The following is a 130,764-nucleotide window of genomic DNA, read 5'->3' on the forward strand; positions in this document are numbered from 1 at the left end:
CAAAAATGACTCTATAGAAAACTTTTCATTTCAGCAACATAGCCCTACACAGGCCGGTGTTTCGCCGGGTGAGCTTCCTCAGGGGCATGTAAAGTTACTTAAAATAAGAGCCAAATATCTAAGAGAAAATCATTGAAAATATCATTAGTAATGCGGAAGAAAAGCAAAAATAGTACTTATCTCGATGTACAATGGCTACCTTCCTCAGCGGGACCAAGCGTCTCAACCTGTTTCGACGAAAAACGGAGGAACCGGAACCGAGGCTGGGCGTCCCTTTAAATACGCCCTTGGAAATGACGTCAGCCATCAATATTGAAGTAATCACTCTGCCAAACAAAATATAGTTAGTAATTTTGAATTTAACCCAAAAATGCATATAAATCCAGTTCATTATTCAATCCCAACGGGTGCACAGTTTTTAGACGATAGATCCAGCGTTGCTCTGACTGTAATAAAATACGCTCACGATCGCCACCCCGCCAGTGTAAAGGGACGTGATCTATTGCACAAAAACGTAAATCTTCAAAAGTATGTCCTTTATCCAAACAATGTGACACTAAGGGTTCATTAGTCCTGGCATTTTTGATATTCGAGCGGTGCTCGATCATGCGTGTTTTCAAGATGCGTTTCGTTTTGCCAATATACAGTAGAGAACATGAACATTCAATTAAGTACACGACCATAGATGAGTCACAATTAGTGTCAAAACGTAAAAAGATTTGACACAGATTTGACACAGTCAATTGTTCACGAATAGCCATTCAAGAATGACATACAGAGCAGGAATTGCAGGGATAATGTGAGCCAATGGTCTCCCGAGAAACTAATGATGTCAAAGAACTGTCAGATTTCACTAGAAAATTTTTTATGTTCATATGTTTGGATATGATCACTTTTTTGGAACATTTGGACATAGACATGACGAATTTGAAAATGGTCACATTAGATGTGGAAGCGCTTTACACGTCAATCCCCCAGGATGAAGCAATTGAAGTTGCAGAATCTTTTTTTGATCAACGTTCTCGTCCTCATCGGATTCCTAGTGAGTTCTTAGTACAGTTATTACAAATAGCCTTGAAGAAGAACTTTTTTGCTTTTAATGAAAAATTTTTTCTGCAGATTTGTGGCACGGCTATGGGGGCAACAATGGCCCCGGACCTGGCCAATCTTTACATGCATCAATTTGAAGAATCAATTTTTAAAGATCATCCGTTTTCACAGGAATTGCTTGTCTGGAAAAGATACATAGACGACGTCTTCATGTTATGGAGGGGAGATGAAGACAGTTTTATATCTTTTTTAACATGGCTGAATTCAAAAAATACGCATTTGAAGTTTACTGCTTCTATTCATTCAACTTCTATTACGTTTTTGGACATTCAAATTACTATTATAGAAAATAAATTTACTACATCTTTGTTCCGTAAGACGGTTTGTTCAAATACTTACCTACATTTCTCGAGTGCACATCCTCGGAATTTCAAATGTAATCTACCTGTGAGTCAATTTATACGTCTGCGACGTCTGTGTACAACGACAATAGATTTTGAGAAGCAATCTCGACTTTTAATTGATCGTTTTACTGCTAGAGGGTATCCTTACTCTAAAATTCGAAAGGCTTATTTGAGAGCCAAATATTCGAATCGTGATTGGCTCTTTCTTCCGCGATCGATAGAGGATTCTACACGTCACACTTGTATATTACCATACTCTACCGTGGCTCATAAAATTCGCCAATCCATTCTGAGAAATTGGCATGTGCTGCAGAATAATGATGTCTTTACAACTCCTCCTCGTATCACTTTTTCACGCGCCATGAACATAAAAAATTTTCTAGTGAAATCTGACAGTTCTTTGACATCATTAGTTTCTCGGGAGACCATTGGCTCACATTATCCCTGCAATTCCTGCTCTGTATGTCATTCTTGAATGGCTATTCGTGAACAATTGACTGTGTCTTCTGGGTATAAAATCTTTTTACGTTTTGACACTAATTGTGACTCATCTATGGTCGTGTACTTAATTGAATGTTCATGTTCTCTACTGTATATTGGCAAAACGAAACGCATCTTGAAAACACGCATGATCGAGCACCGCTCGAATATCAAAAATGCCAGGACTAATGAACCCTTAGTGTCACATTGTTTGGATAAAGGACATACTTTTGAAGATTTACGATTTTGTGCAATAGATCACGTCCCTTTACACTGGCGGGGTGGCGATCGTGAGCGTATTTTATTACAGTCAGAGCAACGCTGGATCTATCGTCTAAAAACTGTGCACCCGTTGGGATTGAATAATGAACTGGATTTATATGCATTTTTGGGTTAAATTCAAAATTACTAACTATATTTTGTTTGGCAGAGTGATTACTTCAATATTGATGGCTGACGTCATTTCCAAGGGCGTATTTAAAGGGACGCCCAGCCTCGGTTCCGGTTCCTCCGTTTTTCGTCGAAACAGGTTGAGACGCTTGGTCCCGCTGAGGAAGGTAGCCATTGTACATCGAGATAAGTACTATTTTTGCTTTTCTTCCGCATTACTAATGATATTTTCAATGATTTTCTCTTAGATATTTGGCTCTTATTTTAAGTAACTTTACATGCCCCTGAGGAAGCTCACCCGGCGAAACACCGGCCTGTGTAGGGCTATGTTGCTGAAATGAAAAGTTTTCTATAGAGTCATTTTTGTTTATCTGAACGGAGGACATTTTTTAATCTTTTGAAAAATTTAAAAAATTTAAAAAATATGTTGAATTAAATAAATGAGGAAGGTGAATGATCGAAAAGACCGGTTAGTGTCTAATTTCAAAGATACATAACGTCAAGGCTTGCTGACACCTTCATAGGCTTTTCTTTGAATAGTAATTTGGTTCCACATTTTTGTATATTAGATGGTATGTTGGGGTTAACCACTGACTCCCTTGTGCGAGTAGGGTAATTGAAATCTCCCATTATTATTGCACTGCCAAATTGGTTTGCTTCCCTGATTTCTCTTAGCATTTCATCATCTGTCTGACCATTTTGTCCAGGTGGACGGTAGTATACTCCTATCACTATACTCTTACCCAACACACATGGGATTTCTACACATATAGATTCTACTGAGCATTTAGTCTCTTGTATGATCTTTATCCTGTTGGACTCTATACCCTCCCGGACATAAAGTGCCACACCCCCACCAAGTTGATCCTCCCTATCATTGCGATATAATTTGTACCCTGATATAGCAATGTCCATTGGTTATCCTCCTTCCACCAAGTCTCTGTGATGCCAATTATGTCAATCTCATCATTTGCTGCTATACACTCTAATTCTCCCATCTTACCACTTAGACTTCTGGCATTGGCATACAGACATTTCAAAGTGCGTTTTTTGCTTGTTTTAACAACCTGCTTTTCAGTTGTTTGGGATAATTCGGAAATCATTAGCTTTGGTGATTTTTTACATATAGGTATATGAACTATGTTTGCATTTAATGGAACCTCTCTGTTGGGATGCCCTAACTCTCCTGTTTCATTAGTATCCTTCAAGGATACATTTCTCCGAACCATGCACTGCTGAATGACTGTCGGCTTTTGCCAGCACAAAACTACATCTAGTGGATTGATAGCCAGCACATGTGACTACAGCACTGTGAAGAACTATGAAAACGAAATTTACTTGGACCCATTTTCTGGAAATGAGTACAAGGGCTTCTGTCCATAATAACCAGGCATGTACACACATGCACAAATTTAATGATTGGTCATAAGGTAAGAGGTGGGTAAATGCAGACACCTATTGATTGACTGAAGGTAACCCTTTATAATGTTATGCACGCCCGATAGAGCACTGAGTAGGTTTGAGCTTTGCACCACTTGCTTTGTATTGCTTGCTGCTCCAAAGAAAAGACACATTTCTTTTTAATAAACTTCTCACTATTTAGACTCTTAATGCTGGTCTTTACTGGTCTCATTAGTCCGAGGTTTTAAACATATGATGCCGTGTGACTCGGATCCTGGGAAGCTTTGATCACGCCCCAGGTCGTCCGTGTCCAGCACTGGGCTTTAAGTGCAGCGGCTGTCCAAAAGCTGCCGACAATTGCCAGACACTTCGGGCGGGCTGGTGTCGGTCAGCTGCACTCGGGGAGTAGTGCAAGTAGAGTCGTGTGTTTAGGTTAAAAACAGATTGGCAAGGAATTATAGGATATTAAGCAGAAGAATAATTATAGCCTTGAGTCAGTAAGAATGTTTAGTTTTGTTTTACAGTGCAAAAGAAAAAAAAAGATAAATCTGTATCTTGTCAGTACAGGGAATGTAGTAAATTGAACCGTCATTACTGGAATTATGGAAGAAAAAGGAAGGGAGTTGAGATTGCCTTGAAGGAATACATTTTTGGGACATTGAGAAAAGCATACAGAGATTTGGTCATCACACTGGTGCACTTAAAGCACATCCCTAAGCCTTTCCTTGCAAATTTAAAATTAATAGTCAAAATTAACAATGTTTAGTCATTTCACAGAGGAGAGAGACTTCCCCAGGAGCAAAAGAATTATCTCAGTAACAAAGATTCTGCTGCAGGACTCTATTCCAGGAGAGAAAAGAAGAAAAAACAATGAGTGGAAGCTGAGTATTAATGAGTACAGCGCCTCTTAGAGGCACAGCAATATAAAAGAAATAAGGTAGCTTTATGACTGCAATTTGCTGAATTAATATCAGAATGTTTAGTTTCAATTGAGCTGTAATTTCTCTAACCTTTATGTTGCCAGATTTTATATTTTCCCAGGTTAATCACAGATGAACCGTTTGAAGGCTAAGATTACATTTTCTCCTTTTTTTCCAGTTTTTTATTTTTAAACAGATCTCCTTTTTGATTTTTACTTTTGTTTTATTCTAGATCGATCTAGACACTATCTAAGTATTTTTTCACACACCTTTTGGCCTACTTTCATTTTTGATCAGGGGTTTGAGCTCATCAAAAGAAAACATGTTACTTGTTTGTTTTCTGTATTGTGTGTCCTTACACCTGCAGAGTGAATGAAGTTGTGTGTCATAGTTTAATGTTGTATGTAATGACTGATGGAATCTTCTCCCTGATTAATCTGAATTTGTTTTGCTCTTATGTTAGATTCTGATCAAGTACAATACCTAGTGCTGTATTGAAAGGCTGTGCTTCAATGTCACTGAAGTGCACTAAGCCGAGAGAACTGTTTGCCCCGCATACGTCATTGAATTCAAAGATTATCACATCCTTATAACTGCATCCTTTGCCATGGAATTGGACTGTGAACTGTTTTCAAAGAAAGCCATCGTACACCTTTCATCATACGTTTCATCATTTGATTTCCTTTTGTGTGAGTATTGCTTTGTGTCTTGCTCAGATGCTGTTTGGACCTATTTGCAAATGCCATTATTTTGGCAGAATTAATGCAGTTTTTCCCAAGTCTTGTAGCCTTTTTCCAGTCTAATTTCCACCACTTATATGCATTTCTTCGCTGAATCAGCTAAGTGATTATGTAATATGTCTTTCTTTACCTTTGTCTATGAAAGCTGCTTTGATCACATTACTCAAATACCATATCCCACTGCTTGCCCTCTTAGAGTGAGATGTGTCTCAGTATGGATCAAATGTTTTCTTGTATTCCTTATTCTTTGAGTATCTGTCTCTTTCTCTGGATCTTCTTTTTTCTTATAGCGTGTTTTACTTCCCTAAATGTTTCCAATTGTTATGTTTATGGGGGAACCAATATGAGAGATAATTGGCCTTGGGATACAAAAGAATGGGATTGGAAATCACCTTATAATGTTTCTAGTATTCAGTTACCACCCAGATATGGGAAAGCACAGTGGATATTGGCCCACTCCATTGTTGTAACATGGTGCATCCATAGACCTTACACAGTATTGCACACTATAGCTGTAGCCAATTCTTCTTGCTTGTTACAATCTTTCCTCAACTATTCCACGAAAGCTCAAATAGTAATTTCTTATAGGCCCATGATCCAGCCTCCTGGGCTCAGGATGGCTCTTGGGGGTTACAGAACCCCAATATACATGTTAGATCCTTATATATATATATATAGATCCCAATATACATGTTAGATCCTTTATTGCATACTATGTAAATATTCACTGTAAATGCGTTTTACTATGTAAATATTCCTGTCCCTTTTCTCTTTTTTCCTCCTATCCCAGTTGGTAATTTCCTTGTTCATTGTAACTATTATTTTCTGCACCAGTTCAATTACCCTAGTTCTATGTTTATTACACGACTTGTTAAATGTAAACCGACTTGATGCAACCTTTGGTCGTGAAAGCCGGTATAGAAATTAATAAATAAATAAAAATAAAAATGTTAAATCGTATTATAAGATTACAAGCTGTTGTTGAAATAATTGCTAATGAAACTGTAAAAGCACTGTGAACACCAGCTACACAGCAAAAGGGTTTCCGGAATGCTATTTCCCAGAACCGTCTAGCATTAGATTACATACTAGCTTCAGAAGGAGGACTATGTGGTAAATTTAACCTTAGTAACTGTTGTCTTCAAATAGACCAGGGTGAAGTAATTGATGAGATCACCCGCAACATGATGTCAATTGCTCATGTACCTGTGCAAACCTGGAAAGGACTTGATGTCAGTGATCCATTTGGATCCCTTGGATCTTGGTTCTCTAGCTTAGGTTCAGGATTCAAAATTCTAATTGGCTCTATGTGTACGATTGCCTTACTGGGACTTGTTGTCTGCCATGCCTTTGTATCTGCCTATGGAGATGCTGCGATCAAGTATCTGAAATGTTGATAACTCAGCCCAGCGCACGGATCATGATAAATCAAGCTGAAACCTTGAACCTGATGTTTCTGGATCCCAATGACATTAACGCACTATTCCCCACTACCAATAATAGCTATCTTTGAAAAATGAGCACATTGGTACTAAGATGGGTAAGTCTCTAGCAAGTAAGGAATAGCGTTAACTAGGTGGAACAACCTAAGACAGGCGATGTGCGACGCAGATAGGTGTGAAGGGTTCCTAGGAGAAACCCTTCAGAAGGGGGGAATGTATGAATAGCCAGCACAAAACTACATCTAGGGGATTGATAGCCAGCGCACACGTGACGACAGCACTGTAAAGAACTATGAAAACGAAACTTACTTGGACCCATTTCCTGGAAATGAGTGCAGGGACTTCTGTCCATAATAACCAGGCATGTACACACATGCACAAATATAATGATTGGTCATAAGGTAAGAGGCGGGTAAATACAGACACCTGTTGATTGGCTGAAGGTAACCCTTTATAATGTTATGCACGCACGATAGAGCACTGAGCAGGTTTGAGCTTTGCACCACTTGCTTTGTATTGCTTGCTGCTCCAAAGAAAAGATGCATTTCTTTTTAATAAACTTCTCACTATTTAGACTCTTAGGGGTACATTTTAAAAGATAGCGTGCGCACTTTTGTTCGCTCATCAGGCGCAAACAAAAGTACGCTGGATTTTAAAAGATACGCGCGTAGCTTATAAAATCCAGGATCTGTGCACGCAAGAGGGTGCACATTTGTGCAACTTGCGTGCGCCGAGCCCTGCGCGCACGGCCCGTTCCCTCTGAAATCGGAGTGGCCTTGGAGGGAACTTTCCTACCCCCCTCCCCCCACACACCTTTATCCGAAAAGTTACTACTGCCTCCGGGCAGTAGTAACTTATGTGCGCCAGCGCAGCAGGCCCCTACACAGGCCGCTGTGTCGGGGCACTCGGCCACATCCCCGGACTGCCCCGATCCAACACCATGCCCCCTGACTGCCCCTTTTTGCAATCCTCGGGACTTATGCGCGTCCCGGGGCTTGCGCACGCCGCCGAGCCTATGCAAAATAGGCTCGGTGCGCGCAGGGGGGTATTAAAAGGGTTATGCGTGTACCTTATGTGCGTAACCCTTTTAAAATCCGGCCCAGAATGCTGGTCTTTACTGGTCTCATTAATCCGAGGTTTTAAACACTATGTACTCTCTTCTTGGCTTTACCTGTGCTTCAGAGTGGGGAACAAGCATTATCAATACAAGGTACTCCCTTTAAGCCTCTAGTTGGCCCCAAGAATATTCACAAAATATCTAGCTGTGACAGTAGCATACCTCCACTGGTCAAGAATTCTAATTTTTCCTTACCAAGATGACTGGTTGATAAAAGTCCCCTCAAAAGAGATCTTACATTCAACTACAGTGTTAACCATACACTACAAGCCGTAAAGCCCGTTAAAACGGGCTACATCCCTCTGTCTCTCACCTCCCCCTCATTCTCTCTCCCCTCACTCTTCACCACCCCCCTCCCCCACCCACTCCTCTCCACCCTCCCTCTCCTCTCACTCAGTCCCCCCTCTCCCTCACTCCCTCCTCTCCCTCCCACTCAGTCCCCCCTCCCTCCCACTCACTCAGTCCCCCCTCTCCCTCCCCACTCACTCAGTCCCCCTCTCCCTCCCTCCCATTCAGTCCCTCCCTTCACCCACCTCCATTTCCTCCCGGCGCCGTAAGCGCGACTTCCCGCAACCCTCACCCGGCTCCATTAACTCCTCCCGCTCCTGCCGGCAGATCTCGGGGGGGGGGGCGCGCGGGAGTGACACCCCCCCCCGAGATCTGCCGGCAGATCTGGGGAGGAGAAGCAGCGGCACCGCGCGCAGCGCGGCGCCGCTGCTTCTCCTCCCGCTCCTGCGGCCCCACCGCCATTTTTTTCTGACCGACGTCCTTGCCCGCACATGCGCAGTAGAGCTGCGCTCTACTGCGCATTTGCGGGCCGTCGGTCACAGGCCATTTATAAGGTAGATTGTTGTGACCATCACTTCCCGATGGCTTCACTCCGCCTACCTTTCCTTTTTTGCAGCTCCTCTTGCTCTTCACGGACGCCTGGCTGCCGCGGCGTCTGCCTGCCAGCGTCCCCAGACCGGCTTGGGCGCTGCCTCCCGCCATGTCCTACAGGTACCTTAGGGTGCGCTCACCGCACGGTCCTCATTCTTATTTCCTCATTGGCGTGTCTCTCAGGGGCGTCCCCCCTGTGATGATGTCATGCTGCCCGGATATTTAAGCCTACAGTTTATTGCTAGCTGTTGAGTTAGCAAGGGTGATCTTATGGATGGGATTCGCTCTCCATACCCAGCTACTCTGCCTTCCAACTTCCATTGGACTCTTTCTGCTAACGGGGTACTCGCTTCTCGAGGGCCCATGTTCCCTGACCCGCTGCCTGCATCTATCTCCTCTTCTACTTGGAAGAATTCACTACAGACACCATCAGTGAGTACTACTATCATCCACTCCTCAGAGCTGTCTCCCTGGAACCAGGTACTCGCTCCCTGAGGGCCTGCCTCCATTCCAGCACCAGTGCCATCTCCTATGTGGAACCACCGTGTGAGTATTTTGCCAACAAGTCTCTGCTTCCAGGGATCTGGTACTTGTTCCTCGAGGGCCAGCTCTCCCTATCTCAGGGCTTCTCCATATTTGGGACTCTGAATGTTCTGTTGTACTCACTTTCTCAGTTTTCTCCACTACAGCACTGCTACCGGAGGAACCGCTGTTCCAGCACCCTGGGGAATACTAGCCCAGCCGGGCTACATCTTCTACTCACTACTGCCACCTCTGGTGGCTTCTCAAACTGTCTAAATAAAGAGCTATCTGTGTTGTGTGTCCAGAGCTGAGCCTGACCTGTGGCCCCTCACGGGACTTCCCCCTGTGGGCGTGGTCAGCTGCCACAGTGTCCAAGGGTCCACCCAAACCTCACTAACTATAACAGATTGCTAACTCCATGGATCTGGCACAGCTCAATGCCCTGCAGGCCATTCAGGGCCTGGCCCTGCGCATTGCTGAACAACAAGACGCATTGGAGAAACTCACTTCTGCGTTCCATCAACTGCATGCACAGAAGAATCAAAGCGCTGCTTCCAGTAATGAAGGTCAGTTACCTGAACTAACTTTAAAGACTATGGTACCTCTGGCTGCTCCAGTTCGTTTCTCTGGAGAGATTCAAAGAACTAAAGGTTTCCTAAATCAGTGCTGCATGCATTTTGCATTACAGCCTTCTCACTTCCCCACAGCCTACGCCAAGACTACTTATATGAGATTTGTACAATGTTCTCTCAACCTAGCTGGATGGACTCTACCTGGGTACCATCAAGCTAGGTTGAGAGAACATTGTACCAGTCTCATTGTTGTGTGAATTTCCTCACTCCGAAGGACATCAAATCTTCACAAGAGTGTACTGTTCTGTTCATACGTCTCACTCTGCATGTCAAAGTGGCCCCTAACCCCTACACTACTACCTAAACCTCACCTCGAGTTACTAGGTGGGCCTCCTATAGAAATATAAATAGCTGCTTTCTCAGGTGCCACCCCCAGAGACTTTCACTCATACCCTCACACCCCTCAGGGCCCTTCCCCAGCCTAAAAATGCTCAAAACACAATTTGTGAAAAAAAATCGCAATTTGTGTTATGGGCATAGGGCCAGATTTTAAGAGGTATGCGCGGGCGTACATTTGTGTGTGCAACCCGGCACTGTTCCAGAGTCCCCGCCCCCACCCCTTTCACAAAGCTCCGGGATATACGCGTATCCTGGGGCTTACACGTGTCACCGGGCCTATGCAAAATAGGCTCTGCGCGCGCAGGAGCGGTTACGCGCGTAACCCTTTGAAAATCTGGTCCATATTGCATAGCTTAACACCAATGAAAAAGGTTTAATTATTTTCAGTGTTAAAACTTTGCAGTATGGCTTCGCAAAGCCAGCCCACTTTTCCAAAAATCCCACGCCTAATCCCCTTTTAAAACTTAGCATTGCACCATGCATTATGGTGCTTATCACATGCGAAAATTCCATAATGCGACTTAGAAAATAACCCCCTTAGTCCTCATGTCAGCATCACAAGCTATATCTATCCAAGCATCCTCATATCATGATTCACCTCTGTCCAATTGACCCACCAAAATATCTACCTTTTCTTTAAAAAATGTAGCAAAAAGATGTAAATTTGGAGTATCCTCAAACAACACTTTACATCTCTTTGATTTTCCAACTAATGTCTTCACAATGCTATAAAGAACTTTGGGATTATAAACCACCGAAGATATTTTATTATATAGAATCTGTTTTCCGCTAATACAACTGCTTTAAAATACATAGAATTTGCACATGGCCAAATCTTTCTATCTTCAAGCTTAAAATTTCTACACTATTTTCTCTCTAAATGTGACATTTCCTTTTAAAATCAGTTAATTCCATAGTAAACCATGGAGAGGTCCCAAACCTCCCATTTAATTTCTTTATCTTAATTTCCACTCCTTCTTTTCCCATAGCCTGATGCAACAAATCAACCCATCCCTGATACAAGGAATCAACATCTTTCTCATCCTCTTCATCCCAGTAAACATCCACACATTCATCCACTGAAGCATGGAATAAAGAAGAATCAATTTTCCCCATTTACCAGAAACTTGGGTCACTTCCTGTCTTACTCTACTTTCCTTAAAACTGTAAAACTAAAATTAATTAAAAAAAAATGATCTGTCCAAGGAGGTTCTCTATTGCCATTGAATCTAAGATCACCATTGATCAAAATTTCAGAGGAACCAAAAATTAAATCTAATAAATGACCCTTAACATGAGTAGCCACCACTACAATTTGCTGTAATCCCCCTACACCCAAAACATCTAACAATTCTGTAAATTTAAGACCCGATGAGAGATCTTTATATAGATTTAAATCTCCTAAAATTAGTAAATACGAATATTTAGCAGCTAAAACTACAAAAATCCACTACTTACCCCTGGGATAAACAGCATGGAATCTACCCCTTGGGATCCTGCCAGGTACTTGTGACCTGGATTGGCCACTGTTTGAAAGAGGATCCTGGGCTTGATAGACCTTTGGTCTGACCCTATATGGCAAGTCTTTTGTCCTTATTAAATATATATATATATATGTGTGTGTGTGTGTGTAGAGGGTATTCACCAGGAAATCACACTGCCAGCTCAAAATCCCAATTTTTTGTTTTCTCTTGGTTCAAGAGGCTGAACGTTGTAAGCTCATGCATACATACACATGGGCACAGAGCGGCAGACCTTCACCCAGACAGACACAGGAACATTTCCAGACAGACAGTCACCCCACACCCAGACTGAAAGAGAAGGAAACAGACACCCAAACACAGAGACCACACTCACTGACAGACATAGTTACCCCATACCCAGACTGACAGAGAGACAAAGACACCCTTTGGAGAGACAGAAACCCAACACCCAGACAGGCACAGAGACATACTACTTCTAGACAGAAAAACACAGACACACCACCCCCAGACAGAAAACAGATTATATAGGCACACCACAGGCAGAAATAGAAAGAGGCATAGACACAACACAAACACACCACACCCAGACAGGGAGAGAGAGACAGGCCACACACAGACCAAAACACAGCAGATAAATACAGAGACACACACACACTCCACAACACATCCATGCACACAGACCACACACCACAATGGTAAGGGCTGGAAAATAAAAAAAAAAACATCAAATTAGGTGAAGGACATTAAGAGCTGAGAAAAACTTTGCTTTTTTATTTTCACTCATTTTTCCTATTTTTCCCTCTGTTTTTACATTTTTCTTAGTTTGCCCATCTTTTTTTCTCATGTTTTGATTTGCTTATTTAACTTTTTTACACTTTTTGCCTTTATTCTTCCTTCCAACTTCCTCCCTCTCTCCCACCAACTCCTTGTTCTCTCTGGCCTCTTTGCCTGTTCTTCTTCCCTACCTCACCATTTCTTTTCCTCCAGGGAGGCAATGGTTGTGATCTCTCCCAGAGCAGGGGTAGCAGGTCTTTCTGGGTTGTAGAATACTGCAGCAACTCCTGCCATGTCCAGTTCTGCCACAGAATAAGTGGGTCCACCCCAGGTCTGCCACAAGTAAAGCACCTCCTCTCCCAGGACCACCAAAAGATGCATGGCTAAGCCTTGGCATGCATATTATGATGTCATTACCCTCTGGCAGCTCCCTCTTTCCTGAGCTTGCAGTGCCTCCACGGCATCAAAACTCAAAAGCGTAGCCATTTTTTTTTCTTCCTTGGTTGGGAAACCAGTGGGACCGCCTTCAGGACTGTTCAAGCCCCCCAGTTTGCTCAGTCCTGTTGCAATCAGTGGTCATCAGATTGCCCCAGGGACCACCGCTCTTACCTCCAGCTTGGCCCAAATTGGGGCGGGGCATCACCCAGCGCATGCGGCAGGAAGCAGCTGCTGACTTCCCCAGGCCAGCCTCCCTTCTCTGACATGGCGGGACTCTGCTGATGGCTTCTGTGCAGAGCAGCCCCCAGGTGAGGCGCACGCCTCTTGTCGGGCTTTTAAGAGACCATGGAAGGAAAAGGTTTGCAGTCCCTGAAGATGATGTCACAAGTCCTGGCCTAGAAAAGACCCTTGTCTGCCTTCAGTCCTTGCCTCGGCAATAGGTCAGCCTGTTTCATTGAGTAGTGTGCGTTGCCAGTGTCTTGTTCTTCAGTTCCAGCTTGTTTTTGTTTTTCAGTTCCAACTTGTCCCCATTCTTCAGTTCCAGCTCATCTTCGACTCCAGGGTCCATGTTCCTTCTTCGGTTCTTCTACAACTCATTCACCTACCAGTATGCTCCTTGCCTTCCTGCCCTGCCTCTCTGTCCCTTCTCTTTGGATGGCTACCCGGTACTTGACCTTGGCCTGATTCCTATACATCCTTGCTTGTCACCAGCCACTGACCATTGCCTGTCTCTGGAACATCCTCAAATGCCACCTACCGCTGATTCCAGCCTGCCTCAGGATACATCTTGAGTCCGTCCATTCTGACCCTGCTACATCGAAGAATCCCCATCATCCACAGAAGCCCCTTCCTAAGACCTGCCAGCCCCAGCACCCGAAGGTTCAACCTGAGGGAAACGAGGACTGGTAAAAGCGAAGCACCAGTTGGGCCTCTGCCTTGTCCGAATCCGCCTGCTGATGGTGGGGACCTGCAGGTTTCCTCCCTGCAGGTTGCACCAACTCCACCTCAGTCCAAAGGTCCATGCCCACAACACCCCCTGGACTAGGGGATGGCTGGATACAGCCACTCCGTGTAACCTAGGTTCCTCTCTTTTTTCCCCATTCTCATGGTTTGTCTCCTATTCCCTCCCTCTTCCCTCTTCCCTTTCCAAATTCCTCTTCCTCCTTCCTTGTACCTTTCCTTACTTCCTTCATCCCCTTCCTCCAAGTGCCTCGCTGGTCCTTCTCTCTTTCTCCTACCTTGTGTGGTTCTATATATTTCTGTTTTCCACCCCAGTGGTACAAATCAGCACAGCTGGCCTACAAAATTTGAAAATGCTTGTGGTGCCAGCACTGTGATCAGGAAGAGCGGTATGTGAGATGGAATGTGCTCATGTGCATCGCCAACACCATTTTATGACATTTGAGTATGGGTCCAGTAGCAGTGCTGATTCAGAAACAGATGAGATCAACAATAGCTGCCAGGCTAGGAGGAGCAGCTCCTGCTCGACTATCTAGTCCTAGCTCAGTATCCTTTTCTTCACCAATGTGATTCTGTCTACCACACCTCCATGTCCCCGGCTGCTGCTTCTCTCTCTCTCTCTCTCTCTGGTACCAGCGTGACTGCCTGTTGTGCCTTTTTCTTCCCAATCCCTGCTTCTCTTCCAAAGGATCTAAGCTTGAGGCACATAGCGGTGATGGTATCTGCAATCTTCATTACAATGTCTAATACAGTATATTGTGTTTAGAAGGCATTCTTTTTTCTCAAGATCCTCTTCTTTTTTATGCACAAATTCTCTCATATGCTTTCTTAAAAGTTTACTGCATATGACAGCACTGATTTATTTTTATCTTATGTACTAAAAATAATTTTAAAAAAGAAAAAGAGGATAACTGTGTTTGCATGAAAGTGCTAAAGCTTGGATTCTTTGCAGCACAGCAAGGACCTTTTACTTTAGTTGGCAATACAAGCAACTGCTCCTGTCTAAGTCTCCAGAGCATTTTGACATTTGGTGAAAGGTCATCCCATTGGCTCCAATTACAGCCAGAGTAGGTCATCCAAGCTTCTAACATTTCAACTCGGTATTAGAAATATGTTGATGTCATCTTTTAGAAGCTGCTATCAATCAATGAAAATATCTATAGAGAAAAAATACAAAAACATAGTCATATTCCCTAGATATTAATTTTAGTCAACTGGAAAAGACAGTAGGAAATGAGATGTGAAATTCTATTAGTGGGATGAAGTATGTATTACCCCAATTTGTTCTGGTTTGCACCAGATCTCATTCTGTCTACTGATATAGTGAAATGCCTTAGACAAACATTGGAATTTACACAGGGCCTTGCAGACAGAATCCCAGTGTGCTGTACATTTATAATGAAGAGATGCATATACATGCACATTTGGGACAAATAACTTAGCGGTCTAATTTTGTATCTGAGTTGCATGAAAGATTTTGTGATGGGGAAATAATTCATTTTAGTTGGCCAATTACAGTAGGGTAAATGGAAGCCAAGGATGGTAAAGATACTCTGTAGGTCAAACTAGCACATTCTCATGCTCTAGCAGTAGGCTGCACCTCTCTTCGCACCATATCTGCAGACAGACAGTATCTATGTTTTAACGATGGAGACGGAACCCTGCACACGGAAATACACCTCTAGTGCCTGTGAGACTCCTGACGGAAGACAATCTTGGGGATCACTGTTGAGGCTTCAAGGAGAGGCGCACTGGCACGAGTGGTGGAGGGATATCCTAACACCACTTGACTCTAGTATCCCTCTCAGAGAAGGAGAGAGGGGGAGACTCTTGCTAGGATTCGGGTAATGGGGGAGGGGGAGGGAGAGGGAGAGGGGCGGAGGGAGGGGGTTGGCATTTGCAGGGATCAACCTCATGGGCTCATCTTCGAAACGTACAGCCCATAGACATTTGCAAAGCAGCTACGTGGTCCTCCCTCCATACATTCACTTCACATTACTGCCTGGACCAACAAGCCTCCGCGGATGCAAAGATAGGGCAAGCAGTTTTGCACTCTCTATCCTCTGCTCTTCCATGACTGCCACTCCACTAAGATCACGTACCGCTTCCGCTCATGCAAATACCGTGATCGGGAGCTTGGGACTCCCATGACAGCATGGCTAATTCAGCCCTGCTATCGACGGGAAAAGCAAGTTTGCTTACCGTAAACGGTGTTTCTGTAGATAGCAGGATGAATTAGCCATGCTGACCCGCCCTCCTCCCTGGCAGTCAACTAGTCTTCGACTACACTACAGCTTAATCACAGACTGAGGAGATTTTGTACTTCCTGCGCGTCTTTTTTGGAGGAGACTGCGACGGCGCCATAGTCCGGCACGGAAGGCCCGAAGTTTGGTCCATATGCGCCGACCTCTTTCATGGTCGAGAGTGTCGTTCTGCGCCGTGCTTGGGTTCACTATAAACTTTCTTCGAGGGTGGAGCGGCCGCTCCAGAATCCTCTGGAGGCCGCGGCGCATGCATAGAGGACCGGTCCCGGTCCGAAGAATCAGAGCCCTGATTCTTTTTGCGTAGGTCACCGCATGAAGTCGCTCTTTTCTTGGGCTGCGGGTCTTTCTTCGCCGGTCCCGGTGAAGAATGGGCTTCTGAGGGCTCGGAAGTACTTACAAGCTCCTGAAGACGATAGGCCCGCTGCCGCTGCGCTCTGGGTGACATCCGAGCGCAAAATTCACAATTTTTGACATTGTGTTGTACGCCGAGGCAGCGGTAACATCGGTCATGACCGTCTGTAACCAACATTACCCTGCCACAGCGGCATCTTTTAAAACCTGATTTAGACATGAGGAGGAATGAAGCTCCGTATGCGTTCCCGCTTGCGGAAAGAACAGACTGAGGAGATTTTGTACTTCCTGCGCGGGAACCCACGCGCAGCCGCAGAGGGACAAAAACTCAACCTCTGCTTTATCAAGCTCCGCCTCCCGGACCTGATGGACAGATCCCATGACAGCATGGCTAATTCAGCCCTGCTATCGACGGGAAAACACACTTACCTGGGTCCTGCTCATCAGATATGAGTTTCCTGTTCAGAGCCAATGCAGGTATCCATGAGGTGCTGATATTTTACCCCAAAGAGAAAGAGTGAAGGGGCACTGATCCCTCTAAGCTAAGCATGTGCACACACACAGGTCATGAACCCTGCGCGCACAGTAAAATATAGCAGGAATAGGAAATCCCAATATTATTTGCATTATACTGGCTCGTAGTGCATACATTTGAACTTAGCTTATAAAAGGTTGCACAAAAATAAAATGTTTGTGTACGCAATCTTTCAAACGTTTGAGGGAACACTGTGGAGGAGGCACCAAGATCTCTGTTCATATTGTGGGGAGCACCCCTGGGTGCTCCCAGAAGCAGCCAGTAGGAAACAAGTTGGCCCAGTCCAGCAAGGAGGAAATGGACCAGGCACTCAGAAATGTAACCCCCCAAACATTGTTCCCCTCTATGGGCCCTCAGGACAATGTCTTTGGGGAGCTCAACATTAATCTAGCCCTTCAAGCAGGCTTTGTTTTCTGGCTATAGGCCTGGTTTACCCAAATTAGTGGACTAGGGGCTAGCCTAACCTTGCTAAAGCCTTACAGCTCCCAGGCCAGACTAAAGCTACCCCTGAGTCAGTAGAACTGATTGATAGGTCCTGTGGCTCAGGAAACCTTTTTCCTGGAGGTGAGCCAGTCTCCTCACCTGACATATTGATTGGATTAGTGGGAAGAACACTTTCTCTTCATCTTAGTGTGTATTCCACAGCCTCTGGGCAACCAAAGAGAGTAGTTCCCAAAAGAAAAAGGCCTCAGTGTGGTAACCTACAAGAACTACTGGCTTCGTGGGTAGAAAGTATGAAATATAATGAGATTTATATTCCACTTACCTGAAATCCTAGGTGGATTACAAACAATACATACAATACAAACAATATGATAAAATGAGGAAAATAGTTAGAAAAAAACTGAAAGGTGCAGCTGCAAAGGTTAAAAGTGTTCAACAGGCATGGACATTGTTTAAAAATACAATCCTAGAGGCGCAGTCCATATGTATTCCGTACATTAAGAAAGGTGGAAGGAAGGCAAAACGATTACCGTCATGGTTAAAAGGTGAGGTGAAAGAGGCTATTTTAGCCAAAAAAACATCCTTCAAAAATTGGAAGAAGGATCCATCTGAAGAAAATAGGATAAAACATAAGCATTGTCAAGCTAAGTGTAAAACATTGATAAGACAGGCGAAGAGAGAATTTGAAATGAAATTGGCCATAGAGGCAAAAACTCATAATAAAAACTTTTTAAAATATATCCAAAGCAAGAAACCTGTGAGGGAGACGGTTGGAGCATTAGATGACAGAGGGGTTAAAGGGGCTCTTAGGGAAGATAAGGCCATTGCAGAAAGACTAAATGAATTCTTTGCCTCCGTGTTTACTAATGAGGATGTTGGGGAGATACCAGTTCCAGAGATGGTTTTCAGGGGTGATGAGTCAGACGAACTGAATGAAATCACTGTGAACCTGGAAGATGTAGTAGGCCAGATTGACAAACTAAAGAGTAGCAAATCACCTGGACCGGATGGTATGCATCCTAGAGTTCTGAAGGACTCAAAAATGAAATTTCTGATCTATTAGTTAAAATTTGTAACCTATCATTAAAATCATCCATTGTACCTGAAGACTGGAGGGTGGCCAATGTAACCCCAATATTTAAAAAAGGGTCCAGGGGCGATCCGGGTAACTATAGACTAGTGAGCCTGACTTCAGTGCCAGGAAAAATAGTGGAAACTATTCTCAAGATCAAAATCGTAGAGCATATAGACAGACATGATTTAATGAAACATAGTCAACATGGATTTACCCAAGGGAAGTCTTGCCTAACAAATCTGCTTCATTTTTTGAAGGGTTTAATAAACATGTGAATAAAGGTGAACCGGAAGATGTAGTGTATTTGGATTTTCAGAAGGCGTTTGACAAAGTCCCTCATGAGAGGCTTCTACGAAAACTAAAAAGTCATGGGATAGGAGGTGATGTCCTTTCATGGATTACAAATTGGTTAAAAGACTGGAAACAGAGAGTAGGATTAAATGGTCAATGTTCTCAGTGGAAAAGGGTAAACAGTGGAGTGCCTCAGGGATCTGTACTTGGACCGGTGCTTTTCAATATATATATAAATGATCTGGAAAGGAATACGACAAGTGAGGTTATCAAATTTGCGGATGATACAAAATTATTCAGAGTAGTTAAATCACAAGCAGACTGTGATACATTACAGGAAGACCTTGCAAGACTTGAAGATTGGGCATCCAAATGGCAGATGAAATTTAATGTGGACAACTGCAAGGTGTTGCATATAGGGAAAAATAACCATTGCTATAGTTACACGATGTTAGGTTCCATATTAGGAGCTACCACCCAGGAAAAAGATCTGGGCATCATAGTGGATAATACTTTAAAATCGTCAGCTCAGTGTGCTGCAGCAGTCAAAAAAGCAAATAGAATATTAGGAATTATTAGGAAGGGAATGGTTAATAGAACGGAAAATGTCATAATGCCTCTATATCGCTCCATGGTGAGACCACACCTTGAATACTGTGTACAATTCTGGTCGCCGCATCTCAAAAAAGATATAGTTGCGATGGAGAAGGTACAGAGAAGGGCAACCAAAATGATAAAGGGGATGGAACAGCTTCCCTATGAGGAAAGGCTGAAGAGGTTAGGGTTGTTCAGCTTGGAGAAGAGACGGCTGAGGGGGGATATGATAGAGGTCTTTAAGATCATGAGAAGTCTTGAACGAGTAGATGTGACTCGGTTATTTTCACTTTCGAATAATAGAAGAACTAGGGGGCATTCCATGAAGTTAGCAAGTAGCACATTTAAGACTAATCGGAGAAAATTCTTTTTCACTCAACGCACAATAAAGCTCTGGAATTTGTTGCCAGAGGATGTGGTTAGTGCAGTTAGTGTAGCTGGGTTCAAAAAAGGTTTGGATAAGTTCTTGGAGGAGAAGTCCATTAATGGATATTAATCAATTTTACTTAGAGAATAGCCACTACTATTAATTGCATCAGTAGCATGGGATCTTCTTAGTGTTTGGGTAATTGCCAGTTTCTTGTGGCCTGGTTTTGGCCTCTGTTGGAAACAGGATGCTGGGCTTGATGGACCCTTGGTCTGACCTAGCATGGCAATTTCTTATGTTCTTATATAATAACCCTAAAATATAAAATCCCATAAAAATTAAAACATTAAAAAATTATAAACATAACGTTTATAACATACTAAGAACATAATAAACTCAAAAACTATTCCTCCAAACCTGCAAAAATAAAATAAGTTAAATTCAAACAATTTCTGGAATCATCAGCAGATTTATATGTTCCCAAAACCTTGCTCAAAAAGAAAGGTTTTCAGCATTTTCTTAAAGTCCAACAAGGAAGATACAGATTTAATATCATACAGTAGTTCATTCCAAAGAATAGAGCCAGAAACATATAAACAACATTCTATATATTTTGCTAGTCTGCCTGGCGTAAAGAAGGGACAGACAAAAAAAGCTGAATGGATGACCTCAACATGCGTGAAGGCTGATACATTTTCAGAATAGAATTAAAACAGCTAGGAGCCAATCCCCCACACTGGGGCTACGATTGTGCAATTGACCTGGTACCAGATTCCAGAATACCATATGATTGCCTTTATTTCATGTCTGTAACTGAGCTGGCTGCTCTATAGGAATACTAGAAGGAGCTGAGGTTCCAGTACTCTTTGTAAAACAGGAAAGTGGAAGTCTATATTTGTGTGTGAACCGTGAAGCCCTGAATTGAATTACTATCTGGAACTGGAACTTGCTGCCTTTACTTCCCAAGCTCCTTCATCAAGTTCAAACTGTCTTTATTTTTTCAAAGTTGGACATCTATAACTTAGTGTGACTCTGAGCTGAAGATGAATGAAAAACTGCCTTTCAGATTTGGTATGGGCACTTCAAGTACTGTGTTATGCCTTTTGGCCTTACTAATGCATCTTCCCCATCCAGACGTTAATCAATGATGTCTTCTGAGATGTCCTCTAGATAATATCCTCATCTATTTGGAAACAGTGGAATTCCATGACCACATACCACCTCAGTACTGCAGAGATTCAGAGAACATGGACTGTATGCAAAACCAGAAAACTGCCTGTTTCAATCAACAGGCAGGGCCGGAGGAACCACTAGGCAAGCTAGGCCTGTGCCTAGGGTGCTGAGACTTAGGGGGCGCCGTGGAAGGCAGCAGAATTTTGAAAGGGCACAAAGTGTCCTTTCAAAATTCCGGAGTCTTGGCTGCCAATAAGCAAAATGACGCCGGTGACCTTTAGCCCCTACCATGTGACAGGGGCCAACCAATGGCACCGGTAGTCCCTGAAAGCCACCGGCGCCATTTTGGTTAGTGGCAGCCGAGGCCCCGGGAGCAGCAGATCGCTCCCAGGTCCTCCGCTGGACCACCAGGGAGGTGTCAGGAGGGTGGCACTGGGGGGGAGGCAGGGCGAGTCGGGGGCTGGCTGCATGCCACGGCGCCCCCTAAGTCTCGGCGCCTGGTCTCCGGTTGCGCCGATCTTCCTTTCTTCGGCCACGTGATCAGCTAGACTGGCTGTGCCGATCTTCTTTCTGTGTGTGTGTGTATGTGGTGTGTATGTGAGAAAGGAATGGAGCTTGTGTGTGTGTGTATGTGATATGTATGTGAGAAAGGAATCTGCCAGTTTAAAAAAATGAAATGTGATAATACATATACCTCAACTTTTGTGCTGGTAGCGCAACCTTTGAAAAGTTGGATGAAAGATGAAATTAATGAATTTTAAGCATTCCTCTTCTGGAAAATAAAATGTAACAAAGTGGGTAGAGACAAATACTAAAGCAAAAAACAATTAAAGTATTTAAAATGTTCATCTCAGCAAAATCACAAATTTAAGATACTGATGCCAGGTGGGGTTTGGTTTTTTTTTGAAGCATAGTTTAAGCATGAAGACTAGAATAGTTCCAGTCTGAAATGGTTTTGCTTTTTTTTTTTTTAAACCTTTAGAAAATGTATATTTTTAAATGACTAAGACTGGAATCTTCCCATTTAAAAGGGAAGATGACGATGTCTTTCTGTTCCATATCTCCCACATGAATAATCATACGACTGATAGTTTGAAGATATACACTTGTTTTATTGCCTGAAAGCATAAAACAAGAGAAGCTGTACAGTGTGGTTGGCTCTCCCTTGGGAGGACAGAACCTGAAGGAAGGGTGTCATTTTGCCTTCTGATAGGAATGTGGTTTTCTTACTTAACGGTTGAGAGCAAGGTCTGAAAGGTCTGAAATCAAGGTGCTTCTGTGAGAGTGTAATGTGTATGTGAGACAGGGAGGGTGCTTCTGATGTGTGTGGTGTATATGTGAGTCAGGGAGGGTGCTTGTGTGTGTGCAAGATAGATGGAGCATGTTTTTGGCCGGCTTGTGGCTGTGAGAGAGGGCATGTGTGTGTTTGAACCTGTTTGTAAATGAGATAGCACATGTGTGTGATTGAGAGCTTGTGTGTAAGTAAAATAGAGAGAGCATGTGTGTGATTGAAAGCCTGTGTGTAAGTAAGAGAGAGCGAGAGCATTGTGTGATTGAGAGAGACTGGCCAGAGAGGTGACGTGTATATGTGTGTGAGAGACTGATCAGGGAAATGACTGCTATGTATATGCTTGTCTGTGTGTGAGAAAGAGAGAGAGAGAGACTGGTTGGGGAGATGATTGGTGTGTGAGAGACAGAAACTGGTCCTGAGGGTATGATTGGTGTATGTATGTGAGAGAGAGAAGAGACTGGTTGTGGTCCCTAAGGAAGAGGACTGTAAGGACAGCTTTAGCAGCTACTGCTGCTTCTATTGTGGCCTGCAAGGGAAAGGAGTAGAACTGCTGGAGAGGGTAAGTAAAGGTGGCTTTTTAAGTTCATTTTTCTTGATTGATTACCATTTTAATTATTGGGTAGTATGTGATGTGTCTGCTGTTTGAAATATTTTATTGGTGTTTGGTAAAGCTTTCAAAATTTGCATGAGTCTTTAATTATTGGATATTCTATTTATCAGCTGTTTTTAAATTATTTTATTTGTATGATTTTATAATTATGATTAATGATTTATATATCTTGATTTTATTGATTTGTTTCACGAGGAATGGTGACATTTTTGTTTTTCTATTGTTACACTGTATAGAGTCTGGCGTGATGCATTTACAGTTCAGTTTGGGGTAGATTTTAAAAGGGTTACACGCATGAGTTATGCGCGTAACCATTTTAAAAACCCCTGCGCGCGCCGAGCCTATTTTGCATAGGCTCGGCAGTGCGCGCAAGCCCCGGGACGCGCATATGTCCCAGGGCTTGCTAAAATGGGCGGTCCAGGGGCGTGTACGGGGGCATGTCTGCGGTCCGGGGCGGTCTGGGGGCGTAGCCAAGTGCCCCGACACAGCGGCCTTTGTCGGGACCTGGCCAGCCGGCACGCGTAACTCAATCGAACAAGGTAGGGGGGGATTTAGGTAGGGCCGGGGGGGGGGGTGGGTTAGATAAGGGAAGGGAGGGAAAGGTGGGGGGGGCCCAGCAACCCCTCTCTCCACAATCCCATTCAGCTTCCTCTCTGTCTCCATCCCCAGTATCTATCCAGCATCCAGAAAGGTGGGGGGGATCCAAAAAAGGTTCCCTCCGAGGCCGCTCCGATTTCAGAGTGGCCTTGGAGGGAACGGGGAAAGCCATCGGGGCTCCGCTTGGGCTCGGCGCGCGCAAGGTGCACATGTGTGCACCTTGCGCACGCCGACCCCGGATTTTATAACATGCGCACGGCAGCGCACACATGTTATAAAATCGGGTGTACATTTGTGTGCGCCGGGTAGGCGCGCAACTGTACCCCACGTGCGTAGGAATTAAAATTGGCCCCTTTTTGTCTGTACATTTCTATTTATACTTTATGTGGCTTTATTCTGTATTTGGTGAGGGTTTGTGTTCTGCATGCAAAGACTGAAATGAAGCATTTTTTTAGCATGTGGTTTCTCTGTAAGGATCTGTCGTAGCTTGGCCTGTTCTGTTTTCCTGATAGGAGGTGTATTGATATTTTAAATTCTGGTGTAATATTTGTGGTATTCTTTTTCATAGGTGGGGGTTGTTATTCTTTGAGTGTTGGCAAAAAGTACTGTGTTGATACGGGAGGACCATGCCGAAATATATCACAATAGGTATGATGCCATATGAATTCCAAGATGCAAAGTTTTCTTGTTGGCATCACAACAGTGCATGAAATTATCACAACAACTTGTATATTAATTTTACCTCAGAATGTCATTTTTCATGTAAAATATGTTATAAATGCATAATTTAAAATTGTGTATGGGGAGGAGGCGCCAGACTGTAAGGTTTGCCTAGGGTGCTTAATACCCTTGCACCGGCCCTGTCAACAGGAGGTGGAATTCCTTGGTCATATCCTTTTCTCCCAGGGGATTAAAATGGATCTCTGGAACATCCAAGCTATATACCATTCAGCTACTCCTTAATGCATTCACAAACTTTTATTGTCAATTCATCCAAGATTTTTCTGGAATTATGTTCCCCATGATTTCCTTTTATAGAATCCTACAAAGTTGTTATGGACTCTTGAGGTGCAGTAGGCCTTTGAAGAACTCAAAGAAGCATTACCACTGTTTATGACAGATGCCTCAAATGTGGCCATTGAATGCCATAGTGGCACGAACTTCACCAAGAACTGCATCCCTGCACCTTTTTATCCAGGAGGCTGAGTGGAATTATGTTACCTTGGATAGATAACTTCTGGACATCTAGATTGCATTTCAGGCGTGGAGACCTTAATTGGAATTGTCTCCACATCCTGTACAGATCCTGAAAATTAGAATATCTTTGAGCAGCCAAAGGTCTGAACTCCAGGCAGCTGCGTTTATTCTTCACACACTGTTTTCCAGATATCTTTCTACCCTGGCTTTCAGAAAGGATAGGTAGACATTCTCTCCCATCAAGGGAAGCACTATTAGGATATATCTGGGAAGAATGCTGATCCCCAGTGATCCTAGATCTATGATGCATTGTTAGAGAAACCCTGGCCCCTGACTTGTGGCACTGATCCAGGACACTGGCACCCAAGATCCTGCAGTCCAGGCTGAACTTAAAGAGTACCAGTCCTCCCCGAGGCCATCATTAATTCAGGAAAATGTAGAACTCCTTCTCTACTGAAAGTGAACATATCATCATGTTCCAACTATGGCTGCTCAACTTGAAGGCCTGTGCTTGTGCCATGAGTCCTCTATGAAGGTCTGTGAAGAAGATATCGTGTTTATAAAATGGAATAAATATATATTTTTGTTTGATTTTTAAGTCTCTTTTCTATTTGTCCTTCTATAATGTATGATTATTTTCAAGCTTTTAGGGGGGGAAAAAAAGGTATGTACTGTTTATTATGGCTCTCTCTCTCTCTTTTTTTAAGAATCTCTTTTCTTGAGTTCCATCTTCGCCTGTTCATGCAGTAGCTACACTTTGCATGTTTTCATTGTGATGCTTGCCTAGGGCTCTGACAGGGCTGGTTCTTCCAATAGGTGAAATAGGCAGTCATTCAGGGTGCCAAGATTTTGGGAAGTGGCAGAAACCTCTAGGTGCTTCCTACCCTCTTTTCAGGCATGACACCACAAGAGGGAAGGGAATGGATGATGCTGGATAGATACTGGGGATGGAGACAGAGAGGAAGCTGATTGGGATTGTGGCGAGAGGGGTTGCTGGGCACTGCAAAAAGGGGGTAAAGAGATTGGAATGATGCTGTTGTATTGAGCAGATAGTGAAGAGGAGAAAGATGAGGATGCTGGGGGAGAAAAGGTGAGAGGAGAGAAAAGGGAGGCTGGGCACAATGGACAGGGGACAAAAGGAGGGGGATACAGGACTTGGCAGAGGGTGAGAAGTCGATGCTGAGAGTTATTGTAATTATAATAATAATAATGATGGTAGGCAGGTATGTAAGGGGGAGAGTGTAAGATTGCAAGTTTGCTTAGGATGCCTTGCCTAATACCCTTGTACTGGCTCTGGGTTCTGATGAGGATTAGTACAGCAACTTGGGAAGAGTAGCTTTCAAAAACTGGGAACAGCAATATTTCCTAGGGAAAGAATTAAAAATTATGATGAAAAAACAAGGATCTTTATGATTTTAACTGCCAACTGAATTATCTAAAAATTACAGTTAGAATGCTGCTTTAAGTGCTAAATTATATTAGTGAATCATTAATTACTTCAACAACCATGCTACACTGTTGTAATTTAACTGTTTAGTGGACCCTTGGGCCGGCCTGCCGGAGACTAGGGTAAGGTGGACCATTGTTTCCGTATGAGAGGGAGCAGGCCGGGAGGTGGACACCAGGCCGGGTGAAGGAGGTGGCCTTCACACGGGGAGCCCGTACTCCCCAGGAGGAGCCTGCGGGAGTCGAGGGATTAGGGCTAGGAGAACAGAAGAGGTGGAAGCCGAGACTCCCCCGGGATGAGCCTGTAGGAGCCCGGCCGCTGGGACTTAGGAGATCGGTGGTAGAGATGTGAATCGTGTCCTCGATCGTCTTAACGATCGATTTCGGCTGGGAGGGGGAGGGAATCGTATTGTTGCCGTTTGGGGGGGGTAAAATATCGTGATATATCGTTAAAATCGTTAAACCCGCTAAAACCCACCCCCGACCCTTTAAATTAAATCCCCCACCCTCCCAAATGACTTAAATTACCTGGTGGTCCAGCGGCGGTCCGGAACGGCAGCGGTCCGGAACGGGCTCCTGCTACTGAATCTTGTTGTCTTCGGCCGGCGCCATTTTCCAAAATGGCGCCGAAAAATGGCGGCGGCCATAGACCAACAGGATTCGACGGCAGGAGGTCCTTCCGGACCCCCGCTGGACTTTTGGCAAGTCTTGTGGGGGTCAGGAGGCCCCCCCCAAGCTGACCAAAAGTTCCTGGAGGTCCAGCGGGGGTCAGGGAGCGATTTCCCGCCGCGAATCGTTTTCCGTACGGAAAATGGCGCCGGCAGGAGATCGACTGCAGGAGGTCGTTCAGCGAGGGTTCCGGCGCCTCGCTGAACGACCTCCTGCAGTCGATCTCCTGCCGGCGCCATTTTCCGTACGGAAAACGATTCGCGGCGGGAAATCGCTCCCTGACCCCCGCTGGACCTCTAGGAACTTTTGGTCAGCTTGGGGGGGGCCTCCTGACCCCCACAAGACTTGCCAAAAGTCCAGCGGGGGTCCGGAAGGACCTCCTGCCGTCGAATCCTGTTGGTCTATGGCCGCCGCCATTTTTCGGCGCCATTTTGGAAAATGGCGCCGGCCGAAGACAACAAGATTCAGTAGCAGGAGCCCGTTCCGGACCGCTGCCGTTCCGGACCCCCAGGTAATTTAAGTCATTTGGGGTGGGGGATTGAAGGAGGTAGGATTTGGCAAGGAAATGTTTAAGTTATTTGGGGGGGGTTCGGGAGGGTGGGGGATTTAATTTAAAGGGTCGGGGATGGGTTTTAGCGGGTTTTAGTGTGCCGGCTCACGATTCTAACGATTTATAACGATAAATCGTTAGAATCTCTATTGTATTGTGTTCCATAACGGTTTAAGACGATATTAAAATTATCGGACGATAATTTTAATCGTCCTAAAACGATTCACATCCCTAATCGGTGGCGATGTCTTCACCCTGGAAGCCGAGACTCCCCCGGGAGGAGCCCGGCTGCTGGGACTTAGGCGAGTGAGGACGCTGTGAAGATGAACCAGGATCAAGCAGGTATCTTGGCTGGAACTGAGGCAAGGCACCGAAGCAGGAACCAGGCTGGGACTGAAGCAGGGTACTGAGGCAGGAACCTGGCTGGAACTGAAGCAAGACACAGAAGCAGGAACCTGGCTGGAACTGAAGCAAGACACAGAAGCAGGAACCTGGCTGGAACTGAAGCAAGACACAGAAGCAGGAACCAGGCTGGAACTGAAGCAAGACACAGAAGCAGGAACCTGGCTGGAACTGAAGCAAGACACAGAAGCAGGAACCAGGCTGGAATTGAAGCAAGACACAGAAGCAGGAACCTGGCTGGAACTGAAGCAAGACACAGAAGCAGGAACCAGGCTGGGACTGAAGCAGGGTACTGAGGCAGGAACCTGGCTGGAACTGAAGCAAGACACAGAAGCAGGAACCTGGCTGGAACTGAAGCAAGACACAGAAGCAGGAACCAGGCTGGGACTGAAGCAGGGTACTGAGGCAGGAACCTGGCTGGAACTGAAGCAAGACACAGAAGCAGGAACCAGGCTGGGACTGAAGCAGGGTACTGAGGCAGGAACCAGGCTGGGACTGAAGCAGGGTACTGAGGCAGGAACCTGGCTGGAACTGAAGCAAGACACAGAAGCAGGAACCTGGCTGGAACTGAAGCAAGACACAGAAGCAGGAACCAGGCTGGAACTGAAGCAGGGTACTGAGGCAGGAACCTGGCTGGAACTGAAGCAAGACACAGAAGCAGGAACCTGGCTGGAACTGAAGCAAGACACAGAAGCAGGAACCAGGCTGGAATTGAAGCAAGACACAGAAGCAGGAACCAGGCTGGAACTGAAGCAAGACACAGAAGCAGGAACCAGACTGGAACTGAAGCAGGGTACTGAGGCAGGAACCTGGCTGGAACTGAAGCAAGACACAGAAGCAGGAACCTGGCTGGAACTGAAGCAAGACACAGAAGCAGGAACCAGGCTGGAACGGAAGCAGGCTACAAGCGAGAAGTTAGCGAACTCCGAGGCACACAGCAACTAGGAACCGCAAGGTAACCTCGTTGCAAGGCGTCTGATAGAGGCAGGCGCCGACCTTACATACCCGCCGGCGTCTGACATCACGGGAGCGGGTGGAGCATTGAGTGGCGGGAAAGGGCCTATATCTTCGGCCTCTTTTCGCGCATGCGCGCCTAGGAGGAGGGCAGCTGGTTTGGGCGTCCCAATGGCATCGCCCCCGCGGGGACGCCGCCGAACAGGCCCGGAACCCGGCGAAGCCCTCCAGCAAGACTGGACCCGATGCCAGGAACCAAGAGGTAAAGCCCCGGTCGCGAGTGCCGCGACCGGGACCGCAACATACACAGCAAATTTCTAATTTCTATTAAACTGGGACAGCAATGATATTAAATAAATAAATGCATTTGCTTTGCTACAAAATCTCTTTGTGGATTTGTATTGCAATTAATATGCATTTCCTAACGTGCCTCTTTACAGTGGCTTTCTATTCTTCCCATGTGCAACTCTGATCTCTGTACTAATCTCCTTGCACTACTAAAGGGTCTATAATAGGAAATGTCAGATTGTGTTAATTTTATAGCAATGGAATTGAAAACCGAGAAACTTTAAAGACTTTTGATAATACATTTATAGCCATTCTCTTCTTCTGCAGGGCCTACAGCACAGAAATAGGACCTGGGCATTTCAGGCATGTCAGACACGTGAACCTGTGTAGCATTTGAACTGATCATGCCTGAGAGCAGGACCTTCGCACAGCTTCTTCAAATAAGCAGCTGCTAAGAAGCAAGAGCACTTTGGAAACTGGAGTTTTCTGATCAAGAAGCTAGCTCTTTTACAAGCAAAAATGTCAGACAGAAGCCCCTTTGAGACGGATATGGTAACCCTTACCCGCTATGTTATGGAAAAGGGAAGACAAGCCAAAGGAACAGGAGAGATGACCCAGCTGCTGAACTCCATGCTGACCGCCATTAAAGCTATCTCCTCTGCAGTCAGGAAGGCTGGCATTGCACACATGTGAGTCATTGCATGCAGGCAAAGAAGTCAGGGGCACTGAGTTTGTTTCTAACAATGGAAAAAACTAAAATAAAATATGCTTAAAATACACTAAGTGGGTTAAGATCTTGAATATCAAATCTTAAATGAAGCTTCAGAAAAATGTATATCTAATTTTAGAATTTCAAAGCAGCACCAAAAATCAAACTTTTATTCTCACATGTACCAAGCATTATTTTTTGTAGACATAACTCCTCAGAACCCTTAAAGCAAGTAAGTTTCATAAATAATCTTTTGTAGACAGTGGATGTGAAACGTATACAATACTATTTATATATAAAATGGACATATTTGTAAATTAAATATTAGTACAGTTGCCCTTATCAACACATTTTTCATATCAGTGTGGCTTTGTCAAGAATATAAAAGTGCAAATTGTAATGGAAACATTATGGATATATAATGCATATTTTAGAAGAAATTACAAGATGTTTCTAATGGTGATCATCATCTGCAGAAAAATAAAAAAAAAGCTTTGTTCATACATAGACTAGTGATGTAAGAGTTAATTTTCAATAAAACATAGGCTGAAGAAAAAATATAATTGTAAAGAAGGGAGCTCTACTGAGAGAAAATATTGTGCCAAATGACACTGTCACATTTATTTTTCTCTCTTAGCAATTGCATTTATCCAATTTTGATGTTTCTGTAGTTAGAACAATGACCAGAGAGACCCTTAGACAAATAAAGACCATATTTATTGGTATTGCACGTACAGCTTGCTATATGCACGATTTATTAGAATGAATATTCGGAGTTACCATGGGCATTAGAGACAAAGTTTCTAGGGTTTTGATGGTGGAAATCTAATGCAAAAGTGAATCCAAATGGATCCTTGTTTCTGTAGATGGCATCTCTCACCTTCTAGTATTCTCAAGTCCAGTTATACGTTTTCCATGCCTGATCCTTCCTAGGCAGGGCCATAACTAGAGGTAAGTGAAAAGGGCAGCTGCTCAGGGCACAAAACCCCTTGAGGGCTGAAAATGTTTGAAATGAAAAGTGGGGACTGGCAACACATGAAAAGCCAGGAAGAATGCCACTGTCCTACCATCCAGGTAGGGTTGGGGGAAGGGAGAGAGAAGAGATAGAAAGAGCACTGGGATTCAGAGAAGAAGGGGCGGGGAGAGAGAGAGAGGAGCAAGGATCATGATGAGGGGTGGGACTACCAGTGTGCTTGCCTTTCCTGGGTGTTAGAATGCCTAGTGATGGCTCCGCTCCTAGGCTTAGCCAGAATTTTCAAAGAGGATTTATGTGCATACATCTGCTTTGAAAGTTCCACAGAGCCCCACGTGCCATACGTGCACTAAGTTACAGCTGCTCAAGTGCAGGCCTAACTCTGTGAGTGCGGAGTTACACGCACACCTTTGAAAATGGAAAGTATGCGCGCAAATCCCAGCCCTGCCCCCAAATCCTCGTGACACCTAATTACTATGACTAATGTCTATCTCCGCTTAAGATGAGACCAGAAATTCGTATTATATGTGTATCCCAAAATAATTGTAATCTCACCTTGTTTAATGTTCTTGTGAACTATCCACTTAATTGTAAATGATTAATAAATAATTTGAAGAGAGACGAGGTAAGTTTCATATGTATAGATGCATGCCTCCACGGCTACCCAATTTTTTTGTAAAAAGGCTTTACTTCAAAGGCTTATATTGGGTACACAACCTTATGTCCTAACCAATGGGGAGAGATATCTTTTAAATCTCCAATCTGGAGAATTTCATATGAACGCCAGCTTTATATTCTGTAAATGCCACTATAAAATTGATGACAAAGACTTAAGTCTTTGTCTTAAGCATTTACAGAATATAAAGCTGGCGTTCATATGAAATTCTCCAGATTGGAGATTTAAAAGATATCTCTCCCCATTGGTTAGGACATAAGGTTGTGTACCCAATATAAGCCTTTGAAGTAAAGCCTTTTTACAAAAAAATTGGGTAGCCCTAACAAATATGGTGGAGATTGTATAAGTTTTAAAGAAAACAAACTATATAAAATATTGAATAAAAAATTTGTTTCAAAAAATATGTACAAAATAAAGAGAGTGGGAGGGAGGTAAGTTAATGATTATATTGAAAAATAAGACGCAAGGCCGTGGAGGCATGCACCTATACATATGAAACTTACCTCGTCTCTCTTCAAATTATTTATTAATCATTTACAATTAAGTGGATAGTTCACAAGAACATTAAACAAGGTGAGATTACAATTATTTTGGGATACACATATAAACCTAAATTACTATGTACATAAAAGTACATTGAAAAATTGTGCTCCTTATCTACTTTTACATGGCCTATTTGCCTGGGTTATTTGCAAAGTGCCACTTAATGACTCTCCTAGTGACTGTTGTTCTTCTGCCCAGGCCAGGCGGTTCTCTTTTCTGGCTAGGTTTACCATTTTCTGCATGTCACCCTACTTTTCAGTGATTTTTCTCAGTACTGCTGATGATATATGAGGAGGACCAGCACATCCTTATCTTGTCCATGCTTTCTCCCTCCATTTGCATCCTTTTTTCAAGCTCTTCATTCTTATTTTGAAATTTAATGTATCTATTTCCAAATGCTCCAGTTATCAAAGTTACCAAAGCCAGCATTCCTTTCTTGATATGATTTTTCCTTATACCACATGAGGACGCTGTCTTCTCCACCTCATCATAAAGTGACTTAAGCTAGGCCTAACTTTCCTAAAAAAAATGAATAGCACATATAGAAAAAGCAGTGGGATCCATACTAGGCCACTGTGCGGCTTGGCAAGCTAGCTGGATGCACTTATTCGGCTAATTTAGCTGGGATATTCAGCTGTGCGACAGAACCGCTGAATATCTTAAAGTTAGCAGGCTAAGTGTATCCAGCTAACTTTAGGATAGCCCTGTGGCCCGACCAGAGTTAGCCGGATAGGTTATCTGGCTAAATCTGAATATCGGAGTTACCAGATAACTTTTCTGGATAACTCAACTCTTCCCCAATCCACCCATTCCCTGCCTCTGAGTTATCCAGCTACAAATTTACACCTGGATGCATTAAATCATGATTTTTTTTTTCACAGGAGGGGGTCTCACTTTCGTGGGAAGGTGTCACTGCAATAGTGGAGCCCCTCCCCCCAAAAAAAAACATTGTGACTCTATGGCAAGTTCTTTCATCTCCCGGCCAAACACCATGGAACAAAAGAACATGGCTGGCTAGCGGCCTTTTAGATGCAATGGCAGCCCCAACCTCAAGGGACCACCATTGCTTTAAAGAGCTGGCCGCTTAAGAAGTTGCCTGCAGAAAGAAAAAGATGAGCAGGGGTTGACCCATGGCTCATCCCCGGGGCCACCGCTCGAAGCAGTCCCAGCTCCTCAAAGTAAAACAATAGTGTCCTGTTCTCCAGCAGCAATGGCCCCTGCAATCCCCATGTGGCCTTGGTCCGAACCCCGGACCTTGCCCTAGTCACATGACAGGGGCAAAGTCAGGTCAGTGCCATTTTGAAAAATGGCATCAACTGGGCCAGGCCCCATCACGGAACCTTCTTTAAAGGTTCGGGGGGGAGCTCCATGAACCCCAATGAGGTTTTCTATACATTTGGGGGGATAGGGGGAGGGAATGTGGTTCCTCCTACTGAACCTCAATGCTTTTCATTGATACCTTTGCGGGAAGAGGGGTGTCCGGGGGAGCACTATAGCCCAACAAGTTTAATTTAGTTTTGGGTTTGTGGGCACCCTGAACCCTGATGCATTTTATTTTAACCTTTGGGGGGGGGGGGGGGGGGGGGAAGGGCCATCGCTGAGTGTGAATGGGACACTTTATTTTTACTTTGAGGAGTCAGGGCCGCCTCAAGTGGTGACCTTGGATTGAGCCAGGTGTCAGCCCTGACTCTCACTTATTACTTTTTACTGCAGCAACTTTTTTGTTTGCATGGCCCTTTAAATGTAACACAGGACTCCCCAGACCTGTGTTAGGATCCTGGGGCTCCCCGTTCCATTTATCCAAATCCCAAGATTTGTTGTGATTTTGTCACGGCTGACCATTATCTCAGTCATCTGTGATAAAATATTAACATTAAATTGCCTATTAATCATAGAAACATAGAAATGACAGCAGAAAAAGACCAATTGGCCCATCCAGTCTGCCCAGCAAGCTCCCACACTTATTTTCCCATACTTATCTGTTTTCATCTACCAGCAAGTTCAGGGCCCTTGTTGGTAACTGTTTGATTCAAATTTCCTGCCATCCCCCTGCCATTGATGCAGAAAGTAATGTTGGAGTTGCATCAAAGGTGAGCATAAGGCTTAATGGTTAAGGGTTAGGTAGTAACTGCCGCATCAAGCAAGTTACCCCAATGCTTGCTTACCCAGACTGCACAGATCCACGCCTTGTTGGATGTTGTCTGAATGTAAAACCTGTTTTCCACATTTCCCCCCCGACCTTTTTTGCATGCATTTTCATTATTCATGCATGCAAATTGCTTGCAAAACAGGTCATTGTAATAAGGGAGGGAACCTGGGTAGGGCCATGCAAATTATTGCGTGATATCACTGCTGTAGTGATCTTTTGCACAATATACACTGTTTAACGCGTGTTAGAGCGCTACTGCAGCTTGATGCCTTACTTATGGCCTGATCTACCAAAGCTTTTCTCCCATTCCCATTCTGTGTCTATGGGAAAAATGCTTAATAACTGACTGTTCAGCTAGTCCATACACAGGCACAGGCCCCCTCCACACACACACACACACACACACATACACACACACACACACATACACACACACACACAGGTGCACAGATAGACACACACACGCATAGAGGCTCCCCCAAACACATGCACACACAGGCGCACAGGCACACATACAAACACACACAGGCACAGGCCCCCTCCACACACACACACACACACACACACACACAGAGGCATGAATACACAGGCACAGGCCCACCATACACAGGAAATACAAAGAGATAGATGCCTGTAGTCTTTTTCAATTCCTTTATTGAAGTGGAGACATAAAAGATAGCCCGACTCTGGCCGAGTTTCGCCGCTTAGGACGGCTGCCTCAGGGGCTAAAAAATGAATAATATAAAACAATGTTACAGAGAATCCAATCATACAACAATAAATAAATAAATAAATAGATAAACAAATCTAAAATATGTATATAAAAACTTTTTTTAAGAGTATTATAGAAACGGTGACATATAGAAAAAAGTACAGTAAATCTTATAAGATCTTCACGGTTAATACAAATCAAATAAAACAATATTGGTATAGTGTATTAATATAATCATCCAAATACTGAGGGACTGTATTACCTTGTATGAACAGTCATGAGTTCCCCAATTTAGTTCAAGTAAAGTATATATTTGTGGAATTGTATTTGCATCTGTATAATCCGCAACAATATTAAATCTATGACAATGTAAAATGAAGAAATTAAAATGGAATTAAACAATATTCAAATAAGCTCAATGTTGAATCTAGTATATATAATATATGATAATGAAACCTATATATAGAACTGTTGAGTTGTATTCATTCTAAATCTAATCATTATGAGGTATCTATAAGCTTAGAAATTCGACAAATACACTGGTCAAAGTGATACAACCAATATCATTAATACTATTATCATAAACCTAAATAAATGAATTACTGAATGGTTAAAACTACATGTAGAACAACATTAAATGTAAATAAATATGACCAAAAAAATCATATATAGAACTGAATGAAAGTTGTTTATTATAAAGACCAAACTGTTTAAATTTATTAAGTTGAATCTTAATGAACCGAAATAAACAAAAAAATAAAATAAAATAAACAATTGTTATGAGTATACCTTAAAAAATTATTGCGTGATATCACTGCTATAGTGATCTTTTGCGCAATATACACTGTTTAACGCGTGTTAGAGCGCTACTGCAGCTTGATGCCTTACTTATGGCCTGATCTACCAAAGCTTTTCTCCCATTCCCATTCTGTGTCTATGGGAAAAATGCTTAATAACTGACTGTTCAGCTAGTCCACACACAGGCACAGGCCCCCTCCACACACACACACACACACATACACACATACACACACACACACACATACACACACACACACACACACACAGGTGCACAGATAGACACACACACGCATAGAGGCTCCCCCAAACACATGCACACACAGGCGCACAGGCACACATACAAACACACACAGGCACAGGCACAGGCCCCCACTCCCACAGACACAGTTACACATCCATACATACTTACACACAGGCATACACAGTTTTAGGATGCTTTAAACCAGACTATCTGAGCAATGATGGGCAGTTTTCCCCAGAACAATGAAAAGTAAATCGGGAGTACTGTGTGCTGGCGACTGGTAAAACTGTAACACTGACAGTAGTCAGGATGTCAAACAGCTGTCCATTCTCCTGAGAACTTTCATTGGCAATGCATAGTCATGTGTAGGAAAGAAAATATTTCTAGCGCAAAAAGTATAATTCAGCTCTGTTATTTTTATTTTGTGTTCCATTAGAGAGAAGACAGTAATTCAGCATCTCATAGCACGATAGGGTGTAAACTGGTTTGGGATACTGTGACATCATTATGCTGGTATACGGAACCTTCCGTAGCCGCTCGTGGAGTGGGGGATTTCTTCCTGCTACTTATAGAGTCATTATAAAGTGGTTCAGAAAATGTTGTCCAGTTTCTAACAATCTAAAGTCCTCTTCTCTGCGCCGTCATCTCATCCCATGGATTTAAGCCCCCGGAGTTCAGCCCTGCCGCTGAGGTCCTGTGCATAGAAAAGGAACTTTCTGAGAATGCTATCCTGGAAGTTCTGGATTTTGAATGCTTCCCCTAGAGCCAGCATTTGGCTTCCAGAACTTCCCTCCTGCACCTTCCTATGTCATTTTGGGCCTACATGTACTATGACAACTGGCTCCCCCATCACTTTCTAAAGTCCTATCCTGGTGAAATGCAAAGTAAATTCCACTTCAGGCATTTGTTATCAAAACCACTTTAACAAAGTGGTCATGACTGATTCTTGTTGGGCATGTGTGAGGGGGTGGTACAGAAAACTCCCTCAAACCACCTTAAGAGAGCAGCCACAGCCATCTGGCCCAGTCCTCCTTAAGGATCAGCCCCGCACAGGGTTCGGGTGAAGTAAGGTTCCCTTCACCATACTATAAGGAGCCAGGGCCCAGAAGGATTAGAGAAGCCCTAGGGAGCAGGCAAGAAGCCATACTACGCAAAAAACTTATATTTGAGGTTGTTATTGGTCAGAACTACAAGATGAGCAGTTTTTCTGTGTATTTGTGTTTTTTTGCACTGTAAATAAAATAGCACTTATGAAACATGCTGGAGTCTGCCTCCTTTATCCTCTCAACTGTTTTCCATGTTGGCTATTGCCCAAGTTACCATAGCATGCTTAACTCAATGAAATCCAAAAATATTGTTACAAAAGTATTGAGGTTGAAATGAAATGGGTTTATCCAGATAACATTTCAGTTAGCCAGATAAACTACTAGGTTTGAATATCTGGCTCCTTTAACTGAATAAATTGTATATGGCTAAATCATTAACCAGATAAAACTTATCCAGATAAAGAGGAGGTATTCTGGGATGGAGTTAACTTAGTTTAATAACTTATCCAGCTAACTCAGATATTCAGAGTTAGCCAAATAAGTTATCTGAACTGCCTGAGAGCGGATTTAAAGTATCATTGGGCCAATCTTGAAATGAGCTACCTTACGATTTGTGAATTATCCTGGATTGTAAACTCTTCTGAAAAAGGTGAAGATTCATTAATTTCATTAGGCATTGTTCATAAGATAATTGATTTGTCTTATATTTTATTTGTAAAATGTGTCCATGTAGTTTTTTATTGTCTTTGTTTTGTTATTAAGTGAATTTAAATTGTTTATGTTCATCTTGTTATCCACTTAGAATAGTTGCACTACTATAAGTAGAATACAAAACTTTTAAAATGAACAAGTTGTGTACCTAGATAACTTACCTTAACTGGCTATATTCAAATGATATAGCTGGATAAATGCTGAAAAAAATTTAAAAAAATATGTTTGCAGGCCTGCAGGCCCAATTCCCCCACCACAAACCAGCACTACTAAATGCTTGAAAGTTATATTGGGCATTGTGTTCAAACTCTCACCCCAAGCGATAGTGATGAAGTAGCAGGACTATCAGCCCAAAAGCCACCCCAACCCCCACAAATTTTTCACAAAATATATGTGCTTCTTTGAGGTGGGTGGAAGGATTGAGGTTTTTGCCTTGCAGTCTGAATCACACAAATACACTAAGAAAATAATGATACCTGACTATGGCTTAAGTAAAAATATGAAAAGCTATATTTTTTCAGTATGATATATACACAGATGAGATACATTTGTATATACTGTGTCTCCATTGTATCTCATGCATATTCATTGTGGATATCCTGAAAACCTGACTGGCTATGGGATCCACAGGACAGGTTTGGGAAGCCTGTATTTGGTGAGGGTCTGTCTCTGTTTTTGCCTGTGTGACCAAGGTGAAGTATTCTGGTAGCTTGTAATTTCTGTTTAGGGATTTATAGCAGCCTGGCTTATTCTGTTTTCCTAACTGGAGGTGTATTGGTGTTTTACAGCCTTACATAATATTTGCAGTGTTGCCTTTTCATAGGTAAAGTTGTTACTTCTTGAGAGCTAGAAGTGAGTACTGTTTTGGTATGAGAGGTTTACTATATTGTACTGTTCACTTATGGCTTTCTGAGGGCAAATCCCTCACCCAATTCATGTTACTCCTGATTCTGTCTTTCTGCCTGTATTTCTCTGTCCCAAAGTGATAGAAGGGTGGTGGTGGGATTTTTTGGAACGGAGCGCTGGTCAGCATTCTGTTTAAACAGCTTCTGTTTTCTAACAGTTTCCCTAGAAAACAAAGGGGATGTTTTGGGGGGGAGGTTTGGTTCTCTGAATAATTAACTGATGTTTCTGTTTTCCCTGAGATAATCATATTTTTTTCTTATATACTAATTATGATTAATTTCCATCCCTATTTGGAGAGTTAACTACAGACAGGGCCAGTGCAAGGGGATTTGGTGCCCTAGGCACCTTCAGCCTTGCGCCGCCCCCCCCCCCCGTTGTGCTGCCATCAGCCTGCCCCTAGTCGCAGCCCCGACTCTAGGTACAGGGACCACATGCTGCCACTCCCCCACCCTCCCAACCTCCCCCTCCACCCCCCAAAAAAACTCACAAAACACCTGGTCCAGAGGGGAGCCCGGGAGCGATCTGCCGCTCCCGGGTCATCGGCTGCCACTAACCAAAATGGCGCCAGTGGCCTTCAGCCCCTACCATGTGACAGGGGCTACCGGTGCCATTGGTTGGCCCCTGTCACATGGTAGGGGCTAAAAGCCACCTGCGCCATTTTGGTTAGTGGCAGCCGAGGCCCTAGGAGCGGCAGATCGCTCCCGGGCCCTCTGTTGGACCACCAGGGGGGCGTCGGGAGGATGGCACGATGGGGGGGGGGGGGGGAAGCAGGGTGAGGCAGGGGCTGGGCAGAATTTTGAAGGGGCACTTTTTGCCCTTTCAAAATTCTGCCGTCTGAAGTGGCCGTGAGCGGCGGCGGCACCCCCTAAGTCTCGGCGCCCTAGGCACAGGCCTAGCTCTCCTAGTGATTCCTCCGGCCCTGACTACAGACAGACAGAAAGATGGCCAGACAGATGGACATTGATCCTTACATAATCCTGTCCAACATTCTGCACATTGAAAAGCATAAAAAAGAAAAACTCACCCGCAAGATCCCTGGCATATATTCGTGTAGTGTAATTAGGTTTCTTCTTAAATGTCTTTTTTCTTATGTAAATATCCCTAGTATGGAAATCTTTTAGTGTACAGAAGCCCCATGTGTCTCCTTTCTTAGCTTGGTGATCCTGTTATGAATAAGTATGTGTAAAATATAAACAGACAGATTCTGATGTGATTCCATTTTATTAGGTAACCCCCAGTTTAACCAACCCCACACAGAAATTGTTGCACCAGGAGGTGGACCCTTGGCCTAGTGCAGGATTTGTAGGCTCCTTTGTCAGACCCAGAAAGCGCCTGCCACCAGGATGCGGAGCACAAGAGGAGACAGAGGCTAGCTGGAGCTTCGCCACTAGCAACCCATTGGTTACCCTTGGTACCACTAGCACAAACCCCTTGTGTTACCCCTGGCTAGCCACTAGCAACCCCTTGGTTACCCGGGCTGCCTGGTCTTAGGTGGGCCTCGCAGGATCTCCTAGATAGAAAATTCAGAGGTGTGCCCACCACAATCAAGGGTGCGCAGTCAATATTCAGGCCAGATGTCTGGGATGCCTGAGAAGGCCAAAAGAGAGTCTCTGAATGTATGGCAAGGATCAAGACCTGTTTCAAGGAAGCGTGGTCAGTCAATGCAAGGGTCAGAGACAGTAATCAGTCCGTGGATAATCAGGCAAAGCAAGGATCAAATACCAGTAGTCAGTCCATAGGTAGTCAGCCAAAGCAGAGGTCTGGTTCCAGGAGACAGTCAGAAGTGGTCGAGTTCAGGCAGAGGTCAGTTCCAGATTGTGTTGCAGACGGTGGTCGTAGAAACAGGCAGAAGGTCAGGGGCAGGCAGCGATCAACGTAGTCAAGAACAGGCCAAGGTCAGTACCGAGAAGACAGTCCGAGAGGAACTACCTGGGGAGACGAGGGGACAGAAGGACACTGGAACAGAAGGAAGCTGGAACAGGAGGACGCTGGAACAGAACTGGAATGAAACTGGAACAAGGCTGGAACGAGACTGGAACACAAACTGGAGCGCATAGGCAAACTAGAAATCACGATGTGATCGACCCGATTACCAAGGCAAGGAAGTGAGGGTAGGAGCTTCCTGTTATACTGTGATCAATCAGGGTGCGCCGCGGAGCTGGGATCCGCCCCTGGCCCTTTAAGGCGCCGGGAGGTCCGTATGCGCGCGCCTAGGGGTGGGGCCGATACCACGGAGGACGCTGAGCCCCACCGTGAGGCCTGGCAGGAGGACAAGGGCCCGGCGACCACTGCTGCGGGACGCCGAGGCCTAGCTGTGTTTGCCACCACTGCAGGGGAGGACGACCCGGGACCCTTGAAGGAGCTGGAGAGGTGAGCAGGCCCGGGTGCAGGCCGAGCACGGACGGGACGCGCAACAGAAACATCTTCCAATGCTCAGTTAAGCATTAGTGGGTGTGCATATTGTGCAATTGCATGGGGCTGCACACCCATGGAAGCGGTGGCTGCACACCCATGGAAGCGGTGGCAGAGTCTCTTTTTTGGTAGGGCAGGCTAGACGGTCAACCAGGTGCCATAAGCTGAGGGGCATCCTGGGCACCACTAGCATCACTCATCCCATGGAGGCAGAGGAGAGACCCAGCAGTGGGTCTCATTCCATTATGACCTGAAGAGAGGTGGCGAGGCTACAGTGGATTCTATCCCACCATGGCTGAAGAGAAGCCTAGTCATGGTGGATCCCATCCAAATACAGAGCAAAGAAAGGGGGAGTCCTTGAGCGTGTGTTTGTGTGAAAGTCAGAGCCTTTGTGCATGTGTGTGTGTGTGTGTGTGAGAGAGAGAGAGAGAGAGAGAGAGAGAAAGCCTGTGAATTTGTGTGTGTGTGTGTGTGTGTGTGTGTGAGAGCGTGTATGCCTTGTTTGTGGGTGTGAAGGAGAGAGAACGTGTGTATGTGAGAGAGAGGGAGTTTGTGTGAAAACATGGGTATGTATAAAAGAGAGAGAGTGTGTGAGAGAATGAACATGTGTGAGTGTGTGTATGGGTGTGAGAGCCTGTGTTCATGTGTATGTGAGAATTTCTCCCTCACAAACACACAAGCTCTTTCTCACACTCACACAGGCACACATACAGGCTCTCACACACACATAGACTCTCACATGCACACACACACACACACATGTACACAAGGTCACAAGCATTCACATATGTGTATGTGTGAGAGCCTTTATGTATGTGAAAGAGAAAGGCTGAAAATTTTAATTGATGACAAAAAGAAGATGAAAAAACCAGCTCATACAAAACTAACTACGTTGCAAGCGGCAACGCATCATTGTAATCATGGCTGGCATAAAAAAACCACCCTCTTAAAACTTTTTTATTTCAATGAAAAGTATGTGGATTCAAGTGGACAAAGTCCCACATCAACAATATTTTAACCCCAACAAAGGCCCTTTGTTTCACTCAAGGTTGGCTTCATCAGGGGGAATCATGCTGGGACAAAACCATTTTATAAAAAGGCACTTAGCTTGGAGCTGAATATCTGCGATCATGTTCTCCCAGTTTCAGCTTGCTATCTTCGGATTTCTTTTTAAATTCCACAAAACTGGAGATCACGTGATACAGCGTCGGGGGAAGACTTGATTTCCCCTCGCAGCGCTTGGCCTCGGCAATCCAGTCCCATCCACGCATCTAAAAACAGCTTTTTGGAGCCTTAGGCTAGCAGCCTGCCTACCCTAACATCAGCGCATAGGTCAGTGACGGCGATGGCCTCCCGTCTCACAAAAAAGGAGAAAAGGAACAACCCCGAATACCGGATGCGCCTTCCATCATGCGCCGGACCCTTCCGCGCCGGCTTCTACTGTGGCACTCTCCAAGATTAAGGCGGTGATATTGGAAACACGGGGCCTGGAGCTTAAAAATATTTCGACCAAGCTTTCTGAACTTGCCGCGGCGTTTGCAGGCTACGAAGCCTGGTTCTCAGAGTTAGAGCAGCGTGCGTCGGACCTTCAAAATGGCCGCCACGCTTCTGAGTCCGACCTCGCTGCTCTTAAAGTCACACTTGCAAAACATGCAGAGAGGTTGGAGGACCTTTATAATCATTCCAGGAGGTCCAACCTGCGTTTTCTAGGGCTCCTCGAGTCATTGGAGGAGAGAAGTTTGTCTGCTTTCTTGGAAGGCTGGCTCAGCGCAGAACTAGGTATTTCCAGCGCACATGACCTGCTGCATGTCGAACGAGCACATCGCCTAGGGCCCAAAAGAGAGACTGGTACCAGACCCTGAGTGGTCATTGCAAAAATTCTCAACTTTGCCCACAAAAGTGAAATTCTGCAGGCAACTAGAGCTGGTAAATCCTTGCAATATGAGAACCATAAAATCCTGGTTTTCCAGGATTTCTAGGCCAATCTGGCAGCGAAGCGACGTCTCTTGGCCCCTCTCTGTTCTAAATTGATTGCAGGCAGCCTTCGGGCCACCCTGGTTTGCCCTGCAAGGCTTCGAGTCGCTATGTTGGAGGGGGTCCGATGGTTCACGGAGGCAGAGGATGTGCACAGTTGTTTACGCTCTCAATCCCTCCCAGGCCCGAGGAGTCCAATGGTGGGGGGACTCGGATAAGGGCTAGATGGCCTTAGGAGTTGTTGGCAGTTTTCTACTCTCCTGTGCTGAGTGGTGGTACATTTTTTTTTTTTGGATGGTGGAAAGGTGTGGACTTCCTCCTACAATTTTGCCATATTCCGCTGGTGCCTATGGAACTGTTGGGGACGTTGCATGGTTGCTGAGGCATATTGGTTGGAGAGGAGGGATTATGGCCTCGCATGTGTGTCTGCCTGGTTACTGTTAAGGCTACATAGATTGCTAAGGTTCTGTTCATAAGTATTGTCTATGGTCATAGTCTAACATGCACGAGTTATATAGTGCTCCTATCTTTCTGGTGGATAGCTCAACTGATATGGATGGGGCTGGATTGGGGGGAGGGGGGGCTGTTTGCATAGGAGTGGCTTCCATTTTGTTGTCTTGGAAGCTGGGGGGGATGTGGGCACTGGGATGGAGAGATGGGATGGGAGGGGTGGGTGAGGGAGAGGGCACTTGGGGATGCTCAGTTTTTTCCTATATACCATACTGTGTGTGTGGCTGGGTGTGGAATACTTTAAGTCCGTATACTTTGGGACCTGTGTTTTTCTGGTACGTGGGGGCCTAAGCTGGGAGGGTTCCTACGTTGCTGAATATTATCTCAAGGATATATCACATTTTGGTAAATTACAGTGTTCCTAGCCAAGGCACCCAAATAATAAATAAATATCCTGGAATGTGTGTGGCATTAACTCTCCTATTAAGAGGTCCAAAATTCTTAATCACAGGTTGATATAGCATTTCTTCAAGAGACCCACCTTACAGATGTGGAGTATGGGAAACTAATGTAGAAGCTGGGTGGAAGATGTCTATTTTGCCTCGGCCTCTACCAAATCTGCAGGGGGTGGCAATTTTATTCAATAAGCATTTGCCCTTTAAAGTTCAAAAAGATTCCCAAGGGCCGATACATTATTTTGGTAACACAGGTCTATGACCTTACTATTGTCTTGTGCAATGTTTATGCTCCCAATAATTACAGTCCTGGTTATTATAGAGAGCTTCAATGCTTACTCCTGCCCTAAATCGATGACTTTGTTATTATGTGGGGGGGGGGGGGGGGATTTCAATGCATTAGGGACCTACAGCTGGACAAATCACAGACTTCTCCCTGAGACGCAGGGGCCAATAAGGGCCTATTACAGCTAGAGGACTCCCTTCACTTAGTAGATGTGTGGCGCATTCTACACCCCATGGAGAGAGATTTCACGCATCTCTCTCGAGCACACGCCACCTTGTCCTGTTTAGACTATTTTTTAGTTAGTAGCCGTCTGTTCTCCAAGATTAATGATGCATGTATAGGAGATATTGTCATATCTGACCATGCTCCAATTTGGGTGGACCTTCAACTCTCTTCATTTCAATCCTGCAGCATATTTGGCGTTTCCCATACTATCTGGCGGATGATCCTCAATTTCAAGCCTATCTTTGGACAAATGGACCTAGAGCACTGGTTTGGGAGATTCTTAGCTGTATACTCACATGAATTCCAGATAGCCCAGACCCAACTGACTGCTCACGTCACAGGGCTGACGGGCAGTGTAGGCCGCTTTTCAGAAATATCTTCAGCCCAGAACATATTCCGCCTGAACTCTAACAGAGCGTACCAGTGGCCAATGTGGCACCCTTATTCACAATGCAAATAGCAGATTTTATTGTGATAGTTTGTTGTCCTAATCATATGGGGCTCGACCCCCAAAAAATCTGCTCAGCTTCACGGCTACTTTCGCATGCTCTCTGATGTTTTTCTTTCTTTTCTTTTGCTTCTTTTTATTTGTTTTTGTTTGCCCAACGTTATTACCTCGTGCTCTTGAGCTGGCAAGAATGCCTAGGGGGAGGGGGCAGGATAAGGGGGGACAAAAAGGAAAAGTAAGAGGGTACGGGAGTTTCCGGACTGGTTAAAGTACAGTAACAATTATTGGTTTGTGTGACTTTCACCTGCTGTGTTATATGCTCACTTACGATATGGTTGTATCGTAAAGTGGTTTGTTATTGCTGTTACTGTACCTGAGATGCAATGTAACATATACCCTGAATAAAATAAATATTAAAAAAAACAAAAACGTAAAGATCTGGTGATCTTGGATAAAGCACTGCGTGCCTTCTTGTGGAAGGGTGGTAAGCCTTGCATTCCCTTGGCTGGACTTCGAGAGCGATGGGGGGAGGGGGTTGGGAATCCAGACTTAAGCATATACAACGTGGCAGGCAACCTTCGTATAATTAAAGATTGGGCTTATAGGCCATCCACTTATGTCAACGTTGTAGCGGAACAGGCCCTGGTAGCCCCCTTAGATTTGAAATATGTCTTACAGGCTTCCTCCACTACTCTCCTGACATTTTTAACCCAATCCTCTTTGATAGCACCCCTTAGGAAAACTTGGGCAGCTGTAACTAAATTGTTGAAGATCTCTCAGACATGCTCCTATTTACTGCCTATCCAGGGAAATTTGGAGTTTCACCCGGGCTCCCAGACACCAGAGTTTTGTTTATGGAAGGCTAAAGGTATTACACAGCTGGGTCATTTACTCAATGGAGAGGGGCAACTGATGTAATTTCCAGAGCTCCGGGACTTGTACCAGTTGGGTAATGATCAGGTATTTTCTTACCTTCAAATCCAGCATTATATTAAGTCCTTGCCGAGTGCCTCCCTAAATCCTGTGGTCTTCCACTAGTTAGATGCCTTATTCCTACTTGAAAGATTACAACCCCTTCTCTTTCCTTATACTATAAAATGCTTAAAAAAACGTGCTCAACAGGCGCAATATTCCATTCTGGTGGATCGCTGGAACAGTGATGGCGTGTCTGTTATTAATGCTTCTATTCTTCGAGCATGCTTTAGGCAAGTTTCCCACCTTATGGTGAGTATGTACTACAGGGAAATGCAGTACAGGTTTCTACGGTGGGCCTATGTGTCAACCCATATAGCTGACACATAGGCCCGCCATATGTGAGAAGTGTAAAATGGCCACGGGATCACTATTACACTCCTTTTGGGCCTGCCCCCCATACGACGCTACTGGGGGCGTATTGCAAATTATATTTCATGTTTGCTGGGAATTCCCCTTCCTATATCCCCCTTACTCCTGCTCTTTGGGTGTTTCCTGCGATTGCCGGTAAGGGGTGGGGGCCCTCGCTAATTTATATTGAAAGCATGCTTAGTGGGGAAAAAAGTGATTTTGTTACACTGGAGGGGTGCCGAGGGCTTGTCATTCTGGGTATGGCGCAACCATCTACATCATATGCTGCGGATGGATGATCTGGCATCACGCTCTTCTCCTCCATTACGAAGGAAGTTCTTGTCGATCTGGGATCCATATATTCAGGGTGCTTCCGCACCACTCCAGGAGTTTGATCCTTATGACTGACTTTTTCGGTTCCTTTGGAAATGGGAACTGGTTCTTCGATGATGTCCCCTTACATTTTCAACACACAGTATGGACTGGTTGGTTGATGTAGTGGTCTTTTTTTGGGGGGGGGGGGGGGGGTAGAGGAGGGGGGAAAAGGGGGGGGGGGAGGGAGTAGGATGGAAGTGGTGGGTCATGTATAAATCAATCCTTTTCTGTAATTGTCCAGGGGTGTTCAAGTGTCATAACACCTCCGGTCCATTGTGAGTTATTATATTTAAATAATAAAATGTTTAAAATTAAAAAAAAAAATTAAATTCCACAAAACTGCCAAGTGTTTCTGACATTCAAAGTTTCCTTCTGCCTCTAGTTACTGGTTCGTGGAATTTAAAAAGAAATTTGAAACTGGAAGAAAGTGATCAATCACAGAAATTCAACTCCAAGTTAAACGTTTTCTTATAAAACACTATAAATGGTTTTGTCCCATCAAGTTTCAGCCTATGCTTGTCAGTTTGTAAGGGGATGTTTACTATTTTTCTATTCTGTTTTATAAACTGCCATTTGAGTGCATAAAACTGCATTTTATGAATACGAATGGCTTTGAAAACTAGGTCCTTAATGTAGAGTGGTTTCTGCGGTCTGGCTGTGCACACTCATTCCACTGTCACTAATATTCATTCATTGTCAGTCAGTTTTCTTTGTGCCTGAAATGGCAGATCAAGCTTCCCTGAAAGAACACCACTGCTGCCAGGCTGTGGCCTGCATGATGATGGTATCTCATATCAGACAACCCATCCAAAACATTATAATTCTGTGAGGCAGATCTGCAAAAAAAGCATAGAAGAACTTCACATTTGATTCCCAATTTTATTTCTCCTGCCTATAACACACATAACTCAATATTGCATCCTAAAATCTTCATTTCAATACTTGTACAGCAGGTCTTCAGCTTTTTGTATTCTGGACGTCCAGACATGTTCAGAGATTGCGGTAATGTGTCAACTAGGTGGCACTGCCTGATAAGAAAGTTCAGTTAAAGTTTAGGATGTCAGTTTTGTTGTACAGTGTTAGGCCAGGAGAATCTGACTTCGAAAGATTATAATTTTGACTGCTTTTACTAGGATAGCTTTTGAAACCACATCAAAGTGAATGTTTGGCAATACTTCAGTCTTTTCTGGCTGCTCCATTCTGTTTCTGCGGTTCCAGGTTCGGCATTGCAGGACAAATAAATGTGACTGGAGATGAGGTGAAGAAACTGGACGTGCTCTCCAATGACCTGGTGATTAATATGCTGAAGAGCTCATATTCTACCTGCGTCTTGGTCTCCGAGGAGAATAAGGAAGCCATCCTCATTCCAAAAGACAAGAGGGTCAGTGCCTATGTCTATGTGGAAGGGTGGCAGTTCATCATTTAACCAGCAGATGGCAGTAATATTTCAATTGCAAAGAAGCTGAATGTTATTAAAATCAGATTTTTAAAAAATCATTTCCCCCTGTTTATCCTGCCTTTCAAGACTGAGTTTGTCAATAGGCATAACAGGCCTGTACCAAGGGTGGCAAAAAATGTGGGAGCAAAGGAAACAGCCCTGTGCTTCTTGGGTCCAGTCCCTTCCCCTCCCAGGAAGTGCGCATGGAATAGGAGGGGAGGTGGTAAGCATGGCGCAAACATAGCAGAGCAAAGAAGAGCTGCTCTGAACCCTTCCTGTCTTAGACCTTGTGCTCCATGTTGTCTGACCTTGTGTGGAGGGAGTTCGCTTAAGGGCAGCAAAGTCCTAAGTCCATCAGTGTATGCTCCTTACCCATGGCCATTCAGTCCTCCTAAACAGGCCATCACGTTCTACAGGGTTTTTTTTCTTTCTTTCACATTCCTTTTCTTATACAGGTTAGGCAAACGGTGACCTGCATCGTTCAGGTGGGCAAGATCCAGCCTCTTTTAAATCATTTCAGCTTGCCCTGCCTGTAGGCCAATCTTTCTGTGGTGAGCGAGTTAAAAAAGATAGTGTCAGGATTGGCAAAATGGGCTACTCCACCTGGTCACATCTTTGGAAGCCCCTAATTACCCGCCCAACTTCATGAAGGGTAGGGGCAGAAAGGGCAAAACCTGCCAGAAGCTTTCCCACTTTTATACCTTCCCACCAACACCTGACCACCCAATCCAAAAAAACAGACTCCACCTTCTCCAAAGTCACGTTAGCTCACGCCAAATAAAAATGCCATCCAAAGGTCATTTGTTAGTAATACACTAAAAATATATAACCAGCCGTTTCCCAACATGTCAAACATAATAATTACAGGGTCTCCCCCACCCAACCGTCTTGTGCAACTGGAAGAGAAAAGAGGCTTAACTTTGGGGTGGGGGGGGGGGGAGGGGTATCCCTACTCTTGGCAGTGCTGAGCAGCTCCCACTTTCAAGCTCCAAACCCAGAGGACCGTAAGACCCTGAAGTCCTCCCGACTGCCTATTCAACTTTAGGATTTCAGCTCTCCCTTTGTAATATTTGATCCTGGGGGATGGGCAAGCAGCACGGTGCCCGGCCCTGCTGACATATCCCTTTTCCTCTCTAACTCTGTCCTCTTGAGGTTGGGATTTAAGACATTAAACCAAACTTTTGCATGTTCTAAAACACACTACTTCTCATTTATAACTGGAAAAACGAAAGAATTAGCTCCTGGGTTATTGAACTGTCGGCAACTTGGTATTTCACATTACACATTAAAAATTTCCGAGGGCAATTTTTAAGCCATTTACCTGGGTAAATAACAATGTACTCACATAAACTGCCATCCCTTAAAGTACACGCAGACGTCCACAGCACGAGCACTATTGGCTGGGTTAAAACCAGGCATTTCTGGGAGTCGGGCATGGGGTTGTCAGGTCAGAGGAGTACAGCAGCCTGCGTACATGAGAGATTCAAAAGTAAGCCTGCTATTTTATGCCCTTCACCCCTTCACAAATGCAAAATACAAGGGTGTTTTTTACCCAGTAACTCATTTTGGGACTAATGTAATAAGCTGAGCATTAAATCTGTGTCCTGAAATTCAATGCATAGTTTCTTAAAGCGCACACTAAAAATAAAGTTAAACTCCCAAAGCCATAAACTAATGGTATACTAAATGCATCAGGAGTTACAAAAAAAACAAACACAACCCAAAGCATGCTAACCCAAAATTGTGTGTAAAAAAAAGCTTAGCATGCATAAAACATGATTTATGGACCTAAACCTTGTTTTCTATGCATAAAATATGGTTTATGTACACAAAAAATGCTTTTTGCACAGAAAGCAATTTTTGTGCACATAAATCTTATTTTATGCATAAAAAACATGTGTGCACATAAACCATGTTTTTTTCCACATCAATATAATTTATGCGCACAAAACATGTTTTCAGTGCAGAAAGCATTTTTGTGCACATAAATCATATTTGATGTGCTGAAAACATGCTTTGTGTACACAAAGGGGCAGATTTTTAAAAGATACGCGCGTGGCGTACATTTGTGCGTGCAACCGAGTGCACACAATGTACGCCCGATTTATAACATGCGCGCGCAGCCGCGCGGCATGTTATAAAATCAGGGTCGGCACGCGCAAGGGGTGCACACTAGTGCACCTTGTGCGTGCCGAGCCCTCGGGGAAACCAGCTGGCTTTCCCCATTCCCTCCGATGTTGCTTTGAAATCGAAAGCAGCCTCGGAGGGAACTCTCCTTTCCCCCCCCCCCCACCTTCCCCTCCCTTCCCCTACCTGTCTCGCCCCAGCCCCCCCCCCAAAAAAACCCCATACCTTTATTTCACAAGTTACATCTGCCAGAGGCAGGCGTAACTTGCGCACGCCAGCCGACTGCCGGCACGCGATCCCCCAGCCCAGCAGCCTTGCGAAAGCCTCTGGCCACGCCCATGCCCCACCCCCGGACTGCCCTTTTTTTCAAGCCCCGGGACTTACACGTGTCCCAGGGCTTTTGAAAATAGGCCCGGCGCGCGTAACCCCCTCCGAGCGTAAATCCTCCAAAAATCTGCCCCAAAGTTTATTTTCTGCCCTTAAATCCCGAGTACAGGCTTTGGCACTAGAACTCAAGTTTCTGTGCAAAGTCTAACATTAGCCCTGGAAACTTTATTCCACCTCTGACTAAGATTTAAGTTTTCTGTGTTAAGAAAACCTGAGTTAAGCCAGCTCTCCTTTCTGCATTAACATGGGATCTACATTGGAGGGAGTTAATCTGTCCGCACACTGTTGTGCATAAAATATTTGTTTGCAAAGCTATTTGCTGCATTGAGAGTAAAGTTTGCACGCAAAAAAATGTGCGTATGACTGCAAATGCAGGGCAAACTGCGCTCTTTCCAAGATAAACTACCCAGGTAAAGTACCCATGGCAAAAATACCCACAGGCATTGCAGCCACATGGGTTATTTAGATTTGCCCCTCTATGTGCAAGAAAGCAGACAAATTACCAAAATATGCCATTCACTAGCCAATTACTTCTCAGAGCATTTTATTCTAGAATATGAAGTATTGTAATCAATATCCAGCCATGGCTAGGTACCACGATTGTTCATAACCCCAGTTTGCAGCTGGTCTATCAGCCCCTGCAAGTAGACTTCATAGCCTTCTATGCTCTTTCTCCTTTAATTGTTTGTTGTTTTATTCATCTCCATTTGTTTTATTAGAGCTCTCATGTCTCTTCCCAATTCCTTGCATGCGGACAGCACTTTAGAAATATCAGTAATAACTGTGCACGCCAGGTGCTTTGGGAAATGACAGTGGCTTATTTCTTTAGATGGGTATGGAGAAATGCATTGTTTCAAAGATGTGCCCTGTGACCTGGGTACAGCTCTTTTTAATGTTGCACACTAACCTAGTTTGGTCTCTTCACATTTAGGGTAAATATGTGGTCTGCTTTGACCCACTGGATGGCTCATCCAACATAGACTGCCTCGCATCCATTGGGACGATTTTTGCCATCTACAGGAAGGTATGTTATTTGAAGTGTAAAGGCATTCATTTATTTACCTCTTGGGCTGGAGACTAGATCGAATATTTCCTGTTTCTCACTTGGAGGGGGCAAGAGTGACTGATTATACTGACTCTGTAAAGGAGGCATCGTCTCTTGCTTTGCAGAATTGGAAACAAGAGACTCTATAGGTGTACAGCATATGAGGGCACTGCCATAAATAAGGAAGTTATACACTGAGGCTGGTGGGATGGAGACAGAAAGGAACAAAACTACAAAACAAAAGCAAGCTGAGTAAGGTACACAGCAAGGTGAGCTGGATAGAAAATGAAATATTTATCATATGAGACCAGAGAAGGATCGACTCAAGAGTAACAAAAGGGATCGGCTCTGCCAGGGAAAGGGTGGGTAGTACACAAACCAGTCTCCGAGTGGAGCAAAAATTAGAATTCAGGAAAGCATGCGTTGCTCCAGTTTTGTTTTGTTTTTTTATTAATTCCACCTTTCAAAGCAGATTACAACCAGGGATTGTAGGTATTCCCTGTCCACAGAGGGCTCACAATCTAAGGGTCTTATTTATTAAGCATTTTTCCCATAGATACAAAATGGGAGAAAAGCTTTAGTAAGTTTGTATCTGAGGCAATGGAGGATGAAGTAATTTGCCCAAGGTCACAAGGGATGTTAGTGGGATGTGAATCCTGACTTCCTTGATTCACAGCCCTGCTGCTCTAAACACTAAATTATTCCTCCAAAGCCTTTCTGGTGCAAGGGTTGGGCTCCCATTGTTAATTTGCCATTTCAAAACTAGTCAGAGTTTCTTGCCTTGACAGGCATTCTGCAAAATTTCTGAGCTATGTAATTGTAGGAATGTTATCCCTACATGATGCTTTTTCTGCACTGGAGAATGAAGAAACCTCAGCAATAGATACTGAAGTGATTTCTAAAAGTGAATCACCCAATGCACCCAGAAGCCCTGCAACTGTTAAGACTTGTGGGTTGGTGGATCCTTGGCCCCAGGCGCGAGTTGTTACTGCCTGTGGGGAGGAGCCCCACAGGTCCGCGCCATCGGGACGCGCGATACCGGCACAGGAGGAAGCTCTTGGCAAGTGATGGCGAGGTCCCAAGGTCCCGTAGCTAACCCCCCCCAGGGTGGTGTGCTGTAGGAGGTTCTGGAAGGTTGACCCCCCAAGGGGGCGCAGCCGCAGCAAGGAGGAAGAGACCAGGAGCGTAGACCACCTATGGGTTGAGGTAGTCTGGTCCAGACCCAGTCAGCTGAAGGTGGTAGAACCCCGGAGAGCGGAGGTGTGGCCAGAGAGCAGGCTGGAGCTGGCCCGAGGATCGGGACAGGAGACAAGCTGGTATAAGCAGGGATCCAACTCCGAGGAGCGGGACAGGACTAGGTTAATGTAGAGTAAGCGCAGCCCGAGGAGCGGGCAAGCACTGCCAATCTATAGCGTGGATGCAGGCACAGCCCCGAGGAGCGAGGAGGCCCGAAGAGGAACTCACAAGGCTGCGAATCCGAATGAGACACAGGTAGCCGGAGCCAAGAAGGATGGAGCCCAAGAGGCGCGGGGCCAGCCCGAGGAGCGGGGTAGGCCAGGGAAGCAAGTCCCCGGGTAGCGCACACTGAGCCCTGAGGAGCAGGTGCCAGACAGGGTCCAAGAGAGGCAGTAGCCGACGTGGAGAATCCGCAGCAGTCGAGTCTTAGGACGGAACTTGTTGCCAAGTCAGTTTCCTGGGGCATCAGCAGCGTTTAAGAAGGACAGGCAGATGACATCATCACAGCAAGACGCCCCCGAGGTTCCCGCCGAAGAGGCTTCATAGACGGGGCCCGTGCCGTGCATGCGCACCTAGGAGGGCTCAGTGGAGAAGCGGGGAGCAGCAGCATCCATGCCACCGAGGAGAGTCCCACAGAGCACTGCATTGCCAACAAGCCCTTGCAGCAAGCAGCCCCGGGGAGGCCAGGAAGGCAGTGCAGGAGGTGAGCACTCACAGTCGCAGCCGTCTGCGACTGATGGGCGTAACAGCAACAGAATCAAATGTCATAAAAGAAAGTTGCTGGGAGACTCGATCATCAGAGGAACCAATCTGAGAGCACTTTTTGATGGTGACACAAGAGTTAAATGCATTCCCAGGTTCCTCAGCTAGTAGAAATGCAAACCAGATAGTCCAAGTCATTGAAGAAGAAAGTAGGAACTTTGATATCAGTGTTATCATCCATCTGGGGACCAATAACCTCAAGAGAAATGGTATCCATTAAGTACAAAAAGATTTCCAAAATCTAGGAAAGATGATAAGACACACTGCAAAGACTATTGCCTTTTGGAAGTATTACCTGTTCATGGAAAGGGAAATGAGAAGCTATGCCATATAGATACTTTCAATTCCTGGCTCAAAAACTGATGTACAGAAAATGGGTTTGGATACATTGGAGGCTGGGGTCATGTATGGAGCAGTAAAAGGCTCTATGGTAAGGATGGCCTAGATTTGTCTGTAGCAGGAAGGAGGATGCAGAGTGAGAAATTCAGATCATATATTACAAGGCATTTAAACTAAAGAATGGGGGTGGCAGGAGATGGCCAATGAAAGTGGCATATCACCCCCAAGCAATACAGGATATGGGAAGAGAAAATAACAAAATCAATCACTCAAAAAAGCAGAAAAGGTGCCTAGGAAGTGCAACAAATCTAGAGAGAAAAATTGGAAAGCTATGACTACAAATGCTCGTAATTTGGGCAATAAAATCCCAGACCTGCAGGCCCTAATGATGGAGGAGGACTTGGATGTTGTTGCTGTTACAAGAGACGTGTTTGTAACTTGTAATTCTCATGATTGGGATACAGCCCTACTGGGCTATAACTTGTTAAGGAAGGACAGAGAGGACAGAAAAAGGGGAGGAGGAGCACTTTATGCCAAAAACATTATCCAAGCAACTGAACTGCAAGGAATCTGGGGTAGAGAAGAAACATGATGGGCCATCCTAAAAAAAAGATGATGGTGCATCCATTTTTACTGAAGTGGTTTACAGGCCTCCGACTCAAACGGAAGAACTAGACAGAGATCTGGTCGAAGACATCCAAAAGGTGGGACAGAAGGGGGAAGTGTTGATTGTTGAAGATTTTAATCTGCTGAACGTAGACTGAAGAATCCCTTCTGCAGAATCTAACAGAAGTAGAGAGATAGTGGATGCCCTGCAAGGGGCTCTCTTCAAACAAATGGTAATGGAACCCATGAGGGAGGGAGTTATACTCGACCTAGTGCTCACTAACGGGGATAATGTCTCTAATGTCCAGGTGGATGCCCACCTCAGCACCAGTGATCATCAAACCGTATGGTTAGACATCGCAAATAGGATACGGAGAAGTCACACGAAGACTTGAGTTTTGCATTTCAAAAATATGGACTTTGTTGAAATGGGGACATACCTGGAAGTAGAACTAGAAGACTGGGAGAAAATGGGAGAGGTGGAACCACAGTGGGCAAACTAAAAGGAGAAATTACAAAAGCAACAAATCTAAATGTTAGAAAAGTAAACAAAAGTAAGAGAAATAAGAAACCGATCTGGTTCTCAAAGGAGATGGCTGTCATAATAAAAGCAAAAAAAAATCAGCGTTCAAGAAATATAAAGGATCCCTAAAAGAGGAACACAGGGAAGAATATCTGGTGAAACTGAGGGGAGACAAAGAAAGAAAGCAAGAAAGCAAGAAGTGAGGCGGAAGAAAGGATTGCCAAAGAGGTAAAGCGAAGTGACAAAACATTTTTCAGATACATCAGAGAAAGGATAAAGGTCCGAAGTGGTATAGTTAAATTGAAAGGTGACAAGGAACAATGTGTGGAGAGAAACGAAGAAATGACGGAAATATTAAATAAATACTTCAGTTCTGTGTTCACTAAAGAAGACCCTAGAGAAGGACTGTCGCTAGTGTACAAGACTGTGGATGGAGGTGGAGTAGATGAAACTCCGTTTACAGAAGAGAATGTATGGGAAGAGCTAGGAAAACTGAAAGTGAACAAAGCCATGGGGCCTAATGAGGTTCATCCCAGGATACTGAGGGAACTCAGAGATATGCTGGTGGGTCTGCTGCATGACCTGTTCAATGGATCCCTGGAAAAGGGAGTGTTGCTGGGAGATTGGAGAAGAGCGGTGGTGGTCCCATTTCACAAGAGTGGGAGCAGAGAGGAGGCTGGAAACCACAGGCCGGTTAGCCTCACCTCAGTGGTGGGAAAATTAATGGAGACTCTGCTGAAGGAAAGGATAGTGAACTATCTACAGTCAGGAGGATTGCTGGAGCCGAGGCAGCATGGATTCACCAGGGGAAGGTCCTGACAGACAAATCTGATTGATTTTTTTGATTGGGTGACTAAAGAATTGGATCGAGAAGAGTGCTTGATGTGATCTACTTGGATTTCAGCAAAGCTTTTGATATGGTCTGGCATAGGAGGCATGTGAATAAAATGAGAAGCTTGGGAGTGATCATCAAGATGGTAGTTTGGATTAGAAACTGGTTGACGGATAGAAGACAGCATGTGATGGTAAATGGAACCTACTCTGAAGAGAGAACGGTGTTAAGCGTTGGGACCGGTTCTGTTCAATATCTTTATGAGCAACATTGCGGAAGGGATAGAAGGTAAAGTTTGTCTATTTGCGGATGATACTAAGATCTGCAACAGATTGGACACATCGGAAGGAGAAGAGAGAATGAGATGTGATTTAAGGAAGCTTGAACAGTGGTTGAAGAAATGGCAGCTGGGATTCAATGCCAAGAAGTGCAGAGTCATGCATCTAGGGTGTGGCAATCCAAAAGAGCTGCATGTGATGGGGGGAGTGAAGGGCTGCTGTGCATGGAGCAGGAGAGGAACCTTGGGGTGATCGTGTCTAGTGATTTAAATACGGCAAAACAATGTGACTAGGCGATAGCTAAAGCCAGAAGAATGCTGGGTTGTATAGAGAGAGGAATAACCAGTAAGAAAAAGGAGGTGATAATCCCCTTGTACAGGTCATTGGTGAGGCTTCACCTGGAATATTCTGTTCAGTTCTGGACACTGTATCTCTTAAGGGACAGAAACAGGATGGAGGCGGTCCAGAAAAGGGCGACAAAAATGGTGAAGGATCTCCTTCAACTGAATTATGAGGAAAAATTGAAGATCTTAATTAAATATGTATACCCTGGAGGAGAGGAGGTGAAGGCGGGATATGATACTGACCTTCAGATACCTGAAAGGTTTTAATGATTTACAATTGACAAACCTTTTCCATTGGAAAGAAATTAGTAGAACTAGAGAGACAAAGAAATGAAACTCCAGGGAGGATGACTCAGAATGAACATCAGGAAATATTTCTTCACAGAGAGGCTGGTGGATGCCTGGAAAGCCCTTCCGGAGGAGGTGGTGAAAACTAAATCAGTGAAAGATTTCAAAGGAGCATGGGATAAACACTGTGGATCCCTAAAGGTTTAAGGATGGAAATGAAGAAAAGAGTGCATGGGGGTAACTTGTTGGTGTGGCGGTTACTACCCTTAACCAATAAGACTGGTACTTCTGATGCAACTTCAACATTACTCTCTGCTTCAAAGGCAAGAGGGAACGGTTATATTCAGACAGCAACCAACAAGGACCCTGACTTTCACGGTTTGGGAAACTAAATATGGGGGTGACCTGTATGGTGCAGCAGATGCTATGTGGCAGAAGCTAACATAAGCTTGCTGGGCAGACTAGATGTACCGATTGGTCCTTTTCTGCCGTCGTTGTCTATGTTTCTATATTTGGCCAGCTTTATTTTTGTTTTCAATACTGAAGAAAATGATTAGCTGTTTCAGAGCTGGCTCAGTGTATGCTTGTCTCTGGGACAGAGATTTAAGGGTCTATATACTTAAGGGTATTAATGCTAATAATCACATGTTAACACATCTTACTGCAAATGTAGCATTTCCACTCAGTAACATAACACCAAAAATGTATGCTAATGGTATTAATGCTGGATAATATTTAAGAAGGACCACTTAACACAGGAAATTTAAATACAACTTGATGGCCACCGTGTGAGGAGCATCTTAAGAGCCCTCTCCTGTTTTGAACTTTTACTTCTGGCTTATTCCTGAATTATCTTTTCCAATATGCCGCATACAAAATGTAAGGCTAAGATAAGGGAGAACATTAACAGTTCTCCCTTACCAGATCTTCATCAACCGCAGATTGAGGGTTTTTTCGCTCCAAAGCCGATTTCTAGTCCAGGTGTGATGGCCGCTGCAGGACTCATCGTGGAACAGGCACCGATCCCACTGGCCAAGGAGATCTCTTTAAGCCCCGTAGCGCCGACTATGCCATCTCCCCCTTACCGGATGCAACTGCAAGGTTTGGAACTTCTGTCAGCTTCTCCTGGGGAAAGTCCAGGAATTCTGGTTCTAGAGTGGACAGTTGTGGAAGAGGCTGGAGGCCTTTTTTCATCTGTCGCAATGGCGGACCTGGTTCTCGCCGGTGAAGAACACTCCCTCTCCTTGGGAGTGCCTGGAGCGGTGGATCTCCTGACTCAGGCCTCGATGTCAGCCCCATTCGGGAATAGGGGATGTGACACTGCACAGAGCCCAGATGGTGTGGTGCACGATAACCTGGTTGTGAAACCAACACTGTCTAAGCCTGCTGTAATAACATTGGATGTGGTGTGGAACGCTTTGGTCTACCTTGAAGCCTCTATTTCTTTGTTAACCAAAATATCATCAAATTTTGGCAACTGAAAAACAAGTTTCTTCCCATGAAGCTAAAATGGAAGTTTTGGACTTACAAATTGCTTCAGTTGAAAAAACTCAATATGGTTTAGTTCAATCTGAGCTGATTTATTCAAAGAAGCTTGAAAATATTGAAAATTCCTTGAGAAGCCTTCACCTTAGAGTTCTCGATTTTCCTTATATAAAATTGATTTCTCCTTTAGAACTTTTCAAGAATTATATATCTCAAGTTCTTAAGATTCCTGCTGCCACTATGCCTGTTATTACTAAAGCATATTATCTACCACAAAGTGAGGAAGCAGCTGATGGAAATGAGCAACAAGATTCATTGTCATCAGATCTGTGGACTATTCTTGATTCATCACAAGAGATTGAGATTACAAAAAGAGGCACATTGCTGGTATCTTTTGCCTATCTTTACTGATAGAAATACTGTATTTAGGTTTTTTCTTCATAATAGATTACTTACATTTTATGGTCAGAAATTCTAGATTTACCCTGATATCACTAGAGTGACTCAAGATTGTAGAAAAGATTTCTGTCTATGAGATCTGAGATTTTGTTAAAGGGAGCCCAATTTACTTTGCAATATCCTTATTTATTTATTTATTTATTCACTTTTATATTCCGACATTCGTGTTAACTTCATGTCGGTTTACAGGACAAATCAAATACAAACCAGGTCATTGGTAGAATACAATATAAAACAGTTCAAAATATCTTAAGCAAAGAATCAGGCAAAATAAAATTCTTAAAACAATTAATCTAAAAAAAAGTAACTCATTATATAACTCAGATAAATCACTATAAATGTAAAATCAGATAAAAATAAACAGGATAAAATTACGTAAAATAATACTATAAAACAGTCAAGTAAAATAATAGAATAAAAGTCTGTTTAGGGCTGAGCAAATGCCTGTTCATAAAGCCATGTCTTCAATTGTTTTTTTTTTAATGAGTGGAGGCTAGTCTCTAATCTGTTGTCTAATGGTAGTGAATTCCATGCTTTTGAGCCTGCCAGTGATAATGCCCTCTCCCGGACCATGTTAAGATGTGCTGTTTTCGGTGATGGAATAGATAGGAGTGCTTTGCCTGTGGACCCGAGATTTCGTTGCGGTGTATGGATATGCAAGGCCGCATTCAACCATTCAATGTTTTCTCCATATATGGTTTTGTGTATAAGAGACAGACATTTATACTGGATTCTATGGTGAATAGGAAGCCAGTGAAGATCTTTCAGAACCGGAGTGATGTGGTCATATTTTTTACAGTTGTTTAGGAGCCCGGCAGCAGCATTTTGCAAAAGCTGCAAAGGGTGGATGGAAGAAGCAGGGAGACCTAGTAACAATATATGTGTTTAGTAAAGCATCTCAGTGTTAATTATGTATTTTTCGAACCTTAACAACTTCGGATATTCCTGGACTCACACACCTAGAAGTTACTCTCTGCAGAATCGGCTAATTTGATATATTATTTCCTTTTATTTTTTAATCATGGATATAGTCAATCTTTTTCTTACTTGGTCTCTCCTTTTTCCTTTTTATTTGAGGATTGTGTGGATGTACTGGTTTCTACTTATAAGTTTTACCTTGTGCACTATATAAAGCTTTACAACCTTTATTTCTGGTACAAGGGATTCTTGTGTTAATATGTAATTCATGAAAAAATAATACAAAAAAATACAACTTAGGATAGCATTTCCCATACTAGTGTGCCATGGCTGAAAAGCAGGTGTGCCGTGACCTTTTTTTTTCTTCTAGTTGATACAGCCCCATAAGAATTCAGATGTTACCGCAGTTTTCATTTTATCTTTTCCCCTACAATAGCTGGCCTGCAGGATGTCCTCCAGCCAGCAGGGGGAGTCAGAGAGTAGTGCTTATCTTCTGCTGCTTCTGCTTCCCCCTCTGCTGGCTGCCCTCTGCAATTGAAAGTGTAGGGGTCCTGAAATCTTGCAAATCGTGCTGGCTCCCTGCAGTTCCAATTACAGAAGGAAACCAGCAGAGAAGGAAGAAGCAGTATATGATGTGCAGTGCGACGATGGTGTTGTATGTTTTTTGTCTATGTATTTTAACTGTAATGTATTTTCATATTTTAACTGTGTATGTATATTGCTGCCTGCACTGAACGGTTGTGAATTTGCAGGCTACAAGATTTTAAAATAAATAAATTGATAAATAAGCAGCACTAGGTAAGTACTGTTGAAATAGGGGAGTGGGGAGAGAAGGAACAACTGAATGTGCCAAGAAATGTAGGGGGAGAGGGAAGGGAAGTTGATGAAGATGCTGTGGGTGAGGGGAAAGAGAAGGAAGAAGAAGGTGAAGATGCTGGTGGAGGGAAGGAAGGAAAAGTGAAAAGATACCAGGGAATGAGGGGAAAGGGAAGGCAGGAGAAGGTGATGATGCCAGGGGAGAGGGAAGAGAATGTGTAATGATAGGGAGGGGGAGAGAGAGGGAAGGAAAGAGAAAGTGATGATAAGGGGATGGATGAAAGAGAAAATGATCATGCTGAGGGGATGAAGAGTGAAGGGAAGATGATGATGATGACATGGGTGGGGGTGGGGGATAGGGAAAAGAAGGCAATGATGCCAGAGGGGTAGAGGGAAAGGGAAGGTGATAATGCCATGGGATGGAAGAAGAGGGAAGGGAAGAAAAGATGATGAGGAGGGGGAGAGGGAGGAGAAGAGATAGAGCGAAGGAAAGGTAAGGTGATGCTAGGGGAGTGGAGGGAAGGGAAGAGAGAGTGATGAGGAGGGGGAGAGGGAGGAGAAGAGATAGAGGGAAGGAAAGGTAAGGTGATGCTAGGGGAGTGGAGGGAAGGGAAGAGAGAGTGATGATTCTAGGGGGATGGAGAGGGAGGGGAAGTGATGATTCCAGCTGGTGTGGGGGAAAGGGAAGGGAAGGTGATGATGCCAAGGGGTGAGGAGAGGGGTTGAGGGGAGAGAGAAGATGATGATTTAGGAAGGGGGAAGGGAAGGTGATGATGATGATACCCAGGGGGGGGGGGAGGGGGAGGTAGGATGAGAAGGAATGGAAGAGAAGATAAGACAAGAGAAGGGAAGCCAAGATAAGACAAGAGAAGGGAAGCCCAAGGGAAGAGAGGAGAAGGAACAGTGATGGTTAGGGGTGGGGGAAGGGGAGTGATTATAATGCAGGGGGTGTGGAGTGTAAAGGAAAGGTGATGATGCTATGGCAGTGGGGAATTAAGTGAGCTGTGTGCTGGGTGTACGACACAAAAAAGGTTGGAAACCACTGCCTTAAGAAGCACAGTTAACTTGTAGATCCCTTCTTCTTTCTTTCCCCAGTATAGATCAGGGCTTTCTGGGAACTCTTCCTGGGCCTCAGAATAGATCGGGCCTTACCCATCCCTCCACCTACCCTGTTAAGAGCAGATCAGACTCCCATTACCCTGCAACAGACTGAGTCTTCCTGGTCCCCTAGAATGGATCAGGCCTTCCTGGTCTCTCCAGATTTAAGAAATTGTTCAGTTACAAACTATATAGTGTTCCATTAGGTATCATATTTTCTATGATTCACTTAGCAATTCACTTTGTTCAGTGTTCAGGATGAAATGCTTAAATAAACACATTTACCTATTTAAGAACATATTATTGCTGGTTTTATTGTGTTTGTTGTTACTATTATGGTCATTCCAGTTAACAAGCGACTGAAGTTTTCATTCACTACAGTCCTCCCTATATCCCAGGATTTTGGGATTGCAAAATGATATGGGAGCCCGGAATTGTATTTGCTATAACAAAAGCCATAAATAAAAGAAATTAAGCATTATGCAAAGTCAATTTTTCAGTCCTCATCTAAACTCGCCATCCTTTTTCTTTTGCTTTGGTCTTGCTTAGCCCTTCCTTTCCACAGCCATGTTGCCCTGACTGCTCCCCCCAGCTACTCTGCTCCTTGTGTGTCTTCACCTCTCTCCCTTATCTGTCTTCCTTCACCTTGCCATACCCCCTTGTTCATCCACCTTTCCATTGATCACCACTCGCTCTTTCTGCCGTCTTCCTTTTTTTCTGTTCTCATTATTCCCTAGACCTGTAATTGCTTAAAGCTCCCTGCTGACATCATCTTAGGGGTGGGCACTAGCCATGTGATTGACAGTCTGTCCGCTTCCACTCATATACACTCAGGGCAGCTCTCTTACGGACCGATACAGTACAGTGCGCTCTGACGGAGCACACTGTTAACCTTTGATTGGATGTGCATTTTTGACGCGCTAGCATTACCCCTTATTCAGTAAGGGGTCGAAAACGTGCGTCCAACCCCCCCGAACCTAATAGGGCCATCAACATGCAAATGCATGTTGATGGCCCTATTAGGTATTCCCGTGCGATTCAGTAAGTAAAATGTGCAGTCAAGCCGCACGTTTTACTTTAAGAAATTAATGCCTACCCAAAGGTCGGCGCTAATTTCTGCCGGCGCCGGGGAAGTGCACAGAAAAGCAGTAAAAACTGCTTTTCTGTGCACCCTCCGACTTAATATCATAGCGATATTAAGTCCGAGGTCCCGAAGGGTAAAAAAAGAAAAAAAAAATTTGAAGTAGACCCGCGGCTTGAAAACCAGACGCTCAATTTTGCCGGCGTCCGGTTTCCGAACCCGTGGCTGCCAGTGAGCTTGAGAACCGACGCCGGCAAAATTGAGCGTCGGCTGTCAACCCGCTGACAGCCACCGCTCCTGTCCCTAAAGAGGTGCTAGGGATGCGTTAGTGTCCCTAGCGCCTCTTTTTACCTGTTTCTACTGCTGGACCTAATTTGCATACCGTATCCCGCGCTCCCGCGGACTTTACTGTATCGGCCCGTTAAAGGGGGAGCATGCTCTGCACAGATTTTGCATACCGTGCTCTGTGCCTTCCTGCAATTAGCAAAGAAAAATATTTCACAGCGAGTTTGAAGGAAGTGATCACTGTAGTGATAGCGTCTACTCGTGATAATGACAGTGATAATCTAACAGTGTTTTCTCAAAGTGACAGTGGAACGTCAGAATCTGTAGACAGTACTAGTGAGCGCACTGAGCCCTCTGAGACATCGTGTTTACTCAAAATTCCTTGCAACAGGAACCACAAAGACACGAAAACAGCAATTTCACAGGGAAAACAGGAAACAACTCTAGAAGTACTCCTACTACACAGATATTAGGAAATCAGATAAAAAGTAAAAAAAAAAAAAAGAGAGAGAATAAACCATGCATATGCATGAACAGAGCACTTTTTCACTTTCTTTGACCCTTTTGAAAATGTGCCTCAGCTTTGTTATTTTCATTGGGCTTTGTCCCATCCATGGCCCGCCTTTCCCCAAACGGCAGCTCAATCGGTCCCTGGCAGGCAAGTTATTGTGCCTCCAGACAGACGGATTTCACCGGCTCATCAGTGCATTTCAGCCTTACTTGAATAACCCCACTTTCTCTCCTAAAAGATCCCCAAGCTCCCAGTAAACCAACAATAAAGTGCCGGTATCTTCAGAAATCTTTTGAGACTCATTCCCCTTTAAGTACCTGAATATTCTCTTAGTAGCGCCAAGTCCCGTATGGTCATGAAAGTTAATCTAGCATTCCTTTTCAGAAGAAATTCAGTCCTATTCACTTCTGTTACAGAGGGATGAATTAGCCTTATGTTTGTTCCAAAATTCTTAGGATTTTACAACTGCAAAAAGAACTTGACCTTGGGCAAGTCACTTTACCCTCCATTGCCTCAGGTACAAACTTATAGGGTCATTCACTAAAGCTTTATCGCGCGCGTTAGGGCCCTAATGCACGCGATAAGCACGCGATAAGGCCATATTGCATACGAAAAGGGACTTTTTGCATGTGCTATAATGCTAATTAGGGGGAGGGGAGGGAGGAGTCGGTGGTGTCTTCGCTGCTGGTGAAAACGACGTTACCGTTATCGTCGCCAGTAGCGCGCCGAATAGCACCACCTTTCACAGTGGCGCTATTCGGTGCGAAAGCCGGCAGCGAAGACACTGCGGTGGAGCGAAGGCTGCGGGCTTTCTCAGGCCCACCCCTCCCTTCGCCCCCCTGCCCCCCGTTTTCGCTGGATTCATCATTCAGCGATGAATGATGAATCCAGGCCTTAGATTGTAAACCCTCTGGGGATAGGGAAATACCTACAGTACCTGAATTTAATCCACTTTGAAGTGCTGAAAAAAGTGTGAAAAGCGGAATATAAATATAAATAAATAAAATTTTCAGTTTCAAATCATGCTTAGTGCACAATCTGGTTCATGTTATTCACACAAATGGTATTGGTAAATGAGTTCACTCCAAGGAAAGGGGGGTAGCCAGCAGTGTGCCTCAGGGATCGATCCTTGATCCGGTTCTGTTCAACATTTTCATTAGCGATATTGTGGAAGGGTTATTGGGAAAGGTTTGCCTTTTTTGTGGATGATATCAAAATTCGCAACAGGGTATACACCCTGCTTGCAATATATAAGAGATCTAGTGAAGCGTGAGGAATATTCTAAAGTCTGGCAGCTAAGATTTAATGTTAAAAAGTACAGGGCCATGCATCTGGGTCACAGAAACCTAATGGGTCGATTTTAAAAGCGTTGCTTGTGCAAAAACAGCCACATTCGCATGTATACGGGCCTCACGCAAGCAACGTGCATTTTAAGAAGCTGCGTAGTACACACGTACATCCCTGTGCGTGCGTCACGAAGAAGGGGGCAGGGAAAGGGCGGGGCATGGGCGTTCCAGGGCAGGGCGGAGCCAAGACTTACGCACGTAAGTCCATATTTTTAAAAAAAGTGACCATGGCGCACGTCTGCTTTTATCCGCGTACTTCTGTTCCTGATGAGGAGCAAGTCTGGAGATCTCGAGTTTTAGGGCGTTTAAGCTCAGCGTGAGGGTTCAGGATCAAATGGAAGGCTTGCAGGATGAAGAACAGGAGGGGGGTCGTAAAAACCTCGATATGAACTGGGTAAACTGGTGGACTACTTGGAAAAACTGTTTTTTTCCCTCGCATGTTTTAAAATCTGCCTGCTTATGGGCATAAAAGCCGCTAAAGCTCTAACCAAAAAACACGTGGGAAGGGTATTTAAAATGATATACAGGTACTTGCAAGCACAATTTAAAGCTGAAACCTTTCTTTGCTCGCCTGCCGATATGTGCGTTTATGGGCGCACGTGCATTCCTTTCAAAATTACCCTGCAAGGGAGCAGTACAGTATAGGTGAAGTTCTGTGCACAAGCCAAGAGGGGATCTGGGTGTGATCATATCTGATGATCTTAAGGTGGTCAAACAGGTGGATAAGGTGACAGAAAAAGCCGGAAGGATGCTTGAGTGCATAGGAAAAGAATAGCCAGCAGGAAAAAAAGGAGGTGACATTGCCTCTGTATAAGCCTCTTTCAAGACCTCATGTGGAGAGCTGTGTACATTTCTGGAGAAGAATGCGCCTTCAAAAGGATTATAAACCGAATGAAGCCAGTCCAGAGGGCAGCTGCTAAAATGGTCAAGAATCTTCATAATAAAGCATACGGGACAGGGGAAATATGAGCGAGACATTTAAATGCAGGGGAGGCAGGCTTCTTTCAATGGAAAGGAGCCTCTGGAAGGAGGGGACATGAGATGAAAGTGAAAGGAGGTAGACTTGGGGGTAATGCAAGGAAATGTTTCTTTATGGGTGGATGCATTGAATGGCCTCCCAGTGGAGGTGATGGAGCATCAGAATTAAAAAAAAAACAAATACAGGGGATCTCTGAAGGAGAAGAAGAGATTGCAAAGCTGAGCAGAGGATGAGGATGGGCAGATTGGATGGGCCATATGGTCTTTATCTGCTGTGACGTTCTATGTCGTTCTACATATTTTATAATTATTTAGCTTGACTCATCTCCATTATTGAGCTCTTTGTTGCTTTACAGTGAGTCTAAAATGGCAATTCCTTTCTGCAGACAGTGGATGACGAGCCCAAGGAAGAGGACGCCCTGGTGGCTGGACACAATATTGTTGCGGCCGGCTATGCTTTGTACGGTAGTGCTACGTTGGTAGCACTTTCTACTGGGCAAGGAGTAGATTGCTTTATGTTGGACCCGGTATGTATGGAAAATATTTTTTTACATTGCATGTTTTTGTTTGTTTATATAAATATACAGTAATGCATTTAGCTGTACCTTCCTTCCGGTCATTTCAGAATATTGCAAACAATGGGCCTGATTCATCAAGGTGTTTTCCCTTAGACACAGAATGGGAGAAAAGCCTTTGTGAATCAGGCAGAATACTTGAAAAGTGTCAGTGAGTAATTTCCTCCCTTATTTTTGGAAATCTGGACACCTGCAGTGACCGGCTGTGTCGGGAAGCCAGCATTCTGCATTCTATCTCTACTCTGCCAGGCTACCCTCCTTCCCTCTAGCTGGCAGGCAGACACGGCCTCATGAAGATTTAAGCTGTATGCGCCCTGCTCCTCTTCCCTTGATGACATCCAGCTCATCCTCAGTTCCCTTCCTGGCTTCAGACAATGATAAAAGCATCAAGACAAAGGAGAAGAAACGCTTGAGATCAGGAAAGGTTCACTGTGACCAGATTCGCTTGCACACCTCTGCTCCAAACACAATGCACATGGTGATCTTACCAATCCCAGAAAGAACCGCCTTCAAAAATAAATCTGTACCTACCTTGTAACTCTGAGGCATGTCCAGATTTAACTGACAAAGATATATAGTTAAGTTAACTTTGCCCAGAATGCCTCCACTTTATCTGGATACATCTTATCTGGTTAATGACTTAGCTGGATAACATTTATCTGGTTAAAGGGGCCAGATATTGTCTGGCTAACTCAAAAGTTAAATAAATTGAAAAAAGAGCCTATAGGCTCTCAAATGTGACTAGATCATACGAAAACAGGGAACAGCAAATATCAATTAATTGTATTACCACTCACTCTCACACTATTTTATATTCATATGAATTGATAATTTAAAAAAAAAACAAAAACTCTTCAAATATATTTAATTATTTTAATTATGAAGTCGCATCAGCAAGCCAGACGAAGTACCTCATCCACCAACAAGGTCTTCCGGACTACTCGATCATCTGTGGTTTCAAGATGTTATCACATGTTTCTAATGTAACGCAAAAAAAAGAAAAATATTATCGCTGTAATTTAAACTGTAGCGCAATCTTTATCAGTATATATATATATATGTCCTGATTTTAATTTCCTTTCAGAAGGATAGGTAGTTGATTTTTGCACCAAACAAATGGCTAACTTAAAAATCCTGGCTCGACAATGGCCGATGTTTTGCATAATCATGCTTCTTCAGGAGCCATGCATTCATTAGTTATACAACACAATTGTAATGGTGCTAGATATCCTGCTGAGTTCCAGATCTGGCTTCTAAAAATATATAGAGAACTTTTATCAGTACTTCACACCAGTAAAATGAACCGAGAAAAACTTATCTGAGTTGTCGAGCCAGGATTTTTAAATTAGCCATTTGTTTGGTGCAAAAATCAAGACTCCAAAAACTTTTGCAGGCTTTTCTTCCTGGTGTGGCTGGCCGGTGTGGTGGTGGTGTACTTGCACGTGGAGGCTGCACTAAAATATGAGTATTGTTTTAGAGTAAAACTAAGTATTATGTCCACAAGAAGGGAGGCAGCATGTAAGTGAAAGTGACCGAGTTGTGAAGGTGTATGTGTTAAGGAAGATGAGATTAAGATTCATATTGGTAAGAGACTTAGCGTAAAGCAACAGAGGAAAAAGGGCCATAGTGAAGAGGGGAAGAAGGACTGGGAGCAGGCACAGATTTAGGAATAGGCAACTGTCTAGGGCACTAAATCCTGAAGGCACCAAATAGTCAGACCTAAGAGGAGCCTTCTCCCACTTACTTTAGGGCTGTGCACCACTGCCACTTCTGGCTGAACAAGCCCTTCCCCACTTTGCAACGTCTAGTGGTAAAATCCCCGCAGTCTGAGCTCCTGAGGGCAGCCTTGCCTTCATTCTATAGTCATGTCCATGGGTGCCAAAACCTTATATATACAGTCCTGCTAGGAAGGTGACTTGGCTCTAGCATTTCAGAATATCTAAGAGACTTTCAAATCTTGCTAACATTCCTGTTAAAAATGTGCCAAACTCTAAACTATTCTATCATTCTGAGATCTCCAGAAGTGTGAGATAATCGCTGTTGCATATATCTAATCTCAGATTGCTTTTCTACATTTAGGCTCTTGGTGATTTCATTCTGGTGGATAAAAATGTGAGAATTAAGAAGAAAGGGAAAATCTACAGTCTGAATGAGGGCTATGCCAAGTACTTTGATCCTGCCCTCACAGAATATTTACACAACAAGAAATTTCCTGAGGTATGCAAACACATGTATTCCAGCTATGGTTTTAGAGTTCTGTACTGTGCTAATATCCTTTATTCTGAACACTAGTGGAGAAGAGTGAGTGACATTGTTCTGCTGAATGCAATGCATTCTTATTATAAAGAAACCAAATATTCCTTGGACATGGATACTATGAGAAGTATCCATTATATAGATGATAGTCATTTATGTTTAAATCTTTTTGTTAACATCTGTACAACAACTGGTGCATAGTTGTTTCTTCTACACACCAGTATAAACCAGATAATATTCAAAACATTTTAGGAATTTGTATTCCCTCTTCCCACCAATCCTACCCAAATATTGAAACAGCCCATTGAACCAACAAGCAAGAATTCACTTATCCACCAAAAAACATCGCCATACCTTAAAGCAATTGAATTCACAATAAGGTTCCGAGCTTTGACAGGCAGAGATGCATAGTAAGGTTCCCGAGTTCACAAAAATGTTAACTTATATGAATAATTTCTTTCCTTCATGGACATCTTTTCCATCTCCATCATAAAATGTATAGCATTCCTCCATTGCACATTTCTGGGTCCCACTACTCGATAATAATCCACTTCTCAGCAAGAATACCTTTGGGAAAAAAATTCACAAATTCACTCTCGTTGAATGTTAAAGGAAAGGTTCAAACAACTCAATCTATGGCACCAGATTTAAAAAGTAGCAATTCGTTGCCAGAATTTCTAGATTTCACCGCAACGCCATAACAGTCGCTTGAGTTTGCTGCGTTATTTTTCATCCAATGCCCCTGAAAGAGAAGAAAGTCAGAGGCTTCACCGGTGCCTCCTGGGCCCCCATGATAGATGTGTCCTTTGTCTAGGGGCCGATCATGACATCTGGGGGGTGCTCCCTCTGTGTGACTCTGGCCCCTAGAGGGTATCGTTCCCATCGTGACTTCATGGAAAAGCACTTTGGGATTTGTAAATCCAGCCTATTGGAATTGGGCTTGGGAAGGCATCAATATCAAGGGAATGGGTAGCTGCATTGACTACAGTGGTACATCCAATATCAGGAGGGTATCAATCCCCCTCGTCATTGAGTGCCAGGCAGGACCAAGGGGACAGATCACTGTCTTTTCCTTCCATCCAAAGAGAGCAAATGGCTCAGCCTCTTTGGTTCCAGAATCACGGAGCTCCAATGATGTGCATCAGGTGAAGAGCAAGAAGCCTCAGCATCAGTCTCCGTTGATGAGCGATGCTGGGAGCAGGGATATTCTGGTGGCAGCCTTGAATCCCCTAAAGCATTCCCGTGATGAGGAGAACTCCTCCTTTGTGAAATCCTGGGACTCGCTTTTGTCTCCAAGTGTCCAGGTGTAAGCCACTGAAACACTTGTAGTATCCCAGGAAGATGTGGCCTCTCATCCTGCCTCCTATGCTGTGTTGGCATCAGCAATTTTTGAAGAGGAGCTGGATGGGAAAATCCTAGAGACCTTGGATTGAAAAATGCAGCGCATCTGTGCATTGACATCAACAGCATCTGTAGCAGTCCTGCTTGTCCTGTTTCCCAATAGGAGGTGTATTGATGTAATCTTTGCAGTGCAGCCTTTTCACAGTAGGATTGTTTTTGTTTAAGTTCTGAAAGTTAGTGCTGTTTGGTATGGCAGTTTTGCTATACAGCTTCTGAGTATCTTTTTTGAAAGGTTTTGCATTACTTTTCACAGTATATGATAATGGAAGAAATCTGTGGCACTGTTACTGAGGTGACAATAGAATTTTAATTTTTTTCAATGGTGAGTAATAAGGGAATCATAGGCACTTGACATTCCAAAAAAATGGCTTGCCACCCCTTTACCACCCTATTTTTAGAAATGATTCCCAACTGTCCACTCATTGCGCTCTATCTTGGATGTCCAAAACACCAATGCTGGTGCTTCATCTTTCCCTCCTGTAGCACAGAGTTCAAATGTTATCTGTCGCAGGAAGGCGAGAAGAAGAAGACTAATCCTGCGGTGGCTGAAGATTAACCTCGGTGTTGTGTTCGTTGCTGCCCGACGTCTCCACTCCGCCCACCTTACCTCGTTGGCGACTCCCTTCGGGGTTGATGGAAGGCTAGTTGCTGCGGCGTCTCCAGGCCATCCTCTTCCAGCGTTCCAGGACCGGCTCGACGCTGCAAGCCGCCAGTTGACCAGATGCCTAAGGGCACGCGCGCGTGGCCCGAGTGATGTACCAGTGTTGGCGCGAACCTCAGGGGCGTCCCCCTGAGATGACATCACCAGCTCCAGATATTTCGCTAACAAGATGAGTTAGCAAGGGATTGGTTACCTAGCTTCCTCCTGGTCACTGCGGATGGGATTTGCTCTCCGCAACCCTAGCTACTCTGCCTCCTCGGACTTCACTAGAGGTACCTGCTCTTCGGGGGCCTCGCTTTCTCTCTTTCTTTGCAAGTCACAGTCCAGAACTGGTACTCGCTCCTCGAGGGCGCACGTCCCGGACTTGCTCCTGAATACCACTTCTGCTAGAAGTCATCGCTGCTTACAACATTGTGAGTTTCTATCTATCTCTCAGAGCTTTCCCTGGGTCCAGGTACTCGCTCCTCGAGGGCCTAATGTATACCATCTCCTGGGCTGCTTTAAGAGACTATTGTAAGAGTGTTATCATCAAGGACTTGTTCCAGAACTCTGCATATACTGCTTACTCACTGTCTTAGTTTCTCTACAGCTCAGCTACCCTGGGATCGCTGTTCCAATACCTGAGGGACTACTGCCCAGCCGGGCATTTCCAGCTCACTACTGTCTAATAAAAGAACTAGTGTGTATCTGTTTCCTACACTAAGCCTGACCAGTGGTCCCTCTCGGGATTTCCCCTGAGGGCGTGGTCACCTGCCACTGGTCCAAGGATCCACCCACAACTACTCTAAATAACTACAGATTGCTAAAACCAACTTTAACAACAGAGCTTTCTGACAGATTGCTAACTCCAAGCTTTCTCTATAGAGCTTTGACAACAGATTGCTATCTCCTCACGGAGATCATGTCAGATTCACATCACACGGCAGGGCTGCTGCAGACCCCGTGTATATATATATAGTCATCGGCCACTGCAGGATGTGTCATCTTCTTCTCCCCTTTCTGTGTCAGATAACGTGTGTGTGTCCGTTTATATATATATATATTATATATATATAGAGAGAGAGAGAGAGAGAGAGAGAGAGAGAGAGAGATCTTTGTGTGTGTGTGTGTATGTCAGAGAACCCTAAAATAGGGTAAGTAACTACTAATGTTTTAAACAATGCTTAATGTTGCAAGCTTTATTACACAATGGTAAAGAATATCAAAACTATTCAAAAATTAAATTGGCACAAAAACACATATATTTATCAATGTCCTAGTCAATCACTCCTCATTCACACCACTTCTAAAACTCTCTTAGTGTTATGCATTTATAACATGTATACATATCAACATAAAACAGTGGAAAAGGGTAAACAGTGGAGTGCCTCAGGGATCTGTACTTGGACCAGTGCTTTTCAATATATATATAAATGATCTGGAAAGGAATACGACGAGTGAGGTTATCAAATTTGCGGATGATACAAAATTATTCAGAGTAGTTAAATCACAAGCGGATTGTGTTACATTACGGTATCTGGAGGTCTCTGAGTCTTTTTGAAAGATGGATCGCCTTTTTGTTCTCCATGGTGGGAATAAGCAGCTCGCTCAGGCTTCACAGGCTACCATAGCTCATTGGATTAAGGAGGTGGTCAAGGCCGCTTATGTGGAAAGCTGTTACCTACCCAGGTTAGGGCTCATTCCACTAGGGCTCAGGCAGTTTCATGGGCGGAGGTTAGTCTGTTGTCTCCTGTCGATATCTACCAAGCTGCGACATGGTCCTCTTTACACACTTTTTCCAAGTTTTATCATCTGGATTTGCAGGCCCAGGAGGATGCAGCCTTTGCACGTGCAGTGTTGACTGGCCTGAGTTCTTGCCAGAGGACAAAGGCTGTTCCTTTTATTGGGCTGGCAGAAGATGGGGGCAGTTTCCAGCCTTGAGACAGTACTGGATTGATAGGCAATTTTTTGGTGCTTCTTCCCCTACCTTTTCCAGTTCGAGAGGTTGGAGTCAGTTCTTCTGTGGTGCCAGAAGACAAAGGGTTGAGGCCAGTGCCTCAGCGGGGGACGGGAGGGACTCCTCCTCAGGTCCTGCGGAATCACTTCCTCCTGACTCTAATCAGAGGACGTCTGCGGGAGTTCTTCAGAGAGTGCACACAGATAACATCCAAACAGTGAGTGTTGGAGCTTGTGCACTCAGATTATGCTCTGAATTTGTATTGCTCCATACGAGATGTCTTCATGGTATCATTTTGTTCTACAACTGCCAAGCAACAGGCAGTCTGTGAGACTTTGCTGAAGCTACAGCTCTTGTGGATGCTAGTACTGGTGCCTCTTTTGAAGTGGGATTTCAGTTGTTATTCTGATGCAAGTGTGGACCCTTGGGACGAGGTGAGATTAGCACTACCCACAGGGAGTAGCCCTGCAGGTCCTCACCATCAGTAGGCGGAGCTGGCAGGAGCAGGGGCCCAACAGGAGAATCACCAATACTAGCCCACATTCCCCGCAGGTTGAGTCCTTGGGTGCGGGCCTCAGGGTGGTGAAGGATCCATCACAGAAATGGAAGGCCAGCGAGAAGAAGACACGTCAGTTTGGGCCGAGGTCGGGGCAGGCAGTAGACAGCAGAGATGAGGAAAACCGAGATCAGGGCAGGCAGTGATCAACAAGTTCAAAAGGAGCTCAGAGGTCAGCCAAGAATCCAAAATGAAGATGAAGCCGGGGTCCACGCCAAGGTCCAAAGCCGAAGAGTCAGTCTGGAGGGAAGAATGCTAAGAAGAACAGCAAGAGGAATGAAGTCAGACAAGGACCACCAGATGAAAATGCAGGACCACCGAGGAAGTAGGAACAGAATACAGGAATGCAGGCAGGATCAGAAACCAGCCCCAATATGGCAACAGCTACTCCAAGGAGTGTGACCTATTGCTGAGGTGTCTGAGGCTGGTCTGGGCCGGACCTAAGTAGGGAAGAGCCAGTGGACGTCATCCGCGAGTGCTATGGTGGTTTTTCCCGCTATGGGCCCTTTAAATACGGGCAAGCCGCACGCACACGCGCCTAGAGACATCCCACTCAGCTGAGTGGCGTCCCCGCACACCGCTCAGCCTGGCTCATGCGGCGGTCTGCTGCATCTCCCCAATGTGCCTGTCATGGCATTGGTGGCCCTTCTCCAGTCCCGGGCAAGAGGTGAGAGTGGTCGGTTGTGGAGCCGACCTGCAACTGGCCAAACGTAACAGAACTCCCTCCTCTAAGCCTTCCCCCCCCCCCTCCCATCAAGGGGACTCGGTTTCTTAGGGTGTGAAGCATGGAATGCTTTTAGAAGATTCTTGTCCAAGATTTTCAAGGCAAGTTCCCATGTGTTTTCCTCCAGACCGTACCCCTCCCAGGAGATCAGATACTCACATCTTTTGTTCCGACGTCAAACGTCTAGTATCTCACTCACTTGGTAGACCTGGTCCTCCTCTGTGGCTACTTCTAGGGATCTGGGCACCTTTTGGGATGGTCACGTGAGGATTAATGGCTTGAAGAGGGAGACATGGAACACATCGTGGACCTCCAGGGAGGCGGGTAGCCACAACTGGTAGGTCACGGGCCCTACCTGCCGCGAGATGGGGAAGGACCTGATGTAGCGGGGGCGCGAAGCCTCATGGAGGGCATTCTGAGCTGGATGTGGTGGGTGCTTAACAAGACCTTGTCCCTGGTTTGAATTGCAGTGCTGGTCGCAAATACACATCTGTCGCTCTTTTGGCTCTCTGTGTGGCCCTTCTGAAGCATATCCTCGGTACAAATCCAGAGTTCCTGGACTTCTTGTGCGGTTTAGTTGTGTTACCAGCAAAGGGACAGATAATGGAACTGGCAGTGGTGGGGAAGGCTGTTTCCTATATACGGTCTGAAATGGGGGAAGCACCCGTAGTGGAGCAAATGTGGAAATTGTCGGAGAATTCTGCCCAAGGAAAGAGGGTTGCCCAAGTTGTCCTAATATTTGTTGGCATAAGCCCTTAGGAAGGTTTCAAGGTCTGATTGGTTCAGTCCACCTGGCCATTGGCTGAAGATGGTAGGCCATAGTATAAACCAAAGTGATTTTGAATTTCCAGCATAGAGAGCACCCATATCTGACAGAGAACTGGCTTCCTCGATCCGGAAACAATATGCATGGGTAGTCATGCAGGTAAAAACTATGGGTGGGTAACAGCCGGGCCAGTTCAGGTACTGAGGGAAAACCCGGGAGAGGAACAAAGTGAGCTATTTTAGAGAATCGGTCGATTACGACCCAAATAGTGCTGCAGCCATTAGAGAGGGGAAGGTCCACCACAAAGTCAGTGGACAAATGGGTCCAGGGTTCTTTGGGGGCTGGCAATGGCTTTAACAGCCCCCAAGGTCGTTTTTGCTGTGCACAAGTAAGATAAGAGTCCACGTAGGCCCTGATATCTTTTTGCATCTGGGGCCACCAATAATATTGCTGGAGCAAGGTGAGAATTCAGGCCTGCCCAGGTAACCTGTGACACAAGAGTCATTGGACCATTTCAGTACCTTTCTGTTGGAGATGGCGTGGAACAACCGTCTTTCCGGGGGGGACAGTCATAGAAGAGGCGAAAAGAATCCGGGCTAGATCGATAATGTGCCTTGGGGATCCAGCGTGTCTTCTGCCTCAAAGAATTGAGAGAGGGCGTCCACCAGCGTTCTTGGTAGCGGATTGATACCTCACCTTGAAATCAAAGCACAAGAAGAACAGGGTCCATTGGGCTTGGCGCACATTCAATCATTGGGTATGGTGGAGATGTTCCAAATTCTTGTGGTCGGTATACATAATAATTTGGTGTTGTGCTCCTTCCAACCACTGTCGCCACTCCTCGAGTGCCATTTTCATGGCTAGCAACTCTCTATCTCCAATTCCATAATTCTGCTTGGTGGAGGAGAACTTGCAGGAGAAGAAGGAGTAGGGGCAGAAGTCTCCTGTACTGGAGTGTTGGCTCAGCAAGGCACCTACGCCCAAGGAGGAGGTGTCGACTTCTAGAATGAATGGACATGTAGGATCTGGATGGTGGAGAAAGGCCCTCTTCAGTTCTTGGAAGGTGGCGCATGCTTCAGGAGGCCAAGCCTTGGTATTGGCTCCCTTTCTAGTGAGCGCCGTGAGAGGGGCCACTATCTGGGAGTAATTGGGCATGAAGTGCTGGCAGTAGTTCACGAAACCTGGAAACCTCTGCAAGACGAGGAGACCCGAAGGTTGTACCCAATCCTGAATACACTTGACCTTCTCCGGATCCATATGGAAGCCATGACTGGAGACTGTATATCCGAGGAAGGGTAAACTCGCCTTCTCAAAGATGCACTTCTCCAATAATATACATTATTTGCCTACAGTCACTGAAGGACTTGACGAAACATCTTGTCTATTCCATTAGTCCTGCTACACCAATTCAGGACCCACCGGGAAGTGAGGATGAATTATTGCTGAATATTCTTGTTTGTTAACTGGTTGGGGACTTGGGCCTTTCTGTTCCTCATCTTTAAGTTATTCTTCTTCCCTTTTTCTTCCTTTATAGTAGATTGCAAGGAAACTTCTTATCAAGTTTTCTGATGAAACAGATTTGGGATTACTTTTTGATTGTTGGGGTCTGATCTGAAACTCTGTCAGAAGAATACTGGATTCTTTCTTCTAGTACCACCGCCACAGTGGAAAACAGTGTTGTCAGCCTCCATCTGCTGGTAGGGGGAAATAACCCACTTGTCAGGGCTGGACTCATGTACAGCACTAATGAAAAAGAAATTAACAGGTAAGGAAATTTCTCCCTGTGTGTGTGTGTGTGGGGGGGGGGGGGGGGGGTACAGCCATTATTCGTTGATTCATAGTATGAATGTAAAGTTTGTTATCCATTGTGATCTTTATATGGAACGACGGTATATAAAATGTCTAAATAAATAAATATATATGTGTATTAGTGTGTGAATATATATATCTGTATATGTGTGAGTTATATCCATAATATATCGAGCTTGGTAGTGTGTCCGTCAGTGCTCGCGCATGTTCCCCAGCCCGCCGATAGATGGTGTAGGCGGCTCCGTGGCCGCCTTGGAGGCTCAAACAGCGGGACGCGCTCCGTTTGCAGCATTCCGGGGTCTCCGCTGTTATTTTCTGCTCAAGGCGAAAACGGAAGGCCCCCGAGTGCTGTGAATGGTGCGCTGGGCCTTCATCTTCACCGCGAACCGCACGGATCCCACGCATGCTGGTGAGAGAGAATGTGTGTCGGGGAGGGAAGGGTGAGAGAGAGCAGGAGGGTGTGAGAGAGAGCATGGGGGGGGGATGCTGATGAGAGAGAATGTGTGTGTGAGACAGGGGGTGACAGAGAGCATGGTTGGAAAAGGGGGGCGGGGAGGGTGTGTGAGAGAGAGCATGGGAGGTAAGAGAGGGTGGGTGGGGGATGTTTGAGTGTGGGTTTCAGAGAGAGGGAGCCTATATGAGGGGAGGGGGATGCCGGTGAAAGAGAATGTGTGTGTGAGAGAGGAGAGGGGTGTGGGGGAGTGCGAGAGACAGCTTGGTAAATAAACTTTGCCAGACCTGGCTTTAGCAAATGTGCCTCCATGTCCCTTGCCCTGGGTGAAAACAATTTAGTTTTTCCTTTTCAGCTAACGCTTCCATACAAGAGCATATGTGCCAATAAAAAGTTGCTAGTATACATATATGTCTGTGTATGTGTGTGCTATTCTAAATATGTGTGTGTGTGTTTGTGTATATATATATATGTGTATGTTAAATGTCTCTCTCTCTCTCTATATATATATATATAAGGTGTGTGTGTGTTAAATATATATATATATATATGTGTGTGAGTGTCTGTGTGTTAAATGTATATATATATATATATATATATATACACACACACACACGTGTGTGAGTATATGTGTATGTACATATTTTATATATATATGTGTGTGTGTTATTTATATGTATGTATATATATATGTGTGTGTGATTAGATATACATGTATGTGTGTGAATTTATATATATATATATATGTGTGTATATATGTGCGTTTTATATATATACATATGTGTGTGTATACAGTATATGTGTATGTGTGTTTTATATATATATGTATGTGTAAATATATATATACATGTATATTTTATATATGTGTGTGTCTGTGTGTGCATATATGTAAATATATAAATGTATGTGCTCATGAATATATCAGTTTGTAATCAACAGAGCTTACACTGGCATACTAGCACTAGATGTATTTACAGCAGAGAGAAGCAATTTGCAATATATTTAAAAAACATTAAAGAGACAACAGTGTCCATATTAGTTGTTGCCAGTACGTTCATCTTTAACAGTGGATCGGGACATCATTCCAGGACATTGAATTTATCTATATAAAAAAAATGCTTCTCTAATGGTTTGAAGATTTATGACAGACACTTTTAGTTTTTTCTGTGTTTTTGTTGTGATATGGATTAAGCATAGTAAAATATTTTTTCTATTAGAATGCAAATAATAATTATTTTCCTTTTTACTCTTGAAAACGGTTTTACATTTCACTTTTTTGTTTAGTTGATATATTACACTTGAACACTTTAGGATAACTTTTTTCTGCCTGTGTTATATATACTGTGTGCGTGGATATGAAGTTTAACATTTAAAAGTATGATGTCCAATTATATGATTTTATTGGAACATTCTGGTAAGGGTGGTGGTAGTGGTGTGATCATGATTGTTGATTGATTAAACTACTATGAGAATCTCAGCGGGTGGGCAGTGCTGTGAGCCTGAAAGTTAACAATTGAGGGAGGTACAAGGCTGAAGATTCGTCATGAATGACTAATACTCTTGCTCCAGGTCTGTTCCGCCCAACATTTCCTTCATCAGGATTGTTTTACCTTTATTTCCTAGTACTTCAATGTATAATATTGAGAGAGTTTAAGTGGGAATAGATTAAAAAACCTTAAATATTTTGTGTCTTCAAGACAGAAATAAAAATCAGAATAGAAACTAATGAACTCAATGACTGTGCTTCTGTTAACCACCACAAAGTGAATTATCTGAAAAATATTTACCAGAACTTGTGCTTTAAACCCTGTTCACTTCCTTATTTTCCCTCAGCTGCTCTTTTCCTTCTGTCTTTTCACCAAAAGCATTTCTAGCAAGTCATTCCCTGAAAGAGTAGCAATACGAAGGCACCAGCAGTAGGTGGCGCTACATGACTCGCATTGCACCCCCCACCCCCTAAATTAGGCTCTCAGTGGGTGCAGGCCAAATGCTAAAGTTGTTTACTAAGGAAAGGAAAAGGCTGCCCCACCTTCCACCACAGCATATCATTTGCAGTGGAAGCAATGAGTCAGCGCGTCTCGGAGGGAAGTAAAGTACTGCAAATCTATCCTGCTCATGCCCAAGAATGTAATCTGCAGCCTGGGCACGGGAACTGAAGCTCTCTGGTCCTCCCTGATGCGGATAAGGAGTCTGTGTCAGAGCTTATCGCAAACCGTGAAGCACACAAAGGGGCCGGTGCAATACGGGAGGGAAAAAAGGGAATGAATTTACATGCAACTAAAAGTGTTTGTTGAGATAAACGTTCGGGTTTTGGCACAGGGTTTGTGCTTGCAAACTCTAACAGCTCAGCAGGCGAACTTGTCAGGCGGGAGCAGGGCAGAAAGGGATTCAGAATACTCATCCTGTTTGCCAGCTGTTAACTTCCATAGATGTCAGGTTTGGTATATATGCAGATGACCTTCAGCCTTTTTTTTTCACCAACGACTGGTTTTATTATATCCTCCGAGTTGCTGTTTAAACACCCTAAGAAAGGTTTACAAATAATTTCCTAAAACTTAATTTAGCAGGCCGATGCAATACTGCATGCGGGCTGCAGCGCATGGCTGAACCCGCGATTGGACGCGTGCCCACAACCCCCGATGCAAAATGGGGGTTAGCACGTCCAAAACACACATCCAATAGTGCGTGTAGGTAATAGCGCTCATCACATGCAAATGCGTGTTGATGAGGCTATTATCTATTCCCCCGAAGCCAAAAAAAAATGTGTGCCTGATGCACATTTTTACTTTCCAAAATCATCGCCTGCCCCAAGCAGGCATTAATTTTCGAGGAGCCCAAAAAGTGTACGGAGAAGCAAAAAAAATACTGCTTTTCTGTACTTCCTCTGACTTAATATCATGGCGATATTAAGTCGGAGGAACTAAAAAATTAGAAATGTCCCAAAAAAAATTTTTTTTTAAGTGTGCTGACAGGTTAGGAAAAGGGACGCTCAATTAACGAGCATCCATTTTCCTAACCTGTGGTTGTGTACAGGTTAGGAAAAGGGGTGCTCTAAAATTGAGTGTCCGTTTTCCTAATTGGCTGACGGCCACCTCTCCCATGTGCCTGCTGCCAAAGAGGGGCTAGAGGCCTGCAATTTCCCCTAATGCCTCCTTTTATCACGGCAGCCCATTTGCATTTTGCATTGGGCGCCCCGGGAAGGTGGATGGGCGCACGTTAAGGGAGTGGGTGCTCAATCATGAGCGCCCGTCTAACGTGCGTCAATATTGCACCGGCCTGTAGGTGATCAGGTGCAGGTAGGTGGTGTGCTCTTGCCCTTTTTTTTCTGAGGTATGAAACCGTGGTGTATTAATTGAAAGGAGCCTTAAAAAGCCTCGTTCATGCTATAGCTCGGCTACATTTTTTACATTGGAAACCGTGGCAAAATTAAGATCGCTGATACCTTCTCGAGTGTTCTTCAGGCCCTGATTATGCCCAGTTTAGACTACTGTAATGCTGTCTGCCATGGCGCTCCCTGGTACACTCTTGCGAATGCACCAGATGGTTCAGAGTGTGGTAGCTAGATTCAGTTCCCACGTCCCGTAGAAGCCTCATATAGCGCTAGTGCTTCATAAGCTACACCTGCAACCGATCATTTGGAGTGCAAACTTTCAAATGTTGACATTGGTTTTTGGGGCACTTCACAATCTAGGCCCTGTGTACTCGAGACATAATTCAAGTTTAATCTCCTTTTGGAAATCTTAAGTCTGAGGACACCATGAAACTTGTAGTTCCCTCGGTTAGCAGTGCGGTAGGTCATGCACCTTTTCTGTCTGTGGTCCCTGGAAATTGACGCATGGAAGGAGATTGTCTGATATACAGGAAGAGAGTCAAGGCTTGTGTTTTCCAACAGGTGCTTGTAATATGAACGGAGAACTTTGGGGTTCTGGTGATATTGCGGCAACCCTCCTTTAATGTATTTCACTGGGATGAATTCCAGGCCTAGCAGTAACAGGCCAGCAGCAGCGCAGAAAGTGAAAAGGAGAGACAGCAGAGCTTATGGTCCTACCCCTCTGGCAGTATTGCACTTTATCTTTTATGCTCATTTTTCATATCTTCAGTAGCTGTAGATTCAATCCCGATGAATTAATCATTCTAATTTGGATCTTTCTGTACTAATTTTGACGCTTTAATTTATTTCTACATTTATATATATATATATACATATAGCACCCTAAAGCAGGGTGATTTTCAACAAATTACATAGCAGTACAATGAGTCCCTTCTGCAGAGAGCTTAGAATCTAAATTGAATCTTAAGGCAATCGGAAGTAAAGGGAAGGGCCCCACGTCCCAAAGCAGGGTTCCCCATGCCCTCTCCCTAGGCAGTGTCCAGGGGTCTCACCAGGCTTCCTACAAATTAGAAAGGATCTAAAGCCAAAAATATCCCGGGGTACGAACCCTCCCTCAGGAGAGAGCTGCTTATGAACTCTATGTATTTGAATGGTACCCTCCCCCGATCACTCGCCTCTAGCTAGACTTAAGGGTTCCACCCGGGACTAGATGGGGGCCATCACACATATAAAGGAAAGGAAAGGGAGTTGGGAGGCGTTAGATATGAAATTAGAGGAGAAACGGAGAAGAGTGATGAGGAAAGAAAACTAAAACAAATATAAGGGTAGAAACAATCGGGTGAATTTTCAAAAGGATCTGCACACGTAAAAGTGACTTCTGTGGTAGCAATTGACCCGTGCAACGTGCACTCACGCAACCAAATCCTATGGACAATTCAATGGCATATATTGCAGCAATTTTCAAAAGCCCACTTAACTCCAGTAAAATGCATGTGCTCAAGTGAAACACAGTTTTGCGCATGTAAATGCTTTTTAAAATCAGGCCCATCGTGTTTATTCATTGGATTATGCGACTCTTTACATTTCTTTACTGTACATTTTTGAAATGTTATTGACTTGGAATTGCACGGTAATAATTGGCCGGTGGCATTGCTCCCCTCCTGCGCTGCAGGCAGCGGTCGCTCAGTGCTAGTTTTGTTCCATTTTCCCCGGATTTGAGGGGGAGGGGGTCGCTACTTCTCTTTGGTCTGCGCGGGCCGCTGATGCCGCCGCCACCCCTTTGCAGTGACGCCAGGTCAGTGGGGCCAGCGTTACCCAGCGCAGAATCACCACTGTTTACCTTTCTGTAAGAAAATCACCCTGGGAAAACAAACAGTGCTACGATCAGCTGGGTGACTGTTTTGTTCCTTTGTAACTTTGTGAGAGTTCAGCTCTAAGCCAAATTTTTATTTATTTTTTTTAAATAATTCTTTGTTTATACTGCAGGCAATAGAACAGAATGGTTAGCAAGGATATTTTGAGGCTCCAGGAATAAATTTGTGGTTAAAACATATCACCAGGCTGTACTGATTCAGCGCTGCAGCCTCTGGTTGCGTGAGGATGAACAAAAGCATAGTGGAGGATGTGTTGGCACTCCAAGGGGCGCTTTATATTCAGACTGAGTTATACACTTGTGGTCTGTTACAGACATGTTAAATGTGTGTGTGTGTGTGTGTACAGCACATGAGTCTTCATCCCAGATTGTGCAAGAGCATTTGACACCCTAGGCGAACCTTCGGTCATCCACCCCCCTCCCCCAACTTATCTCTAGCCCAGAGCTCCCTCCTATCTATGGTAGTGGCTCCAGAACAGTCCTCCCTTCTTTGGCGGTATTAACTCAGGCACCGCAACCCTCGGGGCCTTGCGCTGGCAGGAGTTTGCTGCCCCCCCCCCCCCACCCCCAAACTTTGCCACTGTAGGTGACCAACTAGTTTGCCTAATGGGAGCACCAACCCTGGTTTTCATGCTTAACTGCTCAGTGCTTTTTCTTATTATTCACGCTCCTCTCCCAGTGCAAGGCCAGGCATGGCAGCATAGTCCTTGGCTGGGGGGCGGGGGGCATAAACCGTGGCTCCCTCCGGAACCTGACTAACGTGGACCCTGATTCTGACCACCCCCTGTGCACCGACTGGGAAGGGGCTATGAGCACTGCCACTGAAGTATTCTCAGTCCTGGCCATCGGGAACCAATGGAATAAAGCCTGGGAATCAAACCCAGGTCTCCCGCCTGACAGTGTGCCGCACCAGCAGCCCCTCACTGTGGTTTTATTGATAGTGCTATCACGTGATGACTTTTTCTTTTTATTATGGCTTCCTGACTTTTGTTCTGTCTCATTGCACCCCGTCTAGTTTCCGTGTTAGAAATGTTCTCTTCAGCTGATCTGATAAAAAGCATTCCTTTGATAAATTAGTAGTAGTAGTAGTACTATCTTGAATGAAGCACCGTGTAACGTCTTTGTGTTCCTGCTGTGGGCGGTGTTGGAGTTCAGTGGCTGTTGGCTGAGACAGGCAGGGAAGCCTGGGCCCCTTTCCAGCAGCCCCCGCCGTGCCGGCTCCCTGAAGCTGGTACCGTGAAAGTGAAACTCATGGAATGTGAAGTTGCGAGGGCCATGGGTTAGTGCCAAGGCATGCCACAGGAAATCAAAAAAATGAAACTTTGACTGTCCGACGGGAATGCCTTACTCACGTGTACCTCTCTCTCTCTGGCTGCCATGGGGAGCTGGCTGTGTCTACGAGTCGCTTGTGGCTTGGCTGAAGGCTGTGGCATATGATGGAGCCAATGTGACCACAAAGCAAGCTCAAGAGGAGGAGCTGAACACAGATGCATGCTCACCAGAAGAAAGCAGAGATTTAATTGGCAGGCAGTGCATTTAGCTGACCAGCGCTCTTATACCCTTGTAACTTGTTGCACAAATATGCAAACAAATAAGGAAAGCAGACTTAGAACCATTCAAGGTGCCTGTCCAGGAGGAGCTCAGCACTGCCTATGTACCTCCCCCCTCCCAGCTTCTGTCTGCCCAAGAAGCATGTGAATTTGAAAGGACAGTCAGGGGCTGTTGAGCTAAGCTTCTCTCGGAGCAGGTGTTTCTGTGTTTATTGGTCATGATGCAGTGTTTTATGCTAACGGAGCTCTTTTCTTTTTTTGGCTGGAGTGGGGCTGTTAAACCTCAACACAGGAGCTCTCCAACTGTACTGAGCAGGTGTAGATTGGTATGTGCCAAAAAAAAAAAAATCAAGTAAGAAATCAAACTAAAAAGAAGTCCTCCAGCTGATCTGCCCTTCCCTTGGAAAGGATCAGTCAGGAGATTGTTGCTGCTTGCAGGGTGCATTCCTTGTTGCATCAGGGCCAGAGAGAATCAGGGAATGTTATCTTCTCTAGAAGTTGTGGTGCACGAAACAATGGAACAAACTCAGTAGCATCAAGCTCTTTCTTTCCAAGCCCTTGGATTTCTAGAATTTGTCTTTCAAATGCCATTTTCTTAGGCGCTGATTGAGGTAGAAATTCAAAACACAAACACCGAGCACTGGGATAGTGCCCTCACTGCTGTCACTGGGATAGTGACAGCAGAAGGGACTCGGCGGAGGCCATAATTTGTGCTATAAATCTTGTGCCCTGTCTTGGTTCTGATGCACAGTACACAACACAATGCCAGGAGAGCAATTATTAATGTGTGTGTGTGTGTGTGTGTGTGAAGCCCTGCCCCGATCGGAACCTGGGCACAGGGGCTCATGGAGAGGCTCACGGCCTAGGGCAGGCCCTGTGACCTCCTGGGATTCCCGCACAGGAGGGAGACGAGTCTCTCTTTCACGGCCCTTAGAGTTTCTTTTTTGTTGGGGCTTTAATGTGCATTAGCACATACATCACACAGACCCACAGACTGATGTTGAAAAACAACTGGTCCTAAATATCAGGTATAATAAAGCCCAACTAGCGATACACTAACGGCTAATGCATGCAGCAGCAAAGAAAAGTCCAAATCCACACAAAAATACATCTCAGTCACGTTCTGCAAAAATGACCACTGCCCTCAACACCAGCCCAGTTCTTGGGACAGGGGCCCTCTCAAGAAACTGCTTTGGAGGCAGCTCTTTTCGCTCTGCTAAGCTCCTGGCTGACCCTTTTTCTAACCAGTAACTTGCTAAGACTTTTTCCCCTCCGATAGGCAATTCTTGTCTGTTTCCAATCTCCCGCTAAGGACCCATTCCCTTCTCAACGAGCACGTCTTTTGTCTTCTCTCACAACAGCTGAAGAAATTCCGACACATCCGATCGTTGGTAGCCTCTTCTTCTCCAGTCTCCTTCCTGGACGTACAGAGTGCCCCTCTCTCAGATGACAGTCCCCTTCACTAGATCAGAAGGTCTTCTCTTTCTCAGATACTTTCCCCATGTAGGGGAGGACCTCAATAATACCACTCCATGGGCAGACTGGCTTCTCCAGACACCAATCTCTCGGGAATCCCTCTGCATACTCTTATTACATTACACAGGTGCCAGGACTCTATTGAACTAAGACCCCTCTCATTAGGGGAGTGTCACACCTCCTTAAACACTTCCTACCTACAGGGTCTGATCCTACATTAATGGCACACCAGGTCTTTTGAGGGCAACTCCTCCGGTAAGGGGCAATTTCGGTGGTTCTCTTGTATACGCAATATAAGGTTGCGATTCATATCAGAAAACAACTTGAAAACCCTTTAATGAATGACTTGTGACAGGGATATCGCTGTCCATAACCTGAACATCGCTGAGGATCAATATAATGTCATTGGTATCAGTAATATCCTATATTTGCATCTGTTTGCAGGATGGTAGCGCGCCTTACAGTTCCAGATATGTAGGCTCCATGGTGGCCGATGTTCATCGAACACTGATGTACGGTGGGATCTTCATGTATCCAGCTAACCAGAAAAGCCCCAAAGGAAAGGTGAAACCCTTTTTTATCTACTTTGCGCCTAGCTAACTTTTGCATATGTTTCATTCAGGACAAAGAAAATGTCCCCAGTTTACTAAAGGGTATCTCTTATTTGCAGTCTTATGTGCTTATGTGCTTAATGCTTATGTGATCGAAGGCGTGAATATGAAGAGGCTTCTCTAGCCAAAATATATTCACCTCATCAAACACTCTATGGAAATACAGTAGAGCCTGAAAAATACATACACTCCAGAGTATGGCACAGATCTGTACTCCACAGAGTGCCCAGGATACAGTATCTGTGAGTCAATATTGCAGAAGACTCCAAAGGTTCTACAAATGTCATTCCCGAGTGATAGGAATGATACAAATAAATGCATAGACATCAGAGTAAATAATTATGTCATTATTTAAAATGTATGTTTACAGTACTGTAGATTTATAATAGTAGTCATTATTGTACTGCTTGGCTCACTTCAAGCAGCAGTACCTAGCTACACTCCTCAGAGTACCAACTTGCCTACTAATCTTAGCTCTATTGCTTCCTTTCTGGGTCTTACTCTTATGTCAACTTTCTTTTTGTTTCAATATATTATATTTCTAATGGGATTTTGTGTGGTTTATACTTTTTTTGTTTGGAGTCAAAGGTGTGCACCATTCATTTTGACCACAGCCTCCGTTTTAAAAATGTTTGCTCTTCAAATCTGTTCCTGCTTTGTCCATGCTGTGTTCATTCTCTACAGCATCCATGCGTGTGTGCCGGGAAGCATACGCACATGGACGCGCGCGCACGCACCTTAGAAAATCTACCCCTGTGCCTACAATGCGAAGTACACATCTATTGCAAATAAGAGACCAAATGTTTTCCATAGCAGGCCCCAAGCTGTGGAACTCTCTACCAGAGACATTACATCTGTTAACAGAAAGAGATTCAGACGTGAGCTGAAAACATGGCTCTTCAAAAACGCATGTGAACTAACATACAGGTCGATACAGTAAGGCCGCGGTAGAAACAGTGCGGCAGTGTCAGGCGCACCCTTCCTCCCCGCACGCACAGTTCTCTTCACTTAGTCCCCGATACTCTCTTCTAATCGCATGCAAATGCATGCCGCGGCTGTAAAGTGGTAGGGAAGGGTTATGCCCGCATAACCCATTTTACTGTATAGGCGCTTAATACAGCGCCTATACAGTAACCTGGGTGCGCTGGTACCTGTCATTTCAAATGACATTTGAAATGACAGGTACCAGGAAGTGTAAAAAAAAAACAAAAAACCAAAAATATGTAAAAACCTGAGTGTTATAAAAAAAAATAAATTTAAATACCTGTCACTTTCATGCGGTCATCCAGGCAGCGGCGTGGGTCCAGGCGGCCGGCGGGTGGCGGCGGGAGCCGGGTGTTCGATCAAGGCCGCGGGCGGGTAGGCGCGTGTTCGATTGGGCGGGTGCGGCAGCAGGATCCGGGGGGCGGGTGGGCGCGAGTTCAAACGAGGCCGGGTTGCACAGGCGCGCATTAATTCAGGCGGAGGGAGCCAGCGGCGAAAGCGGCCTCCGGCAACCCCCACCGGCAGTGAATTAATGCGCGCCTGTGCGACCCGGCGGGTCGCACAGGCGCGCATTAATTCACAGGCGCGCATTCACTGCCGGTGGGGGTTGCCGGAGGCCGCTTTCGCCGCCGGGTCCCTCCGCCTGAATTAATGCGCGCCTGTGCGACCCGGCCGCATTAATTCAGGCGGAGGGAGCCGGGTGGTCGTGCATTCATCCAGGCAGAGGGAACCGTGGGCCGTTTTCGCCACCAGTTCCCTCTGCCTGGATGAATGGCCGTGCGATTTCAGCGCTGAAATCGCACGGCCATTCCTTCACTGCCGGTGGCCGTGCATTCATCCAGGCAGAGGGAACCGTGGGCCGTTTTCGCCACCGGTTCCCTCTGCCTGGATGAATGGCCGTGCGAAATCGGGAGGAAGGGAGAAGGGACTGCCGTAGCAGGCCCGAGCCTTGCTACTTTTTCGTTTTTTGTTTTTTTTTGCTTCGGGAGGAGGGGACCGGACGGGCTGCAGGAGACCGGACTGGGGCTACACCGGAGACCGGACGGTCTGGACCGGAGACCGGACGGGACCAGGGTGGGTAAGCAATGTTTTTTACACTACACTACACTACACTAACTCCTACTAGGGGGAGGCGGTAAACTAACACGTTAAGGCCGCGGCAAAACAGCGGGTTACTGAGAAGATAGTATCAGCGCCCGTTACAGTATCGCAGGGGAATAGCTAATTCCTTCATTATACAGCTTTTTCGTTCATTTACATGCTGGGTGCGGAAAGGGTTATGAGTCTATTTTAGGAAGCGCTAGGGACGCGTGAAACTGGAGACTGTATCGCTGGATCGCCTTACTCGTCTGTATTGTGCGCTCCCAGCACGTTACAGACGGGCAATCTTTAACTGCACGTTACTGTATCGACCTGTTAGTATATCAATATGCAGAGAACTACAACGTCAAAAAAAAAACCATAGTCAGTCTCAGAAGTATGAACAAGAGATAATGAATGATATAAAATGCCCTAAGACACATCCCTTACGCTAGGATCATGACTCCCTCCCTCCTAGGGTTGTGAACGCTGCCTCTGCAGCATCCCCAGCCTCGAGCGATCCACGGGGTGGAAGAAGCAACCTGGGGGAATATTCTATGTTTCTACATTTCTTTCAACATCACTAAATGTCCTCAGCAATGAAATAAAATGAATGAAAAAGAGGGATTTTAATGGTTTTATTGTGGCTGCCAACAGAATTGTCTAAAAATGTGCAGTTTTGCTACTACTTCTGCTTTCATGCAGCAGTTCAGCATCGCTGGGCCACACTGTCCCACAGCTGTCCACCAGGAGCCCCATAAATAATGGGTGCGCACTGGGAAAGGAACTTAGTGTCCCAGGTGCATCCTGCTAGAATATTTCATTTATTTTTACAATTTATATTCCACATCATCCATGAAATGTTCATAGATGCGATACTTTATAAAATGTAAGCTGTTTTAACTTTTAAATTAGCTATGCTGACATTGCCTTTTAAAAGGAAAACCCTTTCACATTCTGAATCCACGTCGAAGTTGTGCTGATGAAGGCGCTCACAGCGTACGTCCAGACGGGTTGGCAGAGGTGATAAAAGACTGGGATAGCTAACTAATTGATCTGTTTTCTGCTTATGACATGGTTTTGTCATCATGGATTGCTATTGAAGCTTGCAAAAGTTGTTTGATGCCATACAGTAGTGCTCGACATTAAGCAACAGATCCTTCCTTGTGCAGGCTTGGAGATCAGTGTAGTAAATGAAAAATTGTGAGTAACGATCTCCCACAGGGATCTATTCTGACCCAGATGTTATTTATATGTAAAGACCCCAAGGTCTCCACCAGCTAATTTTCCCCTGTCTGAGATAAGGATAGGAGTGAGTAGTTTGCAGACCATCCCTTCAGGCACCTCCACAAAGGGCTGTCTGGATTGGTCAGCCATTTCCCATAAAAGCAGGCTGTGCATGATCAGAAGTGTGGGGTTTTATTTTATTTTTTTAATTGCAGGAGAGTTTGTTGGAGTGTTCCCCATTTTAAGGGCCCCGCAGTCAGATCCTGGGGAAGTGGTATTTTTGTTAGAGTTTTGGGAGAGGAAAGAGAGGAGCTGGAGAGATTCTCCATCCTGGGCCCTCAGCCTGGAACTAGGGGAAGAGGCATATTCCTGCAAGTCTTGCAGGAGCTGTTTCTGAGTGGGGAAGAGGAATTGCGAGAAGAGCTGTTTTTGCTTTTGCGAGAGCCTGCTCCTGCCTAGGGAGGATTTTCACCCCTGCCTTGGGAGGTTGGAATAAAGTGCTGTGAATTCGTATGCCCTGGTCAAGGAGGGACAGCAGTGACCTGACAGAGGAAATGAAAGAAGTATTTTTTAGAGATTTTTGTTCCTGTCATTTTGGGAGGAAGTTTTGCCCCCAGTTCCTACCCAGTGAACAGGAGGAAAGATACTGGATTTTGGGACTTTCTAGCACCAGAAGTCCAGCTTTTACCATCAGAGAAAGAGAAAAAGAAATCCCATTCCCCACTAGGAGCCCACGCTCTAACACTCAGGAGTGTTGGATCTTTCTCTAGTGCCTGCCATCTAAGGGACACTAACTCAGCGAGAGAGGTACCGTTGGCCTGTTTATTCTTGTGAGAAGATAAATTGGAGAATATTTCTTGTGAATCAAACTTTAAGTATTTTTGGTTGCAGTAGATTTTGGTTAAACAGCAAAGTGTTCTGTGTCTTCTTTAAGTGTCAGAGGTACTCTCAGAACAGAGAGAGTGAAAGCAGAGAGACTACACCTTGGGCACAGCAGGTTAAGCCTCCTCCTCCAGTGATAAAATTCATGCCCTGGGGTAGAAAGGACTGGGGCAAGAGAACTGGGATTTAGCCTCGGGACTGAGTGTGAGTTCGGCCCTAACACTGAAATAGGGGCTACATATATTGAATAATGTTGCTGAAAGAGCCGACCCATGGGGAACTCTAGTGGTGACTTTAATCCAAGGGGATTTAGCAGCACCAATATAGATTTGCTGAACACAATCTGTCAGATACAAAATGAACCATTTAAAAAATGATGCCTGCCATCCCAGCGTCTCTTTACTGAGAAATACCAAGAATCAATGGCTGTAGAAATGTCCAGGAAAACTAGAACAGAAATAGAAACTTAAAGACAGCTCTGTTTGTGACTGTGGTCATGCGGATCGAACCACCAAGGCCACCTTATAAATGATTACCCAATTTGCAGATTTCAAAAAGAAGGGTATTAAGTTATGTTTCAGCATATTAAGTTTCAGTGGAGGAGTGGCCCAGTGGTTACAGCAGAAGGCTGAGAACCAGGGAAGCCAGGGTTTAAATCCTGCTGCCATTCCTCGTGACCTGGGGCAAGTCACTTAATCCTCCGTTACCTCAGGTACAAATTTAGGGCCTGATTTACTAAGGTTTTTCTCCCATTCTGTGTCTATGGGAAAAATGCTTTGTAAATCAGGCCCTTTTAGCTTATGATCCGTCTGGGGGCGCTACTTGAATGGAAATCTCCTTGAATAAATCTAAAATACTGATCTATGAGAACTGAAGAGTGAGCTGGGCATTATTGATCTGTAGTCCATGTCTTTCCTTCCTCATTCAATTAATTAATGCATATCGGTTTCATAGGGTTAAAATTTTAAAAAAAGGAGCTAAATATTGTCATCTACCAAAAATGATTCAAAATCAACAAAAAGAGGGGGGTAAAGACTGTCAAGTGTTATATAGTCCCAAGTAGACTGGTATCATAAATAGTGCTAAATGGGCAGTAAACTTAGTAGTAATGAAAGTTTTTACTTTGTGCAGCCCAAAAAATATAATCATATGATGCAAGCTCAACACTGTCCTTCAATATACTTTTTCTAAATTTATAATTCAGATAAAACTATGTCAAACTGTCCATGGATGGTAGAAGGAAATGTATTCAGTCAAATTATTTGAAATGGCCACTGCAAAGGCATTTAAAATACAGGTACAACTGCTGTAATATAAGATCCGGGTAGTGACTGGCAAACTACACCAAGATGACGTGAGTAGCAAAAGAGCAAGGAGAAGCCAGACACTGTGGCTGTTGCAGCAGAATTAAATGCCTGCCTCAGGGGCCATAAAATGCTTGAGCTGGAAAGGCAAAACACATAGATTATCATTTACGTCCTCCAAAGACAGTTTAATATGGGACAAAATATCGCAACAGTTCTTATTAGCATCACGGTGGCCCAAAGTCTCTCAGTATTTTAGTAAACATTTGGCAGAATCAGGAGCTAAAGACGCTGAGAGATTTGGGCCCATCATGACATCAGTAAGCACTATTACAATATTTTGGGGGATTGGGGGGGTGGAGTTACCCCTTCCAAACTATGGTATAGGCATTATTGAGGGGGAGGGGGAGCTGGCCCACCTCCTCGGGCTTTGCACCAGGCAACCTTTTTTTTGTTACCTGGGTGAGGGGCAGTGTGAGTGGCACAGGCCTGCTAGCCCAGTTTTAACTATCCCCTTTGGGAGAATGGGGGAAAACAGACCATGGCCATGAAGTCAGACTTCCCCCCCCCCCCCCCCCCCCCAAATGTGCTACTTGAGACCAGTTAATTTTAAACCTAACTGGCGATATTCAAAAGATAAGTGGTTAGGTTTAAGATTATCCAGCTAAGGTATATGTTTGTCGTTATTTTATGTATGTAAAGTTATTTTAAACACTGAACATAATTCTTTGGAAACTGTGGATTATAAGATTTTAGGTAAAATAAAATGAAGGTAGCCACATAACTTTAATCAGGGATATTCAGCAGGACGTTAATTTTCTTCTTTCCTTGACTACTGACCTCAATGTCTTCAGTTATTAATAGGTGGAAAGGATGGACACAAATATATTTTATGTCTGGTAGGACAATAGCAGCAGATGTTATTGGTAAACCATGCTTTGTATCGTGCACAATCGCAATAAATTACATAATTTGCAAAAATTGAAGATAACCTTCAAACATGTCAGAGTGCGCCCACAGTGAGGCCGAAACTGGTTTGAAATGCATTGCTGGGAGAGAGTCAACTGAGGAGGGTGCTATAGTTTAATCAAAGGGTATTGCCTGCCTCTAAGCTGCTTGCTCCCGTTTCTCTAACTGATTGCTTAGTAGCAATGTTACCTAGCCTCTTCCTTCCTGTACCGTGCCCATAGTGACTCTGAAGGATCAACAAACCTCCACCTGTGACCTCAGCTTCTGTCACTGTTTCTCAGAGCTCTGGATTATCAGGTTGATGACCTCAGCCTTCCGCGTGGCTGCAAATGCTCAAAGATCATCACTTCATCCTTCACAGTAGATCTCATCGGGCCCCCTGATAGCTGTTTTGAAAGGAGAGCAACTTTTTCACCCAGGCAACGCTTGCTGTGTTTGTTGAGAGTGCAGCAGTTTAATTGTGCCATAAAATGTATGTGTGTGTGGGGGGGGGGAGAGAGTGGGGTTATTTACCATTTCATGTTGATGACCTCTTCTCTGCTCTGTGCCCCTCAGTGAAAGCAGTAAAACTGAGCCTTTTCATGTGCTGTCCCCTACTCCTGCAGTCTATTACCCAAAGATGCTCATCTAGCAAGGGACCTTCCATGTTTTAAAAAGACCTAGCTATTTCAACAGGCTTTTGATTCCTGATTGCTGTTTTATGAGGTTAGAATTTTATTGCTGAAAAGTATTTAATTGGAACTTAGCTACGATCTATAATTTTTTGGTTAGTTGAGGATATTTCAGTTTACTGTTTTCATCCATTTTACCTCCTTGGCTTGAGACATTTACTTTTTAAACATTGGATCTTACAGACTCGTAGATAAATTATTTTATGGGGGGGGGGTTTGGATGGGTTTTTATTTTTATTGTGCTTTTTAGACAGCAGCATTGCTAGGTACTTAAAAGACTCAGGGCATAGGGTCATGGGGCTTTCGAATAATAGAAGGACTAGGGGGCATTCCATGAAGTTAGCAAGTAGCACATTTAAGACTAATTGAAGAAAATTCTTTTTCACTCAGCGCACAATAAAGCTCTGGAATTTGTTGCCAGAGGATGTGGTTAGTGCAGTTAGTGTAGCTGGGTTCAAAAAAGGGTTGGATAAGTTCTTGGAGGAGGTCCATTAATGGCTATTAATCAAGTTTACTTAGGGAATAGCCACTGCTATTAATTGCATCAGTAGCATGAGATCTTCTTAGTGTTTGGATAATTGCCAGGTTCTTGTGGCCTAGTTTGGCCTCTGTTGGAAACAGGATACTGGGCTTGATGGACCCTTGGTCTGACCCAGCATGGCAATTTCTTATGTTCTTATATATGCTGTCCCCCAGAAATTTTGATAATTAAATTCAACAATCATGATTAGCCCCCTCACTTCCCCCCCCCCCTTTCCCCATATCCCCTAAGAATGATCCTTTAAAAGCACAGGACGCTTGTGTTACTGACATCCTGCTGGTCTTATGAAGACAATTTAAAAAAATTGGCATCAACCACACTGAAAGAGCCCAGGGGATAAACCATACTGGCTGATCCGTACATGATCAGAGTTGTGTTGCCAGTTTTTTTTTTTTTTATCAAGGGGCTCTCACCAGTTCTGTTCTGCTTGGTGAGGTAAACTGTGCATAAACCATGTAATAACTCAACACTGAAAATTATATTCCAGTCATGGGATTCTGGGCAAATTATGACATTTTTTATTGGATCAGCATATGAATTATCTAAAAAAAATTGTACAAATGCTTTTGAAACCACATAGAGGTTCCTTCGTCAGATGTCACATCAGAGATATTCACAACTGAAGAAGGGACCTACTTAGTTTTGATAGCTCACATATACCATTTTTAGATAATGCTTATGTTGATCCAATAAAAGCCATCACAGTCTGCTGAGAATCCAGTTTACTCCAGGAGCCATACAGCTACTAAATCACTACATTGCATATTTCAGTCACTAAGCTGAAACTAAAAAGCTTTTTTCTACTTTTGGGGTTGACGTAATAAGCTACGCTGAGCCTACTATGGGTTTATACTTGTGTTTTAGCGTGGTTTCTTGGCACCAATCTTGCCCAGATATGTAATAAGGGCTTTAAAGCAGAAAAACACATGCTAAAAATCCTGCGGCAAGCTTAATGCATGAGAGGCAAATTGCAGGGTCATAAGCCTTATTAGCTATTACCATGCAATACAAGGAGGTGTGCCTAGTGGGAAGGCTGCCTAGCACATCTCCTTTTACCGTGTGAAATTTAATGTCTGGTCAGACGCAGGCATTAAACTTCCCACAGGCCGACCCAGCATGCCAAACCACTCCCTCTCACAAAATGAAGTGTGGCCCAGCTGGCTACGCAGTCCAGGTCCAGGTCCATCTTCTCTCCCTCCCTCCCTCCCTCTCACCTTATAATAAAGTCAGCCTAGCAGGTCCAGTCAGGTTCTGTTAACTCGCAGTCCCCTCCTTCTCCTCGTAAAAAATTAAATTGGGCTATGTGAACTCCAGAGCCCTCCAAATCTCCCCTCCCCACCTGGGAACCCCTGCCAGGGAAGACTTTAACTCCACTTGCAGGGCTGTTCCTTCACTGACAGCCGATTGGTCCTTTCACTGACATGTGACAGTGGAGGGGCCAATCGGAAGACAGTGAAGGAATGAATACATTAATATTAAATGCCTATTAATATATTTACTTCTTCACTGTTTGCCAATTGGTCCTTTCACTGTCACATGTCAGTGAAAGGACCAGTCCCATTTAGAATTCTGAAAGGGGATTGGTCTTTTCACTCATGTGTGTCAGTGAAAGGACCAATTGGCTGTCAGTGAGAGAACAGGTGAAGTCTTCTCTAGCAGGGGTTCCCGGGAGGGGAAGAGGGATTTAGAGGGCTCCAGATTTCACATGGCCTGATTCAATTTTTTAAGAGGAGAAGGAGGGGGGTTGGACATAAGATGGACCTAGAGCGGACCCGAACCTGCAGGGCTGACTTCATTCTAAGGTGAGAGGGTGAGAGGGTGTGAGGGAGGGAGGGAAGATGGACTCGGAACCAGACCAGTACTGGTTCTCATTTTGTGAGAAGGAGTGGTTTGGCATGCTGGGGAGTGAGGGAGGTCTTGCCGAGCTGACCCACTTGGCCAGCCTGGCCACATCGGGCCCACTGGAGAGGTCGGGTAACTTGAGATTTTTTTTTATTAGCATGGGTTGGTATACAAATAGATCACAAGTCAAAAAACACGCTTTTTCAGTTTTGCATGTTATTTTTTTCCCCTGGTCTATCTGCATGTCATTAGCTTACTGCATCTTGTGGGGACTGTGGTTTTTAACATCCATATTAAATAAAACCCATGCTAAAATCTACCTCGAATTTTAGCGCAGGTTTTATTTAATTTCTTTTGCATTGGTCTTGGTCTGTTTTCCTGAATTCCTCTCATCTATCTTTTAACTCCTTTTCCAGGCTCTCCTTTTCATTTTGCTTTTTTTCTTACTCCTGTCTTCATCACTTCCTCCTGTCTTCTGATATCTATCTTTCTCTTTCATTTCTCTCTTCTCTGCCTCTAAATCTCTATTATATTATCATTACTTTATCCTCTCATACCTGGATCCCCCCTCCTTCTCTCTCGCTCCTCTTCAGTCTTCATCTTTCATCCTTCAGTTTTCCCTGTCCCAGCAATTCACTTCCCCAACTCGCCCCTCCATTATTCTTTCACACTCCATTTCCCCCTCACTGGGTTGTGCCCCTCCCCCAACCATCATCAATCTCCTACTATCTGGATCCCTTCTCCCCTAACGGCCACCCACCCTCTTCCTCTCACCACTCCCCATCATCCCCACATTACCTTTCACCTCCTCTCAACCATTTCATTCCACTCGCCTCCTTTCGTGTTCCTCCATCCCCTTCAGTTGGTCTCCCTCACCTCTCTCACCCACACTGACTCCCTCATCCACAATTATCTCATCTCATACTTCTCCCCTTCCCGTCCCCCATCCAAAATAGGGGAGTGCCCCAGGGATTTGTATTGGGACCACTGCTTTTCAACATAATTTATAAATAACCTAGAGATGGGAACAGCGAGTGAGGTGATCAGATTTGTTGATGATACCAAATTATTCAAAGTTGTTAAATCACAAGAGGATTGTGAGAAATTGCAAGAAGTCCTTGCGAGAATGGAAGACTGGGCATCCAAACGGCAGATGACATTTAATGTGGACAAGTGAAAAGTGATTCAGTAAGGAAGAGCAGCCCAAATTATAGCTACACAATGCAAGGTTCCACATTAAGAGTCACAATTCAGGCAAAGGATTTAGGCGTCATCGTTGAAAATACGTTGAAATCTTTTGCTCAGTGTGCAACCGCAGCCAAGAAAGCAAACAGAATGCTAGGAATTATTAGAAAAGAAATGGAGAATAAACCAGAGAATTTCAGAATGCCTCTGAATCGCTCCATGGTGCAATCTCTTCTTGAGTATTGTGTGCAGTTCTGGTCACCACATCTCAAGAAAGATATAGCAGAATTAGGAAAGATTCAGAGATGGGGGCCCCTATGAAAAAGGGGATGGAGCAACTCCCTTATGAGGAAAGGCTAAAGAGGTTAGGGCTCTTCAGTTTGGAGAAGAGAGAGATATGATAGGGGTATGTAAAATAATGAGTGGAATGGAAAGGGTAAATGCAGTTCAGTTGTTTACTTTTTCAAAACATACAAAGACTAGAGGACATGCAATGAAGTTACTAGGTAAAATATTTAAGACAAATAGAAGAAAATATTTTTTTATTCAACGCATAATTAAACTCTGGAATTTGATACCGGAGGATATGGTAAAATATATTAGAGTAGCTGCGTTTAATATAGGTTTGGACAAGTTTCTAAAGAAAAGTTCATAAACCATTTTTAAGATGAACTTGGGGAAATTCACTGCTTATCCCTGTACTCAGCAGCATAGAGTCTGTTAACCTTTTAGGTTCCAGCCAAGTGCTTGTGTCCTGGATTGGCCACTGTTGGAAACAGGATACTGGGCTTGATGGACATTTGATCTGACCCAGTATGACAAATCTTTTGTTCTTATGTCTTAATTTTCAAAGATCTACATGCAGCCACATATAAGTGCATATATGGGAGCATGGAGATCTAACATAGTATTTTATAATCTGCTCATATCTGGTCTGTGCAGATTATAAAATATACATACATATGCCTGCAACCCAATATATATATATGTATTTTTCAATACGTGCAAATATTTGCAATCCATTGAAAGCATATACTTTATCGATTTTATAAACATATGCACGAATATTTTATGTATGAAAAAAAATTACTTGTTCGAATACAACCCTGCTCTACATGCAGAAGAAGGTATATTTTAAAATATGCACATGTAATTGAAATCACCAGTTTGCCAATACCTCCACCAGTTCACCCAGTCTATTTCCATTTCATTGAAACCTTCCTAGTTCTTTATCCTGAACTCCCTCCAGTTCACCCAGCGCCCCCAGCCCAACAGTAGCAGACAATAGAGGAGTCTGAGATCAGTCCTGCTAGATAATTAGCAGGTGTAAAATCACATGACTCAGTTCCCTAATATATTCACAGAAATGCCTTATAAAATAGCACCTTACTGATGATGTTCCTCATGGCCCTGCCCTGGAGCTCCCCTACACTGCCCCTTTTTGAACAGGTAAATGTGCGTGTGAAACTGAAAATGCCTGCGTACTTTTGAGGTTTATAAAATAGCATGTGCATGAATAGGAGCTGCTTACACCCATAGATGAACTTTTATGCACGTAATTCCTTTGAAAATTAACTTGTAAATGAGTCCGGTATGAATTGTGCTGGTTAATTACAGATGTAAAATTGTGTGAATAAATTACCTAATGTATTCATGTAAATCTCTTATAAAATAGCAACTTATTTGCATGCTTCTTGGCCCCTCCCAGAACACTCCTAGACCCACCCCTTTCTTGTGCAGGCAAATGTGCGCGTGAAACCAAAAATATGCACGTACTCTTTCATATTTATAAAATAGCATGTATGCGAATCCAAGCTGCTTACATGTATATATGCTAATTTTATGCATGTAACTCCTTTGAAAATTAACTCGACTGGCTTTTATGTCCAAAGTTAGGCTCAGTTCTGCCAGTGGTTTTTGGTATATTTTGAACAGCATTGCTATGGAGCCTTAGGGGACCCCACAGTATTATCCGTATTATCCATGGTGCTGATGTGTGGTCAGCGAAATGTACCATTTGCTGTCTGTCTAAAAGAAGGAATTGAACTAGGCTAGGACCTTGCCACTTAGACCGCCTTCTGTTAGGCAAAACAATAAGATATTATGATCTACGGTGCTTTTATTGCATCAATGTGAACTATTATAACCACATAAGTCCCATCTTCAGAGGTGAATAATCTCTTTGAAGAAAGGACCTTTGTGGTTTCTAAAACTTGTGAAAAGAAGTTAAAATTATTCTTATGCTCATCCAGTAAAGGTTTTCAATCTGCCAAGAATCCCATGATTGGAATGTAATTTTCAGTATTAAGGTTATTGTATGTTCTATGTACATTTTACTTTTTGTTCTATGGAGACAAAGTGGTAGAGAATAAATAATTTTGGAAGAACAATTAGGGGTGAGCAACCAAAATATTTTTTGTTTCTTTTTTAATTCATGTTGTGTTGGGTTTTTTTGTTTCATTTTGATTTAAAGTTCATTAAAGTGTGCACTAAATCCCATTTCGGGGACATTATTTTGATTTAGAGCATGCTAATTTGATCAATGTGCAATAAATCCAAATGAAAAGAAAAAAAAATGGAAGCACATCCCTAAAAAGAAGTGCTTCACCAAGTGGAACAGTGCCAGAGAAAAGAAATTGGCAGCACATCACTGATTGTGTAAGAATGGTGTATGCCCTTGGCTCTCCCAGAGTGTTTACATGCATGGTTAGTGCACATTCGGGCCGATGCAATATCGGTGCATGTTAAAGGGGTGCTCATGATTGAGCGCTTGCTCCCTTAACACGTACTGATCCATCTCTCCGGGGTGCCCAATGCTAAATGCAAATGGGCTGCTGTAGTAAAAAGGAGGCGCATGGGGAAATTGAGCGCCCCTAGAGCCTCCTCGGCAGTGTGTGCCCAGGAGAGGTGACTGTCAGCCACTTAAGGAAAACCAATGTTCAGTTTTAGAGCGTCTGTTTTCCTAACCTGACTATGGCACACTTTTTAAAAAAAACTTTTTTGGGACATTTCTAATTTTTTAGTTCCTCCGACTTAATATCGCCACGATATTAAGTTGGAGGAAGTACAGAAAAGCAGTATTTTCTGATGTTCTGTACATTTTTGGGGCTCCTTAACGCCAGCTCCAGAGTGCATGTGATGAGTGCTCTTGCCTATGTGCGCGATTGGATGCGCGTTTTGGGCACACTAATCCCCGTTTTGCATCGAAGATATACGGACACGGCGTCCAATTGCGGGTTAAACCGTGTGCTGCAGCCAGCACACGGAATAGCATCAGCCTGATAAGGCCAACAGTATCTCAGTTGAAATCCAGTGTTCTTGCAAGAGAAGAGGGGGAGATTATCATGATGGCTAATGATCAAAATCTCAGGAGGCAGCCTCTATGAGCCCAAATATTTTAAGTTCCTAGCAACACCTCTGCATCTACGGTTGGCAGCTGTTTCATATCCTTTGCAATATGGATAGGAATAACAGCACATTGGAGGGATCAGCTGATCTTTTTCTGCCATTTATGTGCTACGTTATAATCAGTACTAACTTTTCCTTTCCCATGCAAAATAAATGTGTAATTACAAATGCAGATTTTTTTTTTATTCCTATTATTCTATCCCACCATCCTATTAGTTTATTCCTAACTTTCAAAAGTTAGCTGTGAGGGGTGGGGGAAAGGATGCAAGGCTGAAGGTTTGTTTAGGGGAGCTCATTCCTTGCTTTACACTGGCTCTGGCTGTGAATGGCATCAGGTGGATCAAGAAAGATTAGTGTGCATTCATTTTACTGCTGTTTAATTTATTGGTTCCTTTGGTTTAGGGAGGAACCCGAAAAGGATGCTTCTGTAATAATGAGGGGACTCTCCTTTATGCTCAGACTCATTCCATACTTGGGGCTCCGTTGAGAGGAGCATTCAAATTGTAAATCTCTCTCCTCTTTAGTGAATTTCGTTGACTTCCATAACAACGATTATAAGTCGTTTAATATATTTTCCTAAGATGATTCTATTAATTTTACAGCTTCATGAGAAATAACTGATGGTAACCTAGAACTAGGATTGCATGTAGTAATCATATCTGCTGTTGAGCGTTGTTGTGCTGACTCCCATTCTTCTTCTGGCTGGAGAAAAGCAATGAGAGAGGCTCCAGCCAGAAGAAAATTGGGGACAATTTTTGTAAACACCAGGGAGAGGTCGCAGGTGGGCCTCTCAAGGCTAATTTTCAAAGGAAATCTTGCCGAGTTTCCCTTTTGGGGATGGCGGGTACAAAAAATGCATGCCGAATTTTGGCTTAGGCACTCCTAGCCCACCCCTTTTTTTCTCACAGCAAAAACTGTGTGTGCCTTGAAAAAACGCACACGGCTTTAGCAGCCAAGAGGAAGCGAGATTCAGCCTGGGGAAGTTACCCACGGAACCCCTTCAGAAGTTGGCCTGATTGGTGCAGCAAAGAGAGAAAACCAAGCTCACGATGACGATTTTCAGCCGTTTTCGTGAAGCCGCTCACTTGCATGTTAGCGTTGTCCGTTTGCAACGCCTTGAAATGGCTGAACTATTTCTGCCTGCATTCTCCTGTTTTATTAATTTGGCATTGCACCGTACATTGTTTTTAGTTTGAAAGAGTGTCTTTGCTACTTTTTTTTTTTTTTAAACAGTTAATCATTTGCAAAAAGGATCTTTTCGTAGGTTATTGCATTGGCTTGTGAGCACTGTTTAGGATTTGTCATAGGCAGAAGGAATGCTGAGTGTGTTTGTGGAAGTGGTGATGATGATCATGTGCTATGATCTCCTCCCTCTTACATATAAAAACAACAAAAAAAAAAAACAGCGTTTCCTCTTCTTCTCGCCTAGCATATGAGAACAGACCTTGTTTTTGGCAGTTTTCATATGGCTGCAAGGTATTGGAGGGAAGTATGGGTACATGGGAAGAAAGGCTTTGACGAAGGGAGATGGAATTAGACAAGACAGCCAGGACTGCGTTTTTCTCTCTTCTCCAGCGCATTCACTCGGTGTCCTTGTACTTCCCATCAAACTGCTGGGAGGTAAAGGCGCCCTTCCCCAGCTGATCAGGGAAAATGATTTACCCACCATGGAGAAAAACACTTGAAAGCGCGTGTAAAACTAGACGGTGGCCTAATTCCAACGTGTGTTGCTGTGAAAAGGAAGGGCGATCCTTTTATAATCCACTTTTTTTTTCTCGCCAGCATTTATTTTTGTGTTAGAATTCAATCTCAGGCTTATTTTGATGCAAGAGCAACTTGATTTGATATGATTTTTCTTTTCGTAAACAAGAATCATGCCCCAAGAGGAGATATTCTGTTAATGGGTGACAATGCCCCCTGCTATAGTGATCTCTATTACAGTGAATTTCCTGAAATAAAGGTTAACAAATAAAAACAGCACACAAAAAAATAGATAAGGCGATACCTTTTTAGTGGAGTAACATAATACATTTCTTGAATTTCCTGATTTAGTGAGCTTTTACTAAAGTGCAGTGTATTTCAGTGCAGCCAATCTCCTGCCCATCGGCAATAAGGCTGTGATTATAGCAAAAACATTTAGAAATGTTGTGGCCATCTGACTTGAACACACCTTGCAAGTTAAGGAAATGTCTTGCAAAAGAGGGAAGTATTTAAGGCAGCGTTGAGGCGAGGGAACACAAAGAGCAGTGCAAAGAAGAGGCCATGTGCAGGAGAGGATCTACAGTTTCAGCCAAATGTGCTGAAGAGGTTTTTCCCCGTCCTCAGGAGGATGTTATGGTTAGTAGTGTCAAAAATAGCAGGAAGGTCAGGGAGCGTGCAGAGCATAAAAGGAAGAAAATGATGGGTCTTATTAAAAGTGCAGGGAAGGTGATCAAGAGTGGTCAGAAAAGGCCCTTTCCTAAGGACCTTGCTGGGACAAAGGGAGCTTGGTAATGTGGTAACTGGAGGGACAGCAGGCATCAAGCCACCTGATCTATATTTGGGGATTGCTGTGTGCATATGTTTTTGATATTGGACACCACCAGGAAATTCATTATGCAACTGCCAGCTCCTGTTCAGAACGAGAGCTGACATGTCCGCCCTGTTATTGTTAATAGCATTGAATAATTAACTCCAAATGACTAGTTACTTGGAAAAATAGAGTATCACCTGCCCTAATTCTAGGTTTTGTACTGCAACAAGTTAGACAGGAGCTGCATAGAACTGTTTGTTGCTGTATTGAGTTTACCAATTTACACCCATAAAAACTGTGAACAAATAAGGGTGAATATTCTTGTCTCTTTTTGGCATCTTTGCACGGTCTTTGTGGCATCAGTACTGATTCTGTTAAAAAAAAAAAAAGAGATTTTTTGCAGGTTAACTGCCTAGAATAGTGCAAATGGATGGTCTACTGTTGGTAGGCGAAGCTAGTGGGAAGCCTGAGACCCCATTGACGCTTCACCACTACCAACCCACATTCCCTTCAGGTTGAGCAATTGGGTACCGGGGCCGGCTGGATTTACGTGGGGCCTCAGGAGACAGAGTCCAAACACAGAAGTAATTCTAGCAGGCAGGAATCTCGGTAGTCAGGAACAAGCGGAGGTCTTGGCAGGAACCAAAAGGAGAAGAAGATAGGCAAGGGTCAGGAACAGGAGCAGGAACCAGAAAAGAAGACAGGGTCATGCACTAGCAACGAGGAACAAGAAGACCTGTTGCCAAGGCAAGGAAGCACTGACTGGGCCCGGCCTTAAATATCGGGACCCAGTGACGGCACTGACGTGCTGCGGGCCCTTTAAATAGTCTAGAGAGGTGCGCGCGTGCATTTGGGGTCAGATACAAGGCATGGACGGCGGCAACATCTCCGCCGTGCTGCGAAGTTTTGTTGACGGCAGGCAGAGCCGTGGAGAGGAGGGCAGCGTTGCAGAAAAGCTGGAGCCCATCCCTGGCAGACGACAAGAGGGGTGAGGAATGCCGGTTGACGTAACATAGTTCATCCCACTGGTGGCCAGTGGCCCAGGATTCATGCACATGGCTGACGGGGCAATTGAGTCAACACTGCTGCCTCAGTGCTGGGTGGAGTTGAGCTACGGAGAGGCTCACATGATAAGAAGTGTTTGCTGCCTGCTGAAGGGATAAAGTCCCTTTACAGAAAATGTCTGGTCATTTTAGCTCTTTCTCTGGTTCCAGGCACTAAACCAAAATTCTATTCAGTCTGGAGAAAATCCAGATAGTTGACAACCCCGCATTTCAAAAAGTGTCTGAGCTTCAAGGTACAAACTCTTATCTGGTCTTAGTAAGCAGAAGCAACTGACCCTGAAGAAAAACAAACTTCCTCCTTCTGGGCCTCTGGAATTTCCACCACTCCCGCCCAGCCCTTTATAGTTCTGGCCTGCTCATTTTTCTAAAGGCTTGTATCTTGTTGTCTTATTACCAATATGGATAAAATAATGTAGTTTTTCTATAGACTTTGTGCATGCACCTATTGAGGTACAAGATTTGGTTGTATAGTTTGTTTCTATGGATATTTTTTTTTTCCTTTCCAGTGGTTCTAGAAAATCAAATCCTTGGCCATGAAATGTGATATTTCAGAATTGTGCCAGCAAACTGACTTTGGCTTACTTTTACCCAGTCCTTAGATATGGCCCTTGGCGGATAACCCAAGCTCATACATGCATTGTCTCAGATGCTAAGATCTGTTCACGTGTGACACAAACAGGGTTCTTTTCAACATGCACATGCCATTCTTATCCTCAGTTTCCTTTCACAAACACATCCTTCCTCCCCTCTACTTCGAGACCCTCTCTTTCTCCTAGAAAACCCAGCAGAGTGCAGCTGGGCAGGAGCAATCCCTAGTTGCTACCAACCTGCCGGCATTGATATTCAGAATGGTGCTGGCTGGCCTGAACTCTCCTCCTACCCAGGGGACCCTGCCACCTCACTTGTAGGGAAAGGGGGGGATTCAAAGGAAAAAGAGACCTGGGGAGGGGGGACGTTTGCCAGGCAAGGAGGGGTATATGTTTGAGGGGGTTGTTTGCTGGGAGTAGGATATGTCTGGGGGAGGGGATTGTTTCTTTGGGGGGAGGTGTGTGAGGGGAGAATGTTTTGGGGGCAAACGACACTTGGGGCGTATGCCCCTTTTTTTTTTAATGCTTGTGGATGGAGGCATGGCCACCTTGGGTTAACATGGCCAGTAATGAGCATCCACACATTACCAGCCCAGCCCTGGATTGGTCCATGGGCACCCATTATGTTTCTCTCTATGGAGGCAAACGTTTAGGGGCAGCAGACTGGCTTAAGATTTGCTGCCTTCCAGCTCTGTTGAAGTTCATTCGGCTGAGAACAGCCCTCTGCTGCCCTGTAACAGATCCTTTCAGAAGATGGGGGGGAGTAAAAACACCATAAGTGCCTAGATGTGGCAAAATCCTATATCCGTCTCTGTACCAGCCTCAGTAACTGTGGGACAGTAATGTATGTTAAGGCAAGTTTTTACTGTGCTGTAGTAAACAGGGGACTGAATTAGGTGGCTTTTATTTCTCCAAAGGCTCCTGAGAACCACATATGCAGAGCTCTAAAGACTGATATAATGTTGTCTGATATATACAAAGAGCAGGGTTGGACAGCGTTGTTCAGTTGGCTTGGAGATTCACATCATGCCCGGCTGTCTACCACTGCTCTGATTTGATCTGCCATAGGGTAATTATTTTCCTCTTAAAATAGCTGAGGCCATCCCAGGAGCTCAGGGTCAAATTACATTTTCTGTGTAACTTCTGTGTAGAAACCCAACACTTAAGCAAGTGCCTAGAAATCCACAGCCCTTTACCGTGAGCTACTGTGGTGTTGTTATTTTAGAAGGTAATCATCAATTGCACCAAGGCCAATTGTGGTCAATTTAGTTTGGCAGTAGAAATGTTACCATATGCCTGTGTTGACCCATTTATTTTACAGTATGTGAAGTAAATGTCTCACCGTCCCCAGCAAATGTATACAAAATGCTAACAGTGGATTGGGAGAGAGCTTATTCCACAGCCTCTCCCCTCCCAGCGGCAGTTAAGGCATCAGAATGTCCTGAGCTGGCAGCCTGTGAAACTGATACCCTCTGCTTTGCTCTGAGTGCCTCTGTGTGCACTGTGGAATTTTATGCTGTGGCCATGAAATATAAATTGTGTAGCTGCATAACTGGATTCTCCAGAAAGAAAGGGAAACTTTATGGAGCATTTTCAAACTCCATATTATTGTGTGTAGAAATAGATAGATAGATAGATAAAACAGATTGCTTCTGGGTGTTTGAGTTGCTTAGTGAATTTATTTTCATCCTGTGGATATTGGTCTGATAAGTAAAGCAGAGTTGAGCTGTTGATCTTGTGAGGAGGGGCACCAGAAACCTTTTTAAGCAGAAACATAACCACAGAGAAGCAGGGCTGCCTCTAATTTATGTGTATTACATTTGATTACTCACTTTTCACTATTTGGTCCAAGGTGGATCATAATAAAGTACCCTTCCACCAGTGGGATGTTAAACAGCAGCAAAAGAGGACCGGAAGGCTTATCTGCATATCCTACCCAGCAGCCCCCAAGAGAAGGACTGCAGAGGTCACCACAAGCGAAATCTGAGTGGCCTCGGAGGGAACTTTCCTTTCACCCACCCCCACCCCCCGCACCTTACCCTCCCTTCCCCTACCTAACCCACCCCCCCCCCTCTGACCCTATCTAGACACCCCCTCCCCTACCTTTATCTGAAAAGTTACTACTGCCTATGGGCAGTAGTAACTTACGCGCGCCGGTGCGGCAGGCCCCGACACAGGCCGCTGTGTCGGGGCACTCAGCCATGCCCCCGGACTGGCCACACGCCCCCCGATCCAAAACCGCGCCCCCCTGGTCACACCCCCGACCGCCCCTTTTTGCAAGCCCCGGGAATTACGCGTGTCCCGGGGCTGTGCGCGCCGCCGAGCCTATGGAAAATAGGCTCGGCGGCGCGCGCAGGGGGGTTTTAAAAGGGTTACGCGCGTACCTTATGCGCGTAACCCTTTTAAAATCCGGCCCATAGTGTTTCTGGATTTCCAGAAAGCATAGTCCCTCATGAGATACGTCTTAGAAATTAAAAAGTCATGGAATGGGGCAGTGTCCTGTTGAGGATTAGGACCTAGTTAAACAAGGACTAAATGTTAAATTTTCCCAATGGAGAATAGTGGAATGCCCCAGGGATCTGTTCTGGGACAGATGTTTTTTAATATATTTATAATTGACCTGGAAATGGGGACAACGAGTGAGGTGATCAAATTTGTTGATGACACCAAATTATTCAAATTTGTTAAATCACAAGAGGATTGTGAGAATTTGCAAGAAGACCTTGCAAAACTGGGAGAATGGGCATGCAAATGGCAAATAAAATAAATAATGTGGACAAGTGCAAAGTGATGCCCTTAGGGAAAAGTAACCCAAATTATAGCTACACAATGCAAGGTTCCACATTAGGAGTTTCCATTCAGGAAAAGGATCTAGGCATCATCGTTGATAATATGTTGAAATCTTCTGCTCAGTGTGTAGCAGCAGTAAAGAAAACAATTAGAATGCTCTGGGTTATTAGGAAAGGAATGGAGAATAAAATGGAGAATATCAAAATGCCTGTGTATTGCTCCATGGTGTGACATTCATCTTGAATATTGCATGCAGTTCTGCTCACCACATCTCAAAAAAGATATAGCAGAGTTAGAAAAGATACAGAGAAGGGCAACTAAAATGATAAAGGGGATGGAATGATTCCCCTTTGAGGAAAGGCTAAAGAGGTTAGGACTCTTCAGCTTGGAGAAGAGACGGCTGAGGGGAGACATGATAGAGGTTTATAAAATAATGAGTAAAGTAGAACGGGTAAATGTGAATTGTTGTTTATTCTTTCGAAAATTAGAAAGACTTAGGAACACACAATGAAGTTACTAAGTTGGACTTTTAAAACAATAAGAGAAGGGTGCATGGCTATGGCGCTAGGCTGAGCAGACACTCCTTGACCCTGCTCCCTCGGAATTACCTTTAAAATTTACATTTTCACAGTTTACTTCTCTGTTTTTGTGGCCTATCTGCAAATCTTTTCTCTGCAGACTCTTTTTTGGGGATTTGTTGCCTTTTTGTAGCTACTATTCACCGCAATGGATGGCTAACTGTTCGAGGAGATTGGGGCCGGATCGTATGGCAGGCCTAGATGACAAAATGGCACTTGACATCAAGCCTCCCATCAACAGTCTGTCGGAAGCGGTACTGAAAGACCTTATGTGGGCAGAGACTGCCATGATTACTGACCAATTTCAAAAACTTCAAGCTTCAATTGAAGAACTACGTGGCAAGGTGGATAACTACAATGTCTCACTCGTGGACAATGGGCACAGAGTGAGCACTAATGAAGACCATGTTGCGGCCCTCATGGCTGCAATTTCCTCTTTAATCCATAAAAATAAACAATTAGAGGACAAACTCGATGATCTGGATAACCAGAGCTGTCGCAACAACATTTGCATATTCAGTGTCCCTGAGACAGTGCAAGGTGAGGAATTACTTACCTTTTGTGAGCAATGGCTCCCTGAAGCCTTACGTTTGTCCATTGCAGATCAGAAAATCATTGTGGAATGTGTGCATCTGCTCTGGAAGGATGGCCCTTACTCACACAGACCCCGCCAAATCATAGCCAAATACTTCAGTTACATGGATAAATCCAAGATTTTGACGGCGTTTCGGAAATTGACCGACCTTAAATATGGCTCATCTAAACTGCTGGTTTTCTCTGACTTCTCCGCAAAAGTGCAATCTGCCAGGCGGGAATTTTCGCCAATCTGCTCCCAACTATTTCAGCGAGGAGTGCGATTCTCTCTTCAATTCCCTGCACGTTTAAAGGTGAACTATAATGGGGACATGAAGGTATTTCACTCTGCAGCCAAAGCAAAGGCTTTTGTAGACTCAGTTAAGGACTAATAGAGACGTTATGTCAACTAGTCCTTCTGCAATCAAATCCCATGTGTAAGCGATGCCTGCTTATTTTGCATTTTGCGCATACCTCTTGGAGTTGAACTCACCGATATGCGCTGTTTCATATTTTCTCTGCTAGATGACTGGCGATGGGGATGAGAGGAGACTGTACCACAGAGGCGTTGCTCGATATTTTTGATTGCTTTGTTCCGACTACTCGATTGCTATCTGGTGTGCCATTGCCTGTACTGCGGTCTGCATCCTATGAGGCGTCGGGTGTCTACCTTGTGGTTCCTGATCCCCTTACCTGGAGTTTATCTGTGCAGCAGAGGCCCTACTTCTTTCTCAATACTGCGAGGAATTCTTCCCTGTTCAGTTACTGAGGTGATCCGGGAGCTTTGTGGAGAGTACACTACTAGTTTGGTGCAGAGAGAGAGAGTCACCTCGGCATTGGACATCTTGCGTGGTGTTCCACAAGGACTTAGGGTACTTTCTGGGGTACTTGCAGGGTTTGGGAGGGGGTGCTTTGGATGTATGGGAAGTTATATGTATGACTGTATGAATGTGTTGTTGCATGTGGTGTGTTTGTTGTTTTAATGTGTCCAGAATGTCGCTTATCCTAGCGAAGGAAGAGTGCCACACTTGACCATTTCAAGATGTTATAGTAGTGGACCCTTGAGCCAGCTAGGGGATGGAGTGAGACTGCTGAAGGAAAGCCTGCAGCGGAGTCCGTAGCCGGGAGGCGGATCAGAACCAGGGGACCAGCAGGACTAAGCGGGGTCTCCTGGTGACGAAGAGTTAGATGAACTGTCCGGGTCGAGAAGGGCGGAGGAGGAACGGAGTCAGAGAAAGTTCAGAGGTCGTGGCAGGCAGCAGTGGTGGAAATCAAGGAAGCGGACCAATAGTTGGGACAGGCAGCAGACCAGCGGGATACAAGGAGCCAAGCCGAAGTCAGGAACCAAGAAGACAAGCCGAGGAAGAAACTGGAGCTGGAGAGGAGGTACGGAGCAGGAACTGGATCAGGAACACGAAGCCAGGAGCAAGCAGGAACTGGATCAGGAACACAGAGACTGGAGCAGGTAGGAACTGGATCAGGAATACGGAGGCAGGAGCAGGCAGGAACTGGATCAGGAACGCAGGAACCAAGGGACAGCATCTAGCTACTCCGGAGAGTGAACCCTGTTGCAAGGCAAAGAGTGGAAGCAGCTGCTGGGTTTAAATACCCTAAAGGCATCTGACTTCATCCAAGGGGCCGGCCAAAGTTTCCCACCGCAGCCTCTTTAAATCTGAGCCCCTTGCGCGCACGCCTAAGGGGCAGGATTAGTCGGAGGAGCTCGGTAGTGTCTCCCTCGTGGAGACGCCGCTGCGGAGATGCCCAGCCATGGCCTCGCAACGAACGGGGAATGCCGTGGCATGCCAGGAGTCAGCCAGCAAGAAGGTGAGAGCCTGGCCGAGGGGTCCCGTGACTGGGATTCATAACAGTACCCCCCTCTTATGCCCCTTCCTTGGGGGTCCGGGTTTGCCCAGATGGTCTTGATGAAACTGGTGAAGAAGAGATTTGTCCAAGATGTTGACAGCAGTTTCCCAAGTATTGTCCTCAGGACCACATCCTTCCCAGGACAACAAATATTCCCACCTATGATGGTGGAAGCGTACATCTAAGACCTCCCGCACTTGATAGATGGTGTCATTTTCTGCGGCTATTTTGGAAGTATCAGGGGTTTTTTGATGGAATCTTGAGAGTATCAAAGGTTTGAGCAGAAACACGTGAAATACGTTGTAAATCCTCAATGTGCTGGGAAGATGTAGGTGGTAGGAGATGGCGCCAATCCTTTCAGAAACCAGAAATGGACCAATGAATCTGGGCGCCAATTGCATAGAGGGAATGCGAAGACGAATATGCTTCGTGCTCAACCACACTTTGTCTCCAGGGTGAAACACCGGAGCTGGATGGCGTTGTCTGTCAGCATTCTTCTTAGTGGTGGCTGCCGTTTGCTGTAGTTTTACTTGTATAGACTCCTAGAGGGATTGGAGCTGCTGGGCAGACATATGAGCCACAGGAGATGGCACTGACAAGGGAAGAGATAAAGGTGGTTTAGGTTGTCTACCATTGATGAGCTGAAAGGGGGACTTCCCTGTGGTTGAATGAGTATGGTTATTGTATGAGAATTCATCCCATGGTAATATGGACACCCAGTAATTTTGCTTGTCTCCCACGAAGGTTCAGAGAAAAGTCTTTAATGAGCAATTTGTATGCTCTGCCTGTCCATTGCTTTGGGGATGGAATGCAGAGGTGAAGTCCAGACGAACCCAAACTTCTTACAAAGAGCTCTCCAGTACTTCGCTGTGAACTGTGGACCCCTGTCAGAGAAATGTGAAGAGGAAGTCCATGAGAACGAAAAATATGTTGCGTAAAGAGTTGGGCCAATTCAGGTGCAGAGGGAAGTTTGGGCAAAGGGACAAAATGGGCCATCTTAGAAAACCGATCCACGATAACCCAAATGACAGTCTTCCCTTCGGATGGTGGCAGGTCCACTATAAAGTCCGTGGATAGGTGGGTCCACGGTTCAACAGGAATAGGTAGTAGTTGAAGAAGATCCCAGGTAATGGTTTCTGTTTGGCGCAGGTAGGACAGGAGCTAATGTAGACCTGGATGTCTCGACCCATATGAGGCCACCAGTAATATTAAGTGAGGAGCTCCAGAGTTCTTGCTTTACCAGGGTGTCCAGCTGTAAGAGAATCATGAGCCCACAAGAGAACTTTCCTTCTTAAGCGAACTGGAACCATGGTTTTGCCGAGAGGAGGTACTTTCGTAGCTGCTACTATACTGGGGAAAATTGGATGAGTCCTCACATTCAGTGGTGCGAGATAAGGCGTCAGCACATATGTTCTTTGATGCGGGCCTGTAGCGTAATGAGAAGTAGAAATGGCTGAAGAATAGGGACCAGCGAGCCGGTCTTGGATTCAGACGCTGTGCACAGCACAGGAATTCCAAATTCTTGTGGTCCGTGTATACCACTATGGGGTGTTTGGCCCCCTCCAGCCATTGCCGCCATTCTTCAAATGCCAACTTGATAGCGAGGAGTTCCTTATCACTGATGCCATAGTGAAGCTCCTCGCCGTGCCATAGTTTTCTCCGCAGCTGAGAATTTCCAAGAGAAGTAGGAACAAGGGAGTAACCTCCCCTTCTTGGCGACCTGGCTGAGAACCGCTCCTACTGCTATGTCTGAGGCATCCACCTCCACAATGAAGGGTCGTTGAGGGTCAGGAAGATGTAGACAGGTGTCTAGTAGAAAAGCCTCTTTTAAGTCTTCAAAAGCTTGGCAAGCCATCAAGGGCCATTCTTTAGCGTTAGCTCCCTTCTCGGTAAGGGCCGTGAGCGGAGCCACCCTTTGAGAATAATGAGGTATGAACTATCTGTAGAAATTTGCAAACCTGAGGAATCGTTGGAGAGCCTTGACCCCCACAGGCCGAGGCCAATCCCTAATTGTGGACACCTTGTCTGGGTCCATTTGAAATCCAGTCGAAGAGACAATATAGCCCAGGAACGGTAGCGACTCTTGCTCAAAAATGCACTTCTCTAGTTTAGCAAAGAAACGGTTGTCTCTAACGCGTTGTAACACTTGTTTTACATGCCGGTGGTGTGTGGCAATATCTTTAGAATAGATTAGAACGTCGTCCAGGTAGACTATGACGGAAGAATGGAGCATGTCCCAGAGTACCTCGTTCATTAGGTTTTGAAAAACCGCAGGGGCATTGCATAGGCAAAACGGCATGACGAGGTACTCATAGTGTCCATCGGGGTGTTGAAGGTGGTCTTCTGCTCGCCTCTCCGGGAAATGTTTTCTGAGGCTTTTACTGCAGGAGATTTGATCCCCCGAGAACACCTTGGCGACAGTCACCCTTCTCCTAAAGCCAGATAGGGACCCTAACACCCTTGGGTCCTATAGACCTATTTCACTGTTGAATCGGGACACTAAAATTATCTCTTGGCCAGACTGGCCTTGCAGGTTAATAAATGCATTCACACCATTGTGTCCCTTGATCAGATGGGATTTATTTCCCCACAGACGCTCCTCGGCAAACATGCTCAAAACCATTGTCATTATGTACCCCCACAAGAGTTGATGGTCTACTCGTGGAACTAGATTCAGAGAAAGCATTCGATAGAGTGGAGTGGTCCTATATTTGGTGGGTGCTGGAGCAGTTTAATTTTGGTGATCAGTTTATTCATTGGGTACAGACCTTATATGCTCTGCTCACTGCTCAAATTTCTGTCAATGGGGCGCTATCCTCCCCATTCCCCCTGAGAAGAGGAACACGTCAAGGCTGCCCTCTCTCCCCCCTTTATTGTATGTATTGGCAATTGAGCCCTTAAGCTGCTGTTCTCCGGAGCCTGCCTTCTTTCTCAGTTTACCTATTGGTGAGAAATCAATTAAGTTGAGCATGTTTACGGACAACATGCTTCTTTTTATTGCTAAGTGGCAAGAATGTTTAGCTGATATTATGACTATCATTAATTGGTTTGGTTCTCTCTCTGAGCTCAAAATTAACTGTGAGAAATTTTTGGCGTTCCCTCTAGATGCTAACCTCCTCTCTAGATGGTGTGTGGGAGGATTAAAATATCTGGGTATTCATTTGGCTTGCTTGGCACGGGGTCTGTATGTGCAAAATGTTAGTACCACCTTGGGGAAAATCCAAGTGCTCTTGGAGCGTTGGCGCTCTTTATCCCTATCCTTGATGGGACGGCGTGCAGTGGTAAAAATGGTTATCCTGACCAAGATACTTTACTCACTTCAAATGCTGCCGATTTGGCTCAAGCAAGCGGACATCCGTCACTTCCGTTCATTGGTTTCATCATTTTTATTGGGGGGGGGGGGGGGGGGGCGGCAGACCCAGGATACGATTAGCAGAACTTATGCGAGAGAAGAAATGTGAGGGTTTAGCAGTCCTGGATCTGTGATTATACAATGTTGCCTGTCTTTTATGTTAAGTTCAAGACTGGGCGTCCCAGCAAAATAAGTATGATCCTAAGAGGCTACTGGGGGAGTGGGCCCACCCCTGCCAGAGGATGTCTTTACTTCCTCTCTCCCTGCCTATGCTCCGCTGCCTTGGCTTTACCTCCTTTTGGATGGGAGCAGTTCAGAAAGCCTGGAAATGGTGGAGAACTCTGGCCCATGGTTCACCCTCCGTAACACCTTTTCTGCCACTTGCAGGCAATAGGGATTTTTCCGCTGGTATGAATCCTTCTATTTTTCACATCTGGCAGGAAAAGGGGCTGTTTTGCCTTGGATACATAGTAGATGGGGAGGAGCATAAGCTGTGGTCCTTTCAACCGTTATGGGATCAGTGGGACATTCCTATGTCACATTTTTTTGCTTATTTACAATGTAGGCATTATGCGCTGTCACTTAGCCAGGGGAGCGAGGCCCTTCTTGCTCTCTCTGAAGCAGAAGAAACATTTTTGGAAACTACTCCCTGTTTTAATAAATTCGGTATCTGGGCATGCTTTTTACACGAGTCCCTGCTCTCTTTTCATCCAGATAAATTGGCTGAGCAATGGTGTGCGGACTTGAGATTGAAGCATCTGACATCAGCAGGGCATTTGATGTGCTTTATAAATGTCTGGTTCCTGCTAATCTACGAGAAATTCAATTCAAGATCATTCACAGATTCTATCTATCCAGAGATCTGGGGGCTAAGATAGGTCTGTGGGCCTCTGACGAATGTTTGAAATGTTCTCATCTGCTTGGTGATTTCTGTCACATGGTCACTGAATGTCCAGAGCTGCGCTCTTACTGGCAACAGGTGTTTATGGCGGTTGAAAAATTTTTGGGATGTACTGTCACCTTAAAATATTTTATTAAAATGACCACTAAATTAAAAACTGAAAATGCAATTATGGCCAAGATTGTGCCAACAAAAGTGCCCGACTCTGGCCGAGTTTCGCTCTCCAAAGGGGCTGCGTCAGGAGCATGTTAATGTGGACAAATCATCACAATATTATTGTTCCCCTTTGAAAAGGGAATGCTTCTATTGTTAACAATGTATGTTCATCCTTTTTTTGCGACTTCGCGAACAAAACCGTTACGATAAAACAGCTTTTATCCAGCACCGTTCTCATTGATTGTTCGCCACCTGGCTTCAATTGACCATCTTCCTTGCTGTTTTCTTGGGATGTACTGTTACGTGGGCTGGTGACCACTTATACTTGTACCTTTTCTCTGATACTCGTAATCTCTCTGGAGGGAGTCAATGTTTTATTGTTCTATCTATAACTCTAGCTAAAAAGATTATCGTATCCTACTGGAACTCTGCCGTCACCCCTCCTTTTCGGGAATGGCAACAGGCGATGCTGCATGCAGCTGTGTTGGAACTTTTGAGGAAAAAAGACCTGGGTGCCAAAATGATGGTTCCATCCTTAAAGATTTACTTTATGCTCTGGGCGCCGTTAATCTCGCTGGAAGGTTGGATAACTGTAATTCACTTTTTCCTCTTGTAATTCTGCTTCATTGGGTATTCTTGTGTCGTTCTGGGTGTGTGAATGTGGGTTGAATGAGGTGGGCGTATGTATGTGACATGGGGGGTTAAACTGGGGGAAAATAAAGGAAGCGACTTGTAATCATTGAAACTGGATGTATTAAAATAAAATAAAACAATAAGAGGAAATATGTTTTTACTCAATGGATAATTAAGCTCTGGAATTCATTGCCAGAGGATGTGGTAAAACCTATTAGTGTAGCTGCAATTAAAAAAGTTTGGACAAGCTCCTGGAGAAAACGTCCATAAACCATTATTAAGGTGGCGCTGCAGAAATCTACTGTTTATCTCTGGGATAAGCAGCTTGGAATCTATCTACCATCTGGGATCCTGCCAGGTGCTTGTGACCTGGATTGGCCACTGTTGGATACAGGATACTGGGCTTGCTGGAAATTTGGTCTGACCCAGTATGGCGAGTCTTATCTTCTTAAGTATGTTGGCAGAAAATGTATTTTTATATTTCTTTGGGGGAGAAGAGCAGGAAGTAAACATTTGCTTCCTAAACCTCTCATCCAAAAGTTGTATTTTAAACTCATGAAATAGACCCTCCCCATTTTATGAACCAGCTCTTTGGATTATGTGCATACATTAATACTCATACAAAGTTTCCCAAAGTCTAACATTCAAAAACTCGTGTTCTCACACTTGAAAAACATAAAACAGCAAGCTCGGTTTCCAACCCTATGACTGGGCCCGGCCCTCAAGTGCAGAGTTGCCAAAGAGACCAATTTTTAAAAGGAAGATTTTTAGCAGACAGCACATCCCCTGGCCCTTCCAGCAAAATAGTTATTTACTCCAGTGACAACAGGGATGAATGAGGACAGATAACAGCTGTTTCCTCGACTTCTGGGAACCCTTTGCCTTAAACCTAGCACAAGAAAAAAAAAAAAACAAGGCAGGAAATCCTTCCCAAAATTAAAATAAACACATTTTCAGCCTGCATGACTGTAGTTTTATTTCTCTACTAATCTCTGGTTATCCTTGGTCTTCTCTTAGTCCCCTCTCTGCCTCCTCATTCTTTCTCATGTCATGCTTCCTTTTTATTTCCTGTCTCCGTTCTGGGTCTTCTCTCTCTCTTTCCATCTTTCTTTTCCTTCCTTCTCTCTTTCTCCTCTCTTCTCCTTTGTTTCCTCTGGCTGAATTCCCTTAGCCTGTCGGCTATCCTTCCCTTTTCCCCTGTGACCTCCATTATCTCCTTGGGTGTCCCCCAAGAGAATGAATCAGCCACACCGCCCTTGTGAAAGGACTCTCACCCCCAACCGCTCTCTCCCCCAGCACACTGCTACCTCCCAAATACCAGCGCCATGAGTAGTTTCAGAACTCATGAACGCCATGAGTTCATGAGTTTCAGAATTCAGAACGCCATGAGTAGTTTCAGAACAAGTTTACTATCCTTGTTGAATGTAACTTTGTTTTTCCTGTTTAAACTATTGTCTTTGGTTCAGTCCCCCAGTTCGATGTAAACCGATCTGATATGGTCTTTTAACCATGAAGGTCGGTATAGAAAAGTGTTAAATAAATAAAAAAAAAACTCCCAGGAGGGATCTGCTATCATGAGTTTTGACATTCCTCACTGTGTTGGCATTCAGGAGGGAGCAGTATACTGACTGCGAGGGCTTGCTGACCCCTTCACTACCTTTTGGTCTATCATTCAGTCCACCTCTAGTCTGCTCAGTTTATTTACGAGACTCCTAGATGAATCAGTATATTACGTTTTACTGAAATCCTAAGTAAGTGACCTAAGAGGAAGACCTTGTTTTAAAGTGCCATGTCAATGTTGACGAAGTCTGATCAGTATTTTCTCTGAGCAGTAATTCAGCATTTCTCACTTTACTGGCTTATTGAAATGTGTTTCTTTGCCTCCTGTTTGCAGCTCCGACTCCTGTACGAGTGCAACCCAATGGCTTTCATCATTGAGCAGGCTGGCGGGATGGCGACCACAGGGACTGAGAGGGTACTGGATGTGAAGCCCGAGTCCATTCACCAGAGAGTTCCTCTGATCCTTGGCTCTCCAGATGATGTGCAAGAGTATATTGCCTGCGTGCAGAAACATCAGAAAAGCAGTTAATTCGCATCCATACTTTGCACACACATAAACAGACACCTGCATTAGCATACACACTCAACACATGTGCTCACAGGAAGGCGCGGTGTGCATGTAAGGCTTCCCTTGATTGATCATTTATGTATAGGTCGAGGATGTAATTACTTCTGAACCGTTCTCAGACTGAAGATCTCCTTTCTTATTCCTAGTTTCCATTCTGCTCTTTCCACAGACATCCCCCAACTTTGGTGTTATGACATTTCAGGGGGTGCAGGTGATATTATAGCTCCCTCATGCACATCACAAGTTTTTGTAATATAAACAAGGGCCTATTACTCACGTTATCCACTAATCCCCGAGGTGTCATAATGCTGAGTTAGTGTACTTACGCATGAATAAAAGCACTGATCCATGCACACTTCTATTTGTTGTGTCTCCTTGCTGTATGAGAAGCAACTGGGTAGTAATATTTTTGGTTCATTTTTCACGTTCTAACGAGCAGGTGTAAAATCCCTTCTACTTCAGATACTTAGGAAATAATGCTAGGGATTTTAAAGAAAGTTTGTATTCTGATAACTAATTTATGTGGCCTAAAAGTATAAGCAATTTAATATGAGGGAAGAAAAACAATAGCAGCCTGTTATTTTTACTTCTAAACACTATACCTACAGTACCTGAATGTAAACCGATGTGATATGTCAGATTGAATGTTGGTATATTAAAAATAAATAAATAAATACAATAAATAATGGAATATCTAAATAAGAGAATAAGGAAGTAATATAAAAAAATGGCGAAAGTATATAAGCTAAACACTTTAAATGGCAACTAGAATATAAGACACAGTGCAAGCTAACTAATATATGAAAATAATGATGCAGTACTTAAAACTAAACTAAACTAAATGGAAGGGCGTTAGCAATAACAATAGAGTTGTGAAAAGGTATATAATAATATAATAAAAGTTTCTCCCACCCCCCTTTTTCCCCATTTTATCTGAGCTAAAGTCTGTCGACCCACTAGTACCTCTGAGGGTGGTTTTGATGCAGATTTATACACACCACTGCTAGACATGATTATCTGTGAGCATGTTTTGCATCAGAGGGTTTGCCTCAGGGTGTGGTTTGTCTGCCAGCTGTTTCGGTGCTGTTCATCTTGTGACATGAGTGCAGTGCTTTCTGCTTAGAAAGCTTTCGCTGTGTTTGTCTAGGGCATGGATAGGAAGAGCCAGCAAGCAGGCCTGGTTTTCAGCATATCCACGACGGATGTGCAAGAGAGAGATTTGCTTGCACTGTTTCCATTCAGGCTGATATTGTAAAGTGCGTTCATAACATAACTAGCCCCCCCTCTCCTACTTTTCACCCCGACCCCCCCCTCCCACTTTTCACCCCGACCCCCTCCCCCCCTCTTCGATTGTAAATATGTTCATCCTCTTACCCACTTCTTCGATGTAAATATGTTCATACACACCCCGAATCTTTATAAACATGTTATGTTCTATATATTTTTTTTGCAATCTTTGTAGATATGTTCATATCCCTCCACTCCCCCCCTCTTTCTTTCCTAGCTTGTTACCTGGCTCCTCCTCATAGCCTCTTCTCTGTTGTTTATTGTTGTCATGTTACCCCCCTCCCTGTTTAATGTAATTTCTACCTTTCGTTATGATGTAAACCGATATGATGTGTATTTTAATGTCGGTATAAAAAAGCTGTTAAATAAATAAATAAATGTGGGACGTGCATCCAAAACCCACGTCCAAACCCCCCCCCCCTCCCGAAACTAATAGCGCTCATCACATGCAAATGCATGTTGATGAGGCTATTAGTCATTCATCTGGGATACAGTAAAAAATAAAAATGTGCGGCCGACCCACACATTTTACGCTCAGAAATTAACGCCTGCCCAAGCAGCCCAAAAAAGGTGTACAGAAAGGAGAAAATACCGCTTTTCTATACATCCTCCGACTTAATATCATGGTGATATTACTTTTAATTTTTTTAATACATTTTTTTAATTTAAAAAAAAATCTTCCAGCGGGTCAGATTAGGAAAATGAAAATTGAGAGTCCATTTTCCAAACCTGTTGACAGCCACCTCTCCTGGGTGCCCGCTGCTAAGGAGGCGCTAGGGGCGTGCTATTGTCCCTAGCACTTCCTTTTTAGCGTGACCCCTAATATAAATACTGGATCGCACACCCAGGAGAGGTGGCTGGGCGTGTGTTAGGAAAGCGGACGCTCAACACTGAACGCTAGTTTTCCCGCATACTTTACTGTTATCAGCCTGATTGTATGCAAATCTATCTCATGCATATTCATTGTGGATATCCTGAAAACTGGCATGTTTGTGGCTCGCAGGAACCGGAGTTGGCCACCCTGGTCTATGGAAAGTCAAAAAATAACCTTGTGTTAAACATTAAAGACCCAAGGTGAATGGAAGTTGCTTGGTAACGTGATTAGTATATTATTTTAGAGGTAATTCTTGGCCATGCAGATAAGGAACAGGCAAGAGCATAGAACTGTCTCCTCCTCCTTCTTCTTCTCTCTCCATGGGGATATATTATTAAGGATTTGTATACACCAGAGTGCATTTCCTCTGCAATGAGAAGGATCTATTGCTTTTTAAATCTAAGTTTTGTATATGTACATCCAATTCACTATTTCGTTAAAATATTTCCAGTTTGCATTTTGCTGTTGAGTTGTATGTTGAACGTGAGCTGTCAGAGTGCAGTAGGTGGATGATCACTGAGATGTGTCATTTTGAAGACATGGAAAACTTCATGGTGCAACAAACACGATATTCCACAATTAATTATGCACGTGCCCTTGACTTCCAAATTCCTAATGGATCCTAGAATTCACCCTGAGACTACTTGGATCAAATAGCAGAGATGCTAGTGTCTTCCAGTTATGTTGCTCTGTATTCTATTTACAGCACACAGGACTGCATTTGGTAATATTTCTGCTTGTTCTTTTGGTGGTCTCCATATGCTCTTGGTAACTTTTGATGAATTAAGACGAAAAGAAAGTTACATTAGGTCAGGGCTTTCCAAACCTGTACTGGGGACCCCACAGCCAGTCGGGTTTTCAGGATATCCACAATGAATATGCATGAGATACATTTGCAAACCATGGAGACACAGTATAGGCAAATTTACCTCATGCATATTCATTGTGGATATCCTGAAAACCCGACTGGCTGTGGGGTCCCCAGGACAGGTTTGGGAAGCTCTCATTAAAGAACAAGATGATCTTATGCTGTACCTATCTCACTCTTTCTCTGTCAAGAAAAGTAAAAGAAAAAAAGGAGAGAAAGAGGATATAAAAGAATAGGTTACTTTTTCAGGGAATTAAAAAAAATTACATTTCTGGCATTCTGAAAGTGTGTTCCATGAGTCTTGTGATTCAGAGCAAACATCTCCTCTGGCTGTTCATGGAAGAGCTTTTCTTTCTGTCTCCTGACTCAACTCCAGATTCCAAAGTTCAGGAGAACAAAGCCAGCAAAACTACCCCTAATCCCTGACTTTCCAAGGAAAAGTGCCATCATCTCATGCTTAGTTTCTGAAAATATGGACACATGTGTTTATGGGACTTTTTTTCCCTTTAACTAATGCTCAGTACAGAGATGTATAGCAAACACACTATACCCATAAGAAAATAATTATTATTTTATTAGCACAGCCAATGTGTGTAGCACTAAAATGAGAAGTCATGTAGTTATCAGCTCTCTGTCCACAGAAAACTTTACACATTGTGGACCTGATTTACTATGGTTTCTTTTTCCCATTCTGAGTCTATGAGGGAAAAAAAAGATTATTAAAACACAACCTAAGTATGAAGCAGAGGGAGGGGAGGGTAAGTGAGTCTAGCAGTGCGTGGAGGGAAGGTAGATCTGGACCTAGAGCCGTACTGAACTGCTCTCTGACCAGCACATCAGCTACAGCAAAAAAGGAATCACTATTCAAAGGGAATAATTTTATTTTTTGGAATTTTTCAAACTCTTGAATCTAAAACTTTGCAGTGCTCTTCAGGTTACCTTTCAAAATGAATTCATATTGTCTCAAATTTCTTCTTCAATAGAATTAACTTGTTATTCATTAAAACAAAAGAAATGGTCATAGTTAGTTATATAGTAACATAGTGAATGACGACAGATAAAGACCAAAATGGCCCATCTAGTCTGCCTGTTTGATTTTTGTGCACTCTTCATTCCATGGCATTGCACAATACGACCTCAAACGCCTTTAACTTGGATAGAGTACAGCAGCTGGACTTTTGGTAAGGGTCAAATCCACTGACCATATTACGTCAATTTTACATCACTTACACTGGCTCCTGGTTGAAAGCAAGATAAAATTTAACACACTTTGGTTTATGTTCAAATGCTTGAATCAATTTGTTCCTGAATATCTTTCCCAATTTCTGCTTTCCTACACCTCAACAGGCCCTCTATCCTCCCCTCTACTGGCTTCAGCTAGACACAGTGACGGCCTCTACCATCTCTGCTAGTAGGTCCCTGCCATGTAACAGTCTGGCTCCCCAGGCTCATTAAAGTTTGATTTTATTCATAGTATCTCTGTGCGGCTCCCCCAACCTTTCTGGAGGCCTAATTCAGTTACAACATTGCTCTTTAGGATTGTAACTGGCGCACCATGTAGGTTACTTGTATGCTTTCTAGGAAGCACTGGGAATTGCCAATGCTGTTTTCAGACTGTAGCTGCCACCCCATGCAGGTTACCCCCAATATCTTCTTGGATGCACAATTTTGTGGGTTTCACCTACGTTCTGTGCAGGTTACCCCAGTGCGTCATTTCCATCATCCTGCCACCAGGCCTCCTCTGTCTTCGACTGGGCCCCGGCATTGAGCCGGGGTTTGGGCTCTGGCCTAGGCTGTGGCCCAGGTGTCAGGACCTGATCTCAAAGCCTGGGCTTTCCACAGGGCCTAGGCCGTGCTCGCAGCAACCTACCATGGCCTAGGCCTATGCAGTTTGGCCTGGGCCTTGTCGTCAGATCCCTCCCAGACCAGGGAAGTTGGGGCCAGTCCCTGGTCCAGCCTTTTTGCAGGTGGGAGGGATGGGTAGTGTGGACAGGAGGCACAGTGTCTTTTTTTTTCCCCATTTTGTTTTATGTTTGGTTGTCTTTTAAACTAAATAAACAAAATAAATGTTAAATGAAATCGAATTCATGGGGAAACCTCCCCAAAAAATGAAATGAAAAACGAAACAAATGTTTTACTTCTGCACACCCCTGGGTCCTTATATCTCATCTCCTATGGCTATTTATGCAGACCCCCCACCATTTGGGTAGCCTGTCTCTAGCTTATCTATATCCTTTCCGAGATATGCCCTCCACAACTGAACACAGTATTCTAGGTATGGACCCAGAAAGCAAAGCGGAAGCCGATGCAGATTTTAATAAAGGGCTTTTTTCATCATTCGATTCTCGTTATCTTTACTGCTACACAGTATTCTAGGTGACGCCTTCCCAACGACCAGTACAGAGGCATTATCACCTCCTTTTTTCTGCTGGTTTTGCCTCTCCTTATGCGGCTTAGCATTCCTCTGGCTCTGGCCATTGCCATATCACACGGGTTTGCTACCTTGAGATCATCAGACATGATAACATCAAGGTCTCTTTCCTGGTCCACACATATCAGCCTCTTGTCTCTCATCATGTACCATTCTTTTTTTTAGATTACTTCTCATCTTGTCTATTCTCTCAAGAGTCCTTTCTGCTGCAGATTTTTATGTCATCTGCAAAGAGGCAAACCTTTCCTTCTAACCTATCCGTAATATCACTCAAAGATGTTGAACAGAACCAGCCCAAGGACCGATCTTTGAGGCACTCCGCCAATCATCCTTCTTAGCAAATTCCATTTACCACTTCCCTTTGTTGTCTATCACCAACCAGTTTCTAATTCAGTCCCCATTTTGGGACTTCATCCTCAAGACTGCTCTGCTTATTAATGAGCCTCCTCTGCAGGATAGTATCAGAAGCTTTGCTGAAATCCAAGTAAACCACATCCAATGAATGTCCTTGATCTAATTCTCAAGTCAGCCAATCAACGAAATCAACCAGATTCACGAGACAAACTCTCCCTCTGGTAAAACCATGTCACTTCAGATCCTGCAACCCAGTTTATTATAGATACTTCACTATTTACATTTACACACTGACCTTTTCTCAGAAAGATACCCGATTGCAGTTTCATCATAAAGTACTAAAATCAAAATGGCTTACATCATAAAAAGCAATAAAATACATCAAATCAAATACAGCTTTGCATATGCTTCTGGTTTGCCAGGGACAGTATCAAAACACATGACGGTAGCAAGTCACTGCTTCATACCCTGCAACCTTCATCCCACCCTTCCCGCTATATTTTAAAATCAAATATATGCATGCTGGACCTTGTTCCTTCAGAATATTTAAATGCAATTAAGCCCTTCCCTTTGACTAGACAACTTTCTCCAATGCTGCAGATCCTGATAGCACCAAACACCAAAGCTATTCCAATCTGCCTTCAATATGTTTACAAGGTCCCCAAAAAATTCATCAGCCTGCACACACAAGCACCCTTTCCTCCAGGAAATATTTATTGTCGAATGTTGAGGCACTCCTAGAGAAAGACTATCTTTTCCTTCAATAGTGTCCATTAATTTTTCCACTCCAGAGGTCAGGCTAATCGGACCATACTTTCCAACCTCTTCTTTGTTGCCACTTTTATGATGAAGGACTACATCTGCCCTTCTCTCTGGGACCACTCCCATCTCCAGTGATCAATTGAACAGTTCCTTCAGTGGACTTGCCAGAAATTATCTGAGCTCCCTTAATTTTCTAGGATGCATCCCATCAGGCCCCATAGCTTTGTCCAGTTTCAAATTTGTTCCACAAACTTTCTTCTGTAAATGGTGTGATATGTACGCCTCTAGGGTGGCCAACTGCCCAGTTTTGGACCAGGCAGTCTGGTTGTTAAGCTAATTGTACAGTGTGCACTGTACTGTCCAGTCAGGCCTTCATGCAGCCATTCAACACATGTTTGGCTGTGGTGGACAGTGGTGGTCGTTTAGGCTTCTAGCACAGCCGCTGAGAAAAAAAGCATCAGATGGGGAGACAAATGCAGGAACTGTATCTACAAGTTTGAGGCAGATGCAAGTTGGAGCTGCCACTTCTTTTGCCTATGCTCCTGCAGTTTACAGCACCGCTGCCTCCCTCAGACCTCCCTGGTCCTGTGGCCTGCTGCTTTCACACTGCCTGATATGATATACTCACTGCTCCCTCTTCCCGCCAGCCTGACAAGGACTGCTCCTGATTCCCTTTTTAGCAGCCAGAAACTTGTAGGTTTCCCACCAGCTTCAGTGATTTCCCTCACCCCCCCCCGGACAGCAGACAGTGGTAGGGGTTGTCATAAGTACTCCTGTTTCTCTCTCTTGCTCTAGGCCTCTTCTCCGAGGCTCATTGCAGCTACATGTTGGTTCGAATCAAGACTAATGGTAATTTGGGATGCTGCCGCTGTGTCCCCTTAACAACTGATCAGGCCACAGCAAAAACATAAACAATGGGCTCCAATGAGCCCTGAACTCCTCCTATACAGAAAAAGAACAGGCCATATGTGCTTTTTACAGCCATGGAAGCTGCTGTCAATTACTGATCCACTTAAAGTGGTAGCATCAGGTAAAATAAATAAATAAATATTAGTTTTATTTATGCGGTGGCTGCAGAATATCCAACTATGTTCAGCAGTCGCCACTCAGCTAAATAAATCGTTTATCTGATTAAGTAGTTAGCCGGATAACTCAGGGGCAGGGAATGAGTGGATTGGGGCGGACCTGTGACAGGATTAAAAGGGAGCACTGAGCATGCAACAAGCTTCTGTGTAAGATTGGCAAAGGAAAGAAGAAAAAGAGATCAATATTGTTGATGGTTAAAAGACACAAGGGGAGCTGGTGTTCGTTTAAATATGGGAATTTATGTGCACATCTACCCAAGTGGTAGAAGACTGGAGCGGAAGAGAACTGGATAGCCGGACTGGGTCAATTGGTCTCTATCTGCAGGTGTTTGCAGTGTACTATATATACAAACAGCAGCCCCCATTGGAACCCAGTTAACATGGCTCCTAACTCCGATGTCACTGAGGAGCAATGGTAGAACCTCCCTCCCCCCAGGAGCTGGGGACACGGCATCCTCAGCTTCCCCAGCCAGCGCAGGGAGTGAAAGCCAGGTCTGGGAATCCAGCCCATATCCTGTACACAGCAGGCCACAGCACTCGCCACCAAAACACGGGACTGGCACAAAACACTTTTTTTTTTTTATTTTAATAAAAGAACAGATGTTTCCAAAATCACAGCCAGCTATGGCAAGAGATTGCGATGTTCATTTAAAATAACAGTGTTTAAATGAAATCAGGGGTAGATCTTTAAAGCCCTTTGAAAAATATTCAGCAATAAAGGCTGACAGTAGGCTGGCTCACACACATTAAGAAATAGTTTGCTTTGGAAACTGCTCTTGCCTTCCAGCAGTCTTTTACTTGGAGGACAGAAAAGTTTATAGATCACCTGCTTGTATACTTGAGAAAAAAAAAAGCAGCTGTTGGTTTCGCCCTGGGGTTTTCATGAAACAGGTGTGTAAATGAATAGCAATGTTCATGAGAAGAGGAGAACATTTTGTCACTGATAACATCAAGGATCTGACGACAATTCCCCAAACAAGGAAAAACAGGACCTGGTGTTTCATTTCTACAATACAACAGGTGAAAAGGTCTCTTCATTACTTCACGGAATTAAAGTAGTGTGTCCTGAATCTGAAGATACATTTCCAGGGAAAGCTTCTTTTTTCCAATTGTCTCATGATTCATTTATATAAACAGTTCTGTCCTGTGACGATGAAATAATTCTAGGAACACAGTACAGGGTGTACTCCATACTTTAAATAGCTCATGTGCATAGGGAAGGTAATTTTGAAAGGCATTTCTGTGAGAAAAGCAGTGCTTTACCCTTAGAAAGGGCTTGTTATAATACTGCCCGCCCAATATGCCGATAAAATTATGAACATACGTCCTATACGTGTAAGTTTACCTAAAGGACTGAGTGGAGGTGTTCCCAGAAGGTGGAGTTGGGGGAAGGGTTTGGACTTACGTGTATGCTTTGGGGTTTTCAAAAGTATGTACATTTTCACAAAAATTGTCCTCACCAAAATAGTTGGTATAATCTGGTGAGGATTTGTCAATAAGTAGGTAGACTAGAGTGGCAGAAATCTGGCTGGAGATTTGCTGCCTTCCAGCTGTGCTGAACGGCACTCAGCAGCCCTCTGCTTCCTGATCCAGTCCTTCTCAGGCAGCATACACAGAAAAGGCAGGGAGGAGGAAGAGCCTGGAGCAGCCGATTATTTTGGAGAGGTTAGGAGGGGCTGAGTGGGGATCATTGTGGAATGAGGGGGAATTAGCTGATACTCGGTCCTCCAGGGTTACAGAAAAGGTTAAATTTTCAGGGTAGCCAAAAGGTGTAAATTAAGTGGTTTATTATCAGACCCAATTGCAAATCTTCATTGCAGATTGGGTGATTTACAAAAATCCCCAGCGGGAAGATCCACATCGAATCTGCATGAAATTGTTCAGATTTTCCTCTGATTTGCTAAATTGGGGGAGGGGAGGCAGGGGGAGAGATTCTTAAAGTTCAGACACAGACCAGGCTAAAAAATTAGCCGCCTTCAAATTCCAGCTCCTCTTCTTCCCACGTTACTGCTGGCTGAAGGTTCATTTTGAATCTCCTGGAAAGCAGGCCTCTTTGTGGTCCTCAGGGAATGAAGCTGCGCACTCTGAGTGGGGGCGGGCTTGCCTTGGACCCTGGTTTCTTGGCACCTTTTGCAGTCCCTGCGCACGCGGAAAGGCAGTCAGGTGAGAGCAGCAGTGTCGCTGGTGTAAGGACCCGGGTGCGGATGCAGTGCTCCTCTTTTCATTATCTGCTCAGGAGCCGGGTGCGCAGTGGTGACTTCCTGCCAGGTCCCTGATCTGGAAGCTTTTTCAACTTGCTTCCTCCTCCCCCTCCCCCATTCAAGCTGGTAGAGGCTGCTGCTGACCCCAACTGACCCCTTTTTATTTATTTTGAAAATTATCACAGGGGATGGGGCATTTGTTGGGACCCGGTTCAGTTGATTAACCATTATGGGGGTCCTAGTACTTCTTACTGGTTGAGTATAAGCCACTCTTCTCTCAGGCAGCTCTCGACATCGTTCTGCTCCCCCCCCCAGACTGAAAAACAAAAACAGTTGTAGCTTCAAATAAGTGGCTCCTAAGCTCTATTCTGTGTGACAGAGAAGCACATTGCTTTCTTGCTAATTGTAGGAAACCATCTGATTGTGTAACACAAGGAACGCTAGTCATTGTCACTTGCATGTCTCACTTTGAGAAGATGCAGCCTTTCACAAAACATCACGATGTATGAACAGTCTGATTTCAGCTGGACAAGACCGTCAGTCATAAGACAGGGCAATTTCAAAATACTCCTGTGCAATACTTTTTTTGCATTAGTAATGTTTTTCGGTAGTATAGTTGTGAAACTGTGCAATTTTTTTTTTTTTTTTTTTTTTTTTTTTGCATAACACAACCTCAACTTGGCTTTGCTCTAACCTTCGTATTTATAAACCAGCCAGACACCTCAGATCACTTTCTAAGAACCTTCTGGACATACCTACAGTTAAGCTGACCAGACTGGAATTAACTAGGAAAAGGGCTCTATCAGTAGCTGGCCCTATTCTTTGGAATTCACTCCCTGATTCTCTCCGGCTTATTTCATCTGTTCAACAATTTAAAAAAAAATGTTAAAAACTTACCTATTCCAGCAAGTATTTAGTTCACTGACTACATCCTAATTTCTATATATTAAGTTCTGGTTTTGTTTTCATTTTTGTTTATAATGGGCTTTTTATTATATTTTATGATATGTTGTGTATTGTCTGATTGCTTTGAATTTTATGTACATTTTTATTGTGAACCATTTTGATTAATTCTTTGAACTGTAAAGGCAGTATACAAACATTTTTAAATAAAAAAAAAAACCCAAAAACAAACAAGAGCCACCTAGTCTACTCCTGTATCAAGCCTATGCTGTTTTATCTGCACACCTGGGAGCTCCTGAGTTCTGCTCATCTGGAGATTAGTGGGCTGTACTGACTTTCTCTTCCTCTACTCCATCTCCTCTCCCCCCAACTACTTTCTTCTTAATTTACGTTCTCCACCAAATAAGAAGAGAGTTTGCAACCTTTGGAGTCTCTGGCTTGATTTTCTGGCTCAGTCTTTTTTTTTTCCCCTCAGTCTCTGTCCCTCTCTCTGTTCCTTTGTTTTCTGTTGCTCTGGTGACCTTCATTTCTCTTTTCTGCTTCTGTTCTCTCTCTCCTTTCCTTCTTTTCTTTCCTTCAGCAGCAGATACCGTAATACTTTCTCTTCCTTCCTTTTCTCTCCCCTTCACCTGCTTTTTTTCTTATTTATCCTACCTGCTCTGCTTTCACTGTTCTTCCTCCCATTTCTCTTGCACTCCTTCTTCCAATCCTCATCCCCTTCCTGCTGTATTATCACCCTGGATTCCTTCCCCCAGCCCAGGGTCCTCTTTCTCCATCTCCCTGGTGTTTGTATCCCTTTCTCTTCCACCTTCCCTTTTCAACTAGGTCCCCTTGCTCTCATCTTCCCCCAATTCACTGCTCCCTCCCCTATCCCAACTCCTTTCTCTTCCACCCATGCTCTTGCCTCTCTCACCACACCTATACTTGTTCTTCCTTTCTCAACTCTTGCTCTCTTCTCTGGCTGACTCTTCTCACTCTCCCCCCCCCCCCCCATTTTTGTCCCTACTTTTGTTTGCCCCTCTTTTCCCCCATCCACACAGTCTTGTTCTCTCCTCTCAGACCCCCCCCACACACACGTTCTCAAGTTTCTCCTCTAGCTGGCTGCACAACCCCAACAGCAGAACCAGGGGTCACGATTTGAAGCTCCAGGGAGGAAGACTCAGAACCAATGTCAGAAGGGCATTCCAGGTGGATGCCTGGAATGCCCTTCTGGAGAAAGTGGTGAAGACCAGAACTGTGAAGGACTTCAACGGGGCATGGGATAAACACTGTGGATCCATAAAGTCTAGAGGACGTGAATGAATGTGGAAAAAAGGATTTGCATTCACAAAAAAAGCAGGGTGTAGCTTGCTTGTTATGGCGGTTACTACCCCAAACCAAATAAGCCTGATACTTCACTTTCAATGCATATCCAGCATAACTCTCTGCTTCAACGGCAGGGGAAATGAAGAAAAGTGGATCTATATACAGACAAAACCAACAAGGACTGAATTACATGGGCTAGGTAAACAAATAAGCATGGGTGTAGCTTGCTTATTGCAGCTGTTACTACCCCTAACTAATTAAGCTAGATATTTCACTTAGATGCAGTTCCAACACTGCTCTCTACATTAATGGTGGGGGTGGAAGGGAAATAGAACCCAAAGGTTACTAAGAGCCAAGAGTAACAGATAAGTATGTGAGAGAAAAAAACAACAAAGTGCGAAAGCTTGCTGGGCAGACTGGATTGGGCCCGTTTGGTCTTCTTCTGCTGTCATTTCTATGTTTCTAGAAAATAGTTACTGAAAGCACTGCAAGTCCAGGGTCCCCTTATTTAATCCAGAATGTCACTATATAGGGAAGACTCCTGTAATTTATCAAACTGTTACAAAAATTATTTTTAAAAAAAGGCTGAAAAGTGAAATGATAATCAATGCTCCTCTGCCTATTTTCAGAATTTTAGTTCAGTTGAATGTTCTGCAATGGTGAGCTCTGGAATTGTTCTCAGCATTTTACCAGTCAGTCATAGGAAGCACCCAGGGCCCCAGGCATTCTGCAATGCTGAACCCAAGGGGCTTTGGCAAAATTCTCTTTCTAAAGCATGAGAAAGATACCAGACCCACCCACCATCCAGGTTAAGCTGCAATACACATGACTAGATTTCAAATTTTACTTTTATCCCCAAATTCATGTTAAAAAAAATAGCTCAGCAAATTCAGGCTACTTGAGAATTTGAGAGTAGAAATCAGTACTAAGACACCAAGGCACCCAGCAGCACAATCTAGCACCTAGGGTGATGAAACAGAACAGCTACTTTAATTGAAGTTTTACAATTCCAGGTAAAATTCTACAAACCTATGAAAACCCTGGATTCTGGCAAATTTTTTTTTAAGGAATTACAAATGCATCCGCTTCACCTAAACATGAATACCTCCATGCAGGTTGTCTTATAACTAACTGTTGAACAATTCTTTTGCTGCACACATTTTAGGAGATCTAGTCATCTCTGAACAAACATTACTAGCCCTTGTGATTGTAAAAGGCTCGCCTCAAAATGGGTTGGACAATTGCTTTCCAAGGAGGGGTCTTAAATCTTTTTCAACTGTGTGTGAGGAATTCAGTTTGCCTGAGACACACCATTTTGCATATTTTCAAGCCCAGAGCTACCTTAGGTCCCCTTCAGGGCCCAGATTGGCAGAATAAGAGCATGCGCCTGCTATCTTGGACATAGAGGATCCCTTTCCCCACCCTATATCATACTATTATAAACTTCTTCTGCACTTGAAACCTAAGATAAACCTCTGCTAGTTTGTTGGAATATTGGCAAGGGGAACTCCTGCTAAGATACGACAGCGTCTCAATCCACCTTGTTTTAAGTGCATCCCCACAATTGTTAGTAATGGGGATCTCTGGGAAACCCAATAAAAATTCTTTATGCGATTTTATTATGCCCAAGTATGAGCTCATCTCAATCTTGCTGCTTCCTCTGTGAGAAGAGCCCACAAGCCTTGGGTACACTGGGTCATAAGTGTGTGGTGGGGGGTAAAAACTCAGCTTTTCTGGAAAGCTGTAATTGTTTATATTTCCCCAAGTAGCTGGAATTCTGTTACCTTTACGAACCCATATCCTATTTGATCAGTTGAGAGG

At 44.3% G+C, this 130,764-nt stretch overlaps 1 protein-coding gene and 1 long non-coding RNA gene across 3 annotated transcripts; one reads left to right on the forward strand and one right to left on the reverse strand.

Annotated features, from left to right (window-relative positions):
• Nucleotides 1–29,589: 29,589 nt before the first annotated feature.
• Nucleotides 29,590–117,228, forward strand: LOC115099333 (fructose-1,6-bisphosphatase isozyme 2). Its single transcript, XM_029616922.1, has 7 exons — nucleotides 29,590–29,759; nucleotides 47,704–47,866; nucleotides 51,369–51,461; nucleotides 66,054–66,194; nucleotides 68,322–68,459; nucleotides 85,477–85,596; nucleotides 116,640–117,228. The coding sequence occupies exons 1-7, from the start codon at nucleotides 29,590–29,592 to the stop codon at nucleotides 116,832–116,834; spliced, it is 1,020 nt and encodes a 339-aa protein (XP_029472782.1). The 3' UTR covers nucleotides 116,835–117,228.
• On the reverse strand, nucleotides 49,275–83,443 carry LOC115099344. Of its 2 annotated transcripts, XR_003858753.1 has the most exons (4): nucleotides 83,365–83,443; nucleotides 68,853–69,065; nucleotides 67,154–67,220; nucleotides 49,275–49,389 (listed from the first exon to the last, which is right to left on the reverse strand). It is a non-coding gene; the product is annotated as an uncharacterized LOC115099344 (long non-coding RNA). The 2 variants fall into 2 exon arrangements; XR_003858751.1 differs by lacking the exon at nucleotides 49,275–49,389 and having other exon boundaries at nucleotides 67,109–67,220.
• Nucleotides 117,229–130,764: the final 13,536 nt, after the last annotated feature.

This window comes from Rhinatrema bivittatum, chromosome 1 (genome assembly GCF_901001135.1).
Source record: "Rhinatrema bivittatum chromosome 1, aRhiBiv1.1, whole genome shotgun sequence".
Classification (NCBI taxonomy): Eukaryota; Metazoa; Chordata; class Amphibia; order Gymnophiona; family Rhinatrematidae; genus Rhinatrema; species Rhinatrema bivittatum.

Coding starts and splice junctions, on each gene's coding strand:
- LOC115099333 (XM_029616922.1), top strand. CDS start 29,590: ATGTCAGACAGAAGCCCCTTTGAGACGGATATGGTAACCCTTACCCGC. Junction 29,760..47,703: donor AAGGCTGGCATTGCACACAT/GTGAGTCATTGC, acceptor CTGCGGTTCCAG/GTTCGGCATTGCAGGACAAA. Junction 68,460..85,476: donor ACAACAAGAAATTTCCTGAG/GTATGCAAACAC, acceptor ATCTGTTTGCAG/GATGGTAGCGCGCCTTACAG.